This window comes from Tiliqua scincoides, chromosome 10 (genome assembly GCF_035046505.1).
Source record: "Tiliqua scincoides isolate rTilSci1 chromosome 10, rTilSci1.hap2, whole genome shotgun sequence".
NCBI classification, from domain to species: Eukaryota; Metazoa; Chordata; class Lepidosauria; order Squamata; family Scincidae; genus Tiliqua; species Tiliqua scincoides.
Window position 1 is genome coordinate 6081874 of NC_089830.1, and position 141604 is coordinate 6223477.

Consider the following 141604-nt stretch of genomic DNA (forward strand, 5'->3'; position numbering starts at 1 on the left):
GATTTAGAGGACAATGACGTCAAGGGGAAACTGGGCCAACTTAAAGGAGTTGATGTGACCAAATGCTAGAAGGAATTTGCCCTCTAAGCACCGACAGGTGCAAGGAGCATAGAATGCAATGCCCGGGGTCCAGGGGACTAACGCCCAAAGATATCCCAGAGTCATGCTCTTCTGCAGAAATTCTCTGCCGAATTCTTCCATACAGATCCAGCTGTCGTGGTTATTCCAGAACAAAACTCCCCCTCCCCCACAAAGAATTCAGATGCTCAGATACCTTTTGTTTAGGGTGCTGGATTTCTTCAGACATTAGTGTGCTGTGCATGGTCTGCAGGTGTGTTTGGGGGAGTGTCATATATTAGTAGGGTCATTGGGAGATGTGAGGCCCGGCCGGCAGTGCGCTGTGACTTTTCAATTGTCAAAAAATTGATGGTGTGCCTTGACAATGTTAGCGCCTTCTCAGTGTGCTGTGAGAGATAGAATGCTGAAAATGGTTGCTTTAGATTAAGAATACAGCTACTCCAACAATTTAATATATCTTTATTCGGGTGAGAAGACCATGGTTGTGTCAAAGAATTAGAATCCATTGTCTTCTCATGTTGTTAAAATTCCTTGTTGTCTAATTCTTTGACACAATCATGGTCTTCTCACCCGGATAAAGATATATTAAATTGTTGGATTATTGCTGGCCATGAAAACCTACAAACAAATACAGGTACCATTGAATAAATTCATCTGCTCTCAATCCAGAGAAGATTTGCAGGCAGACACAGGAGCCACAAGGGGAAATCAGACACTCGTCAACTTTCAGCATTGTTTCTACTCCCCCCCCCCATCTATCAGCCCATCCATTCCCTCCACCCTACAGGCCAAAAAATCAGTTTTCCCATCCCATCCCAGCATTGGTTAGCATTTGGTGCATCAAGAACACTATGCAAGAGGAGTGCAGGCATTTGGCACACCGCATCAGGTGCTGGGAGACCCTGGGCCAGCCCTCTGTGTACCTAACTGAAGCTGCAATCCTAACCACTTTCCTGAGAGTAAGCCCCAGTGAACAAAATAGGACTTACTTCTAACCAGGTCTACTCAGGCTTGTGCCCTGCCAGAAACAGCAATCCACCTGCAGGATTCATTTGTTTTTCTTCATGAAAGTGCTTTCAGTGTGCAATGTCTGAAGCAGACCTGATGCTGTTAGTGGCACAAAGGGCGTTCACAGATGTTTAGAATAAACATGCATGTTGTATACCCATAACACAGTGGCAGGCTGTGCAGATATAACCTGAGCAGCTACCCTAACAGAAGAAAAGAAATCTTTCTACCAGTGTCCTATGGAACTTCCTCCAAGATCCTCTCCTCCAGCTGCTTTCCATTTTAGGATGCTCAGAGAGTGATGTTCTTATTAGATGAAAAATGTTGTCTCTGTGACATGTCCACAGCAACATGTCTGCACATTTAAACAAATGTCACCTATTGCAGGCGGGCTGTAGCAGGACTAGCCCAGACTTCCAGGCTCTGACACTGGGCCTTTGAGCACCTTTGGACAAGAGACTCACCAGTGCTCTCCCCACCTCTCAGTTGGCAAGGAGAAGAAAAAAAGGATGCATAAGAATATGTTCAGATGTCCTCCCATCCAAGCTCAGTTCACTGCTTGCTGAGCCCACTGTGCATTGCAGGGGATTCTGGAGACACACAGTCCTTCTCCTTGCATTAGGAGCCAAAGGAAATCAGAAACAAAATAAGTTTTCCTTGCACCAGGGTGCCATGGGAGAATTGTGGGTGTGCTATGAGGAATAAATGAATTAACAGCCCAGTCCTAACCATTGCCACGGCACTGGGTAAAGTGGTTGCAAAAGGGCTATTGCTGCATCCAGAGGCCTTGCAGAGGTCACCGGAGGTCTGCTCAGGGGACATTTGTCCCCTTCCCTCAAGTAAGGGTGCAGGCCCCGTAATGGGGCTACTCAAATCTGCACCGACTATTCTGCCAGTGCAGCCTGGAGAAGCTCTGTGTTGGGTTTTTCAGCCCGACATGGAGGATAGGATCAGGCAGCAAACCCCCTTCTGGGCTAGTCCCTCACCCATCCTACCCCCCCACCTGGTTCTGCCTTCCCCTATCCTCTCCCTACCCTACCTTCGTGGCACTGAGGCCCAGTGTGACTGACACTGACCCAGCACCAGCACTCCGTCCTCTCCTGGTGCCATAAACGTGCTTTACAGCAAATTTAAGACACCTACCACCAGGGCTGGATTCCAGCGCCAGTGCTACAAACCTATAGGATCAGGCCATTAACAACTGAAGGGCTCTTGTGAGGTCTAAGTCCTGCTCTTAGATCAACCTCTCTGCATCATTCACTGTTCTGGCCTTATGGCCTTCCAGTTAGTCTCTGCTGGTACACCTGCACCCACATCTCTACAGTCAGATGCAGTTGGAGCATTTATTCACTCCTGATGGGCAAGAACACTCCCTGCCCTCATAGGAGGCTACCTGTTCCTCCTATGAACTGCATGAACTGCTTTGGGCTTGCCTGCCTTCTTGCAAGGAGCCTCACCCAGAACAGCAGAAAGTACTCCAGCAAAATCACTTTCAGGGGGGTGGATGCATTGGCCTGTGCAGTGAAAAACAACCAGGAGATGGACTCTTGAGTTTATTTCATCAAAATATTATTTAAGCATTATATTGGAGTAGAAAAGTAGTTTGTGAAGGAGAGAACCAATGAGTGGACAAGCACATTACTTGTGGGTTAATGCTGCATGAAAAACGCAATATCCTGCACCTGAAAACTGGGGGGGAGGGAGCAAATGAGATGGTGGGAAATATTGGGAAGGGGGGAGAGTCTCCCTGTGCCTTGGAGTTATCCTGCAGAACAGCGACTCACCTACATGAGGTGCAGTGGCATAGCTAGAGGGGGGGTCAAAGCACTAAGTTTTGCGGAGAGCCTCATTGCAGCATGCAAGGGGCCGCTCCCTTGGAGTCATTCTAGTGGAAGCAAAACAAAAGCTGAGAGCCTAATCCTAGGCATGTCTACTCAAATGTAAGTCTTACTATATAGTCGGTGGGACTTACTCACGGGTAAGTGTGAATAGGATTATAGCCTTACGCCTCCCTTTTGCTCCCACTGCCTGGAATGGCTCCAAAGGGGAGGGGGAGGGGCCCTTAGCACGCTGCAGTGAGGATCCCTCAAAATCTAGTGCTTTGCCCCCCTCTAGCTATGCCACTGATGAAGTGCGTGATTTGTGATGGTGACTCTGTGTGTGTGTGTCCGTCCTCCTCTACCAACATGAGTGATGTTGGCTCCTTTGTGAGAAGAGTTAACTCTTTCACAGTGCAATACTAGCCATGTCTACTCAGAGGTAAGCCTGCAGCATCCTCCCAAGTAAAAGTGCATGCCGCTGCAGCCTCGAAATAATAAACAATAACAAGGAGGAGTTTAGGGGCAGAAACACTTCTGATTCAGGTTTAGGGGGGTTGGAAAGTGTGGGTAGGATTCTAGCCCGCCTGGAATGCTCCCAATGGCTCCAAAGGGCCCTTTCTTGCTGTGGTGAGGCTCCCTGCAAAACTTAGTGCTTTGGCCCCCCTCTAGCTACACTACTGATGAGGTGAGTGATTTGTGATGTTGGCTCTCACCAACATGAGTGAGAAAAGTTAACTCTTTCCCAGTGCAAGCTAATGCAGGTCTACTCAGAGGTCAGCCTGTAGCGTCCTCCCAAGTGCAGCATGCTGCTGCAGCCTAGAAATAATAAAAGCTACCAAGGAGACACACCTCCAGTTGTGATTCAGGGTTGGGGGGTTGGAAAGCACTGCAGAAGGGATCTGGTCAGGTGGCCAGCCCTTTTGCTGCAAGGAAAGGATCCAGCAGCCCCTTTAAGGGCCCGATCCTATCCAATTTTTCCAGTGCCAGTGCAGCAGTGCCAATGGGGCGTGCGCTGCATCCTGTGGGGGGGCAGGGAACGCAGTCACAGAGGTCTCCTCAAGGTAAGGGGGGACATTAGTTCCCTTACATTGGGGCTGCATTGTGGCTGCACCAGTGCTGGAAAGTTGGACAGGATCGGGCCCTAAGTCCCGCCAGCGGGCAAATCACAACGCCAAAGCAGCTCCAGTTGGGGAGTGAGGACAGGGGAGCGGGTGGGCAAGCGAGGGGTGTTTGCAGAGCAGCGGGCGCTGATTGGGCAGGGGCGCGTGAGGGGCTCGCTGCCATTCGGGGTGGTGGGAAGAGCTAGGGGGCCACGCCCCGCTCCAGTCCGGGTCCCAATGCCGCGGAAGGTGTGGCGCCGGGGGGCGTGGCCGGGCGGCAGGGCGTGGAATGCAAGCCAATCACTCCGCGGAGCAGATCCCAGGCCCTTCATTCATTTTCAGGGGGAAGTGCTGGCTGCGTTTTTACGCGCGGGCTGCTGGTGGTGGGGAAGGAGGGTCTTCTACCCCTGCCCAGAAGGAAAGGCGGCTTCCCCCTCTTCCCACCCCCCCTAAGTCATCACCAAAAAAGAACGCACTTAATTATTACTACTACTACTACTTATTTATTTATTGAGTTATTTATTGGCGGTCCATGGCGAAAGGGGAAGGAGCCGAGAGCGTGTCTGCTACGGGGCTTCTGCAGCAGAGCATCTTGAAGCAAGAGGAACTGATCCGTCCCAAGGTGAGTGTCCCGCCCCCCCGGGGGGGAAGGTGGTGGGGAGGGGAGCCACTCCTGATAGACGATCAAGGGGGCTTACTGGGAGGGGAAGGTGGAGGGGAGACATTCCTGATAGGCGATCAAGGGGGCTTACTTAGGGCCCAATCCAGCAGTTCCCAAACTTTTTCTACTGGCGGCTCCCTTGACCCTACTGGGCCCACTGGCCGCGGCTCCCCATGGGGGCTACGATCCTATAGGTTGTGTAGGGTGGTAGGTTTGTCACAAGGATTCCGGTGGGGCCTCCCCCATGGTTTCCGCGACTCCCTGGGGAGCCATTAGCCCATGTCTACTCAGAAGTAAGCTCCATGAGAGTCGGTGGCACCTACTCCTGGTTAAGTGTGTATGGGATGGCCGCCTTACTCCCGCCTAGACCTTCTGCCTTCCTAAAGTGGGCTTCTTCTTGGGGGGGGGGAAGAACTTGGGGGAAAAGTGGGTCTGTAGGGCACGGGGGCCAAACTTTGGGGAGAAGAGGAAGGGTAGAGGGATCGTGCGGGGTGGAGGCTGTGAGGCCCCCCGCCCGCTCCTCCGCGGCGGTGTAAACGTGATGTGGCAGAAGAACAGAATTCCAGCCGAGGGAGGAGGCCGAGGGCGCCTTCCTTTATAAGGCTGCTTGGGGGGAGGACGGGCTGCCTGCTTCGCCTCGCCCGCCTACTCGGGTGGAGAGGCGCCTCTTTGCAGTGGTGTAGCCAGAGGGGAGACAAAGCACTAAGTTCTGCAGGGAGCCTCACTGCCGCGTGTGAGGGCGGGGGGGGGGAATGGAATGCCCCCCGCCCGGAATGGTTCCGAAGAGGGAGGGGCCCCTTGCACGCTGCGGTGAGGCTTCCTGCAAAACTTAGTGCTTTGGCCCCCTCTGGCTACGCCACCGCCTCTTTGTCCAGGTTGGCTTCTTGCCCCGTTGCTGCCGCCACCGATCATGAGTGCGGCGTGCCTGGGACATGGGGAGGGGGGTCCTCTTGCCTTCCCCCCCCATGGCTGCCCGCCCGCCTGGCCCTACTCCAGGTAGGCACTATTCAACTCGGCTGCCCGGTTGATCCAGCCCGTCTACGCCGTAGTAACGGCTCGGGGCGCTTGGAGCGCGCTCAAGTTCATTCATTCCGCAAGGGCGCCTGTTTAAAGGAGCCGAGTCTCCTTTCTGTGCGCCCGGGCAGCTGGCCAGAGCCTGGCTTAAAAAATGGGGGGGGGGCAGGAAGATGAGATGGGGGGCTTTGGAAGAAGATCATTTAGGGAGCCACCAGGCAGAACCCCCTCCTGCCATGGCATCACTTGCAACTGCTGCCCCCAGGCAGACTGGCACAGAATCCAGTGGTAGCAGGTAGCCAGGTAGCTCCTGGGCCAGGGCTGGTCCGACCATGGGGCTAGCTGGAGCAGTTGCCTCAGGCAGCCACTTGGCAGGGTTACCCACTTCTGCCTGCCCACTTTTCTCCCCTGTTTGTAAAAAGAGGGGGAGGGACAGGAGAGGAGAGTGGTGGGCTCAATGTGTTGCAGCTCAATCATATGTGTGTCTACTTGGAAGTAAGTCCCATTGAGTTCAATGGGGCTGACTCCTAAGGTGCCCCAAGAAGTCTTGACCCAGCGATGCTGTCTGTAAATGTGGCCAATCCCCCTTTAAAGTCATCCAAGCTGGTGGCTATTGTCTCTTCTGGTGGAGTCCCCAATAGGTGACTTTGACTTTAAGACTCTGTTTCCTGGTCTGTAAAATGGGTGGGTGAATAAAAATTGAACCTTATCTTGCAGACCCTATCTGTGTGCTGTGGAAGCTAACCATAGATACAGTTACTGGATTTTAGTGGATTAAGGGCAAAACAAGAAGAGGGGTGTGTGTGAAAAGCTTCTTCAGTGGGGTAGAGGTCTCAGAAAGGCTTAAAGTCCTGCTCATGGGTGGATTCAAGACTCAAACAGTGAAAAAGCAGTCCTTTTCTAGATTGGGTTGTGACTTCCTACTTGGTAATGTTATCCATCAACATAGGTCAAAGACGTGCTCCCTTTAAAAGCGGTATGTGCCTTTGGTTTGCCCAACTATTTTATTCATTTAGTTGTTTGAAGCAATTTAAATTTACACCAAGTTGACTCATTTGTTTTAAAGCAGTAGTTGGTGTGTGTCTGCTGCTGGGGAACATAAGGGCTCCCAAGGTGAAGGTGCATGGGGCCTGAAATGGGACAGATATGGGGGACGCAATTGCCCCTTTCCCCAATACAACGTGGTTTGTGGCTGTCTTCCTTAAGCTCTCTGCAATGATCAGCATCAAATCTGTTCTATGGCATCCCAGCCATGGAGACCAGACTTGCCCATATGCTGTGGACTGGACAACTGAGGCTCAGACATGGCAAGCCTGTTACAGGGAATTGGTGGCCACCCTGGCTTGGAAGACTGAGAAGCTCTGATTTGCCTGCTCAATTCTCCTGAGGCCTTGCTGTACTGTAAAAGCCATGGGGAATATCCCACTGGAGCTATGGAGAAGGGCTGTAAGTTGGTGTGAGCAAGATAGACCCCAGGAGGATAATGAATTAACTAATATATCTATATTCTGGCCTTTCCTGCTTTGGGGTCAGCTCAAGGCATCTTGCAAAATCAATAGCACATTTAAGATAACAGCATCATAATAAATGAATGTGGCTCTTTGGCAGACGGGAGGTCTCTCTCTGCTGGGCTTGATGTTTCTTTCCGGCCCATCTTCCTTCCCTGCAGCAACCAGAGAAACTAGGGTTTCACAAGAATCCTTGTGCTGTGTTGAGTGCCCAGCCACTGTGGGCACTGGGTGTGGGTGCAACACACCAGCTAGGGTAGTTTGACCAGTGCCATTGAACTACGTGTCCCTTTCTGCCCCTCCCTCCCTCTCCAGTTTCTGGGTAAGCTGTCCCAGCTGTTCTCTTTGAGAATGCAGCTGGATTTCAAGGTTGGCAGCTGTATCGCTTTGCAAATTTGATTATGAGCAGGTTTGCTGGCCACATCTGGTTGTGGCGGGAGTGGAAATGTTGCACCCCCTTCTTACAGAAGGGGCGGGTGCTGGGTTTCTCGATTTGTTCTTTCTTCCTTGGGAGGGTTTTCATATTGCCATTCTCTTATCTCACCCTTCTAAGTTACACTCTAGCTTTAGAGGCTACTTGGTGAGTCAGGTGGAGCTTAGACTGAATTCCTGCTGGAGCTGTGTGTGCTGGTAAAAAGTTCAAGCCAGGAAGTGTTCCCCCCTTTGTCCCAAATCCCATTTCTTATTCTGCTGCTGAGCCTTCTTTCCTTTTTGACCCAAGGATGACAATGGCCTACTCTGCAGGGTTGTTCGGAAGGTTATTGAGATAAAGTGCTTGTGTCAAAAGCTCTTCAAAAAATACCAATGTGGGTTCTTATTAAGAGAGGACGGTCTCTAAGAAACCAGAGCTTGGTTGTGTTTGCAGGAGAAAGAATAGTGGGGTGTATCATAGAAAACTTTTTTGTGGTGGCACTCCTGGCTTGGGTGACTGCGCAAAGCTGCAAGGATCTGTGTGGCTCTAGAATTAGGGACAGCTTTGTTGTTCTGTTCACAGATCATGCAACCCTTCACTGATATGCCTAGATATGTACCCCTGCAGTATTGTGCAAATCAGGTGCAAATAAACTGCACTTCAGTCTCTGTGGTTCATTTGATGCTTGGAAAATTTTTCAAATACCCCTTTTCTAAAAGACCATATGTTATCGGGATGCAAAGGGAGACAAAGAATGCATGTGCATGGGTATCATTTGTTTGTACCTTGAACTATAATTTTTTTATTGCATTTATCTTGCCTTTTCTACAAGGAGTTGAGGGCAGCACATGTTGGTTTTTCTCCCTTTTATCTTCGCAACAACCCTGTGAGGTAGATTAGGTTGACAGACTTTGTGGCTGAGCAGGGATTTGTCTGGACCTTGCTCTGTCCTACTCATAACACCAGACTACCGTGCTGTAGCAATGTATTTTGAAGTGCAGGAGCTTTATTGACACCATCTACTACTACGACCCTACAACAACAAAAAGTCCACTTCAAATTTGTTCATTAGACTGTTTTATACTCCTGCCACTTATTCCTTCTTTGGAAGTTAAATATATTTCATTTTAAAGATATCTAGTTCCTTTCATCCCAAACTCTTGGAGTGGGTTGCAATAGTTTAAAATAAAGGTATTTGGGTAGATCAAAAATAGCTTGGACAAATATAAAAGGTTTGTGCCAACCTATGCATGTTTGCTCAGAAATATGTGTTCAATAGAACTGACTCCACTAAACTTGCATAGGATTGTAGACTTCCTGTTAAATGAGCTATATTCAGATAGCCTCTTTCTGAAGAGGATGGTCTCTTAGCATATGTTCCTAAGCAGATTTCTCAGTTTTCTTCCTGCTGAACCTGATGCTGCTTATCTGCCAAGGTTCTTTGAAAAAAACTTAAAAGGAAGCACCTGACCCCTTCCTGCTATAGGAAAAGTCCCAGAGCTTCTCTTTCCCTTTGAGTACAACCCTGACACTAAATAGGCGTCTGTTAGTCTTCCTCTTTAAAATTTGCCAGGAACTGACCACAAAGGGATTTCCACAAGGAACCAATTCTGCATATATTACGTATGTTTTATGTACTGTAGGTTGCTCATAGCTTTTGCTAATACTTTGTTTACTTTGAAGGGGGGGGGAGAGATGTGTAAATTTGCACATTCTCTCATATGGTTGGTATACTTTGCACAGAATATAAATTAGGTATTTTTTTGCTAGCTGAAGTTCACTGCTTATTTAATTGATAACTTTGCTTGCTGGGCAGGGCAACTTCCTTTTCCTAGGACTGAAAAAATGATCTTGCTTCTAGAAAAGTTATTCTAAATTTTGAGAACTGAATTTGTAGCTACTTCAAAAGGGTATTAAAAATAAGAATATACAAGAACACTTGGGTGAGTGCATTTGATGATTCTCTTGGCAATCCACAGGGATGGATTTCTTGGAGTCAGAGCCAGGATCCTAGTGACTGTTACAATTTGCTGGTCCCTGACCCTTAGGAAAAGCCCAAATCAACAATATAGTACACTAACATTTGATCACAACAGGATCACACAACAATATTTTCCCCTGGTTGCATAGGAAAGCTGCCTTAAACTTGGGTTGTATAGTTGAGGACTATTGATTCAGTGTCAAGAGGTTATTCATATATAGACGTATTCAAATTAAATCTTAAATCTGGCTGTTTGCAAACAAAAATCAAATTTAATACTGAATAGATTTAAAAATTAAAACTTGTGTTTCCTGCTGACTTTTAACAGCCCTATTTTTCCTGCAGTGAATCATTCCTGATGCAACTGGTGGTGTCTCTCCATGAGCAGCTCAATCAGGAGGCTGATCTAGAACAGGGGTGTCCAAATTCCTTCCTAGGGGCCACTTGCGGCCCTTGAGGACTCCTAATCTGGCCCACGGGGAGCCCCCAGCCTCCAATGAATCTCTGACCCAGTAGAGACTTGCTGGAGCCCATGCTGGCCCAGTGCAACTGCTCTCAGTGTGAGGGTGACTGTTTGACCTCTTGCATGAGCTGTGGGATGAGGGCTCCCTCCACTGCTTGCTGTTTCATGTCTGTGATGCAGCAGCAGCAGCAAAGGAAAGGCCAGTCTTGCTTTGTGTAAGGTCTTTCATAGACCTTGAGCTATTGCAAGACCTTCATTCATTCATGTAAGTTCCATCTCTAATATAGTCATTTATGTAAATGTATGTAAATTTATTCAAATTTGAAATGTAAATTAATTCTTTTTTATTCCTGACCCCCGACACAGTGTCAGAGAAATGATGTGGCCCTCCTGTCAAAAAGTTTGGACACCCCTGATCTGGAACATTGACTTCTGTTGTAAGAGCATAAGAAAAGCCCTGCTGGATTGGGCCATTTGTTGGGTGTATTGTCCCTTAGGAAGTGTTGGATCCATTTTCCTCTGGGCTTCCAAAAGTGTTCACAATAAGAACATAAGAACAGCCCCACTGGATCAGGCCATAGGCCCATCTAGTCCAGCTTCCTGTATCTCACAGCGGCCCACCAAATGCCCCAGGGAGCACACCAGATAACAAGAGACCTCATCCTGGTGCTCTCCCCTACATCTGGCATTCTGACTTAACCCATTCCTAAAATCAGGAGGTTGCGCATACACATCATGGCTTGTACCCCATAATGGATTTTTCCTCCAGAAACTCGTCCAATCCCCTTTTAAAGGTGTCTAGGCTAGACGCCAGCACCACATCCTGTGGCAAGGAGTTCCACAGACCAACCACACGCTGAGTAAAGAAATATTTTCTTTTGTCTGTCCTAACCCGCCCAACACTCAATTTTAGTGGATGTCCCCTGGTTCTGGTATTATGTGAGAGTGTAAAGAGCATCTCCCTATCCACTCTGTCCATCCCCTGCATAATTTTGTATGTCTCAATCATGTCCCCCCTCAAGCGTCTCTTTTCTAGGCTGAAGAGGCCCAAACGCCGTAGCCTTTCCTCATAAGGAAGGTGCCCCAGCCCCGTAATCATCTTAGTCGCTCTCTTTTGCACCTTTTCCATTTCCACTATGTCTTTTTTGAGATGCGGTGACCAGAACTGGACACAATACTCCAGGTGTGGCCTTACCATAGATTTGTACAACGGCATTATAATATTAGCCGTTTTGTTCTCAATACCCTTCCTAATGATCCCAAGCATAGAATTGGCCTTCTTCACTGCCGCCGCACATTGGGTCGACACTTTCATCGACCTGTCCACCACCACCCCAAGATCTCTCTCCTGATCTGTCACAGACAGCTCAGAACCCATCAGCCTATATGTGAAGTTTTGATTTTTTGCCCCAATGTGCATGACTTTACACTTACTGACATTGAAGCGCATCTGCCATTTTGCTGCCCATTCTGCCAGTCTGGAGAGATCCTTCTGGAGCTCCTCACAATCACTTCTGGTCTTTACCACAATAATAATGCAGTAGATGTGAACTGATTAGTGGGCAGGGGAAAAAATAAGAGAAGTTGCTTGAATTTAAAGTACTATTGGTGAGCATGTAAAGGATGGAGGAAAATTTCCTGGGGTTCGACTCTGGGGCACCAGACGTCCACCTGGAAACATCCCTGACACAGCTTGGTTTTAATGTGGCCTAATCAACTTCTCTTTTACTTTCTAGAGGGAAGGCAAAGGAAAGCTATCGATCTGCAGCAAAGTGTGTTATGCTATTGGCGGAGCCCCCTACCAAATCACCGGCTGCGCCTTAGGCTTCTTCCTGCAGATCTACCTGCTGGATGTGGCACAGGTAAGCATGATGGACAGAGTCACTTGGCCAAAAAATCAAGGGTAGCACAAACGTGTGTTGATCAAGTCAAATCAACGGGGCTCTTCCATTCTTCCTTCAGACCAGTGACACTTGAACCCAGCCTAGGGGCCAGATCCAGGGTTCAGACAGATCTGTCCACCCAGTAGCAGATCTTTTGGTTCTGCTCCCGCACAGCTCATACTTCTGGAAGACTTGGGCACCAGGGTGCTCCGGGCAGACACGACTGCCCTGATGTTCTGTGTCAAAGCCTTCTGGGATGCCGAGCAGCAGACGTGACATCCCATAGTGTCCTGGTGCCCAGGTTTACCAAGAGAATGAGCTGCTTGGGAGTGAAACCCAAAACTCTGGTCCATACTACGTTTTTGGAGGATCTCAGTCGTGACTTTGGGCACCACTGCTTCAGACTATCAAGCATCCAGGGCAATTTTTCTAAAACTTATTTTTTCTCCCTCATTTATTTTAAACTTGGTCCTCATTCTCACAACCACAAAGCTACAGTGCTCTTCAGAAAACAATCGTGTCAGGGTGGAAAGGGGCCCTGGCATGACCTTTTAATGCATGGAGAAGAATGCAATCATTTGAGCCCCCCAACACATAGTCTGAGGCAATAAGGAATGGGTTTGCCCCTCATCTGCTGCCCTTGAGTGTTAGGCCAAGCTTGGCATTCTGAGCCCCACTCCCACTGGCAAACATTACTTCAGCAGATGAGTGGACAGAATACTGCAAGCACCCTGATACAGTGCCTCTATGAATCGGGGCAATAGGAGATGTTCTAGTTTAGCTGTTTTCAACTGGTGTGTCATGGCACATTGGTGTGCCCTGAAAGGTCCTCAGGTGTGCCACTAGAGATTGGAGCACAGTGGTTGAAAATAGCTGAAAAACTCTTCTGGGTTCTGCAGCTCTATTTCCAGGGCAGGTGTCTGTAGTAAGGAATTGTCTGTGGCTTTGCCAATGCAGGAAGGAGGACAGAAAGCCCCTTACCAGATGCCCTAGAAACAGAGCTTCAGAAGCAGAACCCAGAAGCCTCCCAGAAATGACATCAGAAGAGGTGAAGAAGCGAAGACCATAAAAGTCAGTGTGCCATGAGAAGAAAAACACTGTCCTAGCCTGTCTGTAGTGCTGGTGTTGGGTTTTGTCCCAATCCACAATTCTTGTAAATACAGATGAGGGCTCCCTTTTTGGCCCATCCAACCTGGGCAGGAAGAACATGTTTCTTTAGGACAAAATCTTCCAAACTGACTCCTGAAACTTGCAAAGTAGTTCTTATGGCTTATTCTTATTAAATGTCTGAATGTAAATAACATTCTTATTAAATGTCTGTTTGGAGGACAGTGGTTCTAGGATCCTACTGCAGGATCCTCTCCTGCCCTTCACACTTCACACTCTTCCTCCAGGTGCCTGGTCTTCTGCGGGACAGCAGGGACACCCAGTGTCAGTCCAAGACTGACTCCCACTGCCTGAGGTGGTGTACAAATTACTGCCCCCTTACCCAGTGGCACATCCGTCATCTGTCGCTGCTCCTCCCACTCCCTGGATTCAAAGCGGAGGAGAGTGTCTCTGACACTCTGGCCCTCTCCTCCCCTCCCTCTTTCTCTTCCACACTTCCTCTTCAGCAGTGTTTTCTTCTTGCTCTTTGAATTCAGATAGCAGGAAGAGAGGAGGAGGCAAATGTGGGTGCCGCCCATTTTGAGAGCCACTGACCTAATGTGAACAAAAGAAATCCAAGTCCAGCCCCCGTCTCTTCTCTTTTGCCCCCCATAACTTTTCAAGCTGTAATGACACACTCTGATGTCCATGAGATCAGTCTGTCACATGACAAAATTTTGTGCACATCAAATGAATGTTGTGTCTTGGCTTGGACGAGAGGTTACAGTGCACCATGGTTCAGTGGATTCTGCGGCAAATGCTGTGAATAATTCCTCCTGAGCTGAGAAGGTTGGCAAGCTTTCTCTCATCAGCAGTTGGAAACAGACCCTTGTGAACATCAGAACATCCATGTGCTTGCCTTTCATTTGCCCTGTGATGGTGGGCTCTGCACTTCCAGTCACGGATTGTGGTTTTTCTGTTTCATTTTCCACTCTTCCTAGCTGGATCCTTTTTATGCTTCTATCATCCTCTTCGTGGGCCGCGCATGGGACGCTGTTACAGATCCTGTGGTGGGCTTCTTCATTAGTAAAGCATCGTGGGGTCGTTTTGGACGCTTGATGCCCTGGTAAGCAACAACTTGTTGGATGCTGGGGGTGCTGTGTTGTAGGATTAGCAGAGTGACCGTTGCTATGATGGGAGGTGTGTGCTTTTGTCTTCCAGGCAATAACAATGCATTTCTGTGTCCATCCGTATGGACATTTCTGGAACACACAATCTGTACGCTTGGAGTGAGTGTTGTGTCTTGGCTTGAAGGCATCTTCTCTCGAGATGCCACACTGCACCATTGATTGGTGCCTTGTGCAATGTTTTCTGGGAATAAATTTTCCAGAGTTGCAAAGGCTGGCAGACACACTTCCTGCTGCAGCCTTTCCCCTTTTCCTTTGGCAGGAGTGAATGGTACTCAACAGGTGCATTACAGCTGCAATGTGCCAGTGTGCCGCAAAAGGGCCTCAGGTGTGCTGCAGGAGTTTGGAGCACAGTGGTTGAAAACCACAAAAAACTTCTGGATTCTGTGGCTCTGTTTCTAGGGCAACTGTGGTAATGAATTGCTGGTCTCCCTTCCTCCTCTGTTGGAGGAAGAGGGACAGATAATGGACAGTTGCCCTTGAAACAGAGCTGCAGAATCTGGAAGACTCTCTGGGAAGCCCAAAGTGACATGAGAGGTGAGGACCATAGAGGTCAGTGTGCCATGAGAAGGAAAACGTTTGAAATGGCTGCATTAGAGGACACCATAGTTATTGGGGTGTGGGAAGAGGGTGAACCTGTTTCCTATCCTTGCCCGGCTCAGCTATTGATAGTCAATACCTGCTCCTGCCTCAATGCCAGTTCTCTATGACAGAGTGTTGGAAACTGGCTTTCAAATATCCAAGGAACTAGGCTGCCCTTGTGCACTCTGTCCTCAACAGTCTGTTGCACCTCACTTGTGCATTTGTGACCGTTAGGGCCAGGCCTCCCAGTGTCGAGATGGGAGGCCTACATCTGGCCCTCGCTGCAACAGAGTTCTTTAGAGTAGTGTTTTAGAGAATAAGAAGTAAAGCGTTAGCACTTTATTGGGAAAGACACTGATCTTGAGTGTGATCTTGGCTGGCTTCTGGCTTACTGCTGCTGCTCCCATCCTCCCTCAAAGCAGTTTTTGAATCATACCTGAGAAGGTTCCATCTTCCTGCGTGCAAACAGTAAGGAGATGGGCGTGGGCCGTCAGGCAGGGAGGCAAGGATCTGTGAGCCCTGCTGCGCTTGTGGATGTCTGACTTCTGCTGACTAGAGTTGAGCTTTTACATTTCCTGCTGCATCCATGAGGCCTGGAAACTTAAAAATCAAGCACACAGCTGAGAGGTTTCAGTATATAAGTTTCAGATCGGGGACTTTTGAAACCTGAGTGACAGAGCAACGCTGAGCCCTTCTTTCCCTCCCACCACACCTTTAAGGAAAATGAGGTGTCTAGACTGTTTTGCGTATGTAGAGGAGTAATTATGATTTCATCCAATCCAACATTACCTGTATACCAGGATATCTTATAAGCAAGCTTATTGCAAAACTTTATTGCGGAACATACCCTGCCCCAAAAAAAAGCTTTATTGCCTGACTGCTGTAGAGATTGAATTGAAGGGGTGACCTTATTTTATCTAATATTCCCCTGATGATTTATTGCAGTGGCAACTTCCCCTCTGTGTGTGTGTGTGTGTGTGTGTGTGTCAAAGTTCAAGTCCTGCATTGTTGTGTTGGAAGATTTTTTAAAGAAGCAGTTTGATGAATTGATTGTCTGCGTGCATTTACCGGATTGCCTAAAGCTATTCCTCGTCCCTGGTTTTCCTTTCTTGTGTGGCCAGTTGCCTTCTTTAGTCAGTGCCGGAGACCTTGAATAGCCATTCGTTGTGAAGAGGTTAAGTTTATAATTCCTGTGGCTGGAGCAGATGGCCAGGATGAGATCATGTCCTTAGGAATCCACGTTTGCTTTCAGATGATCCTCTCTTCGTGTAAGTCCCTCCTTCTCCCACTGAAAGAGCTTCTCTTAAACATTGACCACGAGTTCAGTGTCATGGGCTGGCTCTTTAATTACAATGGTCTTGACTTCTGGGGATGGTTGTTGGGGCTCCTTGCGGAGAAGTTCTGTAACGGCAAAGCAGCTTTCCTAAACAGGGCAAACTTCAAGCCAGTTGGATCAACTGGGGCCCTGTGCTTAAGAGGGTTCTGCATTAGGGTAATCGACTCTTTGTGTGCAATTTTATAGTAAAATGTGCTTAGATCCATTTGGTCCACAAACAAAAGTGCATGTACTTTTTAAGCGCACATTTTGACTGCTTTCCATTCTACACAGATGGACAGAATTTATTCTAGACTTTATATCTCCAAGATTCTACAGACCTTGGCCGTGAACCTGGGGCCCTGCAAAAAAAAAGTTTCCAATTGGGCCCCGCAGTTCCTAAAGCTGGCCCTGTCCCTGAAAGAGAGCTGACCCACCCATTACTCTCTGCTTCCCTCATTCTGGTGCAGTGAGGAGGAAGCATCGGGGTCTGTTTTCAAGCACACGCTTGGTTCACACAGAGAGGATCAAGGGGCTTCTAGGCATGAACTGAGTGTGCACCCCAAAACATGCAAGGGATTCCATGATGAGTAACTGCAGGCTCCAGCAGATGAGCCAATGCAGAACAGTAAACCATGGAGGCAATAGTGTGTTAACCTCACGGTCTTTTGCAGGGAATATTTTAAAACTTGGACAGGAAGGGTGGACTGTCCCTCTGCCCTTACTGTTGGCATCACCTTCCCTTTTCCTAATATGCCTTTAAATCAGGGTCAAATCAATAGACTCCATGCAACCACAAGGATAAAATCAGGCAGAGAGAGGCTGTTCTTGGAAGCCTCCTTCCTAGTTGTGTGGCAATTTTTCTTTCTTTTTCCCCCTACCCCCCAAAAACCCTTAATCGTTGGCATGTAGCCCAGGGTCAAAAAGGACTAGGGCAAAACTGAGTAACCACAAACAGGTAAAATGTTTGAAAATACTAGGAGGAGACTAAAACAGGCAAGCTTGGGAAATGGCTTGGCATTGGCAACAATGCAAGCTGGTGCTTGGAGGCGAACTTGAAAGCAAAATAATTCCCCAACAGATCTAAATCTCACTAGTCCCTAAATGGCTCATACATCAAGGCCAACCTCACACCCCTTTGATCCCCAGGTGTGATCAGGCTTGACCACACACAGGTGTGGTATCTAAAGGAGCCAAGCTGGAAGAAATCCAAATACCCAGGATTTAAGATGTTGCTGGTCTAGGTGCACAGGATGAGGGCCTATGTCCATCTGATTCAGATGACTTAAGACTACCTGGTCATACCTACCTGCACTCTGATCTGGTCAGGTGGGCTTGGATCCCTAGTGGGCTGGTGCATGCCAGTCCCAGCAGTTAGGCTGGCTGGGGCCGTTGTCCTGGCAGGACAGAGAGCAAGAAGGCAGTGAGTCCTCAAAATGACCCATCTACCTGGTGATGTGGTCTTCCTGCAGCAGTGCCAATCTCAAAATGGCTGAGAGATGCCTGTCTCTTATTGAGCCTAGTTTCAAGGCTTGATTTCAGGGAAGTGTATGGAGAACTAAAGGAGGGGGACTGAGCAGCTCAATCAAGGCAGGAGGGAAACAAGATTTTTCTTTGCAATGCAGTGTACTTTCTCATCTACCCCTTTGCTTCCTTCTAGTTGGCTCAGAATGAATGAACTTCCTTCCTTATCCAACCCCTTGCCGAGGGAGGCTATTCTGGGAATGGAGAGGAAATAGTTAAGTTTTGCAATGTGGGGGCAGGAGCATGTGCGCGCCTGAGTTGCAATGGAACACACCATCCCTCCTCAGCCAATGAGCAGCCTGGGTGTGTGCAGCGTTGTCTAGCCTGTTTAAATATCTCTGGAGTGCCACGCCTTGGGGTCGGAGGTTACTAGAAGTCAAGCGCAGAGGGAGGGCTCCAGTCGCTCCAAGGCTGGGTGGATGTCGAGGTGGCGGGGAGGAGAGCCAGCATTCTGGGGTCTGATCTTTAAATGGCAAACCACACGTGACATGGAAAGCTTAAGTAGCTCTCATGTGCTTTGTTCCTCATCGTTCAGTAGCAACCAGATTGCAGTGCCGCCACCACAGTCAAGTACCCTAGAAAAATCTCTTGTTGGCCCCGATTGCCTTTTCTTTCAGAAGGTTGGATTTAGGGGTGTGTGCGCCCACAAATGGATCCCGTGCTAGGATTAAGATTATAGCCGTACTGCCCATAGACTTGATATGTGCAGGAGAGTTGCTCCAGCAGCTGTTGATGGCAGGAAAATGAACCACATCATGGCTAAGAATAATTTTTAACCTCATTCATCATTTGGCCCGGAAAGTGACTGTTGCCTATTGCCTTCCTTTTTAAAAAAGAAACCTTTACGGGGATCCCCATTGCAGTACATGATGAGGAAACCGAGCAAACTTGTATAGTGTTTGAGGAGAGAGAGAGAGAGAGCTGGAAAAAATGACATGGAAATGCTGAGTAACTTGAGTTACCGGGTAGTAAAGCCTGTGGGTGTTCAGTTTTTTTTCTCAGCTTCCTAAACACATCACCCTTGCTTCCCAAGCAATGGGAAATGACGGATTGGTGGAAAAATGTCCATGTTTGGGTTATCTTGTTAAATCATCTTTCTCGTCTCTGTCCTCCTCGGCTATCTTGTATTGGACAAAACTTCCTATGCAGAGGACAGGACAAAACTTTCTCTTCCACCCTGGGAGTTTCAATTTAAACTCTTGGCCACCTGGCTGCTGTCCAGAGAAAGAGAGGAGCTTCTCTGTGTGTGTCTTGCCAGAAGCCTTTCTAAAACACCAGTCACCCTCTTGTCCCCCTCCCCCTGCAATCTTTTGAGAGACTTCTGCAGACCAGCCCTGGGGAGCAGCTCTGGTGGTCTTGCGCTCATTGAGTTGGTGTTGTGTTCTGTCTGGAATACTGCAAGGGCGTGAGGACTCTTGGACAGAGTTGGCAGTGGTTAAACAAGGGAGAACTTGGTGGGTGGGATCAGTACCCTGTCTGGTAATGTAGAGCACAAGGTGGTAGTAAAAACCCGCCAGGCCCGTGGGGTCAGTCAGACTGGGCAAACATCTGAGGCTCCTTGTGACTGGGCTGACCCCTGAACTCCCTGGTAGTTGCCTTTGGACACGATTGTGGGGGAGGGCAGTCTGGAGTGCCATGTGGATCCATCCTTTTTCCCAAAGCACCCAGCAATGTGATCCTGGCTTTGCTCCAAGGTTGACACAAGACACCTCCCATTCTGTCACCTTTAGTGATATGGACAATCTGATCTTAGTTGTCACAGGTGTGTACGCAAGAGTGCGTAAGTCGGAATTACTTTTGCTTTCGATCTCTTGAATTGCCCAGTGTATGATTGAGACATACAAAATTATGCATGGGAAGGATAAAGTGGATAGAGAGATGCTCTTTACACCAGAAAGAACCAGGGGATATCCACTCAAATTGAGTGTTGGGAGGGTTAGGACAGACAAAAGAAAATATTTCTTTACTCAGTGTGTGGTTGGTTCTGTGGAACTCCTTGCCGCAGGATGTGGTGATGGCATCTGGCCTGGATGCCTTTAAAAGGGGATTGGACAAGTTTCTAGAGGAAAAATCTGTTATGGGTTACAAGCCATGATGTATATGGGCAACTTCCTGGTTTTAGAAGGCATCCAGGCCAGACGCCGTCACCACATCCTGAAGACCTTTCTGTTTAAACAAGCCTTCTGAGTTCTCAGCCTTTTTAACATCCTTTTAGCGTCTTTTAATATTTTTTACAGGCCTGATTCTTTTATGATTTGCTGCTGCTCTATGCTCTTTTTACCTGACTATTTTTTATCTGACTATTTTTTATGAATGTGTTAATGTTTTTATTTGCTTTAAATTATGTTTTTTAATCTGTTTTAACTTGTTGTAAGCTGCCTTGAGTCCCTTCAGGGAGAAAGGCGGGGTAAAAATAAAGTTATTATTATTTGAAATGGGCTATGTCAGATGCAAGGGAGGGCACCAGGATGCAGGTCTCTTGTTATCTTGTGTGCTCCCTGGGGCATTTGGTGGGCCGCTGTGAGATACAGGAAGCTGGACTAGATGGGCCTATGGCCTGAGCCAGTGGGGCTGTTCTTATGTTCTTAACTACAATTCCCAGGAAGCCTTGCAGGTCTCTTGTTATCTGGTGTGCTCCCTGGGGCATTTGGTGGGCCGCTGTGAGATACAGGAAGCTGGACTAGATGGGCCTATGGCCTGAGCCAGTGGGGCTGTTCTTATGTTCTTAACTACAATTCCCAGGAGGCCTTGCAGGTCTCTTGTTATCTGGTGTGCTCCCTGGGGCATTTGGTGGGGCCGCTGTGAGATACAGGAAGCTGGACTAGATGGGCCTATGGCCTGATCCAGTGGGGCTGTTCTTTATTGCTTTGGCTAGAACCTCTGGAACTTGATGCCCCATGATGAGTAGCTTGGCTAAGACGGAAAAGATTGTGTTAATGCTTAATGTAATTTAACAGAGCTGTTCTCTAGGAATAAATGTGTTTGTCTTCCTCCAACGAATGAATGGCTCTTATCTCTCTGGCCTCCTCTACACCTTCGCTGAATAACACCACATCGTAGAGAAGCCAGGCAAACACACATTCTAACTTTCTAGTAGAGTATTTAGGAGGCATGGGGATTAGGAACCAGATTTTGGGGGGGGGGGGAACATTGGTTCTTTTGGTTTACCATTTTCTAAGTTCAGTGGTGCGCCACTGGTGCACTTCTTGCAAGCATTTAGTGCAACAGAATATGTTGAAATAACTAATTTTTTAAAATTAAAACGTGTATTGAATAAACACTTGCATTCTCTAAAATTTTAGGGTGGGCCGCTCAGTTTACGACTTCCTGTGTGGAGTCCAAAATTAGAATAGCTGTAGACGAAAGAGTTTAGACACTTGTTGCATCCAAACAGTGGGATGGTGAAGGGCAGGAGAGAGTCCCAGTTAATGGGGGGGAGGGGAAGAGAGGCATAAACAGATTTCAGAAATGCAGGGGGGGGGAATAGGGAGGTTAAAATTGCCCCTGCAATGCATTCCTCCCCAAAACTGTCAAGTGCCATGGAACACTGGTAGCAGAGAGGAGTGGTCAGCTGGCCTGAGTTAGCAAGGGGGGAATTAGCCACAGAGGATATGTGCCCTTTGAGCCCAATCTCCTCTCTCCATCCTGCAAAAAGTCTCTTTTAAATGTTTTAATAATTATCCCCTTTGCAGTTTGGGGAGCTGTACGAGAGAGCAACTGGGCCCTTGAGGGCATGTCTCTTAGGCTAACTTCTCCCTTCAAGTACAAGCATCTCCCGTGGTGTCTTTGGGGCTGTAGGCCCTGAGCAAGTGGGCTAAATCTCTCTCCTTGCAGGGATGGTCCTTAGTCCTCCCCTTCTTTCTTGTCATGTTCTACATGCACGGCATGCAGGCTGCCCCTCCCTGGCAACGTTCTCTCCTTCTCCTAGGCAAACTTCCTGCCAATTTGGCCTTTTATTTGCTCGCTGCAGGTTTTGAGTTCCTCGGGCTCTCCTCTCCCACTGCCCCATTCAGGGGGGATTTGGTCTCTAGGATCAAAGCCCCACTCCACAAAGGCTTCGCTCGGCTTCTTATGTGCTCTGGAATGCTGCCTCTTTCCCAGCTCTGATGCCCAGGCTGGAATTACAGGCTTGTAGGGCTGGAAGTGAGTCTGAAGGTCAGACTAATTTCTTGGTTTGGAAATGGTGACTAATTTCTTGGTTTGGAAATGGTGAGGGGCAACTATGATTGGGGGCTCACGAGGGCACCACATTCGTTCTTTGGAGAGGAAAAGAGGCTGGCCGAGAGGATGACAACAGTGGCAACCTCTCAAATCTACTTCTTCTGGATTAAGGAGGGAAAATATTGAGATAAAATAATCCAGTATTATAAGGACTAGCCCAAGAAGTCACAGTGCCCCAAATGCCACTCACATCCTTTATCCAGGGACACATTGGCTTTCTGCTGCTCCCTCTTCCTTTTTGTGTCCAGGAAGCAAGAGAAGTGTGGAGGAGAGACGACACTGTAGCCCACCCCTCTTCTCCCCTCCTCACTTTCTCTGCTGCTTCATCCCCCCTTCCTTCTCTAAATCAGGGAGTAGTGGAGATAAATGGATGGGGGTGATACCCCCCACCCCTGCTGTCTGAAGTAATTGCCTCAGTTGTCCTTACGGATGGTCCAACCTTGATTACACAGGCCTACAAAATTGAGGGTCAGAAAAGTTTTTCCCAAACTTTATAGTGGTTTGATATGAACTTAGGGTGCTGATTCCAAAATGGCATCCGTTTTGCCCGATCACATCTAGTTTTGGAGATATAGTATAGCCTCATTAGTGAATGGTTCAAGCAGCTTCCTCATGAGGGAGCCATGGTGTAGGCTTCCTCATGAGGAAGCTGCTTGAACCATTCATTAAAGAGGCCATGCCGTGTCTCCAAAACATGACGTGATAGGGCAAAACGGATGCCATTTTGGGAATCAGTACCCCAGATAGACCCAAGAATTGGTGTAACATTTAAGGAAGGAAAATGTGTGTTGGCCTGTGTTATTGCATCATATGTCAGATCACTGACTTGGATAAGTTTTCAGGCAGTGATTTTCAAAATTGGTGAGCTGCGAAAGGTCTGCAAGTGTGTGCTGAAGGTGTTTGGAGCACAGTGGTTGAATGCAGAAATTCCCAGGTTCTGCAGCTCTGTTTTTAGGGCAACCATCTGGGTAACAAAGTGTCTGTCCTTCTTCCCCCATCGGCTTTCTCATTGGAGAAAGAGGGACAGACAATTCATTAACTACAGGCAGTTGCAATAGAAACAGAGCTGCAGAACCTGGAAGAGTCTCCTGGAAGTCACATCACAAGAGGTGAAGACCATAGAGGTTGGTGTGAGCCATGAGAAGAAAAATATTAAAAGGAACAGTAGTAAGCGGACAACTGAAACAGAATTTGGACCAGAGCCTTCCAAATTAGCCATAGGAAAAGGAGGAAGAGGGGAATTGTGATGTGGTTATTTCTGAGCAGTGGATGCCAGCTGTGGATACTTGGCAGCACCTTTGGTGACATTCCTCGGCTGCAGTGAAACCTCTTGCCCTCTTGCCACAGTAGACAGTCCTGTGTACACACTCAGCAGGAAGTAACAAGGCAGTCGGTGGGATCAAAATGCTGGCACAGGATTCCTGCAAAAATGTAATAGAGATTCTGCAGTGGTGGTGGTGATGGTGTTGAGCTGACTTATATCTCTTCCCTTGACAACCATTCTAACATGCGCCAAGCAGTGTAATGTGAGATATTTGAGAGCCTGGAAAAATAACCAATTCTTATAAATGTTACTTCCAACCTCCCCACAGGATTATTTTCTCCACGCCCTTTGCCGTGATCTCCTACTTCCTGATATGGTTCGTGCCAGACTTCTCGTGGGGGCAGACCATGTGGTACCTCTTCTTCTACTGCATTTTCCAGACCCTGGTGACGGTGAGTCTGGTCTCCTTGCTTTGCTTTGAGTTGTTCCCCCTCCCTATCCCTGCTGCTTTCATGTATTGCTGCGGACAGCACTTTGTATGTTATTCTATACAAGGTGTAATTAGTGAAATGAGCAGCGCCGTTACTGCAGCAGCAGCAAAAACTGCTCTGGAAGGAGCCAGGTGTACCAATCCTTAGCAGCCCAAATGGGCTTATAAGCATTTCACCAAAAGTGAAGCTAAAAGTGCACAGCCTGTTCTCTTTGAGGAGTCAGGTGTGCCTTCAGGGCCTGGTGCAGAATCTAGGTTCCTGGGAATCTCCGTATGTGTGGATTTTAACCAAGTCTCTAGTCCTCATTGAAATGATGACAGAGCAGTTGTTCCCAACCTTTACCTGAAGGTAAGGGGACCACTGAGATGTTACAGGGGGGTGGCAGCTCTGTTGTGATGGCACTTCTGGGTTCATGCTGCCACCAGCTAAATAAAAAAGGGCTTTACCCGTCTACAGTGGTGGTGAGAACCCAGGTTTTATGGCAACTCCAGTCATCACTGTTGCAGACAGGTAAATCTCAACCACCCCTTTTTGTACTTAATTGGCAGCGATGGTAGTGCATACCTGGAAGTGCCATCACTGCTGAGTTGCCACTCCCCTTAAGAGGGGAAAATGCTCACAACCCCCAGGTGTGAAAACACTGTGTTAGAGCATGGCCTATCTCCATTTACCAACATGGGGCTTTTCAGCCTTTTGAAACGGTTTGGGGGTATACCACTGTCCCTAGAATGGCTGCTGTTTCCACTGTGCAGCACCCATAGCTGTCCTGGAGTGAAGGGGAAGCTCCTGTCTCTTCCACTTGGCACTCTCCTTGCCCATTCATGCCTCTCTTGAAGGGCCAGGCCACCACACCATTGCACCTTGTTGCCGGTGCGCTGCTGCTTCAGCCGTTGCCATGTGCAGTGGTGTCAGGCCAGGTGGAGCGGTGCCATGTAGCCCTCATGACAGTGTGGCCAAGTGCTGCTTACTTTGGTACTTCACACTTTCAGTGGTCCTTGTGCTTCTGTTTGGAAAGCAAGACTCTCAACACCACTGAAATAGGGCAAGGCCTCTTGACATATAAGTTTGCCTTGGCAGTAGACACGTCTTGGTCCAGCTTTCATAATTGGCATAGATAGAAGTACAGACATGTTTGCCTCAGGGAGGTGTCCCAGTAAATGAAGATAATGGAAGATGGCTGGATTTGGGCTGGACTGAGCTGGGCATTCTCTGCTATCTGTAGTCACAGGTCAAACGGTGGTGTGTGTGTGTGTGTGGTCTCGATTAACTAGCCTTGTTCTGTTCTCTCCTTTGCAGTGTTTTCATGTTCCGTACTCGGCCTTGACCATGTTCATTAGCAGAGAGCAGAGTGAGCGGGACTCTGCCACCGCATACCGTAAGAGCCTTGTCTCTTCTCTCCCCCCCCCCACCTTTTCCTTGCACAAAATGGATATTGACATGCTCCTGGCCCTTCAGAGCCTGTGTCCTTCCCCCTTCCTTCTTGCTCCAGCTAGTCAGGAACGAAGCAATTTTTTTCCCCTGTGTAACTGCTGGGAAGGCAGCACAGAAGCTGCTCTTTCGTCCTGTGTGAGTCTCTGGTTGCTCTGGAGAGCATGCTGATGCACATGTTGGTACATGTGAGAAGGTGCATGCCTGAGTGGATGCACCCAATGCTGCATGTACACAACTGGGACCAAATGTGTACACCTGTGGGCTGGGCAAAAAAATGGGTTAAAGATCTTACAGCCCCTCTGGTCAGTTTTTTCCCCCCTTTCTACTCAGCATAGGAAAACCAAATGTTTTTGAATTCCTGTATTTGGTGATCCTGGATGGTGTATCATGTAGGGAGTGCTAGAACCTAACAGGCAGTGGTAACTGGATCTTCCTGTGCTTGTAAGGCACTCAGCAACAAAAATAGAATTTTGTGCTCATTGGGTCGTGATGAATTAGCTTTCTGTCCAAATCCCCTCTTTTCCAAGCAAATCCATGCAGGCAACACTTCCACCTCTCCAGCCACTTCCTTCTGAAACTCTCATTTAGTCCCAAATGACCTCTTGCTGCTTGGAGTGGATGCGAACAAGCAACAGAAATGGGTTCACCTGTGTCATTCCATTGTCCCAGGGCTGTTCTGTATGTCGGGTAGGATGAGTCACGCTTCTGAACTGCCTTGAGAGAAGCAAGAGCATTTGAGATTTAGTATATTGGGGTAGGGGTTAAACTCTGACTTTTCTTTGTGACAGGCTAACTACTTGCAGGGATTTGTCCTCTTCCCCCCCCCTCCCAAAAGTGCACAAAACACATTAGTTACTCATTCTCACAAAACACATTACTTACAGACTCCCTGAGTGTAGTCTGCATATTGAGAAGAGAGAATTCACCACCTCCCTTGGCAATCTGTTCCGCTGCTTAACTGAATCTTGAGTAAACCCATCCTGGGACATGGCTATTACTTTCCAGGGAAGCAGAAGTGCCTTTTGCACATTGAATGAAACCACTTCTGCCTAACCTCCTCCCCCCAGATTTTGGCCTCTAGAACAAGCTGGGTTTTGTGTGTGCTGCTTTGGGTGAGGGCTGCTTGCAATGATGCCTTTCATGCCTTGTCCATGGCTTGCTTGCGTGTGTGTCCCCAACAGGCATGACGGTGGAAGTGCTGGGCACTCTCTTGGGCACAGCCATTCAGGGGCAGATTGTGGGCAAGGTCAACACACCCTGCGTTCGGGACTCGCTCCTCTTGAACATGGACAACTCCTCCGTCTTCATGGAAGATGTCAACATCACCCATGACACTGGCCTGCTCACGGACACGGTACATACCCCTTTGAGTGCTCCCGCGCTTTGCTGGCTTAGTAGCTTGGTGGGGCCAGCAGATGCCTGAAAGGGGAGCAGCTTGCTGCTGCTCTTTACAGATTACCCTCCAATGGCCTAGAATAGATGACCATTGCTGTTGCTGACCCAGGTCTGTTATCCAGGCCCATATGACAGTGATTGCCAAACTTCCCGGGGTCATGGGGCCCCTGCAGCCACTTCTTCCTGGCTCATGCGGGCGCCACTGAGCAAAGATTTTGCTTTTTAGAAATCTCGCCTTTCAGTGTTGCAGGGTGGCTAGATAGCCAGCCAGGAAATAGAGCTTGGGGGTGTCTGTGTCTATCCCCTACAACAGGGGTGCCCAAACCCCGGCCCTGGGGCCACTTGCGGCCCTCAAGGACTCCCAGTGCGGCCCTCAGGGAGCCCTCAGCCTCCAATGAGCCTCTGGCCCTCCAGAGACTTGCTGGAGCCTGCGCTGGCCTGACGCAACTGGTCTCAGCGTGAGGGCGACTGTTTGACCTCTCGCATGAGCTGTGGGACGAGGGCTCCCTCCACTACTTGCTGTTTCACGTCTGTGATGCAGTAGCGGCAGCAAAGGAAAGACCAGCCTTGCTTTGTACAAGGCCTTTTATAGGCCTTGGGCTATTGCAAGACCTCCATTCATTCATATAAGTTCATCTTTAATATATTCATTTATGTAAACTTAAATTTATTCAAATTTTAAATATAAATTATTTTCTTCCCTGGCCCCCGACACAGTGTCAGAGAGACAATGTGGCCCTCCAACCAAAAACTTTGGACACCCCTGCCCTACAATATAGCAATGTCACTCTCTGTAAACAGGAGTCTGTACTATCTCATCTGAATTTGCACCTTTCTGCAGAGAAATGCCTACATGATAGCAGCAGGTGTCATTGGTGGGATCTACATTCTCTGTGCAATCATCCTCTCCCTGGGCGTGCGGGAAAGGCGAGGTGAGTGAAGCGGATCTACTTGGATAACATCTCCAAAGTGGATGGTCCAGAAAGCACAATGCGTTTGTGTCTGAGAACTAATTCAATTTAAAGTTGGTACTTGGCTCGTGTACACCTCATTCAGGTGCTGCTGCCAGAGCATGGTTCGTCTCTTGCAAATGGGCTTTGGGGGTTATACCTTCTCCCTCCCTCCCCTATACAGGTTCAGCCTTATTATGGACAGATTTTTTATACACTGATTTGACTTGACACAAATGGCCCCTGCAAATGAGAAGGAACGTGCTGATCCCTGGAGAAGGGGAAAAATGCACCCTAATTTTAATCACAGTTTAAAAAACTGCTTTTTACTGTTACAGAGAGACAGTCATACAAGTGATTACAGGTATAACCTAAGTATCTACTGATTTTTCTAGCTCAAAGCTGATGAGAAGGGCCCTTTAAATTAAAGGAAAACAGTCATTTAATAATGCCAGAGAGGGCAGCCGGCTGACAATCCATCAATCATTCTCTCTGCAGGCCTTGCTTCTCCCTTCCCCCGAGCAGGTGAAAGAAGGCTAAATGGCTGCGATTATCACCTTCTCCTTTCTTTCCCCCCTGCTGGGGCTCCTGGTGAAGGGAGGGATTGCTGCGTCCTAGTGAAGCCTAAGCACCTGGAGAGAGACTGATTGTCTTGCTGTGGATTACAAAGGTCAGCAAGGTTGTTTTTAAATCACCAGAGCAAAGAGACTCTGTTTTTTAAAATTGATTTGCTATAGTGCGTTTTTTGCCATCCACATGAGTTCTTGGAAGGGAAATGTGGAACCCTTGCCAATAAAGGGACTCAACCTGTACCATATGTATTGATTTGCATTTTTGATAGAGCAGGCCAGCAAGATAAATCCAACCCTTAGAACTCTGCACACACTATATTGGCACCCCCCTGTATCCACGGGGGTTTCATTCTGCACCCCATTGATATGGAAACCATGGATATGAGGGGACCTTATATAAATTAGTTTTTTCCCCCTACCCTCTCTACTTTTTTCTTTAGCAGTAGAAGTACACATTTTTTTTGCTTAACAGAGGAACCATCTCTTAACTAAGAAATGTGACATGCAAGCAGGCAGCCTGCATGTTAGAGGGAGGAGACTAACCAAGCATTAACAGGAAGCCAGAAATTTCCTGCTTCCTGTTAACGTTCTGGCTATGCCACCCTAGTGTCCAGGCTGCCTGCCTGCATGTCAGTGTTGCTCCTCTGTTAAGCAAAAAATGTTTGCTTCCACTCCTAATAAAAAGAAGTGGAGATCATGGGCGTTGGGGGGACAGGGACAGAGAACCGTGGATAAGGGTGTCCGAAGGTACGGAGGGACACCTGTAAAATGTGTTCTCTGTGAAGCTTGCCTTGTGCCTCTTTCTCCTGCTGAACAATGGTCTACCTGGCAATGGCAAGCCTGCAAAAATTCCCATCCCTTCATGTATACCTTCCTAGCTCATGGCTCACCACACCCTCTAATGCTTAGGTTGATTCAAGGGAGCAAATGACTGCATAGAGTGAGCATTTCCCCATTGCATCAATGGAGGCTTGCCTTCTGGGAAAGAACCTGCCGCCTCTGGTTCTAACCAGCCCTTGGAAAGAATTTTACTCCTTGCTCTGCTTTTGTTCTCTGAAAAGGCCTCATTGTGACTCAAGTGCCTCTTGAGCCCTCTGATTGGGAACCTGGAGGCCACCTGGTGCTCCAGGCCGCCTTGGCAGGAATTACTTCCCACTAGCAAGCTTTGATGTGCTAACCAGGCAGTCCCTCATCGCCAGAGCACTTTGCATTTATGAGAAGATTGTTAGCTTTCTTTTGAGGGGGGGAGGAGCCTGTCACAGTTCTGCACTCCATCAGTGAGCAGCTGGAAGCCAAGCAGAACAAGTGGGTTTGTTCTTGTTCCCTACGGACTTGTTCCTGCCCTCCCCCTCCCAAGGACCTCTCCAAGTGGTTCACACACCTGTGCTCAGGCGTGACACAGAGGCCCTGGACACATTGCAGTGGAACATCACTCACTTAACTGACAGAGAGGGCTGGGAAAGGGACACATGGGAAGCGTTCAAAGAGCAGTTGAAATATGTTACAAGTTAAAATCCTGCATCTTAACAAAGTCTTAAAAGTTGCCGTGTTTCACCAAAAAATTTCAAAAGAGTCTTCAACATGGAGCTGTGAGCATGGCCTAGTAGCTGAGAAACTGAGCCTTAAATTGTGATGTCCCCTAGTTTGGCTGTGAAGGTGTTGGGTGGCCTAAGGTGAGCCGTAGGCCTCAGTGGCCTCAGTCTTCCCCAACTGCAAAAGGGACATAATATTCTTCTTATGAATATTATGGTCCCTGCATCCATGATAATACAGTCCATGTGAAGTGTTTTGCACGGTCAGGAAATGTTATACAAACGTTTGTTGTTTGTTTGGGATGCGGTTTTGCAAAATGGGAGCAAGAGCGCACTCACTACGGAAAGCAATTGTCCTTCCTTTTGAGCAACACCGTATCTCTTGCTTTGCCAGTTCATCAATCCTTTGGGAGTAGGTTGCACTCTTTGACCAGATGCAGTGGTGTTGCTAGGGTTTGCATCACCCAGTGTGGGAGACCAGTGAGTCATCCCCATGATGGACTTCTCCCATGCAGTTGGCTGAGCGGTGACCTGGGCAGTAGGTCACCATTCAGTGGTCATCTGGGCAGAGATGCACCATTCTCATACCTGCTGGTTTTTTGGCTACAACTTTTGATAGATGGTTCAATATGGTTTGTTTTATTGCATTTGGAATAAAATTACACACTGAATGATATATAACATGATGGTGGTATTTGAAAATACCAAGACTTTAAATATTTTGGCCAGTGTCGCTCCTCTGTGAGCTTCACCTGGTGAAGCCTGCATTCCCTAGCAACGCCACTGATCACATGTTTTATTCTTTTGACCAGTGTGTCTCAGATGCTTTATTCAGATGTTATCGGATGTTTTATTCTTTTGACCATTTCATTTGTGATCTGTGTACCAAAGTGACATGCGTGTCTCTTGCAGTCAAACTATCCACACATTCCTTCTCTCAGTATTGCCCGCTTCGTGCATTGGGCAAGGTGATCCTGACCCATCAAAGCCTCTGATGCAATAAAATTGCCTCTCAATACTGCTTACAGGGAAGCAAGTATTGGAGAGGGATGTGCCATCAGATCCTATTGGTGGGATTCTCGACTAGATATGAGCTTTCCTGTGGAATTGTTTATCTTTGAGGTGTAGGGATTAAGACTGTTGGCTCTTGCTACAGCAAACTTAACATAGTTCCCTCTCTACAATGGGCTGTTCATGTCAAGTACAACTTCCATCTGCCATGTTAGGTAAAATACCCCCCCCCCCCCAAAATGTTTGCACAATACTGCAAAAGGAGAGAAACTGCAAAGTTGCCAAAATAATATAGATCACAAGTTTGTACAGAACTTAACTGTGAGTATGTGAGAGAGAAAAAATTGGTTGATTGACAAGACCTTCAGCTGGTGCCTGTGCTTTACTCCTGGCAGAGTCTTCAGAGCTCCAGTCAGATGAGCCTGTTTCCTTCTTCCAAGGCTTGAAGCTGGTGATGAATCACGGCCCCTACATCAAGCTGATCGCTGCTTTTCTCTTTACCTCCTTGGCCTTCATGGTAAGGAAATGGTCTCTTTTGGCATGAAATGAGCCATTGGTAGCAGGAATGTGAGCCTTGCAAAGTGCTTGGAACTGTGTGAATGAGTCTCCCCTCTGCCCCCCCGCCTCACTTAGAGGACGGCTTTCTAGGTAAGTACCAGGTCAGATCCTTGATCCAGTTTCATCCGCATGAGCTGATAGTAGCTCTCCATTGTTTTGGATTTAGGGATATTTTCAGCTTGGGCTGAAGATGTTGTCAGGGGTTGAGCCTGGACCTTCTGCATGCAAAGTGATAGCGCTGCCATTGAGCTTTGAGGCCCTTTTCTAGTTCCTGTGCAGTGCAAACGAAATGGAGTACGTTTGCTGGAATGTCATGGGCACCTCTCAAATATCTCCAGGGAAGGTGAACTTTTTACCCTCTCCTGGCAACTTATTCCTAGCTGACCTGATGGTGCAGTCAAGAGGTTTTCTGCCAACTTTTCACCAAAATGCTGCCCTGTGTGTTAAGGGCAAAGGGTCTTTGTGCGCAATGTCTTGGCAAATCCACATTTGCACTGCACCAGTCCAAGGCTCCATGTGGGAGCTCACTAGATGAAACACTCCTCCCTACGATGGCTGGTGTAGCAAAGTGGCTAAGGCTGCAGTCCTGGGAGCAAGCCTTAATGATCACAGTGAGGGTTTACTTCTGTGTGGATATGCATAGGATTGCACTGTACGAGACCGAACTGCAAATCTTGCCTCTGCCACAATCTCACTTGGTGAGTCAACATGCTCAACTCCCTCTCAGTCCTCCCCCCCCCCCGTTGCAACTATATGGGGTTAATGATACTTCCTTACAACACTGTATGGAAAATACGATATCAAGGTGTTGCACTTTGCACATTCAGACAGCACCATACAAATGCCAGGTATTCTTACTGTATGAGGGGAAAATACCCTGCACTTAGAACACCAGCTCAACCAGGAGAAGGACTCTAGCCTAGGCTTTCTCCTTGACATCCTAGTTTTCTATTGACAGGGAATTTTGTGACATCCTAGTTTTCTATTGATGGGGAATTTGTTCGTATGGAGGAGCATTCAGCCCTATGAACCCCCACATACTGTCCAAATACAGGTGCGCTTCCTAAGTGTGATGGCAAGAGGTCTTGGTAGCACTGAGCCCTATTTCCAAAGGGCTGGCTTCCCTCCTTCCCTGGGCCAATGCAACTGCTTAAGTGACCCCAAGCAGCTATCTAGGGTGTGCCTGTATTTTAAGGGCTGCCTGTGAAGCAGTGATGTCAGTTCCTGGTTGCAGCTCCAGCTGGATCCAAAGAAAGCAGCTGCATCTCTGCATGAAAAGTGGACTCTAGGATCCCGGGAGGATGCTGGGGCACAACTCCCAGATGCAGCCACAGCAGCCACTTGGCCCAGGAAAACAACTTGGGCCAACTGTATCTTTCTTCAGCTGCAGTCAGAAAATTCCAAACATGCACTAGGATAAAACCTACACAGACTTGTGCCAAAAAGAGTCAAGAGGAAAAGTTTTTTTTCTTTAAGTGCATACTTGTGTCTCCTCAGCCTTTTGTTGCTGTTGTGCTAGACTTTTAACTCTGCAGCGTTCTTCCCTACTGAACAAAGGGAACTGAATTCCTGGCCGAATAAACCCTTCCAGTCTTGCCCTGTCAGTGGAAAGGATTGAATGACTTCACAGGAGGGGGGGCCAGTGGGTTTTGAATGCTGGCTGAGGAGGCTGCAGTCTCCCCCTGGAATCTGCCTGAGCGGCAAATAGCATTGCTGCTGAGTTAACTGCTTGCTTGAGTGCTCAGACTCTCTGTGAGCTCCTTTTGTGAAGAGAGGCTGCAGAAAGAGAGCCCAAGAAGATCCATTGAATTCCTTGCACTTGTTGGCCCTCCTTCACCTTCCCTCTCCTCTCTCTCCTCCTGCAGTTGCTAATACAGAGAGAGCGAGAGAGCCTTGCACCCTTCTGTCAGACACTCTAGCCCACCACTCTCCTCTCCTCACCATTTCTTCTTCAACTGCTGTCCACCCACTCACCTTCACTGTTTTTCTTCCTTCTGCTCCATGGGTTGGAAAAGAAAAAAGGAGAGAGAGAGAATGGAGCAGAAGAGGAAGTATGGAGGAGTGGTGGGCTAGAGCATCTTTGATGTTCGATGTCCTCTCCACACTTCCTTTTTACTTTTCCAATCCAGGGAGTAGAAGCAGCACAGGCTGGCACAACAGCAGATGAGAGGCAGCACTTGGTATGCACCCTCAAGTTCTGGTTGGTCTTAGGCCAGCCCTGACAGAAGTACTACATTGGGAAAGCCAGGATAAAAAAATTCTGGGTATTCTGCTACAAGCCCAGCTTCTGTGTCTGCAGGAAATAGTCTCTCCTGTCCCAAGCTCAGGACAGAGGATGTAAAGTGAGCAGAATTTCCTAGGTCTCCATTGCTAACTTGCATTGTTATGACTCCTTTTTTCCAGCTGCTGGAGGGCAACTTTGCCTTGTTCTGTACGTACACCTTGGGATTGCGCAATGAGTTCCAGAACATTTTGCTGGCCATCATGGTATGTATATTTGTACCCACAGGAACCTTCTTGTCTCTCTTGTACTCCTCAACCTAGACCTTGTCTGCCGGAGGGACAACTTGCTTTCTGGGAAGGGCAACCAGTGGCATTTCTAGGGTTTGCATCACCCAATGCAGGAAGCCAGCACATCGCCCCCATGATGGACCTCCTCCCATGAAGTGGATGGGGCAATGCCCCGGGCATATCACCCTGCCCATACTGGCTTTTTGGCTATAACATTTGATAGACTAGAAATATTTCAAAGTGGCTTGTATCATTGCATTCTGCGTGCAGTTCTGCATTAAATGACATAGAACATGATGGTATTGGGAAAAACCCAAAATTTTGGCCACTAGTGGTGTCCTCCCCTGTACACGTCACCTGGTGTGGTCCGCACCCCCTAGCAACGCCACTGAGTGCAACTGACCTCTAGGAAGTCTGAACAGAGGTGCTTAAACTCACAAAATGGCAAGTCCCTCTCTCTGGCTTTGTAAGAATAATGATGCTTGTTTGCATTGCTTAGTTCTTGCAAGGAACGCTGAAACTGTATATAAAACGTATGGAATGCTCAAAATTGCCCCTTGGATACATTGTATTTTAGCAGGGGTATTATAGACGGGGCTGACCCTTTTTGTAAGGCTGCCTCGGGTGGCAGACTGGCAGGGGCAGCCTGCCTCCGCTGCGCTTTCTTTCCCAGGCTGTTTCTTTATTTAAAGCTTTCATATTCCACTTTTCTGCCAGTGATGGCAACCAAGGCAACTTGCAGAATTTAAAATGACCATAATAAAAAATTAAGCACAATTGAAACAAAACAAATCCCAATAGATTTACATCAACGTTTGATTGAAATGTGCCTTTTTGGAGGAGGAAGGTGAAGAGTCTTGGTCACTCTAGCCCACCACTTTGCTTTCCTCCGCACTCTCTCTTTTGCTGTGCTCCATCTTCCTTCTTGGATCCAGGGATGTGGATGCAGCTGGGTAAGGGAGAGCAGTGTTGAGGATGCCACCTTGAGCATAGGAAGGTCTCTGGTCAACTCTGGTAAGAGCAAGCAAAAGAAGCCGCTGCTGTCCCTCATCACATGGAACTGTGTGGCTTGTTCCTGGGGGAATGTCAAGTCACCTCTTCTTTCTTGACTTTTCCTGTTCATTTTGCTACCTTGTGCAGTGCAAACCTGCAATGGCTGAGCCACATCCGCTTGCTGGCCAGGGATAAAATGTCAGGGCAAATGCATCCACAGAGTGTTATGAGCAGTACCAGAAAAAATAGTGTATGCACTTTCAAACAGCTGCAATCAACGGGACTTTCACTGATGCTGTGAGATGGAGTAGAAGCTGTTTTACTCTAGAGGCAGTGTGGTGTAGGGGTTAGTATGTCAGACTACGAGTGAAGAAATGGGCGGATCCCTGCCCAACCATGAAGCTCAGTGGACAGCTCTGCACCAGCTACGATCTATCAGCTTATCCTACCTTATAGGGCTGTTGTGAGGACAAAAGATTGCAGGGGGGGGCTTTATGCTCTGCCTGGAGATCTTAAGAGGTGGGCCAGGCTAAGCGTATAAATGAAAATATCCTCTGCGGAGGAAACTGTAGTTATTTAACGTGGTTTCCAAAATGATAGAGCCAGTTGGCTAGAACAGTGCCTCTTTTGTTAGCATTTGAAGCTGGTCCTGAAAAGAGATGAAGAATAAAAGCCCATGTGAGTCTCTTGTCCAGAGACTTGCCATTTTTCCTATACCCTTAACCATGAGAAAAAAAGAGGCTTGAGTGTTTATCGGAGGGAGTCATTGAATAGGAGGAATGGAGCCGATTTGTCTGGGAAAACCTTTCCAGGGTGATAGACGGAGGGGAGGGGTGTGCGGGCGGGCAGGCAGTGGAGGGCACTGCATTGTGAAACATTCTGCCCAAGCAGAAAACCTGGGGAGGGGAGAAAACTGGAGTCCCTCATGTAAATTTGAAAGTAATTTAGGCCACAGTATGAACCCTTGATCATGGGGAAAAGAGGCACCCAGCTGCTCTGGTTTTGTGCCCTGCATAGGAGCCAAGCTGTGGCCTGATGCAGACACTGCCTGCCAAAAACCAGTGGCTCAGAAGCTACCTCCCCCCCCCCCCAGATTCAACTGGTTGCCTGTAACCAGAATGAACATGCACCTTATGTGTGATTAAAATTCTCCTTTCTCTGCAACGGGGGAGAGGCTGTTAGTCTTCCTATTGCATGCAGTTGTGTAGAATGTGTCTTCTGGGCCTTTGAAACAAACAGCTTATTTATTTTCCACATTTCTTTACTGCCCTTCTTCCAAGGAGCTCAGGGTGGTGTCCATGGTTCCTCTCCGCCTTGTTGTCCTCACAACAACCCTGTGAGGTAGGTGAGGCAGAGAGAGTGACTGGCCCCAGGTCACCCAGGAAGCTTCATGGCTGAGCAGGGATTTGAACCTGGATCTTCCAGGTCCAATTCCATAACCGCTACACCAGCTTGGAACAGGGCCTCTGAGAGGAATTTTATCAGGGGGTACAAAGTTTCTTTCATGCCCCTTCCCAAAGAGGGAGGAGGGTGAAACAGACTGGGAGTGGTGGCAATGGGGGTGGACAGAATGGGAGCAAAACAGGCAGGGGGAAAGTGGCAACAGCCAGAATAGTCTTTGGAGTCCAGGTCTACCAGTCTTCCCCATGCAGAGCTCAAGTCTACCTACCTGCCCAGCATTGGCAGCTAGATACAGCATCCTGCATGGGCAGTGAGCCTGGTTGAGATTGGAAAATGGGAGATCCCAGGAAATTTCTGGGCCCCCTTTCTGCCCCTGGGCCCGGGTACAAATTACCCCCTTCACCCCCCTCTCCTAGGCCCTGGCTTGGAATATCATTGTAACTGTCAGGATTTTGACAGAGTACTGAAATGTTGAAGTGATATTCCTGGACTTCTACAAAACTACAATTTCTGCTATTCCTTGGGGAGCTGGGGGTAGGAAGTACAGTGACTAACTCTGTTCACATCTGGCTCTTGAAACCATTTCCATAGCTGCTTTCAGGGCTGGTCCAAGAGTCCTGGTACCTGAGCTGACATACCAGATGACATTCCTCTCCTTACCAAGCAGTGGACAAATTGCCACCTTTGTCTTTCCTTTCATTCCTCTCTGCTCTAATCCACCAGTCCTCTCTTCCTCCTCCCCCCCCCACTTCCTCTTCTGCTCTGTTTCCTCTTCCTTTTCAAATCCAGAAAGTGGGCAAAGCTTACAGAGGTGAGCAGTGCAGCCCCTTTGCCTGAGGCAACTGTCTCAGTTGGCCTTTGGGGTGGGGCCTTTCCAGCCCTAGGAATTTTGCCCAATAGTAAAGTCTTCAGAGCTATAGAATACTGGTGATAAAATGCTGAAAAATCTCAAACTAATAAGGATGGCTCTTTAAAAACAATCTTTTTCAGTGAAATTGAACATTTGAAGCTGATATGTATGAGCTGATATGTACTGAATGAGATGATTGTCCCACCTAGCTCAGTACTGTCCAAGCTCTCAAATGAAGGTCTGTCTCTGAGATCCTTTTAACAGAGAAGTCGGGGATTGCCCTGAGGCTTTTTGCATGGATTCTACCTCTGAGTCATGGCCCTTTCCTGCCCCATGAGAAAAGATTAACAGTTGCACCTCCTGCAGCACTCTATAAATAGCCTGTCTCTATTTATAAATGGCAGTTTCAGTTTGAGACTCGCTCTAAAAGTGAATTGTGCGGATGATCTGTTCTTGTGTTCTGGCCTGGCAGATTGTAAAGATCCTCATGAAAGTCGGTCCAGAGATGCGAACTGCAAAGAGCACATTTGGTGTGCTCTTGGTGACTCGTGGTATCTCCATTTGCTTGTTCTGGATCTCATATAGAGACATTGTCCCAAATGAAGCAGTACAATTTTGGATGATGCCTCTCTGAATTGTGGATGGAGCATATTTTAAATGCTGCACCACATCAAAAAAAAAACCCAATATAAGCCCTCCCTGCATGTACTGCTACATTGATATGCTAGTTCTTTCCCCTTCCCAAAAACAGAGTTCAAAAGTACCTGATGTTTTGGGGTGTGGTGAAAATTGATATTGGAGAGGGAGGAGGGCTAATCTGCTTTCATTCAACGAGCCATTAAAATCCCCCACTGGAATGTTAAGAGCATGCCTAGGGGCTGCTGTAGGAGGAGGCAATTCCACTGCCTTGTGCCCTCTTTGGAACAAGCTGGCTGAATATTTGAGGAAGGGGAGGATGTGGTGAGAAGGGAGAACTCTTCCAGTATAGATGGTGGGGGTTGTCCCATACTCTGTGTGTGTGGCCTCCAGAGGCCATCTGTTATATATGGGCAATATGGGGAGGGAGTATGGTGGAAGGTGATTTTGCATTCCAGTAAAAGCTGCTTGGGGGGGAGGGGTCTGTGTGTGGCCTCTCTAGATTTGCCCTTCAGGTTTTGAATTGCATCCCCGCCTCTGTTCTCCCAAGATGCAGGCAGGGCATGTGTAGCAAATTCAAAGATTTTGGAGAGAAGCTTGGCCTCTCAAGGGAGCATTCTGGGCTATAAGCATTTTACTTTTTCCAGGCTAAGGGGTCTGTGGAGGGGAGAAAGTCACCTTGCCCTGTCAATTTTTTTTTTTAAAAAAGCAAGCTCTAGAAACCTGTGTACTGTACATGAAACTGGCATGCAAATCCTAAACCAGAACTGGCTGAGGCTTCTGTGGGACCCAGACAAAAGACCTGTCCCTCCGCCTCCTGCAAGGCTGTGGTACTCTTGATTCCATAATTCCTCCTCAGGCTCCATGAGGGCTTTGGCTTAACCTCCAACTGGTACCCAGTCCCAGGGCATTTGCTCACAGCTGTCTCTCCTTTCCCAGCCTAAGTTTGTGTTGCTCTATGTTTGAATGTCCACAGAGCAGGGTTAGGTCTCTTGTTTTTGCTCACAAAACTTGGTGCAGCATTGTGTAGACTGATGGAGCTGGATCAATAACCTTTCATCCAGTCTCCTTGCTGGTCTTTTGGGAGAAAGCTGGAAGGGAGTGTGGATCAGAGATTTTGGATCAGGTCTGGGGCTCAAGGTGGTCATGCCACTCAATCAGATCTGCAAGGCTGCATTGCCTTTCTGAATTGTGCGCTGGTCATGATCTCACCCCTCCTTACATGTGCCTTTGCGTTGTGTGTGTGTGTGTAGAACAAGTTCTGAAGTTCTCATCAGAGTTCTCTTGGCAAGACTGCACCCAGGCCGCACCTACACTCTGGAATAAAAAATTCTGCTAATCTGTTATGTAACAGTCGGAACAGAAGGGCGTTTTGACTAATTGACATAAGCAAATTCTTGCCTTTTTCTAGGGATAGGCTGGGTCCAAGCTCCTGCCCTGTGAATAGGACTTCATGGGGTGGAGAAAAAAGAGGAAGCTAATTCTGGCCAAGTTCTTAGTGGGAAAATTGATGCTGTTCATAGTGGGAAAATCGGTGCTTTGTTTTTGAGTTGCAGTGCCCCCAGTAATGCGTTCTGTTTCTCAGGCAAAGGAGGAACAAGTGTGGATGGGGGGGGGGAATCTCATTGTACCTCAAAAAGAAATCATGTTGCCTATTTTTCTTTCTTAATTATAACACTGTCATTTTATAGTGGAATTGGAAAAAGTACAGAAGAGAGTGGCCAAAATGATTCATGGGCTGGGGCACCTCCCTTTATAATACGTAGTTCGGGGCTATTAAGCCTAGGGAAAAAACAGAGGGGATGTGACTGAGGCATATAAAATTATGCATGGGGTGTTTCTTTTCCTTCTTGCACAACACCAGAACCAAGGGACATCCACTAAAATTGAGTGGCGAGAGAGTTAGAACAGACAAAATATTATTTCCCCAGCGTGAGATTAATCTGTGGAACTTGATGAACTTGGCCTAGATGCCTTTAAAATAAGGTTCAGAAAGATTTGTGAAGAGAAATTCTATCACAGGGTACAAGCCATGGTAGGTATATGCAGCCTCCTGGTTTTAGAAGTACGCTAGTTCATAATGCCAGGTGCAACCTTTAACCACACAACCTTTAATCGCCAGTTGTGTGTGCTCAGAGAGGCTATACCGTAACCCTGTTCCTCCAATTTTTTTCTCAGCTCTCTGCCACTCTGACAATCCCCTTCTGGCACTGGTTCCTTATTCGCTTTGGCAAGAAAACGGCTGTCTATTTTGGGATCTCGGTGAGTAAAGTCCTTACGAGGATGGCTGGTGGGTAGGTGTGCCTGTTGCCAAACTTCACGGAGGACCAGACCATGGAGAGGACAGATGCCTAGAACAACGAGAAGAGAGTGTAGCTCCTGAGTGATTTGGCACAGACCTCAATTCAAGTGCAAGACCGTAGAGCTAGGAATAAACTGAGCAGGCTCCCTTCAAGGTTTCCTCCCTGGCTCTGCTGATGTTGGCCATGTGGGTTCCTTTCTGAGGCAGCCCTTCTTTGATAGGCTATCACTGCCACAGAGAGAGCTATGGGGTTTGGGAAAACTCTGCTGATAAACTTGAGAGGCGCACATGAGCCTGCCCTAGAGCAGGGAAGCGATGAGAGCCCGTCCGGTAGCCCCAGCTGCCAAACCATGACTTGGCCATTTGAGTTGACTAAGATGGCCTTGCGCTGTTTCAGATGCTGCACTACACAACTTGCAGAGAGGTTGTGATGACTGTATGAGTGAATATTGTGTTGGCTGTCCTGAGATTGGGGAAGGGAGAAATGGAGGTGGGAAGGCAGGACATACATGCGTATGTATATTGAATGCCTACTTTCAGATCAATAAAACTGTTAAAATGGAGTTACTGTCCCTGATGATGACCGTTCTGACAACTGCTCTCTGGTTTTACAGTCTGCTGCCCCTTTTCTTGTCTTGGTGGTCATTATGAAAAGTAACCTTATCATCACATACGTTGTGGCTGTCGCTGCAGGGATCAGTGTGGCGGCTGCATTTCTGTTGCCTTGGTAAGTATGCTTTGTTTTCAGAGCTGACAACGGATTATGCTTTTTCCTCCCCTTAGGATACTACCTACAACTTATCCATGATCCTTATCCATGATAAGTTGTGAGTAGAAAATGAGGGGGTCTCTCCATGCTGTGGTGTGAGTTCTATGGCTTCTGGAGCATCCTCTGCTTCCTTCCTGACAGATGCCACAGAATTGGGGGGGGTGTGTGGAATCCTTGCTTCCTGCTGTATCTTGTCCCTGCAGTTCTGTCTCTGTTAGGCCAGCCTGCCCCCTCCCCCCACCTGGTGTACTGCTCCTGGACTCCTGAAAACATTTTTTTTTGGGGGGGGGGGGGAGGTAATCTGGACAGGGGGATATGTTTGCTTTTTCCTGCCCTACCACAAAGTCTAAGTGGCAGACTTTTAATGTTTGTGATCCTCATGTGGTGCTAAGCATTCAACGTGGGATAAGAAAATGCCACATCTGAGATCTGGAAATTTCTGCCTCCTCTGTAAAACATTTGCATGGCAGTCCTTTCTAAACATTTCACCTGGCCTGTGAAATTTTTTTGTTGCTACCCCCAAAGGAAGTTTTATCCTAAAGGATCTGCATGAATGAGGTCGCTCTGTAAGACAAGTAAAGTGGATAACATGACCTGTGAAAATTACAATTGTCCCTCCGTATCTGTAGGGCAGTGATTTTCAACCTTTTTCATCTCATGACACATTGACAAGGTATTAAAATGGTCAAGGCACACCATCAGGTTTTTGACAATTGACAAGGCACACCATAGTGCCAGTGGGAGCTCACATCCCCCTTTGGCCCTACTAATAAATGACCTTCCCTCAAATTCCTGTGGGCAACTCTGGCACACCAGTGTGCTATGGCGCAGTGGTTGAAAATGGCTGCTGTAGGGGGTTGGTTCCAGGCTCCCCTGTAAATGCAGAACGCAGGGATGTTCAAGACCAGCCCTGCAATCACTTACCTGAAGGTTGCGTCAGGTCCATTGGAGGTTATGCTGACTCACAACCAATTCCATGGACCTTGCAAGCCTCAGAACCCCTCCCAGACATGACTGGAAATCACGGGTTGCACCGGACATCACTTCCTGTCATGTCAGGGAGGCGCTCCGAGGCATGGGGAGGCATCTGCGGTTGCTGGAATCCATGAATGCTGACGGCCCGTTGTACTGTGGAGTACTAAATCTCAATTTTACATGAGATTTGGAGCACGTGACTTGAGATTGGTGACTGCCAGGGAGCCCCAGAAAGCTTGAGTAAGTTCCAATGCAGCACCAACTTTTTCTCTTCTCCCCTGTTCAGTGAGGAAGATGAGGGTGACTGAGGAGGTCAGATTGTGACGAACTTGCTAACTTTTCTCCTATCCTCTCTGCTTAGGTCCATGTTGCCAGATGTTGTTGATGACTTCAACCTCCGGCACCCAGACTCCCATGGGCACGAAGCTATTTTCTTCTCCTTCTATGTCTTCTTTACGAAGTTTGCTTCTGGAGTGTCTCTGGGGATCTCCACCCTCAGTTTAGAGTAAGCCCCTTTCTTTCTCCTAGCCTGGTCTCATGTGCACAGTGGCGTCCCGAGGGGGTGCGGAGGGTGCAGACAGCACTGATCGCACTCCCGGGGAAGGTGAAGGCCCAATCCTATCCAATTTTCCAGTGCTGGTGCAGCTGTGCCAGGGGGACTGCACTGTATCCTGTAGTGGGGAGGCAGTCACAGAGGCCTCCTCGAGGTATGGGATGTTCCCTTACGTCAGGGCTGCATTGTGGTTGCACTGGTGCTGAAAGTTGGGTAGGATGGGGCCCTGACACCACTACTGGCAAAAACTGTAAAGTCTTGGTATGTTCAAATAATACCATCAAACTATATATCATCCGATTCCCCCGTACCTTCAGATCCCGTATCTGCTGTTCAAAAAAGTGTTACATTCTTTTCAACCCTCCAACTTGCTTCCAGTGAGAACTTCCTATCAGCATTTTCAGACAGCAAAAAGCCAGCAAGATGGCAGGAGGGCTGCCATCATAGGCAAATAAGTCATTTGTGCAATGGGGGGGCGTGGGGATTTTTGAGCCACCTTTTGTAGGGTTTGCTGCTATCCACAGTGGCAGCTGGAATGTGTTCCCCATGAATATGGGGGAATGCCTATATATACATTTCAGAGTGGACTTGAATTTCTAGTATTTGCTGGCCAGTGGGTGGGTTGGAGAGCCTGTCTTTAAGCACACTTAAAGAAGTGCTAGGGCTGGAGCAGGGAGAAATAGGAGATTACTATTTTTAGGAACCCGGCTCATAGCAGTTAATGTTGGGGCTCTAGAAATAAGAGCGACTTTTTCTGGTTTTGCAGCATTGCCGGATACAAGACGCGGGGCTGCTCCCAACCAGAGGCGGTGCACTTCACATTGAAGATGCTGGTGTCTGCAGCTCCTGTTGCTTTGATCATCCTCGGCCTCCTTCTTTTCAAGTTGTACCCCATTGACGAGGAGAAGCGGAGGAAAAACAAGAAAGCCCTGCAGGAGTTAAGGTGAGAGTTCTGCTTGCAAATGGAAAGAGTGTGAGCTCTTTAAGAGCAGGGCGGGCGACAGTGGCATAGTTGGGGGTCAGGGGAAGTACATTGCCCTGAGTACCAGACCTTGAGAGGGTGTCAAGGGAGCTTGACACTAGTGGCCAAAATTGTGGAAACCTTGGTATTTATGAATAATACCATTATGTATTATTCTATTATTATTATTCGATAGGAATAATCAATAGGAATTATCCCCCCCGATAGGAATACTTTCTTACTTATCCCCCCCCCGATAGGAATCCCCCCCGTTAGGAATACTAGGATACTAGATATCTAGGATACTAGGATACTGGATAGTATTATTCGATAGGAAATTTAATGCAGAATGCAATGAAACAAAGCAAACTACATTGATTTATCTGTACTCTGTCAAAACCTGTACCCACAGGGCTGTCAAGAACCTGTTCTATTTTTAAGCATTAGAACGGAAGAGTCATCAGAACTGGATTCCCTAAACCCCACCTGCCCTCAGTGGATCCAGATAAATACCTTGCTTATAGCCAAAGGAAAGGAAACGCAAATGCCTTGTGTAACAAAAAGTGGATTTCTTTGACTCATAACTGACCAATGAGACTAATTGTTCTGACAGCCAATTAGGTGCTATGACACAGTAGGGAACCAGTAATGTACTGCCACGAGTCAGCTCTCACTCCCATGTATCATAATACAGTTACCCCTGCTAACTGGGTAAAGAGGCACTTTTCCAGTGGGTTCCCTTCTGGGGAGTTGCACTGGGACATGGCAGGGCAGGATGGAGTGTGGAAGTACAACCATCTTGCATCATGAATTGCAGCCTCAGGTTTCCAGCTGCTATTCAGGATTCCCTCCCATGCCTTTCTTGACCCTTTCAGTACTCCATCCTGTCCTGCCATGACTGCAGCACCAGTGCAATTCCCCAGAAGGGAGCGCTCTTTCAGACTCCCCGCTACGTATCAGGGTGCTTGGATCCACTGACGGCAGGTGGGGTTTAGGGAATCCTGTTTGGATGACCCTTCTGTTCTAATGCTTAAAAATAGAGCAGGGTCTTGATGGCCCTGTGTCTAGTTTCTCTGATGCAGCACTCTAGAAAGAAATGGAGAGGACTAAATTTAAAATGCTGAGTTAGTCTGGATGTTGGCTTTGTGCATACAGGCATATCCCTGGCTGGTGCTCTCTTTCAGCCCTGCCTCTCTGCTAGGCTTCCTGATGTTTAGAGTTGCAACAGGAGTTTCTGGAGGAAACAAGTTTCTGGAGGAAAAATCCATTACTGGGTACAAGCCATGATGTGTATGCGCAACCTCCTGATTTTAGAAATGGGCTGTGTCAGAATGCCAGATGCAAGGGAGGGCACCAGGATGAGGTCTCTTGTTATCTGGTGTGCTCCCTGGGGCATTTGGTGGGCCGCTGTGAGATACAGGAAGCTGGACTAGATGGGCCTATGGCCTAATCCAGTTGGGCTGTTCTTATGTTCTTAACTACAATTCCCAGGAAGCCTTGCAGGTCTCTTGTTATCTGGTGTGCTCCCTGGGGCATTTGGTGGGCCGCTGTGAGATACAGGAAGTTGGACTAGATGGGCCTATGGCCTGATCCAGTGGGGCTGTTCTTATGAGTCTTTTGCTTGCTCTGTGTTCAGGGCTTGCCTGTCCTTAGGATGGTCTCCTCAGTCTGCAGATTGGTAGGTTCACATAATGCCTTCCTCCACTACTCCTTCTCCCCCTGCTCTCCAGATTTGAAAAGGGGAGAACAGAGCAGAAGAACGAAAGTGGAGGAAAAGTGGGGACCCTGAGCTAGACACTAAGGGTGCAATCCTAACCCCTTATGTCAGTGTTTCCCAGCACTGACATAAGGGCAATGCAGCTCTGAGGTAAGGGAACAAACATTCCCTTACTTTGAGGAGGCCTCTGTGAGTGACACCCACCTGCAGGATGCAGTGCATGTCCCATTGGCACTGCTATGCCAGTGCTGGAAAGCACTGACATAAGGGGTTAGGATTGTGCCCTAGGGGAGACAGAAGCCAGCTAGCATTAGAGTGCTTGATGTCTCTCTCCAGCCATCTCTACTTGGAAACTCAAAGCTTATGCCAGAGGTTCCCAAACTTACCTGGGTCACGATGTCCCCCCCACTCTCCTCATGAGATCAAGTATGGCAATGCCCAAATCTTGCAAAATTGGGATGCATCCATCTCAGATCTTATGAGATTTCACAAGATCCAAGAAGTCAGCACCCTTGGAAACAGCTAGGAGGGAACCACCTGGGACATCCCATAGCACCCCTGTGAGTGTACCATGATGCCTTAAGGCATTGTGGCACACAGTTCAGGAACGCCTGGTGTAGCCTACCCCTGGTGGGCAGTGTGTGTGTGTGTGTGTGTGTGTTTACTATTTCCTGTTTCTTCCCTTCCCCAGGGATGAGGAAAATAACAGCAGCACTGAATCAGACTCCACAGAGCTTGCAAGTATTGTTTGACCCAGCCTGACCTTGGTTTATTGTTTACACACTGGGATCCTTAAAAGACAGGAAGGGGCCAATGCAGTATGTCATGTCGGAGTGATGCTGACTCTCCCATGAAGGCAGAGCTCACTGCAACGTCCTTCCAGGACGCTTTGGAAAGCAAACACTGGTATATGTTTAAGCCTTTAACGTGGGGGCCTTGGAGCACTATACAGCCAGAATGCAGCATCATGGGAGAGTAACTGTGAATGGAAGAACTACACTGGGGCCATCTTCTTCCAAAATGGCTTTGCCAAAAGCCTTTGAGCCCCGAAGCCTTCTGCGGTGGGCTGCCCACTCCAACCCACCTCTTCTCATTGGTACTGAGAACAGGGCCGACTTTTGCAGTACTGTGATCGATTCCATGTTTAATGTTCTTGTGAATCCACATGGTGGTACTTGGTGTATATTACACTCGAGGCATGACTGTGCCAAACTCAACCTTGTACTGTGTTTCTTGTAAATAAGACCTGACTAATGTAGGAACATGCCTGGTGGTTGCTGCTGTGTATTTTTTTTGTGTGTAATGTATTTTACATATTTTTATATATATATATAAATATTTGTGTATATATGGAGAGCCTAATTAATAAAAAACTAAATTATGATGTAAATAGGACAACACAGCATGTTTATATTTGTATATGTCTGTACAGAGACTCTGGAACAATTAATATTAATTTACATTAAAATGCAGACACGTCACCTCCATTGTTGTGATTTGGGTGGGGTGGGGGTTGTCCTTTGTAGAAGATCTGAAAGAGGGCAAATAGGTCCTTTTTGTACTTGAAGGGCACCTCTTGCACTGATGGGGACACTGTCCCCACTCTTGAAGACAACTCTGGGACTGTGGGAAAGGGGGGAAAAAAATCTCCAGGTGTGTACTCTGCAATCTGAAGCTCTAGATTCTTGCTGCTTGTGTGCGTTCTCCAAGGGAAGGAGCTAGATTGTGCATACACATTCTGGAACGAGAGGGTAGAAACATGTCACGCTACCACCTCTAAGGCTTGAGAAAGATGGACTCAGCCCTTTCTCCTTCTGACATGATAGGACAGGTAAGTGGGTGGGGATGGGTGGAGTTTGGGAGGGTGGGGACTAGAGTTTGCCATCCCTTCCTCTCCTGCACCTGTCAGACTGTGCTACTAATAAAATACAGGACAGTTGTATTTCCATCCTGGATGACTGTGTCCTGTCATTGGTATCCCTGGACACTTGTATCTTTTTTTAGTCCCAGTTATTCATGTCGCACTATAACTAGGCTAAAAAAAAAACAAACCCATGTTGTATACCTTAAGTCTCTTGTCCCAGCCCCAAACCTACGTTGGTATTTTAACAATGGACAAAGTACATATATGTATATTGGGACACAAATGGTCTGGACACATTCAGCCAGAAATAGTTGCCCAGGGCGCAGTGGTCCTGTCACCAAGATGTACTGTGGATGAAATACTAAACCCCCTTTGAGGGAAGATTAATGCATTCAAGTTGGAGCAAGGAGCTGCAATCCCACACACGCTTTCAGTTGGAAATATGAACATGTCTCTGCATGCTACAGGAAGAGAATTTGGATAACTTTTCCACTCCCCTCAGTGGCCTCACTAGGGTTTGTCACCCGTACAGGAGGCCAGTGCCTCACCCCCATGCTGGGGTGGGTCACTGTCCTGGGCAGTGGGCAGGATAATCCACCATTGCTGCACACACCCACTGGTTTTTTGGCTATAACTTGACAGAATGGAGATGAAACAAGCTGCATTGAACTATTGCATTTTTTCATGATATTACAGATTGAATGATACATAACATGATGGTGTTATTAAACTACCAAGATTTTAAAGATTTGGGGCAGTAGTGGTGTTGTCACCCTGTGCAGCCTACACCCCCAAGCCATGCCATTACTTGCTCCCCCTCCACTACAGCTGCCTTTATTCTGGGCTGGATTGTACAGTACTTTTCCCTTGATCTGGCCTGTTGAAGAGACCTGTGGTCTTCAGCCTTTTTTTGTGCCATGACCCCCAATAAGTTAATATGAGACTGGGGACCAGCTGCCAATACCACCCATTCCCCTCTACCTTTTGTGTCCACAACGACCCTGTGAGGCAGTAGCTCTGAGCAGGGCCAGCCTTAGGAACTGGGTGAGACTGAGAGGCTGTGCAGGATTATATCAGGAATTCAATTTTAATGTGGCAGCACTGTGATTGGATTTAAGCCTTCTTTTGGACAGGCTTTGAAAGGTTGCTGTGAGCCCCTCCTTAAGTGAGGCTTTGTGTTCCCATTGGGGTCAGGACCCACAGGTTGCAGAATATTGGAATAGAGTTTCTTCCCCAACTGCTGCCTCTGGTGATGTCCGCAGGGGCATATCATGTTTGGAGATGGTCTTTGCACATAGTCCAGAAATGAGCAGTCAATTCCCTAGGCAAAATCTGGCCAGCAGTCACACCATTTTAGCCTGTGCCTGATAGATTTCATACGCATCAGCCCCATTTTGACCCCTTGTATACTTGCATAGACTTTGGAGATGGAGCTGGTGCATTTCATTCTCTTCTACTTGATGGATTGGACTGGACTGAACTGAGATCTACTGCCCTGTGGAGTCAGACTTGGTCATCTAGCCCAGTGCAGCAAAGACTGATAGTGGTGCTCAGTCAAGGGTCTCTTTCCCAGCCTGCTGCCTGAGTGCTGTTAACAAGAGAAGCTTCCAGGGCTTGAACGTGGGCCTTTTCCCCATGCAAAGTACGTACTACGCCATGGATCGCTCGTCTTGGACTGAAGAACAGGCTTGCTCGTTCTGCAGGGCTGAATAAGCTGCCTCTGGTCTCTTGCTTCACACACATTTGGAGCACTGGAATGTCTTAATCCAGACCCCATTAACATGCTGTTGTGTTCACTTAACCCTTCACCTCTCCCGTGGTGCAGTCCTAGAGCAAACCAACAAAGGTCCTATTCTTCAGGGGCTTCCGTGAAAAACCAAAGCGAGCCTGCAAAGAAAGCACAAAGCACGCCCCCCCCCCCCAGTTGCTGAGATGCCAAGCCAGGGTGCTAGAAACTCAAGCAATATAAGCGACAGGAGGAAAAACGCTAACCTGACCTTGCTGTGACACTAGACACTTTTACAACTGCTCACCAAGCTGAGCAAACAGCTCCCTGTGCTGGCCTTGAGTGGCAGGTTAGATGAATTGGCCCCGATTTTATGGCCGCGGAAGGGGAGAAGTTCAGGGGCTTTTTCTGTCGCTGTCAGGAAGTGCTGGTTATAGGTCTGAAATGGAGACAAGGCACTTATGTGCTCTGGTGCATATTAAACATGGGTAGTGGGACAATTGTAGAGGGTTCGGTGAGGGGCTGTCGATGTACTTTAAAACTGTCTCAGTCATGTTCTTCCATGCTGCGCCTCTGGAGAAAGACTTAGACAAGAGTTTATGCATACTCTGCCCTCTTTTAAAATAAGAAAAGCCCAAAGGGGCAGCATCATAGCAGGGAATGGGGCCAATTCATGGAGTGCTTAACATGTGCTGTATCTCAAAAAGGGTCTAGTGCAGCGTTTCTCCATGTTTATCCCCTGCCATACCACTTTGCACGGTCCACCTATCAGAAGTACCACCAGAAGTAACTGGCCGAGGGAAGGGGAGGACCAGGCTCAGGAACGGGTGGAGGTGACTACAGAGTCTGCCACCATATTCTGTCCCCTTTCCCTGGCCAGGCAACCTGATAAGGGCCTCCTAGAGTCTGCGCCCACTCAATAACAGGCACAGATCTGAGGAGACCCATTGGAGCTGTGGCCGCATTACCCAGGGTAAGGGAGCAAACGCTCCATTCTCCTGGGGTGACATCTGGCGGCTGCCCCACCCCTATAGGCTACAGCATTTTGACATCACTGTAGCCTATAGTGCTGGGGCAGATAGGACTGGGTCATAAGTTCTCATTGCACCAAGGCCTTTTGGAGGGGGAGGGTTGGATCAACTCTTCTATCCCAATTTGAATGGGAACTTTTGAGATCAGTCCTCATGGGTTGGTAGAAAAGGCTCTGCAGGGAAGGAACACCACACCTCTGTTGCAGCCTTAGCCCCATCCTGGCACACTTTCAAGAGCATTTCCCATAGCCAGAAGTTCATCTGGGTTACATGATCCTCTACAGTGTGCCTTTCTTGGGATGGGGAGGGTGCACCAAAGATGACTCATGCGCCGTTTGAATGGGGAACAAAGTGAAGGGGCTGGCCAAGGAGTCGGTTAAAAATTAAAAAAGGGATTATCCCACAGATGGAGACGCTGGGCTGGCCTGCTGATAAAAGACTGAAATGCAGCCCCTCGCCTGGGCCGAAAGGACCAGGGCAATGCCATTGGTCTATGTGCCAATCAAGAAGTGAGGCAAATCCCCATAGACTGGAGTCTGTCAGGCTTGACGGTTGACAGGCCTGACCATTGTGCAGAGTCCTGGGTGGCTCTTTTGCTACTGAAAGTGGGCTTGTTTTGAATCCAAAGGATGTCAAGGGTCTCAGGGTATCTCCGGTAAGGGAAACCAACCGTTCCTCCTCCATCCTTGAGGAGCGAGCGGCTTGACGGAAACAGATGCAAGTTTCTTCAGAGGAGGGGTCGCTTTTCAAAAGACAGGCAACCAGCGGTCCGGGAACCAGCATCGAGAAGAGGGGTTCTGGCCTGGGAACAGAATAAAGAGAAATCTCTCAATGCCCAACTGAACGGCTGGGGGGACCAGTGGACAAAGGCAACAATGAGAAAACCTTGTTGAATAGGCCAAGGCAGGCCAGAGTGCTCAGAATGAGGCGCAAATGGCAATGAGACCCCCTACCTCTGCCGCTCCCCTCTTCCCCGCAGAAGAAAAGATGCAGCTGGTCTGCTCAAGCAGAACTAAACCATTTCCAAACCACTGTATTTGAAAAAGAGCAAATATGGAGGAGAGTGGGGCACAACAGCATCTCTAGCTTCAGGAGGTGCACAACTTCACCGTTCAACTCTTGTTCCCATTTCCACTTCTGCTCGATGCCCTTCTTGCTTTTTGAATTCCTGGAGCAGGAGCAGGGGAAGGAAGAGGAGCAGGGTTGGAAGGGCAGGTGGGTGAATGGAGGAGAGGCAGCCCCTGCCAATCTGCTTCCTGAGGCAAGCACCTCAGTATGCCTCATGGATGGGCCGACCCTGCACAGATTTTCCAAGTCTTGAAAAATGGGAGGGAGGATCTGGTACCAGGGCAGGACCCAGTGGTAAGCCCAAAATGATGTGAGATCCATCTTTCTCGCCCTTCCACCAGAGAAAATGAAGGGAAAGAGTTGGAGAAACGGGATCATATTTTGCAAAACAGGGGATCCAGTGAGACTGGGCAGCAGCACCTTGGCTTCACCCAGCACCCTTGGTCCAATCCCCTTGCTTTCACCTAGATCAGCTATTTTCAACCACTGTGCCATGACAATGGTGTGCCACAAGTGGTCCCCAGGTGTGCCACAGGTGTACCACAGGAATTTGGGGGGGAAGGCCATTAGTAGGGCTAATGGGGGATGTGAGCCCCCACTGGCAACATGGTGTGCCTTGTCAATGGTCAAAAACCTGAAGGTGTGCCTTGACAATTTTAGTGCATTGTCAGTGTGCCATGAGATGAAAAAGACTGAAAATTGCTGACCTAGATGTCCTTGAAATGCTTTGTAGGTGAACTTCAGGGGCCAGAGTTGGTGATCTTCACTCCTTAGTGATATTATTCACTGAAATGTACTGACACTGGCTGCTTGGATTTGTCCTGAACCGTGCTCAGATGTGCGTGTGATATTGTGATATTGTGCTTGGCGATACCGTATTGTGGATATATTTGTATGACTTCCACGGTTTGTTCTGGGTTGCAGACCGCTTTGAATGCCTCCGTGAAAAGGTTCTTTGTTGAGGAAGGTGGTATACAAATGACATGACTTCACAAACAACTCTGCTGCTGTGGGTTGTCATGGATCCAAAGGAAACAGAAAGGGGATGGCAGCTTGCATTCCTGCTGTTGTTTAATTTACGTGTATATTGCCTATGATAGTATACCAGATTTGCTCTGGAGAATGTACCCGGGCAGGCACAGTTGCTTCCCCGAGCCCCACTCAGTATGTTCTAAAGATGCTGCAGGATTTGTGCCCATGCCCCAACCAGCGAGACATCACTCCATGCATGGCCAATCTGTGGTGCCTGGGGTGGCATGACAAATACTATCACCTCTCACCTGGCAGCACAGCACCCACAGCTGCTGCCAGTCCTCCTCCTAGTGCAGTCCACAACACCCACACCCCACTAGCGACACCACTGCTTCTGAGCAGTGTAAACAAATGAGGGATCACTTTCCTGAGCCCTCTTATAGCTAGAAGAGCCCTCCTTCACCCTGGTCATTATATTGGTGTAGAAAGCATCATATGATGAAAAATAGTTGCTTGGACATATACTGTGCCCCATGAAGAGTCAACTCCAAGAAAGACCAAATTCTGAAGTGAAAAATATGCCAACAGATGCAAATGATATAGATATGTCCCAAACGTGCTCCGTTTGCATGCCTGGTTTGGTTTAGAATGTCTATTTTCTTCCAAGTTTTGATAATTTGTTTATTTTTTTCCTTTGGTAGCAAGAGGAAAGGGATGGTAGAGAGATAGTTAGTGCAGTTGTAAAGCTGTTTTACAAAAAAAAGGCAGGTTATTTTTAAAAGGAAGTCTGTGTCCGGCCTCGGGCAGGGCACCTACCACCCCAGGGGAGTCAGGCTCGATGAGGTCCACAAAGGGTCGTGGCTGTCAGGCAAAGGGGGACAGCCTCAGATCGGCTATCGCGGAAGGGGGTTGCTTCACCCTTATTCTTCTCCCTGGTCATTGCTCCTTGTTGGTTCACAGGCCCCCAGCTTCTTCACCAGCTAGCCTCCTTGCTACTGACCTTTGCCTCTGACCTGCTCCTGCCTTATAAAGCGTTTGCTGGCCCCCTCTGGACTCACCCCTTCCTCGCTCCCTGGTATAAGCTCTCACAGGATTCTGCTCCCCCTTCTCCCCCTTACTCCCTTGGTGCCTCTATTCCTTCTTGCACGCTGTGCATGTTGCCTCTGCCTTCCCGAATGCCAGATGCAGGGGAGGGCACCAGGATGCAGGTCTCTAGATAGCTGGTGTCCTCCTTGGGGCATTTGATGGGCCGCTGTGAGATACAGGAAGCTGGACTAGATGGGCCTCTGGCCTGATCCCGTGGGACTGCTCTTATGTTCTTATGTTCCAAAGCCTTGGCCCCAGCAGCAGTTGTTTCGCCATACTCAGCCTCTCTGCATTGTGGGACCTGTTGCAGGAGCTCTGTGGACTCATTGGAGGGGCCGCCAGCCAGGAGGGGAATCATTACCCCCAGGGATGCCTCTGACCAGATGGGTGCCTAGCCGGGACCCTGTTCTGCCAAATCCCAATCCACTGGGCCTCGTGCCTGCTTAAGGCTGATCAGTCCCCCTTGTGCAACTCACCAGTGCAGCAAGCAAAAGTCAGAGTCCAGTTCCAGTCCACAGTTGCCAGGTGAATCAGTCCCATCAATGAGAGTTGCCAAATCAGAGTCCAGAGCCAATAAGCCAAGTTACAGTTCAAGGTCAGGTTCCAGGTAGGTCAGTCAAATCCATCAGGGTATCCAAGTCCAAAGCCAAAGTTCAGTCACAATCCACAATCAGATCCAAATTCAATAAGCCAAGTCAGTCTCCTCTCCTACCTCCAACCTGCACTCCTTCAAAACACACAAACCCTTCCTGCCTCAGGTGCTCCTTATATCCCTGAGGGCCCTATTGCCTTCCAGTGGCTGCAGCTGTGCAGCACACTCTGCTGGATGCCCAGGCCTTACCCTTAAAGGGGCCACTGCTGACACCACATCTACATCCTCTCCAGTTCTTCCAGATTCCAATACAGACCCGAACAGTCTATGTTAAGCGGATGGATATTCTGGGCTTTTCTCAGAGTCTGCTTTAAAAGGATTTCCAAGGAAAAGCATGGATGCTAGCAAGGTGCTTTTACTTTTTGTTTTGTTTCAGTTTTTCAGTCTCCACTATCCAACTCCTACGAACACCTTCCGGTCTGAAATCCATCTGTCTGAGCAGAGCTGGAGAAGCATTTGTCCTCGGGCAGAAGTAGGCTAAATATAGTCAGAAATGAAGTGGTGCTTCAAACCCCCGGGTGAAACTTATGCTTGCACTGGAATGCCGGTCACATTTCATATCTGTTTCCTCCGGGGGTCGCCATGCTGTGACAGAGGTGCTGGGCTTTAACAGCTGCACATCGCAGGTGGCAATTCAACAGAGATGCCATGAGGAGAAAAGCAGCACCTGTTGATGTTTGGGTGACATGCAGCTATCTGGGGAAATGGGAAAAATACGACTAAGGAGGGACGTGATGGACAGGGCCATCTTGTCCAACTGAGACCATTGCTTCAGGGCCTTCTGCACCTGTTTGTGCACCTCCATTGTTCCTCTTCCTTCTCCTTGGATTTGAAAAGGAAGGGTGAACAGAGTGGAAGAGGCTGCATAGAGAAGAGTGGTCAGAGATGCTCTAGTTCAGGATTCTTGCCTCCCCCACACTTCCTCTTCCTTTTCACAACCAGGGAGTGCAAAAAGAGCAGCAGTGGAAGCCAGTGGGAGATGGATGTGCTCTCTGCCAAACGGTTGCCTGAGGCAACCTACTCAGTCAGTCTCACGGGTGGGTTGGCCCTGATGCAGACCAACATGGTCTGATCCAGCCAGGCTCTTCAGTTCTCTCATTAAAAGTGCAAACACTCTACCCATACATGTTGGCAACCTTCAGTCTCGAAAGACTCTGGTATCATGCTCTGAATGGTGGTTCTGGAACAGCGTCTAGTGTGGCTGAAAAGGCCGATTCGGGAGTGACAGTCCCTTCCACACTGGGAGCAAGTGCAGTCTGTCCCTGGTCTGTCTCCCTGGCTATGGGCCTTCCTTCTTTGCCTCTTTGCCTCAGACAGTTGGCCAAGTATCTCTTCAAACTGGGAAAGGCCATGCTGCACAGCCTGCCTCCAAGCGGCCCGCTCAGAGGCCAGGGTTTCCCACTTGTTGAGGTCCACTCCTAAGGCCTTCAGATCCCTCTTGCAGAAGTCCTTGTATCGCAACTGTGGTCTACCTGTAGGGCGCTTTCCTTGCACGAGTTCTCCATAGAGGAGATCCTTTGGGATCCGGCCATCATCCATTCTCACGACATGACCGAGCCAACGCAGGCGTCTCTGTTTCAGCAATGCATACATGCTAGGGATTCCAGCACGTTCCAGGACTGTGTTGTTTCGAACTTTGTCCTGCCAGGTGATGCCAAGAATGCGTCGGAGGCAGCGCATGTGGAAAGCGTTCAGTTTCCTCTCCTGTTGTGAGCAAAGAGTCCATGACTCTACCCATAAGAAAACCAGAAACTGAACTTGTGTCCACCACCTCTTGTTCCTTCAAAATTCATGTGGCTCTTAGTTCGGAAGCTCTTTGCTCTTCGGAAGCTCTTGTTTGCTCTTGCTGTATCTAACAGCCCTGAAAGATGACAGGGTGACCTACTGCAACGCAGGTCAAGCCTGTTGCACCTGTAAACTATCCCTCTGAACACAGTAATGTCTGGTCAGTAACTAGTTGGGTTGGAAAGAATGCCCTAGCAAGGGAGAGGTGTGTGGCGGGCCAAGGCCTTATGGTCCAGTCCCCTAAATGACCACCAAAAATGTGGCCAAGTTCCATTATCATAGATGCTGCTTACGCATGCTCCTCTGATTCTGGAATTGTCAAGCGGGCACCAGATTGCTGCAGTCAGAGGATGCATTTGGCCTGGGGCTGCAAATTGCTAGCTCTGATGCACAAATGGGTATTATTATTGTTATTATTATTAGAAACATAAGATGAGCCTTACTGGATTTGACCAAAGGCCTGTTTACTCCAGCACCCTGATCACCACCGTGGCCAACCAACTGCCTCTCAGAAGTCCATACCCTTCTCCTGCTACCACTTCCTATCTGGTTATCCCTTGGTGGACAGCCATAATCAAGTGGAATTCTGCAGGGCTATTAATGATACTGAAGCCACATCCTCCTTTGCACCTGATCTAAGCTATGAGAGAGTGACATAATGATCATCACACAGTGTCACTTGAAGATCAGTTCTTTTCAAAGACACCCACATCTTTCAAGGATCAGCTCTGCACCCACAAAGAGAGAGAACAAAATTAATTACCATAAGTGGGATTTCTTGCTGTTGCTCTGACTTTGTTTTTCTGTTTTGCTTTAATTTCTACCTTTAAATTGTTGCAAACTTTCAGGGAGCAAGCCCCTCCTGAAAGGCAGCCTGCAGATACACATAGCCCCCAGCTTAAGGACATCTAATTTAAGGACATCCCAACTTAAGGACAGGAACCCTCAGGCTTTTTTGCAGGGGCAGTCCATTGTGTTCCGAAGTTTTTGCACAGCAGCACAGGTGTAATGATTCTGGTTTTGAAGATGGTGAGAGATGCTGGTTTGGGGGGGGGGGAGAAAGAGCTGGAGAGAGGCTGTGTTTTTGAGTTGGAGCAAGACACATGGAGAGAGAGAGAGAGAGAGAGAATAATGTTCAACATGTTCAGTTCAACATGTAATAGAACTCTACTTGTGTGTTCCTCTCCAACTCATAAAACACAAATTGTAACTGCACTGCAAAATGTAAAACACAAGTTGTAAAAGGCAACTAATACAAGTGCAGCCCTCTCCAGCTGTTCTAAGGCCCATTCTGCACATTAACTACACAAGGAAAAAAAAAAGCAGGGTTACACTGAGTGCACATTTACTACGGAGAGAATTAGGGCCCAATCCTATCCAATTTTCCAGCACTGGTGTAGCTGCAATGCAGCCCCCGAGACAACAAATGTTCCCATACCTTGAGGAGGCCTCTGTGACTGCCTCCCCACCACAGGATGCAGTGCATGCCCCACTGGCACAGCTGCACTGGCACTGGAAAATTGGATAGGATTGAGCTCTGAGTCCCTATTTTATAGGTAATTATTTATTTGTAGAAATACGTATTTCTATACTGTTTTTCCAACCACAACAGGAAGTTGTTCACAATGTTGTTCACCTTGCACAAACAAACAAACAAACAAACAAACAAACAAACAAACAAACAAATGCACATTTCAGTTTCAGGCCTCTGGAACCTAACCTGTACTTTTGGGGGCTACCTGTAGAGTTCATACAGAATAGGGCCCAATCCTATCCCACTTTCCAGTGCTGATGCAGCTGCAGTGCAGGCCTAAGGTAAGGGAACAAATGTTTGCTTACTTTGAGGAGACCTCTGTGACTGCCTCCCACCAATGCAGGGTGCAGCACATGCCCTATTTGCACGGCTGCACAGTTGGTTAGGATTGGGCCCTAAATAAAGTAGTTCTTGGTCTCAGGGCTGCAGAAGAAAACATGGGTCTGGTCATGCCTGGTGAAGCAGCACCTGTGAAGAGCAGCCTTCTCAAAGTAGGCTTCATTGACTTTTTGAGCTGCCTCTGGGCTGGTTCAGACCACAGTTTTGTTGCCAACCCGACCCAATATCACTAGAAATGACATGAATGTATTGACTGAACCAGCCATTTCTTGCTTGAAATCCTGGCTGCCCTTTCCACAGAAGGAAGGAGCTGAGCATATCGGACCAGGAACGAGCAGCTCTCCACAAACTCCTTGTGCCTATTCTCCAGTCCACCTTGGCACCCAGGTGAAAGGAACGTATCCATAGCAATGATGACATGGAGCTGAGTGTACACAAAGCCTGTGATAGCAACGGGTCTGATATGTCATCTATCTGTGGCTTCCTGGGACTCTGAGTGACGTGTGGCGGTTGCTGACAGCAGCTGTTGTTAGGGAAGCTGCTGCCTTGGCCAGTGAGTCCCCGCTAGATGGCTGGAGATGGAGAAGAGCCTGTGGCTGATGTGCATGTAACCGACGCTATCAATCTACATATTGCTTTAAAGCCTAGCAAAGAAAACGGTGTAACCCAAGGAACAGACATTGAGTAGAGTTGCCAACTCTTCAGCAGGCCACTGTAGTTGTGCCTGGAGCAGTGAGTCGGATGCAAAGACACAGGTCCTTTGCAAAGGCAAAGGACAGGTGCTAACATTTGCTTTCGTGCTGTGAAAGTGCCAGCTGGTGTTTTAGGCAGCTCAAGCTGCTCCTGAAGTCCTAAAAGCAGGGGAGGCTGATTTGGCAACAGGAAGAGGTCAGCAAATAGGGTGAGCTTGGCTGGGCCAACCAGACACAGTGTTTTTCAGGACAGGCCCAGCTGTGAGACTATGAAGGTGATTGTCTCACAGCCCAATCCTATGCATGTCTACTCAGAAGTAAGTCCCATTGGAGTCAATGGGGATTACTCCCAGGAAAGTGTGGATAGGATTGGGCTGCCAGGCAGTAGACTGCCTGCCTTAACCATTCCTCCACCCCTAGGTTCGAAACAGGAGAGGGGAACAGAACAGAAAAGGAGGTGTGGAGGAGAGGAGAGCGGGGGCTAGATTTTCTGGATTCAACAAGAAGGAAATTGTAACGATTTCCAGGATAGTGCTGAGAACAACTTCTCCTCCTCCTCCTCCTCATTCTATTTTACAGGTTGATCCTTGGCATCTGCAGGGGTTCTGAAAATCGGCAGTCCAATCCACAATTCTGACTTTTTCAACTAGTGGCTCCCATTGGCTGCAGCTTCCCATTAGGGCTACAATCCTATACTTGTATAGGGTGGTGGGTTTTTTCCGCAAGGATTCTACAGCTCCCTTGACAGGGTTCCATGGCTCCCAGGGGAGCCATGGCTCATAGTTTGGGAACCACTGCACTAGGACCTCCTAGACTTGAACTCTGGTCATGTCCCCCAGGTCCTAGTGGGTCCTCCAGCCGTGGGTTCGGAACCCATGGTTGATGGAAACCCAAGCCGCAGATAAAGAGGACCCACTGTACAGCTTTCCAACAAAAAGTAGTTCACAAAGTGGTTTACATTGCAATACCAACCAATCAATGGTTCCCTGCCCCCAAAGTGCTCATAGTCTAAAAAGAGATGCAGAAGAGACACCAGCAACAGCCACTGGAAAAGCCACCATACTGGAGTGAAGAGGGACAGTTGCTCTTCCCCTGCTAAATAGAAGAGGACATCACTTGAAGAGGTGCCTCTTTGCCCGTTTAGCAAGGGGCATCTGCAGGAAATGGAACTTCCACCTGCATGAACGTAGGCTTATCTCTGTACTTGGATCACATCAAAACCGTACATCTAAGAGATTGGTGCTTTGCTTTTTTCACTCCCTCACCCACACATCCCCATACAATCACATACACAATCACCCACACACATGAGTGTACACACTTAAGCCTTCTCTGGACAGTGTGCAAGGCTGAGCAGAGCATCACAGACAGGAAGTCAGTTGCTCTATGGATGAAAGCACCAGGAATGCTTGTTTTAATCTTTCAAAGGACATGATTTATTGGGGATTAAAATGGGAAAAGAGGGAAAACAGACAATCAAATTCTAAACCTGAGAACAAGAGGCAAAGTTCAAAATAAAGGAAAACCAGATTCTAAGTTCCCTGACATAAGAAGTCCACCTGCAATTCAGCATCCTCCTAGCAGGGGGTGGTGGTGGTGGGTGGAGATCCTCCCCTGATATAATTCTTTCCTAGTTGGACATTTTTTGTGGGGCCCCAGGTTCATAGCCAAGGTCTGTAGAATCTGTCAGCCCAATTCTATCCACACTTTCCTGGGAGTAAGCCCCATTGACTTAAATGGGACTTACTTCTGAGTAGACACACATAGGATTGGGCTGTTAGAGATATAAATACAATTTATTATAGGCCTTATGGTAGAATGGAAAGCAATCAAAATGTGCATGGAAGTTAATGGACCCAATGGATCTAAGCACATTTTAATATAAAATTGCTTATATGTAAGCCTAGAACAGTGTTTTTCCACCTTTTTTGTCTCATGGCACACTGACAAGGTACTAAAATTGTCATGGCACACCATCTGTTTTTTGACAACTGACAAGGCACACCATGCTGTTTGTGAGGGGGGGGGATTGCATCACCCAATGGCCCTACTAATAAGTGACCCTCCCCCAAACTCCTGTGGCACACCTGCGAACTGTTCCTGGCACACCAGTGTGCCATGGCACAGTGGTTGAAAATGGCTGGCCTAGAAGTAAAGAAACAGAGTAGATTACCCTAGCGTGGGGGACCCCTTAGGCACAGGGCCCAGTTGGAAGCAATTGGTCTAATTGGCTTAAAGCTGGCCCTGAATGATCCAGGGTGAGTTTAACCCAGCAGGAATCCAGGAAGGTTTCAGTCAAAACTATTATTCTCTGGGGAGACCAGACAGTCAAGGGACTCCAATTTGCATTCAAAAGAGGAAGGTGATGAGTGATGTGTGTGACCTAGAGCTCTAGACAGAGCAGAGCATATGACAGGATTCTTCCTAGGTTAGCCTCAATGTACACAGAACACTGCCATTTGGAGTGGGAGGGGGTTTCCCCAGGAGGGGGGTGCTTCTTGCTCATGACAGGAATGGAGAGGAAGAGGAAGCATGTAGTGGAGGAGGCAACATGTCCGAAACAGCACTTTTCAGAGGAGTCAGTTCACATGTTCAGCTACTGAAACATCCTTAGAGGGGACTCCCAACCCTGCCTCATGCAACAGTGGACATGTGATACAGGCTTGCGCTACTCGTCCCCTCACTTCTGGGGCAGTTTCTCTAATTGCACTGGCAGAAGGGGGGGATGGTTGATCCACACCACCCCTCCTCACATGCTACTAAACCAGTGGTTTTCAATGTTTTTCTTCTTACAGGATGCTGACCTTTATGGTCTTCTCTGTGGTCTTTGTCTTTTGTGATGTCACTTGCTGCTTCACGGAAACTCTTCCAGGTTCTGTTTTTAGGGTAACTGTCTGTAGAAATGAATTGCCTGTCCCTTTTCCTCCGCCGGTGGACTAGAGGTGCTCTAGCCTATCACTCTTCTCTCCTCCACACTTCCTCTTCTGCTTTGTCCCTCTCTTCCTTTCCCAATCCAGGGAGTGGAAGAAGCAGAGGCTGGTATATCCCCCAGGCAAGAGGGGGCAATATTTGGTGCTTGGCCTCAGGCACCAGGAGGTCTTGGGCTCACCCCTGCTGACCACCCTTGTAGCACCTGACCATTATTTTCAGTGCAAAGAATTTGCACATTTGGTTGAGCCTTTGTGTAGCACAGTTCCTATACTGAATGGTCCCAATGTATTCCAAAGAAGAGGCGCTCTTTGTGCAAACAGAGTAATTAAAGTCCTGGACTTGGTGTTCTCTATTCATGGCAGACAGTCTCATATATCAGGCTCTGTTTCCCTTCTGTTCGGTCTCACTCCAGCATTTAAACTGCAGCTAGTCAGGCACAAATCCAGTCCACTTCAAATACTGGAAGTAGGGCGCCACCTCCTGGACCTCAGCAGAGATGCACCTCTACAAGCAAGGACTCTTGGTCGATTAAAGATGCTTTAACTCAGTGGTTCCCAAACTTTTTAGCACCGGGACCCACTTTTTAAAATGATACTCTATCGAGACTCACCTAGGCTTACAAGACTTTTAAAAAGGAGATCTAGAAAGTATGTATGTATGTATGTATGTATGTATGTATGAGTAATAACAAGTAAAAAAGACCGTCAAACATTTGTTTGTTTGTTTGTTTGCTTGTTTGTAAGTAACAATAACCAATAAAAAAGACACTCAAACATTTATCTCCCTATATTTGCTCATGCTTGCAAAGTGCAGGAGCTGAGCTCTTTGCAGGGTAATTAGCAGCTATACTATCTGATTTTTGAATAGGGCTTGAGGCAATTATCTGATCTTTCCAGCAACCTTTGGCAACCCACCAAAAATCAGGTCATGACCCAACAGTGGGTCCCGATCCACAGTTTGGGAATCACTGCTTTAAATGATAAGTTGTTTTGCCTCTGCCCTCTTGATTTTTTTCCTGTTACGCTCCTTGTTACAGTAACAAACCAGAAGCAAAATTGCCTTCTCAAAGCAAACAAATGTTCTCTTGATTTTCAGAACCATCCATTCAAACTTATGGCCCAATTCTCACGAGGGTCTGTGATGGTGCTCGCCGATTCAAATCCCCTTCCCAGGCCTGATCCACCTGCATGGATCAATGCAGACATGAGCCAGCAATATTACTGGCGCAGGTCTGAGTTGACCTGTTGTGGCTGCTGGGACTTACCCCAGGAAAGCTCCAGCAGGAGAGCTCCAGCAGTCAAAAATGTAGCCCATGACAGTACTGTTGCATTACTGCACAGAGATCTAGATAGGATCAGGCTAGCCAAGGCAGTGGAGAGGATTTGGTTTTTCATTCTGGTGTAGCTGATGTTGTGGGTTTGCTCCAGTGTTCCTCTGATGCCTGCTGTGGTCTGGTTTACAAGGTTGTAATGTGTGTGGGTGGGTGTCATGTGAAGAGGATCCTCCCCTGGAGCAAGGAGTTGCCCCTGATGACCCCAGCCCCTCCCTCCTTGACCTTTTCAGTTGTCTTGATTATATCCATTGAGTTTGTCTTTTGTTGACTATTGTAAAGAAACATTGCAGTGACTTCCCCTGAGGTCTAATGATCTCATCCCAGGAGCAGTTCACAAACATTTGGTTTTGTAAACTCCTAAGGCTTAATTACCCCTGGGGGCTGGGGATAAGAATAGGCCCTCAGTTTGGCTGTACTTGCTGTAAGGGCAGATGGGGGCAGATGGGGCTCCTCAGCCTGGGAAGGCAGCTCATCTGAGAGAAGGAAAACTCTGATCCCAAACCTCCACTGCCTTGTGGCTACATCCAGTGATGGAAAAGGCTTCAGGAGTCAACCTCGAGGCAAAATCCGGAGCCGGAGTCCCTGAGGCAGTTCATGGCTGAACACAGTCACGTTCTGGCAACTCCTGCGACGCCGCTGGAAGCAACCGTATTGGCCTCTGCCTTTCCATTGGACCATTTCAGCGACGTGGAGAGGGGGGATTTGCTGCATGGGTCCATACCTACTTTACTGCCTATCCTCCATACCTACTTTACCCAGGCTTCGTGCTCTGGAGAGGACACTGTTCCAGAACCACCATTCAGAGCGTGACACCATAGTCTTCTGAGACTGAAGGATGCCAACAAAGGCTTAATACTCTCTGAACTCTTCAGCAGGGCAATGGGCCTATTGGCACACCTTTGTTTCATAAGCAGAACTGATGCACATATGAGGCAGGCTGAGGAAGGTGCCTCAGATTGGCAGGGGATGCCCTTCTCTGTCTGCCCATTTGACTTCAGTCCTCCACCTATAGCCTTCCACTCCCCAATTTCCTCCCAGAGGAGGAAGTATGAAGGAGAGCACTGGGCTAGAGTGCCTCTGGTGCTCTATCACCAGGTAAGGAGTGTGCGAGAGTGGCACATGCCTCCACCCCACCTGGATCTACTGCCTACTGCCACCTCTGCTATATGCACCTGTGCGCTCACCCTTGGCTGGCAAACAAGCAGGGGTGTTTTCGTTCCCCCTTCCCTTTAATTAGAAGACACACACTATGCAACTTCTGTACTGCAGCGAGTCATGGACTCTTCGCTCACAACAGGAGAGGAAACTGAACGCTTTCCACATGCGCTGCCTCCGGCGCATTCTCGGCATCACCTGGCAGGACAAAGTTCCTAACAACACAGTCCTGGAACGTGCTGGAATCCCTAGCATGTATGCACTGCTGAAACAGAGACGCCTGCGTTGGCTCGGTCATGTTGTGAGAATGGATGATGGCCGGATCCCAAAGGATCTCCTCTATGGAGAACTCGTGCAAGGAAAGCACCCTACAGGTAGACCACAGCTGTGATACAAGGACATCTGCAAGAGGGATCTGAAGGCCTTAGGAGTGGACCTCAACAAGTGGGAAACCCTGGCCTCTGAGCGGGCCGCTTGGAGGCAGGCTGTGCAGCATGGCCTTTCCCAGTTTGAAGAGACACTTGGCCAACTGTCTGAGGCAAAGAGGCAAAGAAGGAAGGCCCATAGCCAGGGAGACAGACCAGGGACAGACTGCACTTGCTCCCAGTGTGGAAGGGACTGTCACTCCTGAATCGGCCTTTTCAGCCACACTAGACGCTGTTCCAGAACCACCATTCAGAGCGCGATACCAGAGTCTTTCAAGACTGAAGGTTGCCAACAACTATGCAACCTCCCCCTTCTGCACCTCTTCTGTTTGAAATGAATGGGAACCCAGCACTCCCTGCTCCAGATCCTTGTTAACTGGAGCAGGGAGGCTGCAGTGATCTTTGTAAGCAGGGCCCATTGGATGAATTGCTTCAAATTGGGCTCTGCACCCAAGGGAGCCCCGCGCTAGTGTAATTAGTCTTGTATGCTATTTTATATTAAAATATGCTTAGATCCATTGGGTCCATTAACTCACATGCACTTTTTAAGTGCATATTTTTATTGCTTTCCATTCTACCATAGAGATATAAAGGCTATACTAAATTTTCTTTATATCTCTAAAATTCTGCAGACCTTGGCTGTGTACCTGTAGCGCCACAGAAAAATGTTTCCAGTTGGGCCCCACAGTGTCTAAGGCTGGCCCTGTTTGTAAGTACAGGAAAGGGATGGGTGGACTCCAAATTGCCTGTCCCTGGCCACTTGGCAGGGATGTGCCCAAGTCATTAAGATTGAGTCATGAGTTGAGTTGCAAATCACTGACCCTGTGACTTGACTGGTGGGTCATTGCGTGTGCCTGTGGTAACTTGACGTGAAAAATTTCAAGTCCTTTGAGTTGTGAGCCAGAGTAATTTTGAGTCACAAATTTCAAGTCCTTGAACAAAAATGCACAGAAAAAAGGAAGGTGGTGGTGGGGTGTGTAAGTAAGCAATAATGCATACACACTAAAGAGATTTTTTTCTTTTTTCAAGTCATTGGTCCTGAGTCGTGACTCAAGTCGGGGTCAGTGACGTTCACGACTCGAGTCAACTTGAGTCGTCAAAAACAACTGCTTAGCGCAACTTGAGTCGAGTTGAGTGCCCATCCCTGATGCTTGGTGCTTTGTAAGCACCATGCGTAAGCACCAATTTTGTTGCTCTGGCAAAATTGGCAGTCACAACTTGTAAGCACCAAGTGGGCAGGAAGGGGCCACTTCCCCCCCCTTTCTTCTTCCAGCAGCACTATTGGAAGAGGGGGGCTGCTATTGCTGCAATCCTCTTCTGAGTTGCTCCCAGTAAGTCAGAAGAGGATTGCAGTACCCAGTGGAATGGCAGGCTAGAGAGGGTGGTGGACAGATGGGCTGCAGACTCATCCATTCATTGCCCCTCTAAGGATGCCCAAGGATGCTGTTCCATTTGAGCATGGCAGCCTCATAGGCTCTGGGAGGAGGCAGTGTTGGGTACACTGCCTCAGGCACCAGGAGGCCCTGTTCTGACGCTGTTCAGAAGGTGAATTTGTCATAAACTCTCACTGCACATTGGGAAAGTATTTTACAGGTTCAATCACAATCCCTGCTTTCGAAGGCCCTCTAAAACCAGGTGCAAATACTCTGACAAAATTGGCAGGTACAATTTTGTCTCGCCCGGCTAGGATTTCCGAAACAAAGGAATGACTGATAACTCCAGTACAGATCATCCTCAAAAAGGAAATGCCAGGAATTGGGACAACAAAGATCTTGAGAACAAACATCAATGGCAACAGGGCTCCACGTGAGGAGTGCTGATAAAGATTACGAGTGTTCGGCTTGCAAGAGCGACATTGATAGCGACACTCGGTAGGCACGGAGACATGCACACAATAGCCCGGGGGCATTAAAAGCCCCTATTCATGGCATTGAGCGAGGTCCTGGGTACCAAATGAAAGTTGAAAGCCCTCCATTGAGTGCAAAAAAGGATAGAAGGGCCTTTTGAACGCCCATTTGTCGAAATCTCACTGCTGCAAGGTATTGATGACAATATCTTAGTAACGGACAGAGCAGGCCAGCAACCTTCTGGAGGGGCCACAGGGAGAGATTGAGGGAGGATGTCATTTTGTGAGAGGGAACATGTCTTGCAGTTGATTTGACAGGGCTTATCTGGAGGTTGTGTAATGTCATCTTCCTATCCTCCCCCATACATATGGTATTGCATTGGTTGAATCCCCTTTGGTGCTAGAACATTGGAGAGTGGGAGGAATGGAGGCTGGCACAATATCGGGTAAGGGGGGAACAGTATTCCCCCTCCCCATTTTAACAATCAACAGTTGGGGAGAGGGGGAATCTCTGCCAGCAGCCTGAAACATATTTGTATCTGAAGAATATCAGCTGTGTTTATGAATATGAACACCAAGTGACTGGTAATTTAAATTGTGTGTTCTGGTAACCTATTCCCTCTACCTGAGATTTCAGTGGGTGGGTTCTGCTTAACGTTCAAGGCTGTTGGTGCTTGAAGGAATTTTTTTTCAAGTCTGATTAGCTATTTTTTCTTGGCTTTCCCTGTAATATGTAGCTTGGCTCACTCACTCTATTCTTGGTGGACTTCACACTCCTGATTGTGGCATGCTGTGGTCAGAACTATGATTGCATGGACTGATCCCTTGGGGCAGGTCTTTCTCTCTCACACACTTATACACACACAAACACACACAAACAGAAGTTTCAGCCCTGGAGGCCTCCTCGACATAAGGGAACATTTGTTCCCTTGCCTTGAGGTAAGCCTGCGCTGGCCTGCAGACTTGCACCAGCTCTTGCATTGGTACAAGTCTGAGTGAACCTGGGTTGGGGGATTGAGACTGGGAAGGAAAATAGATATTGGTGGCACCACTGTGGCCAATACCAGCCCCTTCCCATCCTTGATCTGCCCTCCTCCCCACCCCAGAACTGTCCTGTTCCTTCCCTTCCCTGCCCTGCTACACTAACCCCTCTTCCTTCCCACCCACCCCCAGCTGACTTAGCAACACCAGTGGGTATCCTCCAGCCAGTGGCTCATGGACGTGGCCACTTTTTGCTTGCTGTGACAGCCAGGGCACTGAATGGTGTGTCACTTTTTGCCTCCATTTCCTCCTTGCCTGGAATGGCTCTGAAGGGGAAGGGGCCGTTTGAACACTGCGGTGAGGCTCTCTGCAAAACTTAGTGCTTTGCACCCTCTCTAGCTACTGCCTTCTGAGCTTCTAGCAGGAGCAGCCACAAATCAGCCAGGTTGTTATTCATTCTTGGCACCTGGCCTCCACCTCACAGCAGTTTATCACAGTGACTCCTTCACCCACTAACGGCCCAGTTATCAGCAGCCAAGAATGACAAAAAGAAATCCAAAAAGAATATTTTATTTATACACATTTTTACACTGCCCTTCCTCCAAGGAGATCAGGGTCATATACATAGTCCCTTCTCTCCTTTTGTCCTTTACAACAACCCTGTGAGGTAGGTGAGGCTGAGAGAGAGAGACTGATCAAAGGTCATCCAGGAAGCTTCATGGCTGAGCAGAGATTTGAACCTGGATCTTCCAGGTCTACATCCAACTCTTGAACCACTTCACCATTCTGGTTCTGGTACAATTATTTTCCAAGGAGTCTGAGTATAGAGGGTTGGAGCTAGCTTGGGATCAGGGGATCGACCTTGAGGACCTTCTGACCTTCCAGTCTTATGGTTTTCTAAACCACCTGTTCACACAATCTACAAGACATACAGGGCCCAGTCCTAACCAACTTTCCAGTGCTAGCGCAGCTGCAATTCAGCCTCTTGGTAAGGGAACAAACATTCCCTTACCTTGAGGCAGCCTCCATGACTGCCCTCCCACCTCAAGATGCAGCACACACCCGGTAGGCATGGCAGCATCAGCGCTGGAAAGTTGGTTAGGATTGTGCCCTCAGTTCAGCAGTTCAACCTCCTTCGCTTGTGCGCACTCACAAATACCCATGCTGTGTTTCATTCCTTCCTAGCAACTAAACAAATCCCTTCCCTTCGCCTCCTTTCTGAAGTTCAAGAATTACAGAAAGAGAGCTGACTTCTGGGTAGTCAGATAATTTTAAGAGCTCCAGGCCAGGATTACGCCTGTGTGTGTTTTCACTTTCCACGTGGTTGGGAAAGCACAAGCTCTGACTCTGAGATGTTACCATCTATGGTAAAAAAAAAACGGACAAGGCAGGAAGTGGTGGTAACACCGGCCAGCCCTGCTGGGGTGTCTCCTTTTCCTCTTGTCAACGTGTCCCAGCAGCAGCCCCAGCATGGTTTTTTTATAGACACAATCAGTTTTGGTTAAAAAAAGCATTTCCAAACTGCTGATGGTTTTTGGAGGATGGTAGAGGAGGACTGACAGGGAGAGGTGAGAAGTCAGCCAGTGTTGCAGACCAGCAAAGATTGTGCCTGGCATAAAGGGAGAGAAAGACTGCAATCCTATACACTTCTTACCTGGGAGTAAGTCCCACTGAAGATATTGGGGCTTACTTTTGAGTAATCATGTGTTGGATTGTGCCAAAAATCTTCTCCATTCAGTTATTAAAAACTTATTTTGCAAACAAAATGGAGAAGAGCCCTTCTTAAAAGAACTAAAATCCTTTGCACCAGTCAAAATTTATTGTGTAAGCAGCAACTGGAAGCCCCTGGTCCAAGAGTGGCCCTTCAGGGGCTCTTGTTGCCCCCATCTACTGATTAATCCAAGGGTATGGAAAGGCAAGGACAGAGTGGCATCTGTGGCCGCAGGACTTGCCATTGACCACTTTAGGGGGGGAAGTTGGGCTTAGGTGATCCATCCCCATCAGCCCTGGAAAGTAGCCCTAAGAATCGAGTTGCTGACCAGGGATCCCTGGATCTATTTTCAACCGCTGCTACCTGGGCAGAGAGGCATCTTTTCAAGTAATGGCTTTATGATTCAGAAGGGGTAAAGCAATCGCCCTTCTGCATCACAGGGTCCAGTAGGGAAGCCTACGCACAGTGCCTGCCCACCCACTAGCTGGAAGGCAGTGGGGAGCTGGGGGCAGGACTGGACCATCCTCTTTCTTCCCCTGGTGCTGTTTATGAATCCTCAGATGACCTGGTCCCAATGCAACTTTGATGTCAAAATCATCCAGGAATTATAAATTGGCATCAGGGGAATAAGACAGTCTGCTGCTGGTCTGCCCCACTGTTGCCCAGAAAGCATCCCTGAGGGCCTGGCTTTCCAAGGTAGGAGGTGGCACCAGCAACAGTAGATCCCCATTGTCTCCTGGTATGGTTGGGTGCCTGGGCCCTCTTATGGACACACCCATTTTGTTAGCTTTCCTCCCAAAAGTGGCAATACTCTTACTCCTGCCCTTTCCCCTGGCACCACTGGTGGGCTTTTTATAGAAATGCCCAGGGCTCCACTACGTAACCTGTGGTCAGAGCCCATCTCATCCAACCTACACTTTGCAGGTGGCGTAGAAGAATCTCAATGAAACAGGGAAAGAGGAATTTTGTTTAGCAAACAAAATGCTGGGCAACGCTTATCCACAGAATAATCCTGAGAGGATTAGCCTGCAAATAAACATCTGGGAGGACACCAGTTCTCTGCTACATTTTGTTTTAAAGATGAGTAGATTCTGATTTGCTCAGGCACCCGCCTAAGCTAAGGGAATAAGGTATTCTGGCCCTGTTATAGGCTGACCAGATACAATGGAGAACAGAGTGCCTGCACCTTTAACCACTGTATAGAAGAGGGAATTTTGACAGGTGCAGCTTTTTAAACCCTTCCATGTTGAGCTGCACCTGCCCCAAATTCCCCCTTCCATACAGTGCTTAAAGGTGCAGGCATTGTATCCTTCACTGGTCACCCTGGGCTTGTAACTATTGATCCAGCTGTTTCAGCCTCTTGCTTTGTTTTGTTTGCGACCTGTGATTATATTTACTTAGCTGCACTGTCTTTCAAAGTGCATAAAACACCATTCTCTTAATTAAAAAAAAAAAAAGGAATACCACACCCAAGGCCAGGGTGTAACCCCTCTTAAAACAATAACCCCAATCAAAAATTGACAAAGCTATGTGCATCAGTAAAACCACCCCTGGAAGATAACAACATTAATGAAATTTTACTGCATGTTTCATAATGCCAGTAAACAGGCACAACTGTGACTGCAATGCAGGACCACACGAACAGAGCCTCAACCTTTCAACACTTTAACAGTTTGCATGATATGCAGAAGTTCTGCAGGTGCAGCTTTACCCACCCCAAAACCCCAGAGCTGGAAAAGCTGCACCAGTTGAATTTCTGCAAGCCCCTTTCCCCCCCTCCCCTGGGAGAAGTTCAGAAGTGCAGCTTCTCCCACCTCAAACCCCCAGAGCTGGAAAAGCTGCACCAGTTGAACTCCCATGAGCCTCTTCCCCCTGCCCCTGGGAGAAGTTCAGCAGGTGCAGCTTCTCCTACCCCCAAGCTCCAGAGCTAGAAAAGCTGCACCACTCCTGGCCCCGCCCTTCCCAGGAGCCTGCTCCAAGCCACTCCCCTTTGTCCTCAGCCACGCCCCCTTTGGCACCATCCAATCAGCAGGCTCCGTCGCTCCCCCGCCCTCCCGGAGGAGCAAAGGGGCGTAGCCTGCCCCTCCCTCACCCCCGCCTCGAGCCCAGCGCTTCTTCTGCACTCGCGCCGCCGGGCTTTCTTCAGGCGTACTTCCGGTCGCGGCCGGAAGTGGAGCGGGGAGGGTGGCTGGGCGTCTCCAGGCGGAAGTGGAGCAGCCGGGCGCGCTGGGCAGCGGTGAGTGCCGCGGAGCGAGGGAGAGACCGCGGTGGCAGCGCTCGCCTTCCCGGGTCGGTGGTGTGCCTCAGGTGGGGGGGGGGCAGGGCTGTGGAGGCCAGCGAGCCTGAACCCTCAGGGCACGGCGGGGGACGCTTGGCGGCTAGGGGGCCTCGGAGTGGCAGTCCTGTTCTGCGGGGCAGGCTTCCCCCCCTCCTTTTGCCTGGCCTTGGGGTGTGGGGGGGGCAGGCTTCCCCCCCTCCCTTTGCCTGGCCTTGGGGTGTGGGGGGGCAGGCTTCCCCCCTCCCTTTGCCTGGCCTTGGGGTGTGGGGGGCAGGCTTCCCCCCTCCTTTTGCCTGGCCTTGGAGTGTGGGGGGGGTAGGCTTCAGGAGTGGCTCCCCAGTGGAGGGAAAGGGCTGTGCAAAGAGAGCCAGGGTGGTGTAGTGGTTTGGGAGGTGGACTTAGACCTGGATGATCCAGGTTCAAATCCCCTCTCAGCCACAAAGCTTCCTGGGTGACCTTGGGCCAGTCACTTTCTCTCAGCCTCACCTACCTCACAGGGTTGTTGTGAGGACAAGAAAGAGGGGAGGAGCAGCTGTGTAAACCGCCCTGAGCTCTTTGGAGGAAGGGCGGTATAAAAATGTGGGGGAAAAATAATAAAAATAAATAAGATCCCTGTACTAGGATTCCTCTGTCAGGCATTGGGAGATATAGAACTGCCTCCCATTTCTGTTGGAGACCAACAGAACAACATTTGTTGTAGCCACTTTAAAAAAAAAGTCTTGACATTCTACATGAATTCAAAAAAAGAATAGTGCAGTCCTATGCATGTGCACTTGGTAGTCAGGACCCAATTCTGTCCTGCTTTCCAGTACCTGTGCAGCTGCAACGAAGCCCCAGGGTAAGGGAACAAGCATGCCCTTACTTTGAGGAAGCCTTTGACTGTCCCATTTCTTCGTGTTGCAGTGCGTGCCCCATTGGCATGGCTGCATCAGCACTGGAAAGTTGGGTGGGATTGGGCCTTAAGTCTCCATCTATTTTCAGTGAGGCTGACTCTTCCAGGTGAGCATGTGTGGGATTGCAGCCTCAGTTGCTTGGTTGTCCATAGAGCTTTGGTGCACAAGATCGGGGGGGGGGGGCATTTTGCTCTGTGTAAGGCTTTCTCTGGGGGTGGGTGGATGGGGGAATGTGGCTTTGGCTTTTTGGTACTGGAATTATTTATCTAGTCCATTGTTTGTCTTATTTAGCTTTGGAATCTGAGCAGCCGCCACTTTTAGTAAATTTACTTGACTAGAGTGCATATGTGTGTGGGGGGAGAGGATGGGGATGCTCAGTTGAGTAAGGATGTTCAAGGCATCTTCTTGTCCACTTTTGGAGGGAGTGTGATGTAGGGGATGGAGAGAAAAGTACTTATCCTACATGTGGACTGTTGCAGTGGGAAGAGTGTGTAGTTAAAGCTTGGTGTAGCAGATCTCATGTGGAGCAGCAAAGCATCTGTGTGAATGCAGTGGGAACTCTGAAGGGCTAGGAATACAAAAAAAAAACAACAACAAGACTGTCTGATCCTAAGATAAGGAAACAGACCTCCTTGCTAGCACTGGGCTGTGTTTAATCTAGATGGGGAAAGTTAGCAGTGGGCACAAAGAGTTTATCTTTGCATCTGCAGCCCTGAACTGGTCTATACAGATTCTGTACATGTTAAACTGTGAGCTTGAAGATATTGTTGCAGGTGAGCGAATTAAGCTGGGCATGAAGGTAGCAGCTGGTGGGCATGGAGAGGTCCCTTTTGGTTCCATGAGAAACTTTGGAAGGACTAGGGCTGCAATTGACTTATTCATTCTATGATTTCTACCTCACACTTATGCCCAAGTAATGTGGCAGAAGGAGGTTTGGGGTATAGTTGATCTTTGTATAGGAGAAATTTGGGGACAGTATGATAATAGCAGTTAGGGGCAGACTTAACTTCAAACTCTGGGTTGCCGTGGAGGGTGTGTCTGTGCATACTTGGGTGGGAATGACGGGGAACCAATTCCTTCCTAGGAAGAGATCTTCATGCTCATCTACTTTGCAGAGCATGAATAGTAGGTTTCTAGCAAGGTGGAGTAATCAGTGCTGACCTCTGTTTTCTGAGTTCAGTTAGATTAGAGGAGAAAGGAGCAGATAATGAATGGCACAGAGGCAATTGACTAAAGGTGTGGTGTCCTGTCTGTCCATCCTCCAGTGAAATGTGGGTGGAGTCATCCAGTGGGGCCATAGCTCAGTGATAGCCCAGGTACCTTGCATGTGGCCCCTTAACCTTGGCATTCCCAGGCAGAGGTAGGAAAGAACCTTATCTGAATTCCTGGAGAGCTGCAGAACTGTCTGACTCAGTACCCAGCAGTTTGATGTGCTCATCTGTGGATTGGCTGTAGGTGCTGGATTTGCATATGGAAGCATTATTTTGTGAAATGTGGTGATGGCCCTTGGATGACTTTAGAAACAGTTACCAGTGTTTCTCAAACTGTGGATCGGGACCCACTAGGTGGGTTGCGAGACAATTTCAGGTGGGTCCCCATTCATTTTAATATTTTATTTTTAATATATTAAACTTGATGCTACCATGGCTTATGACTGCGTTTGGGGAAATGTTATAGACCTGTTCTTTTCTTTCTTTAACAAAGAAAGTAAAGGAAACTTACTCCTGGGTAAGTGTGGGTAGGATCGCAGCCTAGGATAGTTAAAAATTTTCCTGCTTGCTGATGTCACTTCTGGTCATGACATCACTTCTGGTGGGTCCCGACAGATTCTCCTTCTGTCCTGATGCTAAATGTGTGAGAACCACTGAGTTAGACAAATGGAGGATGGGTCTGCTAAATTGTTGAGCTGTGATAGCTAAATGGGCAACCTCCAGGTTCGGAGGCAGTAAACCAAACCTCTGTACCAGATGCTGGGGCAGCAAGGAGGGAAAGGTTGCCTTCATTCCTCTCTGATGAACTTAGAGGCACAGTGGCTGTTGTGAACGGTACTGCTTGTCCTTAGTTTGGCCTTGTTAGGCAGCTGTTTTGTGTTTCTGCAAAATAGGTAGCAATAAGTTTCTATTGAATTGCCCTCACTAAGGCAGGAGCTGCATACCCACTGCTGCACACACAGAGCCTTCAATCAGAGCCTCAGCAGAACTCTGGCACTTTAAAATAGAAACCCCCTTCTCCTGGTCGAAGGAGACTGCAGTTTTGTCTGTTCTGCATCACTCTGGCACCAAAGATGCTTCGCTTTTCAAATGTCATGTATCCCATTTATTCAGGAACTTTTGGACCCTGCTGTACTGAGTCATCAGTTGCATGAGCTGCATGCTTCCAACAGTTAGCACGAACATCAGCGCACTTGGTGTTTGTTAATGCTTTTCACTAGATATAACACAGCCGAGTGCGAGCTGCTTGGTTAGCTGCATGAGAAGCAGTAACTACTCCCAGATGCACTTATCTTGCTGCACAGAGCTTAATATGGAGAACTTTACTTACAGATGCGCTCCATTAAGGCAGGAAATAGAGGTTTGGGCCTGTCTGACAACTTACTGGATTAATGGTTGGCAGATAGCAATAACTTTGCTCTCAGAGTGACAAGTAGAGTTATTGATGGATCTGCAGTCTCACCTTGGAGATGCTGCTCAGAGTGCTTGGCTTGGACTCCAGAAACCTGGCTTGAGATAACCTACCATGTTGTGAGAGCAGCTGGGGGTCTGCTTAATCGCCAAGGAGGTTTTCCAGGCCTTGGGCCACCTTTGCTGCATCAGAGCCCTGCAATTGGGAATTTTCCCCCCAGCAAATGCACCTGGTCAAATCTCTCCCAAGTTTTAGGAGACTGGCTAAGACCATCTTTTTAGGGAAACCTTTAGATTGCCATAGTGGCCGAAACATTTTATGTTTAGGTTGCCTGTAACCCATTCTGTAATGTGCACGTTTTACATTTACTACTTCTTATTTTGTAATTGGAGGGCTTGTTTGTTGAGCATGGGGCATATTACGCAGAATTAAATGTTAAGAATTAAACAGTGAATTAAATAGCTCATGGGGACATACAAGACATACGATGTCTCTCAGCCTGGCCTACCTGACAAAGTTGTTGAGTTAAAGTGAAAGTCTGCTGTACTAAACTCACTAGAGTGAGCAGAGTACAAATGTAGTGATGAACAAATGATTATTTCAGTAATGGTGACATATTTTGTCACTCTCAGAGTACAGCTTTCTTTTTTTAAGCCACTTCTGAACAATGTTGAATATACGCAACAATTGAATATACGCAACAAGGACCAAACTCATACACATTTGGGCTGGGCAAAAATGGGTTAAGAACTCTTCTTGTCCAAGTCTCCTTGAAATTAATCTGCTCCCTGGCACAATATTTGTGCTCTGCCCTCAAATCCCTCATCCAAACTCTCCCTTTACATTAAGAGTCTGGCTTTAAAGTCTTCAGATCCAGTCCCCAAGTGAAGAGTAGTAGAAGCAGTAGTAGAAGTAGTGAAGCCAAAGTAGATGCAGCTGTATCTGCAGAATTGCATTGTTGATGTGGACTGTTCTCTAGAACAGTGTTTCTCAAATTGTGGAAAGGGACCCACTAGGTGGATTGTGAGCCAATTTCAGGTGGGTCCCCATTCATTTCATTATTTTATTTTTACTATATTAGACTTGATGCTACCTTGGGATGTAACTGCATTTAGGGAAATGTTACAGACCTGTACTTTTAACAAGCTACTATTTATATTCTTTTATCACTGATGGTAAATGGGATTTATTCCTGGGTAAGTGTGGTTAGGATTTCAGTGCAGGATTTTTAAAAATTTTCCTGCTTGATGGTGTCACTTTAGGTCATGACATCACTTCTGGTGGGTCCTGACAGATTCTCATTCTAAAAAGTGGGTCCTGGTGCTAAATGTGTGAGAACCACTGCTCTAGAAAATCTTATGCTGAACTAACTGCTTGCAGTAGGCTGGCAAGGCTACCCCCAAGGGACTGTGTGTGTGTGAGAGAGAGACTTTACAAAGCCTCATTTACATCAGTGGTGTTGTGTGTGACACTTATTCATGTGTAGGTCTCATTTAAGTCATTGGGGCTTGCTGAGAAGAACTTAAAACCATAGAGTTGGAAGTGTACCAGAAGGTCATCTAGTCCAACCTCCTTCCTTTACTAGGAAATTCTCCTACCTAGAGCATCTCCAGCAGGTGCCTGTTGAGTCTGCTTGAAGATCTCCTTTGAGGGGGAATCCACCACCTCACTCGGCAATCTGTACCACTGTCAAACTGCCCTGACCTTCAAAAATTTCTTCCTGGTGTCCAACCAGACTCTCCTGCAATTTGTACCCATTGGATCTAGTTCTACTCTCCGAGGCAGTTGAGAAGACAGTTTTTCCTTCTTCCATAGGACAGCCTACGATTTGGCTATCATAATCCCCTCTCAGCCATCTCTTCTCCAGGCTGGACATACCTTGTTCTTGGCAGAGTCTTACCCTTGGGAATAGGTAACTTTGCCCAGCCCTTTACTTGGCAACAGCCTTATAAATGGACTCTGCCTTATAAATGAAGCTGCCTTATATGGACTCTGGCTGTTGGTCAGCCAAGCTCAGTGTTGTTTACACTGGCTGATGGGAGCTCTGGTGAGGTCTTGCCTTTCCCAGCCATGCTTCCATTTGGAGGTGCTGCTAGGGACTGAACCGAGAACTGCTTGCATATGCTCAGCCATGGAGCAGTGGCTCTTCCCGTGGGTGGGACCCACTCTTCCCACCCATTAGCGGAATAGCCATGTTCTTGATTTTCCTGTGGTGCATAACAACCTTTTTGGGGCAACCATACAGAGAAGGCTCTTGAAACCTTGCGGTATCTTGACTCTCCTTACTCATGAGTTGGCACATCAATGAGGAACATAGATATGCATTGGCAGATAGGTAGTGACCTGTTTGCAAGTGTGCTCAGTAAGCCAAAAACAAAATCGGGAGCCTTCAGCAACGTTTTCTCAAATGAGCTTGAAAAGACTCCATTTTCCTCACAAAAGCCTTTCCTGGGAAGCTGAGACTGTTGGCATCAAGTGCCCATTTTTGCTTTGTATCCTCCTGTGTTGCAGTCTTGAGGGTAAATGGCTTGCTTACCAAATGCATGAAAACCCCCTCTAGGGCCCCCCATCCATGAAAGGGGAATCCTAGCAACCTACCCCAGAGGGATATTCTTGAGGGCACAAAGTATATAAGGTATCAGTTCAGTGTAACTTGGGGTGTACCCTTGCAAAACCAGGTGCCTGCGCTCTCTGCCACATCCCTGTGGTGGTGACCCTTCATACAGTTGTTGAGATAAACATGTCCTGTGCTGGAGTGACTCATGGAAAGCTGCGTCTTATTTTCTACACCACGAAAAACTGAATCCCACGGCTGGCTTAGGTCAGGCACACTTGCTCATATTCTCCTATTTTGCAGAATTCTGCTTTGGGAAGAATCTCTGCAGTACACTCCCACCCCTTCCCTTCCCTGTCCCAGGCCGCTGGATTCAATCCTTATTCAGTCCTAGCTTATTCAATCCTTCTGGCTTCTGTGAATTCATCAGACTTATTTTAAAGCCTGTCTTTGAAACCAGAAGGTCTAGAAACTTTATACCAGCTTTTTAAAAAGCTGAAGTTGCTGAGGGCCTGAATTCTTGCATTCGGTATAGAATTGCAGGGCATATTCAGTCCTGCCCATATCCTGCAAATGTAGCTGGGGCAGACACCTTGGGAGTGTGGTGGCAACACATGGCAGGTGGCACATGGTGGCTGCTCCACTCTCCAGAGGACAACTCCAGTTTGTTGTTCAGGTGTGGTGATTGATTGTTCGTAGTAACGGTTCGTGTTGCACCTTCTCTTTGCTTGGCCTCAAACAGTTGGCGGTTGCTATGTGTTACCTAATCAATGGTTTATTCTCAGTAGGATTTTGGACTTTTTGTTAGCTGTGGTCATGGGAGGGGATTGACCAGGTATGCTGGAAAGAAAGCTACAGGTGTCAACTAACAAGATAAGGGCTTCCCGAATATCTTATTTAGGGACTGGATGCAGGCTCCTGGTGCCAGCTCCGCTAGGCATATGTCTTTGAGGCTGCAGGGGCAAGTAATCGAGTCGTGATCAAGTAATGCCATACTTGTGGCGTTGAAACGTGGTTGCTTCTGTCTGCATGCATCAGCTTCTTGTTACATTCCTCCTATTTCTCCAGAGTCATTTCTTGCTACTTAATCGTGGCTGGGGTTTCTCTTTCTGGATCAAGGTATGTTTGGGTGGACCTTGCTCAGAGGGCACCAGGTTGACTGTGTGCCAAGTCACAGCTGATCTGGAGCACTTGAGTGGGAGGAGCCGGTGGCAGTGGAAGGGTGTGGTTGCAGCGCATGTATGTTGAAGCGATGATTTTCTTGCCCTTAAGGCAGTAATTTTCTATGGCTTCTTGTGGCACACTGATCTCTATGACCTTTGCCTCTTGGGCTGTCACTTCTGGGAGACTCCTCCTGTGGCTATGTTTCTAGGGCACGTGTCCCTTTTCCTCTTCAGGCAGAGCCAGTCTCCTCTCTGCAGAGCCAAAGGAGGAAGTGGGGCAGACAATTCTTTATTACAGTTAGTTACCCTATAAATGGAGCCATGCAACTCATAAGATTTCTCACTACACCTATGGACCTTTTGCAGCATACTACTTGTGGTAGAGCACACCAGTTGACAATCACTGCCTTGAGGGCTAGAATGCTGCTGAACTTCTTTGCTCCTGTTGGTTATCTTCCTGAAAGTTCTAGCAGTGCAGCTTGCAAGCCTCTTAAAGTACCTCTTCTAGAAGCTGTGCTGGGGGAGATAGAATCTGACTTGCCTAACCCTCCCCCAGGTTTTCAAATTCTTGCAGGAGGCATTGCTAGTCTGAACTGCTTGCAGTAACAAGAGAATCTCTTCTAAAAAGTTAGTCATTAATCAGCCCTTGTAGGAATCAAAGAGTACTTGAAGGACAGCCTGGCGTGTAATTTGGTAGTTGTCTTGAATGGAAGCTTAACTCTTCTGTTAAGGGGAGAGAAGAATAAAATGGGGGAGGGGAGGAGTCAGTAAGAGTTACCTGGACCTTGTGCAAACCTGATTCTTAACCATCTTTTTTCTTATGCCTGACCATCTAAACCAGGGGTGCCCAAATCTCGCCCTGGAGGCCATTTGCAGCCCTCAGGAGCCCCAGTCTCCAATGAGCCTCTGGAGACCTGCTGGAGCCCACGCTGGCCCCATGTGACTGCTTGCAGCATGAGGGTGCCTGTTCAACCTCTTGCATGAGCTGTGGGCTGAGGGCTCCCTCCACTGCTTGCTGTTCCATCTCTGTGAAGCGACAGCAAAGGAAAGACCGGCCTTGCTTTGTGCAAGACCTTTTATAGGCCATGAACAATTGCAAGACCTTCATTCAGTCATGCAGGTGCCATCTCTAATATATTAATTTATGTACATTTATTCAAAATTTAAATGTAAATTAAATTCTTTTTTTTTCCTGGCCCCCGACACAGTGCCAGAGAGATGATGTGGCCTTCCTGTCAAAAAATTTGGACGCTCCTGATCTAAACTGTGGTTAAGGACTGGCCTCAAGCTAGGATGGAAAACTGTCCTTTGAAGTGAAGTAGTAGTAACCATGAGGAAGTGTTGCACTTACACTGAAGAAGCCCCAGTGAAGGCAGTTTCTCTGCATACAGTTCTCTCCTGAGGCTTGGATTGGCTCTCCTAGTAAGCAGTAGTTTCCCTGTATGCTTGCGATCTTAATCAGGGTTAGAACAACAGCTCCACTAGCTAACACAATATATGGCTCTAATGAATTGTGTGGGTATGCGTTTTCAAATGTCTTGGCCTCCAGTGAGGGATGCAAGTGCTAGCAATTAAGCTGAGTGCAGGACAGATGCTTCTGAGCATTAGGGCAACTCCTCAGCTTGTCATCAGCTGTAGTCTGAGAACTGTGTTCAGATGCACTCTGCGTGAGGTGAGTTTTCCCTGTTGGGATACAAGGGGAAACCGGGGAAATGCAGCATCCTAGAGGCGGGGGCCGGCTTCCTGATGTTCCGGAACCCATTTTCCGAGCAGCCTGCTTCTGAAGAGGCCCAACATTCCACCGTAGCCAGGCCTGCAACAGCTTGTCACATTAGTGACACGTTAGTAGCTGTTCTGCATTGAGTTTCCAGATCACAAGTAATCCCTATATATGAAATGCATTTGGGCAGAGGGTAATGGGGCTCTAATCCTGTGGGGCTCAGTGGTGCAGAATGGCATCTTCGTCTGTGTTTCATTAACCAGAAATCATTGCAAGAGTTATTCTATGCAGTGCATTTTCAGAAGCTGGCAAGAGTCTGCATACAAGGAAAGACCCTTGACAAATGCCTTCAGTTGCATTTTTCTCCCATACTCTTAGCCTTGGTGTTTATTATCTTTCTATCCTCAGCAGTGACCTCTGCAAACACAGAACTGGTTATTGCCCTAATCCTACTCTACCCCCTTGGATGCTTTTATGAACTCTGATAGCCACTGCTCAGCTGCCTGCTAGCAAAATATGGGTACTAAAAGAGTTTTGGCACATGGCTGTGTCTAATCCTCTTTTCATGAAGCTTTGCTGACAGGGAGGGGGGATCCTGCTGCAGCCAGGGTGGGTTGATTCTGGGGCCTTTGATCCCTGTTTTTGCCCCTGTGGTTGCCCAAGTTCAGTAGCTCAACCAAAAAGTTTCAGCCACTGAATGTGACAAGCTACTGTTCTGCGAAAATTACTGGGTTGCCAGGCCCACACAAATCTATTTTAGTTGCTTCTGGATGAAAATAATGTGGGAAACTTCTTTTTTTGTTGTTAGTTGTGCTCATGGGGAGGCATACTTCCTTGCGTGGAGGCAATACTTGTTTCTCTTTGGCAACTGGGTGAGTGGGAGTTCGGAAATTTGGCCCTTGCCTGTCTTCAGGGCTGCTTTCATCAATGACCCATCTAGGACTGGGAGTCCAGGCACCCATTGGCAAAGCCCAGCTGTGAAGGATTCCTTGTCTTTTCCAGTCCCACTGGGTGGTATGCTGCATTCTGCCTCTATATTTCCTTCCAGGAGAGTTGGGAGGAGAGGAAATGGCAGAGAGAGTGGCAGGGCAACAGGGTTTACTCAGTTTTATTTATTTAAAATATTTGTTTCCAGCCTTTCCATCCCATTAAAGGAACAATCAAGTCGGCTTATGCAATAAAAATAGACCATTTAAAAATCAGATAACCTGACAATATAGAATTCTGATGAACCATAAACAGTGTACCAGCCAAAGACTTACACCATGCCAACTTAACAGGGAAGGCCTTTGACAAATATGTTAGAACGTGGCAGTCGAGGAGCTAGTCTAGCATCAGTGGGAGTTCCACAGGCCACATTTCTCAAAAAGGCTCTGTTGTGCATCCTTGCCAACTACACTTCTGTACTTCTAAAAGGGAGAGGAAAAAGAGGCGAAGCAGGGGATGTGCTATTGCAGATGGGAGACTGGCAGGAGAGCACCAAAGGTTAGGACACTTGCTTGGTCAAAGCAACCCCTCCAAAATCTCTGGCAGGATTTACCTCCTCTTGCCCTGGCTCCTGTGCAGACCCAAGCCTGAAAAGCAAAACGGCAGCGCAGCCCACTTGAGGTTGAGTCCCAATCCACTTGTTGAAGACTGAACCCTTCTTAGTGTTACCTTACTTTTATCCTTGCAAAGATCCTGTGAATTAGGTAATAACAGAGAGCACGACTGGTCACCCAATTTGCTTTAGGACTGAGCAAGATTATGAAGGTGGATCAAGTTCACTACATGCACATACATAATGTGTGGAGCTGGAGGGTGCCATTGAAGGCCTTGTGCTCCATGCAACAGCTTCTGTGGCAATGCATAAGCCATGCCAGTCTGTTCATGTTGGCCTATGTGCAGCTGCCCTGAAACTGACCACTCTCAGCTTCATGCATATAAATCAGCAGGACACAGCATAGAAGTGTTGGATTCTGTGTGAATTCTCAACTGCATAATGCTCCAGCTGGTCTAGTCCAAACCATAAACAAACCAACCTAAAAATTATGTTGCTGATGATTCCGTTGTACCGCATAAAGCAAGGAGGGGTGTGAGCATGTTTGCAGGATTGCCATCCCATGTGGAGGAAGAACAGGATGTGTGTGGTTCCTGCTGGGAGATGACTGGTTGGTTTGAGATCTTGTGGCTGCTATACCATTTGCCTGGTCACCTACAATGGGCAAAGCTGTTGTAAACGGAAAGAGGTAGGGGTGGTTTTCCTCTTTCCAAACCATCCAACACTAGGCGAGCCAGTATAAATAGCTAGTCTAGTAATTATGGTGAACTGACTTGCAGACTGAACTGTTTTAAAGTTCAGAGGTCCTAACAGAGAGAGGCAGATGATAGAAGTTGCAGTATTGCCAGAACTACCTTACTGGTGTTCCCAGTTTAACTGTGGCTGTTCTCAGCTTTCCAGGTTCTGGACTAAGGGAGAAAGCTGTACTGCCACCTTCCCCCCCTTTTTAGCAATGCACTCTGGGGCTCCTTCCTGTCTGCTATGAAGAAAAGGTTGCTTCTGGAAACTTCATCAGGCTCATAGTTTCCTGGTCTCCAGTAAGATGAGAGAAACTCCAAAGAAAATTTCATCTCTTTGCTTCCTGGAGAGATTCCCTGGGTTACTGCTGCAGAAGAGGCATTTCATTCTTGCAGTCCTAAGACTCGGCCTTTCCCCTTTGTTCAGTGTGCAAGCAGCGGGATTGCTTGCAAGCTGGTGCTCATTGACGTGGGGCTGGGATGATGTGGAGCCCCGGCTGAGTTGGCAGCCCTTCCACTATAGCTTCTGTTCACCTCTCTGCAAAGGGAAGTTGAGAAGCCTCTAACAGGAAGGAAATGGTTCTTTCGCCAACGTTTGCAGTGAGTGGGAGCAGAACATTGCGTTAGACACCCTTCTGAGGCATCAGTTGTTTCCTTCTGGGTCTTCAGATAATGCCTAAAATAGCAGAGTGGTGAACACAGAAAGCTGCCTTTATAGAGAGTCAGGCTGTTCAGCGAACCTGTTTAGTTCTGTGTTGCCTTCATGACTGCCAGTGGTTCTTCAGGGGTTTCGGAAAGGAGTCTTTTCCCGCTTGCCTGGAACCTTTTGCATGCAGGTCCCTGTTGCTGCCCTTTGGCCCCATGGGACAGACCTCTCTTCTCCCCTCCCCACAGAAGGTGCAAATGAATCCATGTTGATAAAAGCTATACTTACCATGTTCACAACTGACCTCTTTATGTGTTGCACTTTGGGTTGTGGCTACGTACCCCGTAGTGTTAAGCCTTTAAGTGCCAGGTCACACTCTCCCCCCAGATGATGAGGCCAGTTCCATACAGTGCATCTCTGCTGCAAGAATGTTCAGTGTGAAACCACATGGGAGGAGCCAGTGAGCACAATTCATTTCCACACAGGCATTGCATGCTCTCTACACCAGCTGGTTGGAAGGGGCTTTGGCTCTGGCCCTCCCTGCATGGTTCCTGTTTAGAATTACAGCACGGGGCAAGCTGTGCTCAATGCCACTGCAGGCAAGTGTGGCTCAGCCCCAAAGTGCAAGTGCTCTGTATTGACTTGTTGGCTGTGCTGCCCACAGAAAAGCTGCATAGGCACTGCCACACATCTGTGCAGTTAATTGCATCTGCCTGGATTCAAAATGCCAAGAAGCCTGGCATATAGCTGTTAAGAACATGTATTGCTGTTCAACAGGAGTAGTTCACAAAGCAGTTTACATAAAAAAAAAATAACTCAATACATGGTTGAGGAAGCTTTGTGTGCCCCTGGGCTGCATCCACTGCCTGCAGTGAGCGCATGACCTTCCTTATTTCTGAGCTTCAGGCAGTATAAGGAGATTCTGTTTCTGGCCTTGAGCTGCAATTCATTTTTCCAACTGTTTGCTGTGATTCATTCTGCAAATAACTTTCATAATTAAAAAGTAGCTGGCCAGGCAATTGTGTGTCTCCCCCCCCCTCCCACTGCATTCCCACAGTCTTAACTTGGGGAGGGAGTGAACTCCAATAGTCTCCCATTCAGGAGGCCAATGGTTGGCTTTGTACTGCTCTGAGGGAGGCAGCTCACATGCCCAAATCCCTTCTTCGTCTTTGGCGTTCCTTGGAAAACAAAAGTCCCCTGGAAAGGCTTGGACAGGGTGATTATTGTTCCTTAACTTGGGCGGCTGCTGGTCTTGGCACCGGCCTACTAACTCAACTGCTGCAGTGGCAGGGCTGCTTTGCTTAGAAGGCCGGGCTCTCGCCTTCCAAGGAATTGGCTGCAGGTAAGCTTGCTGGCTCCGTCGTCCGCTTGTTGGGGGAGCCAAGGAGCACTGCAGCAGTCCTGGGCAGCCAGTAGGATTAGTCTCAAATCTTGTATCCCTGTGGTAACCAGTCAATTGGGCTTCCTCTGCCTGGCAGCCAGTTAATCCCACTCTGAACTGGTCTGGAGCTATATTTTTGAGGCTTTGGACAAAAGAGAATTTCTTTGGGTTGCTTCTCTGTTGCATGACAGTAAGCAGTTGACACAGAAGCAGCATGGGAAGAATTTTGAGGGACTGTCATGTGTTTTTAGGGCCCATCTTAGCATCTGCGCTTTCTTAATGCAGGAGACAGGGAGGTCACAGACCCCAGCCAGAGCATCTTCTGCAAGTGCCATCACTCCATAATAGCCCAGTGTGGGCGCAGTGCTTTTAACAGGAGCGGAATGTGGGCATGGGCATTGGCATTCCTTCTTCCATGCTTCCAAAGCAATCCTCCTTTCCCTTGCTGCTGTTGATGCCAAGGTTAATGCTAATCATGATTCAAACTGGTTGAACTAACCATGGTTACTGTTAGTGCAGATGTAGTACGTGGATCATTCTTGTCCTTTCATCCCCCGATGGTGTTTAGCACTGTCGGAATGAAAGGACAAGAAGAATCCATGTATATGGGTAACAAAGAAAGCCCACAGCCATGGTATAGCACAGATGTATCGTTTCCAGTGTGGGAGGTGTGAACTGTGAACCTGTTGCACAACTCATGTGACTGCTGGTTAGAGCATTTGTGAATGGGTAAAGGAGGGTGTTGGCATAATATCTAAAGCTGAGTGATGGGGTTAAAAAAACATTGTAGGCTAAACTCAGTTGAGGTGGGGGTGCTGGTTTGCAGATGAGCGTACTCTGTAGTAAATATCTGGGGTTGAGAGCTACAGAACAATGCATATGCCTGATTGTTGGGAAGTTCATTGTGTATTTGGAACCAGAACATTGGGGCAGAGTCCTTATCTTGGGGCTGTGGCACAATACAGTACCCCAAGTTCGATAAGAGCACCAAGAAAGGAAACCCTAGTTTATCTTAGTTTGTGACTGTGGGAACTGGGGGGGGGGGGGCTGTGTCTGCTGAGCTTATTCCTGGCAGGGTGGTCTTGCCAAAAGCGCAGGAGAGAATTGGTCAACATCTAGCTTTCAAGCCTTCATTCTTGGCTTCATTCTGAGATCTGCACTCTAATCAGTATAACCCCATCCTTGGATGTAATCTGCAGCAATATTGGTCCCACCAGCTTTCCTTCTAATGACTGGCCTAACTTGACAGGTGGTGAAAAATGACAGAACTGCAGTCTCTAGTGGAGCGCCTAGAGAAGGCTGTGGGTCGCTTAGAGGGGATGTCTCATGGTCCTGGCACCTGTGGCGGTGGTGGAGATGGTCCCTCAAAAGGTAATATCTCTGGGCTGACTGTTGGGGGGGGGCAAACTACAAGCTTGGCGTGTAGAAGGGCCAATCCCAGGGCCAATCTCTGAAAGCATTTCCCAGTAGGGACACACTGGGGTGGGGCAGTGGCTCTCTAGGTGCTGTATGTAGATCTGAGCTAGATGAACCAGTGGACTGACCTGACGGCTTCATGTTCTCATAGTCTCTTTATATTCCTGGGGAACAGCTTCAGGTTCTCCTACTCAGCACGTCAGGGCACACCTCACTGGCTTGCCATAAAACAGGTTGGCCATATAAGGAAGGGGAAGTGAATTGCACTCTTTCCCAGTCACCAGAACAAAAACGTGGGAGCTGCATTCATTCTTTTGCTAACAGCTGCCCCTGTATGCTTTTTCTTTGGCATCAAGCTGCTTCTTTTTTAAGCAAAAATGTCCTTGGAACCAAATCTGTGGTGCCAATGGGCCTGATTCATATAGAACTGGCCCCCTGCAAATATGTGGGTGGTGGTGGGGAAGAGGATGACTTGCAAATGCTTCAGGCCGTCCATCTGCTGTGTCTCAGTTCTCCTCATCCTTTTTTTCTCTTCCTCCCTGCAGGAGTAGCTGAGTACGTGCAAGCTTTTGACTCACTCTTGGCCGGAGCAGTAGCCGAATACATGAAGAAAAGCAGAGAAATTGGCAGCGATGTCCAAACACATGTAAGGATTTGCCTTCCTCCTCTAGGAGAGCACAGGTTGCGTCACTTAAAATCTAGACTGAACAGCATCTGGCTGCAGCTGGGAACCCGTGCACATAGGATGCTGCCCTCTGAGTCATGCCCTTGGTCGACGTAGCTCAGTATCGCCTGTTCTGACTAGCAGTAGCACCTGAGCGCTTCAGATGGGGCTCTTTCCCAGCCCTCCTTGGGGATGCCAGGGATTGAGCCCAATGCCTGCATGCAACATGGGTGCTTTGTCATTGAACTGTGATCCCCTCCCCTGTGTTTGCTTGAGTAAATCAAGGGTTGTATGGTAGAGATTGCCTGTGATTCCCACTCACTTCCTGATCGCTTACTATTGCCCTACTTATTATTACCCTACTTCCAGGCACCTCAGGATAGTGTACATGGTTCCTCCCCTCCTTTTGTCCTCGCAACAACCCTGTGAGGTAGTTGAGGCTCAGAGAGTGACTCTCCCAAGATCACCTGGGAAGTTCCATGGCTGAGTGGGGATTGGACCTGGATCTTCCAGGTCTAAGTACAACTCCCATACCATTACATTAGTGGTTCCCAAACTGTGGGTCTGTGGTCCACCAGTGGATCATGACCCAGTTTTTGGTGGTTTGTGAAACTGACAGGGTGGATTAGGCTATGTGCACCAGGAGTTAAACAACCTGCTACTTGGGGCAAGCACTGCTTCCCAATCATCCTTAAAGCCACAGAGGCTCGGGTGGCTGATAAACATTTTAATTAGGTGGGTCCCAATGTTAAAATGTTTGGGAACTGCTGCATTATCCCATTCCCTGACTTAAAAATCCTGCATATACCGACTGCAGTGGCTGAACCACAGCCCCCTTTTAGCAATCTGGACAAAAATACTGTATTTCCAGTCTGAGAGTATGTTCCACTTCACATGAATTATTCTATAAGTTGATAGCCGCAGGGTGTCAGGGGATTTAGGACAGGCTGCTGGGCACTGCAGAGCAAGATGCGGCTTGTTTTGCCAAGCACCCATTAACTCCATTGCAGTCATGCTCGGCATTTGTTAAGCCAGCTTCATGAGTTCGGAACACTTCACATGTGTAATCGCAGCACATCTTATGATCCTCTTGGCAGGCCAGCACATTCCCCCTTAGTTCCAACAGGGGCTGTGAGAGGAGTGATATGCTTGTGGTTATCCTGTGACCCAACAGCTGAAGTGACTTTTGAACTAGGGGTTTAAGCCACAACTTTATAACAGTGGGTTATCCTTGTCCGAAAAAGACCGCCCCAGGCCTTTTGTGATGAAATGCATCGAACTCCATATCTAACACCTAGTTTACTTCTGCACCTAGTTCTGTTTGTCCTTTTCTGCAAGAGCAGTGATTTTGAACATTTTTTTTTTACAGCATTCTATGGTCTTCGCCTCTTGTGATGTCGCTTCTGGATTCTGTAGTACTGTTTTTAGGGCAACTGTCTGGGATTAACAAATTGTTTGTTTGTCCCTCCTCCTCCTCCAGATGTTAACAGTTTAACACAGATAGTTGCCCTAAGCACAGTGCTGCAGAACCTGGAAGAGTTTTTCAGATATTGTTCAACCACTGGGCTCCATCAGTTAAAAATTGCTGTGCTAAGAGCCTCCTGCTGCTTCCTTTTTCTTCACCAATAAGCCTCAAGAACCCTGGTGCAAATATTTCGCAAATGTTGTCTTTATTAAGTCTTGAGACTCTTATCACTCCTACTTCTCCTTTCTTCCCCAGTCTAGTCTTTAAAGCTACTTTTGACCCCTTCTCAGCCATCAGCTCTTCCTCTCATTCTTATCTTGAACAGCTGTCTGTCTTTGTGTTTATACCACCAAAGATGGACATACCAACTTTGAGTTTGCATACAAAGTTCGAGATTAAAATCCTTGTGTGTTAATAGCAATAAATGTTTTGCATGTGGATAGGACTTAAAGATGTTCAAAGAGCTTCACATAGCCTCAGTAATTCTTACAGCAGCCACCAAAGTTACCCTTGTGGTGGAGATGCTGGGGATAAGCGACTCCTCTAAAGGGACAGTAACAATTAAGATAAAATTAATGGTATCACTGTGGAGCTGTGACAGAGGTCAGCTATGGCTGGGATAAAGATGGATCTTGGGGTGTGGGAAGGCTTTGCCTCTCTCCTGTGAATTCCCAGGTGCTGTGCTGTGTTGCTCTGGAGCCGCTCACTGCTTGTGTTGCTTAGAATTCCCCCAAATTCTTTAGAGATCAGTGGAAGATGGTGTGTTGTCCTGCTGAACTAGAACTGGTCAAAACATTCTGATGGGGAGGAGTGGGTTTCAAGGTCTACATGTGCAAAATGCCCTGAGGAACCACACCCTGATCATAACTGCATTTACTGTATCCTGATTGTATTCTAAGATTTCTTTCTTCTTGAGGAAGGGTCACCTCTGAAAGGAAGAGGAAACCTTCAGGATACAATGAAATCCTGTTTAATCTTATCCCAAAAGCTGGAGAGCTTTGTCGTTGCGTTCAGGTCCCACTTGCTGTGACTTTCAGCTTTGATGGATGGCAGTGACAATTAAGACAGAATTGATGGTAGCCCAGCTGTGCCTACCCCAGTCCTCTCTTGTATATACCCAGTGTTTCTTTGTTGTCATAGTACCATTCCACAATATATGCAGTTAACAAATGCACTCTTCCCTCCCCCTCTCTCCCCAGGCTGAGATGGTCCATGCAGGGTTGATGACAGAGAGGGCGCTCCTAGTGACAGCATCTCAGTGCCAGCAACCAGCAGCAGTAAGTGTGGGGAAAATACTCTTAAGTCAGGCTTGTCGTTAAGCCTGCCATATCTTCCCGCCTCCAGAAATCCTTGCCTGCGGGTATGGTTACCTTTTTGCTTGCAGTGAGGCTTTTTTCCTTGTCTTCAACAATTGCTTAAAAATTGGGAGTAAGGAGGCATTTGCAGACCTCCTGTGGCAGAGAGTTCTGTAGCTGGGGGCAGGCACTGCCACGGAGCTGGCTCTGTTCCAGATGCACACAAGTCGAATCTCAGTCAGTGACTGCACATGGTACCGAGCCTCCCCTTATCTTAACAGGCAGGTAATCTCATTTAGCAGAAGGCAGCCCCTGGAATACCCAAAGCTGAAACTGCATAAGGCTTTAAAAGTAACCCTCTGAAGCATCCCTATGTGGTGTTTTTGCATGAATCGCCATTCTTGGTATGCCTCCCAGTTGAAGGCAGGCAAGCCCAGAGCAGTGACTCCTGTAGACATACAGCAGACAAGCAATTCTGTTGCTTCTGTGTCGGAGGGTAAATATGGCATCTGATTCACAGAAGGGTCAGAATTACCTGCCCTGGTTAGAGGCTGACTGAGGGCCCAGTCCTACACAACTTTCCAACACTGGTGCAGCTGCAGTGCAGCCCCAAGGTGAGGGAACAATTGTTCCCTCACTTCGAGGAGGCCTCTGTGAGTGTCTCCCCACCACAGGATGCAGCACAAGCCCCATTGTGGCACGGCTGCACTGGAAACTTGGATAGGATTGGGCCTTGAAACAGTAGCAGAGCCAGAACAGTGACTCATTGAGATATACCATGGGTACCTGGATACCTTTCAATCTGACTTCAGGCTGGGTTTCGGAATGAAGTTTTATTGTAATGTATTGTTCTTTTAAAGTCGTTTTTAATGTTTTAGGTCAGTGATTTTCAACACTTTTCATCTCATGGCACACTGAGAAGGCACTAAAATTGTCAAAGCACATCATCAATTTTTTGACAATTGAGAAGGCCCACTGCGCTGCCGGTGGGGGCTGGCATCCCCCTTATGGCCTTACTAATTAAATGACCCAAACTCCCGTAGCATGCCTGTGGGCCATTCACGGCACACCAATGTGCCATAGCACACTGGTTAAAAATCGCTGCTTTGGGCTGTTTTAATGGTATATTGTCACAACTGTTTTAAATGTGGTTTTATGATTTTTTTTGTATAAGCTTCTTTGGGTGGAGGGAAAATTGGGATAAAAAATTGGGATAATTATTATTATGCCTTGCCTGTGGGTGGGTCCTTTTGGATTCCCAGAACTTTCCAACTTTTGCAAGCATTTCAACTGTCACATAAGTTTCCTAGTATACCCTTTGTGGGGCGATGGCACTAAAAATGCAGAGCTTGCATTGCTTAGTAAGTCAAAACTGCAGCTACATCTCCCTGCAGCTTTGTCTGGGTGCAGTCCTGGGCATACAAGAATAATATGAAGTAAGGAGCTGCATGCTACAATCGCGCACAATTTGGTTTTGAGCAGTAAATTTTCTTCTGTTGCAGAATAACTTCTCTTCCCTGCTGAAGCCTATATCGGAGAAGATCCAGGTGGTTCAGAACTTCCGGGAGAAGAACCGTGGCAGCAAGCTGTTCAACCACCTCTCGACGGTTAGCGAGAGTATCCCAGCACTAGGCTGGGTTGCCATGGTAAGGACTCGGAAGTGAGACTTTTCCACCCAAGAACCTCCAAAAGGTGGGCGGCCCTTTTCAAGGAGGCTTAAGCTCCTCCTGTACCCCTGGCCCTAGAGCTCCTGCTAGCTGTCTGTGTGCACACACAAGTAAGGGAGAGGAATACTGCAGGTACTTGTTGCTATGTCTCTTTCACCTGCTAGTGAAAGCACTTAATTCTGATTCTGGAAGTTGGCGGCGGAGGGATGGGGGAAACCCACAACTTCTGCTCCTCATAGTGTGTGTGCACTAAGATGCATTGAATGGCCACTCCTCATAGGGAACTCTGGGAAATATAGTTTAGTAAACTGAAACTAGCAATTGCTATCAAGTTTTTTCAGCATCATCTCCAAACTACAGTTCCCAAATTCCTCAAAGAGCAGCACATGTCAGTGGTGTCATAGAAGTATAAATTGATAGTGTAAAGATGGCTCACATTTGCTTTCTCTTGAGGACTTGATGACTCTTCTGATCCTTGTTACTTATATCTCTGTCTTTAGACCCAAGATTGGATTGTAGGCTCTACTGCTTGTCTTTGTGTTTCTATGTCTGGGGTGTCTCAAATCATTCTGGCAGTTTTCTTCTGCCCATCCCTAATTTATTTTAGACAGGGTAATATCTTGAGCCTGAGTCATGGCGTCTGTGGGATCTATAGCAAAGTCCTTGCTTAAAGTTGTCAGTGTGTTCTTGGAGACTGCAACTTTAAGTGTAATGACTTGTAATGAAACCAATTTTACCATTGGCTAATTGATAAATGTAAGCCAGAGTTAAGTCCCTGCAGCATATTTCTGGTCACAAAGCATTGCCAAACTTTTAAGAGAGGCCCCAAACACTTCTAATATTATAAACATTGAAATGAATGTGAGCTTTCTGGGCTGGAGAAAATCCACACAGACATGGGGAGAATGTTATGTTGAAACTGTACACACAGTGACCGTGGCCAGGAATTGATTTTTTTCTCATCAACTTCATAATGGAACAACTTTCAGTGAAGACTTGCTGTACTTTCAAATGAAATGTTTTGGGATCAGGATGCTGCCATGGTTAAATTAGAGAACTTGAATTCTGATGCTGCTTCTTTCCTTATAGGCCCCTAAACCAGGCCCTTATGTGAAGGAGATGACTGATGCGGCCATGTTCTATAGCAATCGGGTCCTCAAGGAATACAAAGATGTGTAGGTTTTGCTTGGCTCTGAACATCTGTGGATGGAGTACCAAGATGTTCTCTCGTGGGAAGTGGTTGATGCTGCTTTTGGGCTGCCTAAGTTGATTAACCTTTTCCTAAAGCGTCTTCATTGTGTCCTTCTCAGTCTCTTGGATAAGAGGGTTGGAAACAGTGGGGGGGGGGGCAAGACATTCTAGAGCTGCAGAAGGCTGGTTTCAGCTGCTTTCCATCAGTTGGAAAGGTCCTGACTGTGCAAAAACTGAGGACAGGACATCTGACAAGATCCTGGTTGGATCACCAGATTGTACTGCTGCATGAGGTGATGGGTTTTCATTCCTTAGGATGAGAGTTTGATATCTCACTGTTTCAATCAAAGTAAACTCCTGGCTTTTAAGCTGAAGAAAGTCCAAGAAAGATAGTATTGCAATGATGGAATTCCATTAATAAAACACTGGAAATGAGAAGGATGAGTACTGTCAACATAGAGATAGGGGGAGGGAGTGAGGACAGCGTGGTTGAGTAGGCCGTTAGGTTCAAGTAGCTCATTTGTCCAAACAGGTTCATCTGGGAGCTTGCTGTTGGGGAAATCTAAGGCCCCAGCTGCAGTCAGTTTCAAATATCCTTTTCTTGGCTGGACCAATCAGTTCGCCTGTCTTCTCTTTCTCATAGAGATAAGAAACATGTGGACTGGGTGAAAGCTTATCTGAGTATCTGGACAGAGCTGCAAGCATACATCAAGGAGTATCACACCACTGGGCTGACCTGGTGCAAAACGGTGAGCACAGGCCGTGTGTTGCAGAGGGGCTTGGTGGCACGTGTCACGATGAGTGTGTTGGGTCGTTGGATACCGTGGGATTCTTCTTTGCTCATGCTTGTTTGAAATTCCTGGTTCTCTTTTTTTCCTTTCCTCCAGGGACCTATAGCAACGGTTGCAGTGAGTGGTTCACCGGCTCCTGCTACTTGTGGTGGCCCCCCACCTCCCCCACCTGGCCCCCCACCCCCTCCAGCACCTGCCCCCACAAGTTCTGGTTCAGATGACTCTGCGTCCCGCTCAGCTCTTTTTGCTCAGATCAACCAGGGAGAACTCATCACATCTGGTACGTGAATTGATTGGCGGAATGTGCTCCAAATGGATGTGCTGAAGGGAGGAATTGCAGAGTTTGGAACTGGAAAAAAACAGGCCTTGATGATCCAGGGCTGTGCTTTCAAACTCCAGTGTAGGGGTCAGAGAGCCTAAAATCTGTCTTTTCAGCCACACTGTTGCATCTGCGCACAGCGTTATTGCAAGCAAGTCTCAGAGCAGACAGTTGTCTTTCTGCAGTACCACGGAGAGTTTTCTGGCTGGTTGCTTCCACTCTTAACTTTTCCAGAGGCTTTTGATGCAGAAGACCTTGCAGAATGTTCTAGTTAGTGTAGATCATTGTTTGATTTATATCCTGGTTTGAGCCACAGAGAGGAAGTGTGTGTTCCAGGTTTGAGCTTTAACAGAAGCATTCCACAGATTGGTCTGGCTTGCCAAATGGATGGATCCAATGCAAGAACATGGCTAATAATTCTTTTTCCCCAAGTGGAAGCAGCAGCAACTACTTGTCTTTTGGAGTTGGAAGTGGTAGAGAGTAGAGATGGTGCCAAAAATGTTAGGATTTCATTAATGGGGCAGAAATTAGGGCTCTGGGGAATATGCATCAGATTTGATTTGCACAGGCTAAAGTGAAAGAATCCCAGATTAAGGGTGAGAACGTGTGTAATATTTCCAGGGCATGAAGAAATGGAAGTGAGTCAATGCACTTCATCCCTGGGCACTACCGCCTCATCTTTGCAAAGGAGCTGTCGTGAAGTGCATGGCTTTGATCTCTGCCATGCTCAGCCTTAAACCAATTAACTGTTCTTGTCATCTGTGTAAAGAAACCTATTAACCGAGTTGTATGTACTGCCTACACTGCAATGCAGAGGTCTCCCTGTCTCTCTGGAACAATGTCTTGTCCCCTGTGGATGTAAATTAGAGAAAGGAACTTGAGTCTGCTCTTAAGACTTCATGTGTTATGGCACAGTGCTCAGAAACAGACAGGTAAAATGCAGAGAGGAGGAATAGGGGGTAGGGAAAGGAATAGAGAAGCGTATCGCATTGCAGGCTGCTTGTGACTCCATTTTCAGTAAGCCAGAATGGCTGCGTTCAGGAGGATATTTCAGGGTGGGTCTGTCTATAGCAATCAGCTTTGACCTTAAGAAAAGCCATTAATGATTGCCTTTATTTGTAGCTCTCAACTACTGCCTAGTCCAGCAGCAGATGTGGAGGATTCTTCCCTCCTCCGGCTGCTTTTTATTTTTTTGTGTCCTGCCACTCCTAGAGCACTCATGGCAGGGAGAGGTCATCTCACCAGGTCTTCCTAGGAGCTCTGTGGGGATGGCTCAGCTGAGAGTGAGTTGCCTCATGCACGCACAAAACCAGTTCTCTCTGGTAAGGGCATTTCCTCAGACTAGACGGCAAAGTTCCCTCTTGGTTCTGAACCCAGCCTCTCCCATGAGTTCACACCTGTTCCCTCCTCAGGCCTGAAGCACGTGTCCGATGACATGAAAACTCACAAGAACCCGGCCCTGAAGAGCCGGACTGGACCAAAGCCCTTCACGGCACCCAAGCCAGGCTGTGCTGCTATTAATGCCTCCCAAAAACTGCCGCCAAAGAAGGAACCGCCTGTGCTAGAGCTGGAAGGCAAGAAGTGGAGAGTGGTGAGTGTTGGGAGGCTGGGGGGCAGGGAGGGGGTGGGGAGGAAGATTGCACGGGCAGGTCCCCCAAGGGGACTTGTCCACATACCTTTCATAGTGCTGTGGCTGCCATGAGCACCCTTCTCTCTGAACTGGGTGCGCTCCAGCGCAGGAAAGGGGCCCCGTGTCGCATCAGGCATGGTGTTCACCTTGCCACAAATCTGCAGTTTCTGACTCTCTGAGAGTCACAAATCTGACTCTCGTGGCAGTCCTGGCGTGCTTGAACGTTTATGCCGGGAAACGGTGATGGGATTTTGAGAAACCTAAAACGCAGGAGGGAGACTTGGCGACAGCCAGGGAAGACAGTGCTCTGGGATGAGTTGTGGCTGTTCCTGCTCTGAGGCAGACTTGTGGGTGGAGTATTGCTCAGTGCTGTCTTCTGGACATGTCTGTGATTCTGAGTTGTCTCCTGGGAGAGCTGGAATAAGCAGAAGTTCTCTCCCCCCCACCCCACCCCCAGGAAAACCAAGAGGATGCCTCCAACCTGGTGATCAGTGACACGGAGCTGAAGCAGGTGGCCTATGTTTACAAGTGCGTGAAAAGTATGCTCCACATCAAAGGCAAGATCAACTCCATCACACTGGGTAGGTCTGCGTCTGCATGGAATCAGTGTAAGAAACCGGGAGGGAGGATGTGAGCAGCTTGTCCACTTGAAGGCTTTTGAGGCAGGCCTGTAAGAGTAGGCCATCTTGGAGGTTCACTCAAAAGGGTAGAAGCTTAGCAGATGTGATCCTGATGGGGCTTCAGACCCCACATAAATGAGCGAGATGCCAGTATAATGTGCTTGTCCTGAGCTTTGTAGTCTGCATTCTTGTGGGGGGGGGGGCTGAGCAAAAGGGGAGCTCCAGATCTTGATGAATAGGACCCAACCCCCTCTCTGAATCTAGAAAACATTCTTAACAACTGGTTTGTGTGTGGTGGTTCTCTTTAGATTTGCAGCAGGGTAAAAAAGCATGCAGTGTTCTTCATATCACATCATGTGGAAGATGGGTCTCTGCCCCAGAGAAGCATTCAATCTATAGTAGATGAGGACAAACAGTACAGTGGGAGAAGGTACAGTAGTGAGGTTTGAACTAGCAACTGAAAGGCACCTACAGATACTTGGCTTTGGCTGGACTTGGGGCTGTTCCTTGTTAAAGGAACAAAGGAAAGGCAATGGGGGAATATTTGATTTGGGATTTAAAGGAAGTTCAGTGTCAGGAGAAGCCTTTTAAATTTGGATCTTTGCGAATGAAGAATGTGCTGAAAAGCAGAATTATGAGAGGCTTCCAAAGCAGCTGCCTGATCTTGTTTAGGTAGATAACAGTGGTCCCATGTCAGGTGGCAGGCTGTAGGTGTTCCTGATCCATCCTGCTTCCAGGTGTTTGCAGAATTCCCATCATGGAAGGTGGTTCTGCAAAGAGAACATGCTTGGATATGTTGGAATGTGGCACTCAAATGTGTGTGTATATGAATGTAGCATGCAGTGAAGAATGGGAGAAATTGGACTTGGAACGGAGAGACTCACCATATATGGAGCCAGATTCTTGGCCCATCTAGTTCACAATTGTCAACACTGACTAGTAGCAGGCTCTCCAGGGCTTCAGGCAGGAATGTTGTGCTGGCCAACCTGGAGATGTTGCTGGGGCTTAAAACTAGAATTTTATGCTTGCAAAGCAGGGTCTGTACGCCAAGCTACATCCCCTCCTTTGGCTCCATGTTGAATTGTGACCTTGGGTTCTCTCCTTTCCCCGCTCCCCAATATTTGAAGCACTTTACATACTTCTCAGTCACCATCATAGCAGTTCTGCCAGGTAGGCCAGTTTTGTTCCTACCTCTCAGATTGGAAGGTGGAAGGGGCTTTCTTAATAACTTGTCTGTAAAGAATCTTGCAAAAGAGTCTGTCTTATCAGGACGAGGGTCATCATGTGAATTGCAGTTCCTTCTATGCTGCTGTTCTTCTTTCCGTAGATAACTGCAAGAAGCTGGGACTGGTGTTTGATGATGTGGTGGGCATTGTTGAGATCATAAACAGCCGGGATGTTCAAGTTCAGGTAACTGCACACCACTGGGCTATAATAGCCTCTGCCCCCCTCTTCTGTATCTTGTAGAGCAGCCTCAAGGGCTTCAGGCTTGGGGATGCTGAGATCATTGGTTCCAGGATCTCCAGCTTCTCAATAAAGTGGGCCCTCGGTATCCATGGAAGATCCATTTCAGAACCCCCCCCCCCCCACGGATACTGAATTCCACGGATAACTAAATTCATAGGGGAGGGGCCATGCAGTGTTTGCAATTACTTACCTGGGGACCATACTTAGCTTCCTCAGAGGACCTCCTGGATGCAGCTGAAAGGTACTTCTGATTCCATCACGTTCAGAAGTACCTTCTGAAAGGTCTTCTGAGGCCCTCCAACTGTGGGCTTGGCTTCTGCAGATAACGAACCTGCAGATAAGGAAGGCCCACTATTCCTTTTGTATCTGAGCTGCAGGATGGCTATAACCATCTGGTCTACCTTTCCAGGTAATCGGTAAAGTGCCAACTATCTCCATCAACAAGACTGACGGTTGTCATATCTACTTGAGCAAGAGCTCCCTAGACTGCGAGATTGTCAGTGCCAAGTCTTCTGAGATGAATGTCCTTGTTCCCACAGACAACGGTGACTTTGTAAGTCTCTCTCTTCTTGTTAGAGGTGGAAAGTAGCTGAGTGAGAAAAGGCTGGCAGCGCAGAAGTGTGTGTTAGACTTGCAGTTAGAGGGACTTGCCTTGCAGTAGAATATGGTTAAGTCTCCTGCTGGGATGGAAGTTAGACTGGAGAGTTATTTAAAAGGCTCTTAAGTCTTTGAGCCCAAGCTCAAATTAGGGAAGTTGGTTCTCAGTGGCAAGAATCAAGAAGTGTGTGAGGAAAGGTTAGTGCAACAACTGCACTCCTAGATTCAGAGGAAATGGAATGGAGAAGCAAGACTATAAAGTGGCTTTAACCAGTCACACTAAGTGCTAGCATCTCAGTTTTTTAGGCTGGTAATTTGTGAAGGTTTTTGTTGTTGACTAGGGCTCTTCAGAGCCTCATTTCCCCCCTTTACCTATACGTCATTTAGCCCTAATATCTAGGTGGAACACTTGTATTTTAAGGCAGCAGGAGGAGAGCCTGCTGTGTGGAGGTGTCTCTCCTCTGCCCCCTTGAGAGCTTCCTAGAAGCCAAGATGAGAAATGAGAAGCAGGATTAGATGAAAACCCAGTGGTTCCCAAACCTTTTGACTGGTGGCTCCCTTAACCTATTGAGCCATTGGCCATGGATCCCCATGAGGGCTACTGGTCCTGCACTGTATAGGGTGGCAGGTTTTTCACGAGGATTCTGCAGCTCTCCAGGTAGCCATGGCTCACAGTTTGGGAACCACTACATGAGACCTTTTGGCTTGATCCAGTAGAGCTGGATCTTCATAGCATTGTTACAGGTGTGGAACCTTGAAAGATGATACCTTAAGTATCTGACTCTCATAATCTTGGTTTTCTCCCCTAGAATGAGTTTCCAATCCCTGAGCAATTCAAGACAGTGTGGAACGGGCAGAAGCTGGTCACCACTGTGACGGAAATAGCTGGATAAGCTGACCTGGCACTCCGCGTCCTCCCTGCATCCCACCATGGGACAAATCTGCTTTTTGGGGGATGATTTTTAGATTTCCTGTACCTTTTCTGCTCTCAATCTGCTTTTCTCTCTTCCCTGAGAGACTTACCTGCCTTCACTAAAAATACCTCAGGCTGGGATTTGGGGTAGAGTGGCAGGATTCTTTGGTTCTGCTGATCAGCAAGAAGGCGTGGCATCTCCCCTTGGTCAGACTGAACCACATCACCAATCAGTTTGGTCTGACCCTTTTGCTGCCTCCGGAGCCAGTGAGGTTGCCTGGCTTCCGATGTTTTCTTTGTTCTTTTTGTCCCTCTTGGAAACAAAAAAGAAGTATCAGGGTATAGAGTCCCCAGTGATGTGTGTGTTTGAAAGTGTATCTGGCAGGTGTGTTTTTTGGGACGTACAAGGGAATTGATTAATTCTGCTCAACTAATCTAAGCAGAGGTGTTGAGGGATTCCAGGAATGGGCTTTGCTGGACCAAAGGCTGCAGACTGGGGTGTGTGACTGCATTCAACTTCCTCCCTGACATTTTGTTCCCTTCCTATGTGCTCAGTGTAAAATTCTGTGTTGTGCCATGATGTTGGGGGAGAGACCTCAGTTACAGGTGCCACAAGACCACACGGGAACAGACCACCCCTCCATGCCAGGAGTCTGTCCAGCGGCTTGGAAGCTGCTGCTAACCCACTTCCATTCAAGCCCCCCTCTAAAGGGAAGCATTGTGCCCAAAGGGTCCCTCTTCTGAGCAGCTGAATGTTGTTCAGTCTTTCAGGACAGTTCTACGTGGAACTCTATCTTTCATAGGGAGGGAAGATTGTTCTTCATTCCAAGCCCAGTATTTAATTCTTTGCAAGCACAAGTTCACTATACTTGGTTCTGTCACTTATTGAGGCTTATTTACACTGTAGAGGCTGGAAGACCTTTTTTCTCCTTTTCTCTTTTGCTTGGCTTTCTTCCTCTTTAGCAAGTTCAGTGTCTGCACAGCCCCTGCAATGGTTGTGTCAAAGCTGAAGGTACTGTACTGAACCACCAGAGGGAGCTCCTGTGCGCTGGGATTGTAGCATCTTGGATAGCATAAGCATATCTTCTCTTTTTGCTATGTTAATGATTTTTTTTCACTAAATGAAAATTAACAAGAGATATGCAAACTTTTTTTATGTTGAGACTGTCCTGTGACTTGTACTTCTCTCCTGAGGCTTGTGGAAATAAAAATCTGTTCAGTACTTAAAATTTTACTGAAGATAGAATAAAGTTAATGCCAAGTTGCTCATTAAGGTGATGGTTCTTATGAATTTTTGGGTGCTGGTCTTTTTGGCAGAGAGTGAGTCTCTTGAGCCTTAGTTTGACATGCAGCAATTTTCAGGTCTCCCACTGTGCCAAAGATCGTGGTACACAGCAGGAAAATTGGTCTCTGTGTGGGGTTTCCTCTGCCAGTTTAAACCATGGTTACTGTACAAGCCATGTAAATTCTGCTGTATTTGCACAGGCATGTCAAACATAAGGCCCGGGGGGCCAAATGCAGCCATTGGAAGCTTTTATCCGGCTCTCTGGCTCTCAGCTGCTGAGCACTGCTGAGGTTCTTATGAGGTGTTACTGCTGAAAGGACCGCCCACATGAAAATTGGGCTCTCCCATATCTTGAAATATGATCAAGATTTGTGTATTTTCTCTTCTGTCTTTTGCAGCTAATGAGTTCTTAAGTGAGAAAAAAATGCTTATTTTTGGTTATGACCAAAAATAACATCACCTCCAGCCCTCAGCAGGCATGATGAATGCTGTTCGGCCCTCTGTATGAAACGAGTTTGACACCCCTGTAGTAGCAGGTGCAACTGGACCTGCCTTGCTAACTGGCTCTTTAGCACCAGAGAAGAAAGTTAACATAGCCTTTAGGAAGGGGGTTAGTGTGCAGGAGTTGTTCTGGTTAGTTCAGGAAAGAATGCTAAATGGGAGAGCATATTCTACATGAACAAATGATTCTGGTGTTGGAGAGTTGTGCTCTACCTAGCATGTAGAAGGTAACAGCCCTAGCCTCCTTGGGCTGCTTGATAATCTAAAACAGGGGTGTCAAACCTATTTCATACATCAGCCTGAATAGCATTCATGGCACCTACTGAGGGCTGCAAGTAATGTCATTAAGCAGATGGCCAAAAGAGCACCTTTTTCTCATGTAGGAATTTGTGAGCTGCAAATAATGAAAGGACATATGCAGATCTTGATGATATTTTCAAGATGCGGGACAGCCCAATTGCATGTTTTCTTTAGTTATTTAATCAAAAAAGCCTACCCTTTTAGCAAAAGCACCCAAAAAAAGCCTTTTTTTTTTTTTTTTTTAGCAAAAGCCTTTTAAGGCATCACTTCACACTCACTAGTGTTGCACTATGGCAGAAGCTGTGCTACTGAAAGGGCTAAATTATTGCATAGCCTGCATGATTGAGCTTTCTGAGTGCTGTTGCCTACGTGTCATTGTTGGTGAGAAGCTGATGGACTGAGCTAGACCTAGGGTTTGGAGAAACTTGGCATGCTGCAGGGAGCTTAAGCATCTAAGCCAAATCTTGACTTGCTTTAGCACAGACCTCAAAGATACAAGTCCTGCATTTTACAGAGATAGTACTTTAGTACCTTCACCTGTAGATGTCTCTAGTTCTAAGGCCACATCCTAAGGATGGGTGAAATTCCTATTGATTTCAGTTTAACTGGAAGCATATTCATCAGGTAGGTGCAGTGTGTAGGATTCCGCCATATAGACGTTGTCCACAAATTCCTGAATGAAAAGATTAAATGTTAAAACCACATTGTGATGATTTTACTTTTATTAAGATGCATCAAGTTTCACAATCTTCAAGTGCTTATAACAACTTAACACTAAAGTGCCCAGCCCCCTCAAATACTGAGAAGCCAGGCTTAATCCTGAGACTGACAGTTTACTTGCTGGTGTCTGTAATCATGTACATCTGAGCCACAGAACCTTGTGTTTCAGAACTGACAGCTGCACTTGTGTGTGAAGGGGATTTGGAGTTCTTATAGGAGAAGGGTCTAAGCCACTCTCATTCCTTCACCTAATGTTCTAATATAGAGTTCCTAAACTGTGGGTCAAGACCCACCAGTGGAGTGTGACCCTGACTGGGCACATTAGGCTATATCCATCAAGGGTTAAACAAGCTGCTACCTGGGCAAGCACTGCTGCCCATTCACCATTCTAGCCACATCCCTTGGCAGCAGCCTCCAAAAAGTTTGAAAAGCACTGTAATAAAAATCCCTTCCACCAACCTTCCCCTCCCCACCAGGAATTATGCAAAAGGATTAGCAATTCTACTCCAGTCAGATTCACATAGCTTATTCCAACTACATTTGGGTTCCTTTGTTCACTTTATCACCAGAACAAGAAAATGGACTTCCCTCTGACCTGATTAACGGAGGGGGTTTGGCATACATACAGAGCGACTTAACATGTTAGTTTAGCAATGTATTGACTCACTCTTAGTACCACATGATTATACCACCAAGTGCCTGTCTAGGTCAATACAATGGAAAGCCAGCAGAAGCAAGGCCATCTTAAGTAAGGGAGATTACCAGGTGTGGAATTAAAGCAGTGGTTCCCAACCTGTGGTCGGGGGCCCACAGGTGATCCATGAGGTCTCAGGAAGAAAAGACGATCATCTTTGATCACTTCCAGTGTCTTGCTAAGTGAGTGCTCCCCTACAAACCACTGTCCAGTGCAGGCTGTGGCTGCAGGTAGTCCATTCACCACACTCTCTTGGTGGTCCAGTAGTTGGAGTGCCAGCTGCAGGAAGGTCTATTTTCCACCCTTTCTGGTAGTCTGGAGGAATGCTGAGTCAGCAAGATGGTTCCACCTGGCCCACTAGAGGGGGTAGAGAATGCCCCCCCCCCAATGGGCTACCAAATTTAATTTTTCTGGGTGGCGGGGATAGAGGGGTTTGTGTGTGGTCCACAACAGTTCCAATTTCTAATTGGACAGTTCTAATTTCCAGGGGCCCCTAAAGGTTGGGAACCACTGAATTAAAGAATTAAGTGAAACTGGAAATCTAGCAAATTAGAAACTCTCCCTCTGCCCATGACCTATAAAAAAGATGCCAAATTAGGCTAAGCTGGCTCCAGCAAATGGAGTAGGACCTCAGTGTAGGCCTCAGTGTAGGAATGGTAAAATGTTCTTGAAGAACCATTCCTTGGAAAATTGGAGGTGGTCTCCTTCTGCTCCCAAATACACCAGTTTCCCTGCTTGGTCCATTTCCTTCAGTCCTAAACGATCCTGTGGGTTAAAAGAACACTGGGATGAAGAGGGGATTGCCTTTCTTAGCTAAACAGCACTAGGTAGGAGAGAGAGTTGAAGGAACCCTCTAAATAGTACCAGATGACAAATGCAAGTCCTATCAAGCTCAGTGACTATCACTTTTCTGTACTTCATTTATTGCATTTTTACCCCACCTTTCTCTCCCTTGAGGAGACCTAAAGCCACTTCAGTACCCACACAAGTGCTTTTACAACATGATCTATGACAGTTCTAAACAGTTGACTGTTGCAGCTTGCTTTGAAAGGATGCTAGGACGTATATACACAATATCTGGATCTGTCCAGGATCTGTCCTGGGACCGGTGCTTTTCAACCTCTTCATAAATGACCTGGAGACAGGGTTGAGCAGTGAGGTGGCTAAGTTTGCAGATGACACCAAACTTTTCCAAGTGGTGAAGACCAGAAGTGATTGTGAGGAGCTCCAGAAAGATCTCTCCAGACTGGCAGAATGGGCAGCAAAATGGCAGATGCGCTTCAATGTCAGTAAGTGTAAAGTCATGCACATTGGGGCAAAAAATAAAAACTTTAGATATAGGCTGATGGGTTCTGAGCTGTCTGTGACAGATCAGGAGAGAGATCTTGGGGTGGTGGTGGACAGGTCGATGAAAGTGTCGACCCAATGTGCGGCGGCAGTGAAGAAGGCCAATTCTATGCTTGGGATCATTAGGAAGGGTATTGAGAACAAAACGGCTTATATTATAATGCCGTTGTACAAATCGATGGTAAGGCCACACCTGGAGTATTGTGTCCAGTTCTGGTCGCCGTATCTTAAAAAAGGCATAGTGGAAATGGAAAAGGTGCAAAAGAGAGCGACTAAGGTGATTACGGGGCTGCGGCACTTTCCTTATGAGGAAAGGCTACAGCGTTTGGGCCTCTTCAGCCTAGAAAAGAGGCGCCTGAGGGGGGATATGATTGAGACGTACAAAATTATGCAGGGGATGGATATGGAGATGCTCTTTACACTCTCACATAATACCAGAACCAGGGGACATCCACTAAAATTGAGTGTTGGGCGGGTAAAGCCTAGACACCTTTAAAAGGGAATTGGACAAGTTTCTGGAGGAAAAATCCATTATGGGGTACAAGCCATGATGTGTATGCGCAACCTCCTGATTTTAGAAATGGGTTATGTCAGATTGCCAGATGCAAGGGAGGGCACCAGGATGAGGTCTCTTGTTATCTGGTGTGCTCCCTGGGGCATTTGGTGGGCCGCTGTGAGATACAGGAAGCTGGACTAGATGGGCCTATGGCCTGATCCAGTGGGGCTGTTCTTATGTTCTTATGTTAATACTTTGTTTTGTGTGTAAACACAAGATTAAAAGCAAAAGTTGCAACAGTTTAGCAAGTAAAGGCTTAAGGGCCCAATCCTATCCAACTCTCCAGTACTGATGCAGCCCCAAGGTAAAGGAACAAATGTTCCCATATCTTGGGGAGGCCTCTGACTGCCTCCCCACCACAGGATGCAGTGCAAGCCCCGTTGGCACAGCGGCACCGGCACTGGAAAATTGGATAGGATTTGGCTATAAGACAGAGAGACATGCGACTCAAACTATGAAAGAAGCAAAAAGCTGTTCTTCTTGTCCCACCCTTCCTCCTCAGAATCCACAACAGCTGCTTGGTCTTTCTTCAAGCCTTGAATGACTATTTGAACCCAAGCTTTTCAACCTCTTTTTCTGCAAATGCCACCATCAACAGCAGTTGTGTATAGAAGTGGGCATCCTGCCCCACAGATAGGACTTTGTTCTACACCCATTTCTCCCAAACTGCTGCTTCTGGGAGAAATGAAGCTTCTCCCAGGGAGCTGCACAGCCACATTCAGCCCACTGGCACACCACATGTCCAGCCATCTCCACTTCCAGTGGGGTCAAGTAATACTGGTTGGAAAGTACTGCTGTACCACCCGGCTCAGACTCTTGCTTTACCCGCAACCATGGTTGGGATTTAGCCTAGGCTACCTAAAAAATATTATGGTTGACTATAAAATAAGACTTCTGCTTCTGGGATGAAGGAAGAACAAGCCAAAATTTGCATTACAGTGGACCATCCTTATCCACAGGGATGATTCCAGGATCACCTGTCGCAGACACTAAAATCCACAGGTGCTCAAGTCTCTTATTTTGTGGTGAAGCAGTTCCCAGCTTTAAGACCCAGAGGCAGCCTGCCTGTGCAACAGACTGGTTTGGAGGGAGCCACCAGTGAGATGCTGCAAGAAGCAGAGAGGAAGCATGGCACACTTCCCCCACTCCACCTTGGCATAGCCTTCATGGAGAAGCCACCAGCTGCTGAAGTGCTGCTGGATGACTCTACGGCTTAGCATGGTGATCAAAGCAAGCCAAAGCCTGCAGTCGCAACTGGTGTGCTTAAAAGGGGCAGTGCTGAAGGGCCAGGAAAGAGGAAAGAAACAAGAACTTTCTGGAATTTTTTCTGAATATTTTTGATCTGCAGTTTGTTCAATCAACCACGAATATGGAGGGCCCACTGTATTTAAAGATATTGCTATCTAAACAAATAAAGGGGCAGCCTTCATTTAAATTAACATACACGCACCTAACTCTCTTGAAAGGTCAGGATTTTGTCGGTGTGGTAGATCACCTACCACATGACCATCTCTGGTCTCATCTCTGGTAGATGACCATCTCTGGTAGATGACCATCTCATCATGTCCATCTCTGGTAGATGACCATCTCTGGTCTCATCACACTCCCTGATCACATGTTGCATGCAGGCATCATGAATTAACTGGGTACCATTCCTTTAAGTGCAACCCAGTCTCTCCATCTTCCCTAGGAAAGGGCTTTGCAAACCCCAGCCCAGGGACCAGATTTGGGATTTGGGGAAAGCCCTCCATGAGCCGAGCTTACCACTCCACCTCTGCACAGTGTGTATTCACAGCAGATCGGGCCACCAGGACGCTCTGAGCAATCGTGACTGCCCAGACATCCTATTGCACAGCCTTCTGGGATACCAGACAACAGACACAACTGCCCAGAGCATCCCAGTGCCCACATCTACTGAGAATACATGTTGGCAGAACAGTAAGCTCCGGTCCAAACAGGAACTGCTTTTCTGCTGGACAGTGGCTGCACATTTGGTAACCGCTACCCTAGGAGAACCCCTACAACAGGCCTGCTTCAACAGCCCTGCCAGGGAGCTGCATAAAACTGGCCTTCTGCACACTTGCATAGAGCCTGATGTTTACAGAGTTCTTGCTTCCCTTCCTGCCCATCACTCAGCCCTGACAGCCTCTCAGACCACAACTGTCCATCAAGTTAACAGCAATTCAGCCCTCCATGCTTCACATGGGATGACCCCAAATGGGTTCTTCAGTTATGCACAAGCACTGATGATTCAGGCTTAAATTCTTAACAGGAAAGACAATAGGGTCACCCACTATTGAGGATAGTTACCTCTGTGTACAGGGAGGTCTCCTTCAGGGGAATGGTCTCTTTTGCCTGGCCACTCCGATAGTAACCAAACCACTGTGAGGAACAAGCAAAACAGCCAGTTCACAAATGCACAAACCATCTCCAGGGTACAGTTCTAGGAATTGCTTTGTTATGATGATCATAGGGATGAGGGGGGTTGAATAGGGAGTGTTTATTCTTTTCCTTGCTGGGGGGGGGAGAAGGTCATTTATTAGTAAGTCCATTGAAGGATGTGAGCCCCCCCCCCCAGCAGCATGGTGTGCCTTGCCCATTGTCAAAGAACTGAGGGGGTGCCTTGACCATTTCAGCACCTTAGCAGTATTCTGTGAGATGAAAAAGGTTAAAAAAATCACTGGATTAGACAGGTCTGCAGCATGAATACGCAGCCCATTCAACCAGTCATATAATTCATGTGCTAACTGCAACTATTGCACAGGGTGGGCACATTGCACATGACACTGCTGTCCTCCTCCCCCCAACAAGGGGTCATGAACTGAGGATTCTCAGCAAGAGAGCCAAATAACCATAAACAGGAGGCCAGGAGGGACATGCAGGGCAGAAAGTGGCCTTATATTGAGTCAGACCATCCATATATTGTCCACACTGACTGGCGGTAACTGCCAAGGGTTTGAGATAGGGCTGTTTCCCAGCCCTGCCTGGAGATCCTGCCAGGGTTTGAACCCAGGACCCTCTACTTGCAAAGCACAGGTGGCTCTGCCACTGTGACTGCCTCTTTCTGCCTTTGCTTGTTTTATGTGGTTGGCAAAAACAGTCTTGATTTCAATTGATTCCTTGATTTTGAATCATGCCACTTTAGTACACCCATAATACACATGCGTAAGTTGCTCACCTCTGAGTCAGGAGGGTCCACCATGGTGTCATTGAGGAACTTCACCATCACAAATTTTTTCAGAGACATCAGGTTTTTCTTGTAAGTTGCATTGATGCCCTGGAAAGGGCCATGGTGGATGGGTGGGGGGCAGAAGAGAGACAGATGTGAAAAGCAAGAAGTGTGAAGACCACTTGACAAAATCCAAGCCACTGGGGAGTCCTGCTCCAGGGCTCTGCAGATATAGTACCCTCTTAAAACACAATTCAATTTGAGCCAAGCCAAATTCTATGGCCCAATAGTACCATGCAAGTTTATTTCTCTCTCCATCATGGAACTCAGATTGTTCACTTCCCAGGGTGATCAACAAGCACAAGACCTGCTCAGGCTTAGCAAAGTGGCCGTATTGTGTCCTCAGACCAGGTCCTAGGACTTATCTATAGCTGCACCTCTCTGCGTAATTCTGGGACCTTTCACACCCAATCTCACGTTAACTGTCCTGAACTGCACAGTGGGCAATTTGGACACTGCCTGCTCCTCAGGGAATGTAAGCATCCCCTGACCTATATTCCAGCCAGGCCCAGACCTAGTACCCCCAGAAACAGAATTACAGTCATTTCTTCCTGCGGTTTGTCTGTGGAATATATATATTTTTTATCTGTATGAAGAACCATTTCATCAGGCCCCCACCTGCAGCCTGAAGGAACACAACCAAGATACATCTCTACCCTTTCAGGAGGGTCTAAATCAGGCACTTCCACTCTGTCTGAATTCTAATATTGTTATTAAACATCATATTCTCCTCTTGCATGGGGCTTCCTACATTCTCCCACCCAAAGGAGTCATACTGCAGCTACCCATAAGCTATTCAGAGGGACCCAATTCTTAGGGGTCCAAGAGTCAAACTTACTTGCTCTTGGTTGACATCAGCCAAGAAAAGGCTACTCTTGCGATAGTCTTCTTCATTCAAGGGATCGTGCCAATACTGTGCTTGCACCAGCCTGCAGCCAAGAGAGAAGAGGTGTTCATACTGTGAGGTGAGAAGAAACTTCCATCTCTGCCCAACACAATCCCTTGCAATGTCCATCTGACTGTACTAAACTCACCGCTCCTGGACCTCCTTGGTGTAGGCTCCAAGATCAAGCAACTTCCGAATCAAGTCACAGATGTGAGAGCTCTCCCCAGGACACCGCGGGAGGCCATACACGCCTGGGGCAGCAAGAGAGACATAGACAGTCTTCTTAAAATCCAAAGGATGCTCACCTCCACCAATAAACCCACCTTCTTCCCACAAAGACCTATGCAAGTTATTTCTGGCACATCTCAGTGACCTGAAGGAGGGGAACCCCTGTTTCCTTGCGCCTACCTTGGTGCTGACCCCCCACTGAAATCAGATTGAACATAGGGGGAGAAGGACATCTTTGCAGCACTGCCCTCCTGGAAAGAGGGAGGGGAAAAAAAAACAGATTAACCACCTTCCAAAAAGACGTAAGAGAACAGATTTTTTGGAGGAAGGATTCTAGCCCTTTAATTTGTGTGACGATGACCAACGCTTTGTTACATTGTAGCTGCCTTGAGTGCCCTTCATGGAGAATGGTGGATTACAAATCTAATAAAGTAATAGTTGATATTGATTTCCTACTATATTTCATTCCCCCCTTTTCAAATTCAAAGAGCGGAAAGAGAAATGATGGAGGTGAGAAGGCAATGACTATCTCCACAAGTCTGCCACCTGAGGCAACAGCCTCAACTGGCTTCACGGGTGGGTCCAGCCCCCAGTGGCATCAGCAACATTTTGTTTGTTTCTCACATAGGAGAAATGGAAATGACATGTTAATAAATGAAATTTATTGTTATGCAGAAGAAAGATCTGTAGCAGCAGCAGCTTGTCACACAAGGGTGAGAGAAGCTGCAGCAGCCCAAACACTGGTTAAAAATTCCCCCTTCTGGATAATGATTAAAGGCACAGGAGCCAGAATCTGCACCTAGTCACCCTAGAAGGGGAAGATGGACAAAAATATATAAAATCAAAAGTGGGAGGGCCTGTAGTTCAGTTCTGAAGCATTTACTTTGCATGCTGGAGGTCACAGATCGAGTTGGGGGGGAACCCCTGCCTGAAACCCCAGAGTCCTGCTGCCTGTCCAAAGTTGACAATATTAACCAAGAACCACCAAGGATCAGACTCCAGTATAAATTTCTTCTTGCCAACTGGGGCAGCCTTCAAGGTGGGTTCTGGGTCTGAAGAGGTAAACATTAGCATGGCCTTAGTATATCTATCTATTTGAGTGTACAAAGCTCTTTTTGAGCCTTGACCTAACCCTTACAACAACCTATGTTGTTATTGTTGGCTATGGGGCTATTGTTATCCCCATACTGCAGATGGGGAAGAATGAGGCCAAGAGGGAGTGGCTCTTCCGTCCTGCCATGCGCGACACACTTACAGAAACTGTCCTCCCTGTGAGAAGCCCATGGCGTTGTAGCCGCCTTGCAGCCGTGGGTCCTTTGCCAGCTTGTTGCAAACCAGTGCCACTTGGTCGTTCACATTCATGAAGAAGCTGTTCTCTATGTCCTAGGGAAGACAAAGAGCTTGAGTCACAGGACGGAACCAAGGGTTGAAACTTAGCTGCAGTCTGGAGGGGCAAATTCCAGACCCTGTCCTTCAAGCCTCATTCTTAGTTTCTTCACACCTCTAGGAAAACATGAAACATCTACAATGTGATTCAAGGGAACGAGGGAAGTTATGGAAGGGGGGCTGGCAACAAGGAGGAAAAGAAAAAAGGCAAAGAAGGGAGAAACCATGTGGTAGAAAATGCAGGTGCTACCTGCTAAGTGTCTCCCCCCCCCCCAAAGGAGTCCAGCACTAGCTTGAGAGTTTTATTACTGTGTTGTATTTTATGAACATTTCATAAGCCACCTTGGGAATTAGCTTTAACATGGGAAAGGTAGGGTATAAATTCTTTAAATAAAATAAATAAATTTCTGAGAAGACCAGGGGAATGGGGGGAGATGTTAGACAGGCTTTTCAGTGGCTGTGAGAAGCGCTTCAGTGTCTCCTATAGCTCTCTCCTCAGCTTCCAGAAGCTTCCATATATATTTGCAAATATATGCCAAATTTAGTGTGCATGGTTTATACAGGTTTCAAAATACAATCTGGGCTTTAGGAAATCCCTAATTCAGGGCCAGGCAAGAGAAGGACGGGGGGGGGGAGGCAAAATCCCCTGGGCCCACCTCCCAGGGGGCCCAGGCCATGATAAAACAAACTATACCATACACAACAAGTTCATCACAAAATAAATTTGGGTACCTTGTTCTCAGCCTGTCCAGGGCTGTATTTCTACTATGAATTTAATCCACATTCAATGCTATTTCCCCACTGCATTTAGGAAGGAGGGGGTAATCAGGCATCTGGTCCCTGGCCCTACGCCAGTTCTCAGCTGTGCTGTTCAGGGCTAGTCATTTGGATTATGGACTGAGCCTACTGACTTCTCAGCAGCTGTTTCAAAAAACTGTTTTTCCGCTTTGCCATCTTTTTCTGATTTGGATGTCCAGAAGATTGGAGCAAAAGTTAGTAGTGGCTGGAGAAGAACTAGGGCCTTGTTCGCCACTGGCAGCCCGCCAGCCTTTCTCCCTGGGGGCAGGAGAAGGAGCTAAACGCCTCCATACTTACTTATCTGTGTTGAATTTGTGCCACCACATCATGCCCTTCTGATCTGGAGCGGAAGAGCCACCGTGCTGTTCTAACAGTATATCCACGTGCACAGTTTTAAGAGCTTAGATACTCTCTGCTCTGTTCCTTACATAGGGAGCTGCCTTCCCTTCGCTCTTCCAGCTCTCTATTCCCCACAGAGAGCAGCTTTCTGAGGATTCAGATTGGTTCTTTCCCAATCTTCCCTTGCTGGAAGTGCTGACAGGGACTGAACCTGGCACCTCCCGAGTATAAAGCTTCCTCTTCAGGTGCCAGTGTTCCCAAACCACAGATCACCAATTTTCAACCAGTGTGCTGCAGGAGGGCGAGGGTTGAAACTTGCTGAAAAACCCTTTCGGGTTCTGCGGCTCTGCTTCTAGGGCAATTGTCTGTAGTCATCAATTCTTTATTCCTCTTCATCTGCTGGCAGAGCCAGTGAAGAAAGATGGACAGACAGTTCATTACTGCAGACAGCTGCCCTACAAACACAGCTGCAGAACCTGGAGGAGTCTCCCAGACGTGACATCACAAGAGGGGAGGACCACAGAGTAGACCACAGAGGTCAATGGATCACGATAAGAAAAGCACAGAAAATCACTGTCATAGATCCTCACATATAGCAGCACCAGCATGAAAGGCTCTGCTTGTTCTCCTGCAAAGTGGGCGATTGATATAGTGTGGGTGCGGCAGCAGAAGATACAGGAAGTTCAGGAGCAGGGGCCAAGTTCACAAAGCTTTCAACACACAGGATTTAGGGGCTCAGCACCTCCTCACACATGAGGAGAAGGAAGGGGGGGAAATAACACCACCTCAAAGATGTTGCTCCCAATCTGTAGCGACAGAACGTAGATACCGGGTATCTTCTCCTCCACAATTTTTTTAATGTAACCCATGCTCACTGGATTGCAGCAGCTGTCACCTATTAAAAAAAACACAAGGAGAGAAGATAAAGAACTGGAAAATCAGGACCATGGAGGCAACTAAACTGTTGCACTAATGCAACAGACTGCATTTTTAGATAAGTGATTTTTAATATTTTTCTTTTCACGGCACACTGACCACGATGGTCTTCTCTATGGCCTTCACCTCTTGCGATGTCACTTCTGGCTTCTAGGAGATTCTTCTGGGTTCTGCAGCTGTTTCAAGGGCAACTGTCTGTAGGGACGAATTTTCTGTCCAAACAGCCGGCAGAGGAAGAGGAACGGACAACTCATTTTCAGCAATTTTCAACCACTGTGCTCCAAACTCCCATGGCACACCTGGAGACCTTTTGTGGCACACTGGTTTGAAAGCCACTGCTCATCACAAAATTTCTGGACATAGCCTATGCGGTCACATGTGGCTCAACTTTCACGGCACACCAGTTGAAAATGAGATGGGATTTAGATTTTAATACTGTTTTGGGTAGTATTTTGAGAGAAACTATATCATATTATGATGAAGATACAATAACTGTGGAGTCCATGCCGGTGGTGTGATTGTACTGTAGCCACTAACACAACACCTCTCCCACAGTCAGCTGTCACCTTGCCCCAATAACTACAGTTTGTTAATTGGTTAAATAGCTGATCAATCCTTTTTTTTTATAACTAATTGAGATTTAAATACATCTGTGTTTTTTATCTTACAAAACCTGAGATACTGAAATAAGCATAAAGTACATTGGAAATTAACCCATAGCCGATTTACTTCATGTGATATAAAACACACAGACCAGTTCACATAAAACAGCCAAACCATAATTTCCCATTACATTAGAACTTGATGAACTACAGTTTGCATAAACTAGTCCTTTTTGCCAACCCTGAACTGGAAACCTAGTTCATACAATGATTTATAGCACTGACTCCTGGATTATCTTTTACATTTTTATTTGCTGCTTCTCAACAAAGAAATTGACAGAGTTTTACAGTTTATTTTTTATGAATTTTTCACATTTTAATACCACCCTTCCCCCAAGGAGCTCAAGGTGATGTGCCTAGTTTCTTCCCTCCTTCTGTCCTCACAGTTCCTTCCCTCCTCTTGTCCTCACAAAAACCCGGTGAGGTAGGTCCTTGTATAGGTGAGACTGAGAGTGACTGGTCCAAGGTCACCCAGGAAGCTTTGTGGCTGAGTGGGGATTTAAACCTGGATCTTCCAGGTCTAAGTTCAGCTCCCAAACCACAACACCATCCATACATCACGAGTTTATAAAGCAAAAGAAATGAGAAGGTTCCCTGTCCTGAAAGGGTTCACAACTGAAATAAAGGCAGATCACTGGAAGAAGCAGGGGATGAAGAAGGACAACTGCTACAAGACTCTCAGCCATTTTTGCAGCACCACTGCTCTGCTCCTGGACGTTTCAACAAAAGCACCTGCTTGAGGGTACTGTATGTGAAAGCTGCATCCAAAGTGGAGAAGAGAGAAAAACGGGCATTTTTCTTCACACACAGCCCCCAAAAGAAAAACTGCATTCAGATTGCCTTGCACAATGGTTGTAGGTTTGACCAAGGCTCAGAAAGTCACCCAACTCCACCTTCTACCCTTGTTAATGCTAAACTCGTGACATGAATTCCCACCGTGAGCTAAAAAGCATTTGAGCCAGCAGAGAATTTATATCTTCAGAGACAGAAATTATTCTCCCCAAGTCCCTGGACTGAGCTTTTGCTAAGGGGAGGGACCTGGGGAGCTCTCCTGAGAAGTGGTAGGTCAAGCTGGAGACTATAGAGAAGACAGAAGCTCTAGGACCTTGGTCCTTTGGTTATCCATAGGGGATCCCCTATAAAATACCAATGAAATTTGTGCGGGGGGAGGGGACACAACACTGTGCCAAAATTACTTACCTGGGGGCAGCACCTGGCCCTCCAGAGCTGGCACATGGTTTCCCTGCACCATAGAACACCTCCAAATGCAGCAGGAAGTAGCTAGTGCCAACCTTCCGGTCACACCCAGAAGGTCCTCTGAGGCCCTCCAGCCACGGATATTCAAATCCATGGATAAGAAGGGCCCACTGCATCATCTTCCCCAGCGAACTCGCTTTCTACTCACTGGGCCATTAATGAGGCTGACTGAGGCAGCCACTGAGGCAGGCGGGGGGGAGGGAGACTGGAAGGGAGACTTGCTGCTCACCTCCACTGCTCCTTCCATTCCCTGGACTCCAAAAGGAAGGAAGGAATAGAACAGAGGAGGAAAAGTGGAGGAGAGAGTGTTTCAAAGAAGTCTCAGACGTTCTAGCCCACCACTCTCCTCTCCTCTGCTCCATTCCCCTTTTCCTTTTCACGCTTATGGAGGGGGTAGCATTTGGCTCACTGAAGCAGGCACTAGGAGCTCTTCAGCCATCTCTGCCCATTCACTCGCCTTTATACTTTCCACTCCCAGTTGCACAAAGAAGGTGCGCTTCTCCATAAAATTCCACTTTATTAAAAAAAATTGATAAAAGCAACTGGTGACTAATTAGTGAAAGATCCCAACTCGTGCCAAAACTGCCATGGGGAATACAGGGCGTGTTCCCCAAAACTGGAAACTCAGCACATGTTAACTGGCAGTTGTCTTTCCTTCTACAGTGGTTTGGAGTGGGAGTGAGCAACTAAGGTGGAAAGACGGGATCCACATGCTCTCTCCCACTCTCTGTTTTTTAAAGTTTCCCATGCATACCAGTTTAGTTAGCCATTGATGGGGTAATTCAGGTCCAAATGATAGTGACAACATTAGGCTAGAAAATATTTTTCTAAGCTCAGCATCTAGTTTAAAAGGAGACTGAGCAGTAAAGGGTCACCACCCCACACAGATTCCCAGCACACCTTTAAGCCACAGTGGTTTGGAGTAGGAGTGAGCAACTAAGATGGAAAGACAGGTTCCACATGCTCTCTCCCACTCTCTGTTTTTCAAAGCTTTCCGTGCTTACCAGTTTAGCTAGCCAATGATGGGTCAATTCAGACCCAAATGATAATGTCTAGGCTAGAACTGAGTGCTGGTCCTTCCAGTCACATGGCTATTGTGGGTGGGCTAGTGGCACCCCCTTCATTCCTTAGCTTTATTTTATTACATCCATATCTTGTCTTCCTCCTGTCATGAAACTCAAGGCAAAGGACACAACAGAAAGTGAGTGCACATCAGAGTCCTACTGCAAGGGCTGAAGGGGCAAGAGAAGCAGTAGGGATGGCAGCATATAGCCTGGAAACTTTTATTACTGTTATTTTTTTACAGCTACGTGAGCAGCATTGAAGTGGCACAACTAAGAGTGCTTAGCTTCAAGAGCAATAAAAATGTCTAATTAGAGACCTCACTCTGACTTGCTGAGGAAATTAAATTACAGTCGTTCAGTTACCTAGAGCCCAGAAATGCGGTCCCTGCGTACTCCAAGATGTCTTGATTGCTCAAAATAAGGGACATCAAGGGATGTCTTGATTGCTCAAAATAAGGGAATGTACCTCAAAACATTAAGAACCCAGAAAGCTGAAGTTTGCACGGTATAGTCCTAAGAAAAGTCTGGAAATGGGACATTTTACATTTTTACAAACAGTCAAAGCTTGGGGGATGACTTTTTATCCAATCAAACAAAGCCAACTCCAAGTTTGATTGTTTTTTAAGACCTGTATTTGGAGGAAGGGGCTAGATGTTAGGTGGTTCAAAGCTGGTTATGCCACCGTTCCCATGAGTGTTATTAAATGGCTCCACATCAACCTGGAGGGAGGGAGTGCCACAGGTCTCCATCTTGGCCCTCTGCTGTTCAGTAATTTTTAAAAATGAGTAGGAAAGGGGACAAGGGTCAAGGGTAGGCTCCTTGCTCAAGTGCACCATTTTGAGCCAAATAGATCACACCTAGTCAGAAAATAAGAGGTTCAAGAGTATCTTTATGGTAATGGAGATAGCAATAATGGCAGGGTCATACCCAAATCAGCATGAAAACAGAAAGCTGAATGCAGGATCCTTATACTTTACAGTGACATTGACACACATCCAATGTACATCAAACATACATCAAACCTGCAACACTCTAAGACTGACAGAATGATGTTAATGTTTAAGCCCTTTCAAAACTTCTCTGTTCTGGTACTCCCAGTTTTAAGAGTGTATTTACATTTTTCTTGCACCTCTGGATACAAGGTCTTGCAAGAGGTTAAACCAAACTGCAATATCTCATAAGTTAAAGTCACAGCCTGTCTATGAGTTCTCTTTGACACAAGAACATAAGAAGAGAGAGCAGGTGGGACAAAAAGGCATGTGGTGGGGAAAAGCACAGCTGCACATAAAAACATAAGAAGAGCCCTGCTGGATCAGGCCAAAGGCCCAACTAGGTCCAGCTAGTTGTACCTCACACTGTATCTCACAGTGGCCCACTAGTTGCCCCAGGGAGCACACAAGACTACAAGAGACCTGCGTCCTGGTGCCACTCCTTTGCACCTGGCATTCTGAGGTAGCCAGGAGGTTGCACATACTCATCATGGCTTGTAACCAGTGATGAACTTTTCCTCCAGAAATTTATCCAATCTCCTTTTAAAGGCATCTAGGCCAGGTGCCATCACCACATCCTGTAGCAAGGAGTTCCACAGACTAATCACACACTGGGTAATGAGATATGTTCATTCCCCCAACACTCCATTTTAGTGGCTGTCCCCTGGTTCTGGTGTGGTGCGAGAGGGAAAAGAGCATCCCTCTAGACACATTTCCGTACCCATCAAGGCTTGTAACTGGTGATAGACTTTTCCTCCAGAAATCTGTCCAAACCCCTTCAATGGCCAGACACCACCACTGCATCCAGTGGCAAGGAGTTCCACAGACCAATCCTGTTTTAAAGCATCTCCACATCCTGTGACAAGGAGTTCCACAGACTAGGGAAAGGGTTTTTTCTCTGCCATTGCCCATGAACAACTCTTGAGTTGGGGGAGGAAAGGGGAGAGTCTTAGGAACCAAAATCAGGAAGCCAGGACTATTGGGGGGGGGAACACCCCATGTCTACAGCAGCAGCAATACCAATTTATTTTAAAACCCTCAGCCTCTCACCCCCAAAGGTGGGGAAAGGCACCAGAAACCCACCCCTGCACCCACTCACCCATGCCATGCCAAATAACCAGTGGCACTGGGGCCAGCTCCACACAGCTCCCTGGACTCAGCAGGCAACATCCACTCAGCAGCAGCAGTGCAGCTCCACCAAACCTGGCCGACACCATCTTGGACTGCTCATATGACACAAGCCTGGCAGAGGTGTCAGGTGACAAAGAGAGCCCAACCCCTGCCTTCTGGAAAGAAGAAATTTTTTTCAAAGTCTCAAAGAACTCTGGGAATTGTAGTTTTGAGAATGGTTCCCACTAGTCTTCCCCCTCCACACTTCCTGTTCCTTTTGGAAGCAGGGGGAGGGAGGGGAGAGGTGTGCTAGCAGGTGCTATGGCAATGTTAAAACCCATTTCTGCCCAGCCCACAGATGTACACATTTGGTCCCTGTTGCGTATATGCAATGTTGGGCAGAAATGGCTTAAAGTCTCAAACTTTTTAGCACCATGACCCACTTTTTAGAATGAAAATCTGTCGGGACCCACCAGAAGGGATGTCATTAACCTTGAAATGATGTCATGGCCAGAAGTGACATCATCAAGCAGGAAAATTTTTAACACTCCTAGAATGCAATCCTATCCACACTTACCCATTTAACTCCCATTTACTACCATTGTTAAAAGAATATATAAAGTAGCCTGTTAAAAATATAGATCTGTAACATTTCGCCAAATCCAGTCACATACCATGGGAGCACCAAGTTGAATATAATAAAAATAAAATATTGAAATGTATGGTGACCCATCTGAAATTGGCTCGTGACCAACTTAATGGGTTGACCCTCAGTTTGAAAAACGCTGGTTTAAGACAATGTCATCATTTTATATGGACAATGAGGCTGTTCCGGGAACATGGAGAATGAGAGGGCTGAACATGGCCCAACAACCATGCAAAGCAGCAGAACACAAGTGAAGCTCAGGCCACAGCAATAAAGTGTTGTGTTTTGATGGCAGGAGGTAGCTCTGATAGCTCTGCATCAGCAAGCACTGGGGAGGCAGCAAGTAGAACTGCCTCAGTTGTGTTTGGTGGTGTCGTAAACCTAGGGGGGTTTGGGGTGCTCAGAGTTCTTGGTTCTTGAACCCTAAAGCCCTCAAGGCCCCCCTGTTCAGTAGTACTGCCACCACCCTGTACGTGCCAGTGCCTCAGTCCAGGGACACTGAGACCCTCTAGGTTTAATTCTATCCCTTGCAGGCATGGAGCTCTTTCTCCAATTAAGCTTCAGTGCTCAAGTTACTAGACCTCAATGAGCACTTGGTAGCTTGCTGAACAGCTAGGAAGGATTCTGGACCTTTGTCCCCAACAGACAATGAAACAGCTTAGTAAAAGATATTTTAGTTTATTAAGTACATAAGGTTACACACACTACAATAAGGCAGCAAATGCTAGAGGCATAAATATCTAGGAAACATATCAGCAATAAAATAATAAAGCTAGATGGCTACCTCTATTAATCCCTATCTCTCACCTGGGTCAGTTACTCTTGTAGATCTCTTAGCTCCAGGGCTACCTACGGGGCCAGGTGCCCATGATGGACAATGGAGCTCCAAGCGTGCAGGATGTTGCACTCAAAGACTCTGTCCTAGAAGGAACCTCCCACACACCCCCTGGGCACTCATTATTAATCTTCTTATGCTAATAGTACTGCGGTGACTTCATACTTATTTAGACTGTCCAGTCAGAACTCTCGAGGACAGAACCTTCTTGAAGTTGGCCTTGTTGCTAACTCCTCCTAGTTCTTACCCCTCCCAACTGGAGATCCATAGCTGCGCTCCATCACACTTGATCAGGGCTTCTCTGTCTGCTAAGGTGCTAAACATTCCAATGGGTTGTAATTCTTGTTATCTGTCCTTCCTGGCCAGCAAAGGAGAGACAACAAATCGTTTTGTTTATTTACTCACATTCCTGCAGCTGGGAACTGCTGGCAACTTCTCCATTACTTGGCTTAGTTCGGTTCAGGCTTCTACTGCCAACCTAGGCCTAACATGTACTTATTCATGACAGGCGGCAATCGTGGAAATTTTCCAATGAAAAAGGCAGGGCACCTGCATCGGCAAACACTGGAGAGGCAGCAGGCAGAATTGCCTCAGATTTCTGAATGAGATACAGAGGAAAAGAGCAGGGCACCTGTGTAAGCCACCCAGCTCTGCTCAAAGCACAAGGGGAGGCAGTTATTGAACTGCCTTAGGGGGCATGTCACTGAGCACCCTGGGCATTCCTCATTCATTAAGAGACATTTCAGAAATCAGCTGCTGAAAATGCTCCCCCCCCCCCCATTCTCTTATATGGCCTTCCTCATCCTGAGGCCTTCTGAATTGGCCTAATAAAGAATCTGTCTGCAAAAAACACTACTTCAGGGGTTAGTATTAGGGTTAGAGTCACCCAGTGCTGGGCAATGGGAGGGCAGCGACAGGGGTGGGCAGAATGGGGGTAGAGAGGGAGGCAAAACAAGGTGGGGAAGAGTAGTGATGGCCAGAAAAGTCTCTGAAGTCACCAGACTTCCTGATGTGGACCCTAGATCTACTTGCTGGGTACAGCCTCCTGGTCAGCCATACACCGCCGTTTTGCTCCCGCTGTCTGGAATGGCTTTGAAGGGGAGGGGGAGAGGCCCCTTGCGCACTGTGGTGAGGTTCCCTGAAAAACTTAGTTGCTTTGCACCCCCTCTAGCTATGCCACTGCAGCAACCCCACCTGCCCATGGAGTTACTATTGTTAAGAATATTTATTTAGCTCTTCTGGATTTCTTGGAGAAAATGAAAAGTTGTGATGTCCGGCGCTAGATGATTTGCAGGTTGAGCGAGCTCACCGGCCCTGACTGCTTCCATTTTGCAGACTGCCAGTAAGCTACGAAAGTAGTTCAGGAGCATTTCGAACGGCTCCACACTGAGATAGAGAATGACAGCAGTGGAGACAGACGTAACAATATCCAGAAGACGACATTACCAGCAGCCCTCTGGTCCCAGAGCAATGCAACTTTTTGCTGAGTCTGAACAAAGGTTCTCAGTAGGACCTGAGAGAAGCATAAGGCTTCTTACGTCAGTGGGAGTGAGGCCTGGTCTGGAAAAGAGCCTGCTGCTGTTTCCTGTTTCATTCACAAGAGGGCAGTCTGCTCTCAGCAAAAAGGAAAAACTCCTGGCTGCTTTTCCAGTCCAGGGATTCCGTCTGCTTCTCCTGTAGACATTTGGGAAGAATCAGCACTGAATCCTAAGCAGGCAGCCCCCCCCCCAGTCATTCTTCTCATTCTTCACTCACCTCTTCATTGTCCACTCCACCCCGAGAGGCCTCGTCTCCAAAATACATGACAGTCAGTCTCAAAATCCACTTTGCAAACTGACAATAATTCTTTTTTCTTTATTTTTCGCATTTTTTTCCTACCATGCTGTACTCACAACAACCCTGTGAGGTAGGCAAGGATGAGAGATGGTGACTGGCCCAAGGACACCCAGGAAGCTTCTGGAAGCTCCTGCTGGTCCCGTAGCTAAGAATTATCCTTTCCAACTGAAATACAGATTGTCTAGCTCAGGATCCCGGACTGGTAGTGACTGGTGGTGACTCTTTGGGGTTTCCAGCCAGGGAAGGACACTCGGGTGAGGCATATATACTTATCATTATTTTATTTTTCCCATTTTTTTGCCACCCTTCCTCCAAGGAGCTCAGGGTAAAGTGCCTAGTTCCTCCCTTCTTTGGTCCTCACAACAACCCTGTTTGGTGGGATGGGCTGAGAGAGAGTGGCTGGCCCTAGGTCACCCAGGAAGCTTTGTGGCTGAGTGGGGATTTGAACCTGGATCTTCCACATCTCCCGAACCCTCTCATCCAGGCTCTTCTTGTGACCGAACTATTAAAGTGGTGAAGGATCAGTCCAAACAGCCCACAATAGTGAGGCTAAAGATGTTTCCCAGAAGAAGGGTGGTGGAAATATCTTTATTTTATATACGTATGTGCATGCATTCACCTGCACAGGTACAGACACACACTTCTCAGCTCACAGCTAGCCCCATTTGTATGTACAGCAAACAGTGCAGAAGCCCCTTTCCAGGCTGAGACCTGAATACACAGCGCCACCAAGTGCAGCCGGGGGTCTCTTCCTGTGTCCCAGAACTGAGCAAGAGACTCAAGGTTCCTGTCCTCGTGGCCTGAAGGAGTAAGGTCTACTAACGTGTGAGCCAGAGCTTAATTTCCAGAGGTACCTGGAGACCTCTGTTTTCTGATCTGTTTAGCACAGTCGCTCCTAATCTCAAGGATGCAGGTGATGGCCATGATGACACATAGACAGCAATTTAAAAAAAAAAAATGGGCAGGAGTGCAGAGCTACAGAGTTACCGCAGAATGTGACATAATTCAATAAAACCACGTTGTCCTCATCTGTCACTAGCCTTACAGTAGTTGTCAGTTCATTGCTATTTGAGGAAAAAGCACTCTGCACATGCTCAAGGCAGGCATTCCATTCCACATTCCAGCTATTCCAGGGATAGCAGGTTGCTGGCACCGACAAAGCCTGACCCAAATAATTCACCCTTCTTCTGGGTAGCTTCTGCAGGAGGCTTCAAGGAATGAGGGAATGGCATGTCTTCGTGGGTGCCCCACCCTAAGGCTTGTCCCTGGTCTTCTTCAAAGCACAGGTGCGGACTTTTTGCAGATCCTGCTTCTGTGGCCTGAACAACAGCCTGGTTTCGTTCTGCATTCCAGTCTCACGTATTCCAAGCTGAGTGAAAACAGGTTCCAGGTGAAGTACCTCCAGTGAAGCTTGGCCCAAATAATTAATCCTTCTTGAGGGTAGCTTCTGTGTGATGCTTCACATATTTTGTGAACATTTTCCTGGAGATGGAGATAAAACATGATAGAAAAAGCTTCAGCTGCTTAATGTTGTTGTTCAGATTGTTGTGACAAGGTCAGCAAGGAAGTTGCCCCCCTCTTAAAGTCTGTTGCTCATCACCTACAGCAACACCAATGCTCCAGTTACAACCAGGGCTGGTCCAACCTTGAGGGTGACAGAGGTGGGGCAGTAGACTGGTGCAGATGCCTATCTGCAGAAGCCATTAGCCTCCACTGGTCTCCCATCTCTCACTCTCTGGTTTGGAAAAGGCAGAGGGGGTGGAGCAGAAGATCACCCCCTCGCCCAGCACTCTTCTCTCTGATGCTCTGGCCCACAAATCTCTTCTCCTCCACACTTCCTGGCAGCACATCACCAGTTAAAGACGGGCAGCATTTGGCAGGCCATCTCCAGTGCCAGGAGACCTTCGGTCAGCCCTGGTTGCAAACAAGTTTGCCCTTGTTTGTACTGTGCAGTGACACCCAGCTCTCCCTCTCATTCCACCATCTAATTCTGGGGAAGCAGTACAAACCCTGAACCAAAGCTTGGAGACAGTCCTGGGATGAGTGTGGACAAACAACTGAAGCTGGATCCCTAAAAGCAGAAGTGGGTAAGAAATGCTGACACTCTGCCTGGGAGAAGTCATCCTTTTTTGGCCAAAGTTGTGCTCCTCCTGGGATAGTGAGGATGCAGCTGGGAGTTCTCTTGAATTCTGCACAGTCCCAGGTGGCTTCTGTCCCCAGGAGGACTGCTTTTCTATCTGCAGCCTTGCCTGGAAAAGTCAGATCCAGCCACTTTCATCCATGCCCAGATCACTAACCCAGAGTTGCCAGGGGATGTCCTCTGAAAACAGTTTGGAAGCTTCCTTCAACCAGTCAGTCAGATTACTGGTGGGGGCAAGTAGATGGAAATAGAGTGCACCTATTTTGCAACGTCTACACTGGCTACCAATTTGCTCCTGGGCCCATTTCAAAATGTTGGCCTTTAAATGTACCTGGAGCCAACATACCTGAAGGACGGTGTTCTCCCAGATCCACGTATCCAGTTCCTGAGATCTGCACCAGAGGGCGCAATCCTAACCAACTTTCCAGCACTGCCATAGCTGTGCCAGTGGGGCATGTGCTGCATCCTGCAGTTGGGGGGCAGTCATCGAGGCCTCCTCAAGGTAGGGCAATGTTTGTTCCCTTACCTCAGAGTTGCATTGCCCTTACGTCAGTGCTGGAAAATTGGTTAGGATTGAGGCCAGAGGCTCTCCTTCCTGATTCACCATTGACAGAGGTCCAATTGACAGTCACAAGGGTCTTTTTATTGGTGCCCCCCCCATAGAACACCCTTCTCTGTCCAGCTCCCACATGTAAGAACAGGTTAATTTGGCAAGGCCTTCCCAGCTTTGTACTTTGCTTATTGATTTTACAGTAATTTTAGTATTTATATAGATTGCATGCGTGCTTGTAATTTTTATTCTCATCAATCATTTGTGAATTGCTTTGATTTCTTGGAGAGTGGACTAAAAATTAAGTAAATAAATAGACAGATAAAGGCAGGCTCAGTGGCATCACTAGGGATTGCACCACCAGGTGTACAAAGCCATTGTGTCACCCCTATGATGGACCTCCTCCCATGCAGTGGGCAGGGCAACGCCCCGGGCAGTGAGCATGATGGTGTAACATTGCCCCATCCCCATTGGGTTTTTTGCTATAACTTTTGCTAGAGGTATTTCAACTCAGTTTGTTTCATTGCATTCTGAATAAAATTACACATATAATATGATGGTATTAGTCAAATATATCAAGATTTAAAATTTTTTGGCTAGTAGTGGTGTTACCCCCCCCCCCCGGTGTGCGTCATCCAGTGTGACCTGCACCTCTTGCACCCCCTAAGGACACCACTGGGCAGGCTGCTTTTTCTTGGTCACTTGACACTCCCAATGTAACCAAGGTCAGAGAAGAGTCTCTGCCTGCAAGACTCCCCATCTACCTGCTGGCTTTGGGATCAGGTGCAGGAAGAACTGTAATTACAGGCTAGTGCTTCACAGTCTGTAACAGTCTGAGAAAGGTACAACCTGGAGACTGTGTCACCCTGCCTTCCCACAGCTGTCATTGCTGACTGGGTGACTTGTCCCTTGGAAGACTTACCTGTCCCTGGGTGACTTACCCCTTGGAAGCAAGAGGTATGACAGACAGGTGACTGCCCAAAGCTTCTCTTTGTCATTCAGGGAAGCAGAAAGGGAAGCCTCCCATAGCCTTGGGGATTAGGGAGAATCTGATAGTCTGGCCCAGCCCTGAAGTTGAGGGTTCAAGCTTGTGAACCTGGAAATGCTTCTGCCTGGATGACAAAAGAAATGATTGAGCCAGCAAGAATTTTATCCTTCCTGAATCTCAGGAGTTTAAAGTGTTTTTCAAAGGCCAGGCATCTTTTGTTGTCACAGTCAAAGGCTTATTAGCTAATTTGCATTCCTTTGACTCTTCAAAGCCAGCTTGGGTAAGAGATTGTCAGGAAAAGGAACTCCCAAGAGAAGGCCAGTTGACCAAGGGGAGTAGGACCCAGTGGTTAGTGTGCACACACCCCTTCCTGCTCCCTGATTTCATTGTACTAGATCTGCAATTGAATGATGGGGAGGGAATTTTGGTAGTTTGTATCCACTGCCAGCATCCCAGGCTACAGAGATCAGGCAGAGGAGAGTCATCTGGGAACATTCTCCCAGGAGAACACTGATCCCCATGGGTTCTTATTAAACCCAAAACCACAGTAGAGTTTGCAGGGCATAGAGATGTGGCGATCCCCTGAATTACCTGAGCCCAAGCAGACCAAGGGTCAAAATGAAACTAACTTACTAAAAATCCAAAAGAAAAGGGAATTAAATAATGTGGTAAAAGGAAAGGAAGTTGGAGCATCCCAGCTCCATCCTCTGGACATTACTGGCTACTGATGGGAAACATTTATGGAGCTTTCCAGCATAGTTCAGGCAGCTTCCATCTCCCCTGGGATCTCCAAGGGCAGAGTCTGCAGAGTTAGTCCCCATCAGGGGGATGGTGTGCTGAAGTGAAACCTTGGGCTGGGCTCACAGGTGCATCTGTGGTACGTACCTATACAGTGTGGGAATTAGATGCAGCTCCAGTGTGAAGAGGATTTAAACATCTCATCCTAGTCTTGCACAATAAATACCTGATGCTTTTTCTTTTTTTCAGGCAATGGTGACTGATGAAGGTTCTAGGAGAGGGGTGAGAACGTCAGGGGTCTTCTCACCAAGACTTAGAGACAAATGCTGCTCTTGGAAGGTGACAGCTACACAACTGTACACAGAGAGAGCAGATTCTCACCTTTGCCAAATGCACAGAAGCCATGGAGGCATGATTCCCCTCCCTCTCCGTAAGAAACCAAGTGTGGATACCAAGATGAGAACAGGCCTTATGTCATCTAGAGCAGTGTTTCTCAAACTCTGGGTCGGGACCCACTAGGTGAGTTGTGAACCAGTTTCAGCTGGGTCCCCATTCACTTCAATGTGTATTTTATATTTAATATACTCGTATTAGACTTGATGCTACCATGGTATGTGACTGCATTTAGAGCAATGCTACAGATCTGTGGCTCCAATGTATATGCTTTTAACAATGATAGCCACAATTGAGCTTACTCCCAGGTCAGTGTGGATAGGATTGCAGCCTTTGGGATGTTTGGGGATTTTTTTTTTTAAACAGATAGCAACTGCTTGGGAGGGTAGGAGAGTTCTTTATTTTTAAACTTATTCTTATTGTACATTTTTAATTTTCTTAATTTATTGATTTGATTTGATTTTGTTGTATGGTGGTGTTAAACATTTTCCTGCCTGGTGATGTCACTTTCAGCCATGGCATCACATCCAGACTAATGACATAACTTCTGGTGGGTCCCGGCAGATTGTCATTGTAGAAAGTGGGTCCCGGTGCTGAAAAGTTTGAGAACCACTAATCTAGAGAAGGAGTCTCCAAACTTTTCAGTATGAAGGCTGCATGGTATGTTTTTGCAAGCTGAAAAAAAAATCAGTTTTATAAATGAATGAATGAATGAATTTTAAATGAATGAATAAGTTTTGCTTGGATCTTTTTTGTAATCAGCGTGATATAATTCAGAACAAAAGAGTAATATGACAGTTACAAAGAAAAAAAATGTATTGCTTAAGCTGAGAAATAATATACAGGTAAAAATGTCAAATGTCAAAAATGTCAAATGTTAGCAAAAAAAAATTTAGCAATATAAAATATTTTAAGATTCTGAGGGCCGGATAAAACCTTGTGAGGGGCCTGATGTGGTCCTCAGGCTGTGGTTTGGAGACCCCTGATCTAGAAAGATGAGAAGCAACATCCAGACTTCCAACCACTAGCTGAGAAAGTGCTCTGTGAAACTCAGCAGCTCAGCAGCAACATTGCAATGTTAACAGTGGTTGGCCCCACCTAATAATGAAGGACGTATTTGACACTGACACCCCAACACTCTCACAAGTCATCGCAATAGAAGGACATGTCAGGTAGAAACCAAGGCCGTTCTGGCAGCACCTGGAGCCACACCTTCAATGCAATGCACAGGACCTGCAAACTGCACATTGACAAGAAAGGAGGGGTCACATGAGGACGTCCTGACAACACTGTCCCAGAAACTGTGTGAATGCTACTCCACCAGCAGCTGCTGTGGGGGCCTAGGCCTGGAGCCTTTCGGGAGCAGTCCATATTAGACACTGAAGGCATCCCCACAGTTGCAGTGCTTTTTGAGGGTGGAGACTTCTGGAGGATTAAGGGGAAGGAAAAAAGCTGCTGTGACTCCACATTATCTCTCTTTGCCTATTTGGTCCTTACAAAGCACCAGGTGGGTGGAGGCGATTTGGAGCCTGCCCGCCTCCCCTTTGGTTACTCATGGTGTGCAGCCCTTGCTTTGTGCCACTTCTGTTTGTAATGATCAGAAGTGGTGCAGCTTGGGTTCCAGTGGAAGAAGAGGGAAAAGGAAAGAAAACTGCTGTGTATCACACTTGCTTGCTTACTTTCTAGTAAGTAAGTAAGTAAGTAAGTAAGTAAGTAAGTAAGTAAGTAAGTAAAAAGTTTACAATAAGTATAAGTTTAAAAATTTATTTAAAATAAATGAGGGGGTGTCCCTGGGCAAGTGGGACAGCTTGGGCAGAAGTGGAGCTGGTGCTTGCTGTGGAGCTGCACAGTGGAAGAGAAGTGGAGCTGGTGCTTGCTGCTTTACCAGCAAATGGGAGGCAGGCTGTCATCACACTTTCAGTCATACGCTTTCAGAGGGATGATCTTGTTGTGCTCCTTCCCATAGTCTGAAAAGAGAGGAAGCATTATCCCCCCCCCCCCCCACTGCAGGAGGGAAGCCTGAGGCTGTGAGGTTTGCCTACAGTCCTCAAGTGCAGTGGCTCTCAAACTGTGGATCAAGACCCTTCAGTGGGTTGCAGTGACCCAATTTTTGGTGCCTCATGAAACTGACAAAGCGGATCACTTACCAGGAAAATTATTGAGCCTTATGGAAACTGAGCCAAGTGTGCACATTTACTTGTGAGTAGGTGACTGCACCCCAGCTCTTAATGAAGGCCAGGCGAAGGGGAACACAAGGCCAAAAGAATGGTCCTGATCCAATGAATATGGAGCTCAACAAATGCTCCAGAAAGTGCCCCCCACCATATTTAAAGGGATAAAAACAGAGGCTTGAATGGATGGTAAAGTGATTTTTTTTTCCAGTCTCAAAAAGCTAGGTGGGTCCTGATAGAGTATTGTTTTAAAAAGTGGGTCCTGGTGCTAAAATGTTTGGGGACCACTGCCCCAGTGAGTTTGTGGTGAGAACGGAAGTAGGGAAGCCTTGCTCCATAGCCCACGCCTTCAGCCACTGTGCAACCAGCTGTCAAGGATGGCTTCCAGTACATGGTGGAGGCTGTGTGCAGAGAGCCTCCCCAACAGCAGATAGTGGTGGTGCATATTGCCAAATGTACACACTTGCAGACTCATTGCTCCACATTCATCTCCCTGAGTTAGATGAGTGGCTTTCTCTGGGCAGTCAGGCAGCTGTTCTACATTCTTTCAGAGCTGGGGAGGGGGCTGCACGAGACATGCCAGGGAAACCGTTGACGTAGCTGGTGGAGAGGCCGGCCCAGGGCTGCGAACAGGAGGTGGCAGGGCAGCTGAATTCCTTCCGGCCTGCCTTGGCGTCTCTGACCTCAGCAGAGTGAAGCAAGGGGCTATATCTGTCAGTGACAGACCAGAATGGAATGTGCTGCTGTGCCAGGAGGGGCCCCTGTCCTCTTTCTCCCATCCACCGCTCCTCTTATGGAGAAGAGAACAAGGGAGGGCAGTGGAGGGGGATGCTGGCGGCCGGTTGCTTGCATGCCACTGTCTGAAGCGCTCCTCTTATGGAGAAGCCGTGGGGGGAACCCTTCATGGTTGTGGAAGCAAGAGAGCTTCCAGTGCCGGTCTGTGCCTGGAATTCTAAACAGAACGGGCTCCCCCCGCACCCCAGCCGGCCCACGCTTTTCCCAGGACACGGTGCTCCTACTTTGTATGGTGTTAGCAGGAGGGATGCAACATGGACTGTGAGCCATCTGGACACAGTCAATATCATGCGTCTAGGCATAGCGATGCCCGACCACTGAATGAGTCCACAGGGTGTATGAGCTACCCTATAATTCATGCTCTCTAACCACTCGGCAGACCAACAAGAAGAGAAGGTGCAAAGGTCACATTCTCCCCGTCCTTCCAAGTACTGTAGTATATTTTCTGGCTGACATATAGTAGTTATTCCACATTTCCTCTGAACTGTTCAGGAAAGCAGCCATGGCTTCACCCCTTTCCTGTTTCCTCTTCACAACGACCTTGTGAAGTAGGCTAGGCTGAAAGAGAGAGTGACTGGTCTCACTGGGGTCATCCAGTGTCATCCAGTAAACTTCATGGTAGAACAGCATTCCCCCCCACCAGTGGCGTAGCTAAGGGGGTGCAGGGGGTAGCAGTTGCACAGGGCATCAAGCTTTAGGGGGGCAACAAGCTGAGCTTGACACTAGTGACCAATATTATGAAAATCTTGGTATGTATGAATAATACCATCATGTTACATATCATTGGAAAGGTAATTTAATGCAGAGTGCAATGAAACAAACTGCACCGGAATATCTGTAATCTATCAAAAGTTATGGCAATTAACCAGAAAATGAAAACACCTGTCTTGTGGAACAAAAAGAGGATTTGCTTAACTCCAAACCGACCTATGAGACTGTTCTGAGTGCCAATGAAATGTTATTATGATACAGCATGGAACCAATAGCTTTTTATTTATTTCCTTAATTAAATTTGATTTTATCATGCAGGGGGAGCTACAAAATCTTCTTTGACCCCAGATCGCAGATAGATGCCTTAGCTATGCCATTGACTGGGGGGAGGCAGCAGAGCAAGTGGGTGGTGAGCTGCTGTGGGGAGGAGGTGTGTGCCTCCCAATTTTCTCTTTTTAAAAAGCCCGGGTGCGATGTCACTTCTGCTTGTGACATCACTTCCAGGGCAACATTTTGAGCTTTGTGCCGGCCTACACGATCATTAGCTACGCCACTGCTCCCCACCATGCACCTCTCTGGCTGTCCTAGGTGAACAGGAAATTTTGGTATGCATAGGTGATAGGGCAGTATCAAGGAGTGATTGATATTTCTTCAAGATGGGTGAACATGAATCACAAAGGTTTGTGTGGGCAGGACCAGCCCAAGACTTCCTGGCACCTGGGATGGCATGCCAAAGGCTGCCCTCCCCAGCCTGGTGATATATCAGCCTCCCACCGCCTGGCTTGAAACAGGAAGAGGGGGTGGAGCAAAAGAGGAAGGGTGCAAGAGAGTCTCCACTGCTAGCCTGCCACTCTCCTCTCCACCGCCTGTCCTTTTCTGCTTTCTTTTAGAACTCGATCCAATGGGTTCAAACTGCAAGGGAGGAGGTTCCAGTAGATTATCAGGAAGAAATTCACGATGGTAAGCGTAGTTCAGCGGTGGAGCAGATTGCCAAGGGAGGTGGTGGGTTCTCCCTCTCTGGAGATTTGCAGGCAGAGGTTCAACAGATACCTGCTAGAGATGCTCTAGGAAGATTCCCTGCTACAAGCAGGGGGTTGGACTAGATGACCTTGTTGATCCCTTCCAACTCTATGATGCTATGAAGAGGAGTGATGGTGAGTTGGTGGACAGAGGTGGGCTGCTTGAGGCAACTGCCTCAACTGGCCACAGGGATGGGCCGGCTTTGCATGTGGGAATTTGGAAATGTGCTCTGATGGTAGGTTTGTTAACTTTATCGCCCAGCAGATGTTCGTGCCTGCTCTACAGCTACGTGGCCATCCAAGAGGAAAAGCCTTTCCTTACATGGGGATGCAGTGATAGGAAGAATAGGGCCTGCTGTGCTGTTATGTACCAGGGAAAGCCATGGGCCCCCTGCTGGGAAACGAAGTGGTACAGCACATCCACCCACCTACTTGGTGGTCAGCAAGGCTGGCTTTAAGCCAACTGGACCAATTTATCCCAATTGGGCCCTTTGCCTAAGGGCCCCTGCACTAGGGCAAAAAAAAAAAAAAATAAAATTAATATTTTTACTAAATAATTTCACAGTAATTAAAACAAAGTGGTTTTGTAACTATTTCCTTTTCAAAGCTAATCAACACATCTTGTTTGTTTACATGCAGGCATACCTGCATGCAATTTGATATTAAAATTTGGTCCATTAACTCTCATGCACAATTTCAGCGCACATTTTGATTACATTCCATTCTACTTGTTGTTGGCAACCTTCAGTCTCGAAAGACTATGGTATCACGCTCTGAAAGGTGGTTCTGGAACAGCGTCTAGTGTGGCTGAAAAGGCCAATCCGGGAGTGACAATCCCTTCCACACCGGGAGCAAGTGCAGTCTGTCCCTGGTCTGTCTCCCTGGCTATGGGCCTTCCTTCTTTGCCTCTTTGCCTCAGACTGTTGGCCAAGTGTCTCTTCAAACTGGGAAAGGCCATGCTGCACAGCCTGCCTCCAAGCGGGCCGCTCAGAGGCCAGGGTTTCCCACTTGTTGAGGTCCACTCCTAAGGCCTTCAGATCCCTCTTGCAGATGTCGTTGTATCGCAGCTGTGGTCTACCTGTAGGGCGCTTTCCATTCTACTCTACTTTCCATTCCATTCCATTCCATGCTTTCCATTCCATTCTACTGTACAGATATAAAGTCTATAATGGATTTTATTTATATCTGCAGGATTCTACAGACTTGGCTATGAACCTGAGACCCCACAAAAAATGTTTCCAATTGGACCCTGCAGGTCCTAAAGCCAGTCCTGGTGGTCAGACCTTAATGTGATACACTTATGACCACTGGTTACTGCACAGCAGGGAGAGCGCATGTGATGTTGCTGCCTACACCCTATTCATCTGTCAGGTTTAATGTAGCTTAAACCTCCCATTGGCACTCTCTTTGCCTTCTCAAGACACTCAGTCCCTTTGTAGTCTTAAAGCAACCCCATGCGTGTGCAAGCAGGGCGACCTGTGAACCGTCCGACGGAGTGGCGCCTTCGCTCCAGGCCTGCACCATTGTTCATGGCTGCATGTTGTCTTATGTTCACTTGGCCCAGGTCCCTGTTTCTCCTGGGATGCCACCCTCTTTTCTTGTAGGGCTGCTGTGCATGTCACAACCACATGACGAGGTAGGAATTTGACGAGTGGAACTTTTCTTGGCAAGAAGGTGCAGTGACGGAGAGATAACCTCACCTGCTGACTTTCTGCCCACGGGTGGAACGAAAAGATGCAAATGGCAGCCCCTGGAACGATGTCCCAGTTCAGCCACTGGTTTCCTGGGCATGTCACTTTCAGCTGGCACGTATCCGATCAGAGGCATAACAAGGGTGGAGTCTGAGGGGTACCTACCGCAAATGCTATGCCAGGAGGGGTGCAATTTTTTTCCTCCACCAGTACCTTCTCCTCCATGACATCCAGGTTCTCTGGAGAAGGAAGAGGCTCTTAGGGCTGCCACTTTGTGATCTGGCTGCCACCTCCATTCCTTCTCCTGCGGAGGCTCCCCCTTGAAAGTAGAGAGCCCCCACAGGAGAAGGAACGGGGGAGGGGCAACCAAATTGCAGAGCAGTTGCTGCCAGTGCTGCTCCTCCTTTGGGTGAACCTGGAAGTGGCATCATGACATCATATAACATAGTGATGTCACTGCCCGGGGTGCCGGGGCTATTAGATACACCTCTGCATCTGATATTAGCGAGGGACAAACAACGCCTATGAGTGACGGGGACGGGTGCCAGGCAACAAGGACCATCTCTGTTGACAGGGTTGAAACAGGCGTGCCTCCGCTTTTATTCCCCACAACTGTTCCTCTGTGTCAGTCCTCCCCATCTGTGTCATGCTGAGCTCCCTCCCCATCTCCTAGTCCTGGCTTCACTCTATCTATGAGTCACCATCTGCTCTGACAGCTGCTTGACAGTCCAAGCCTGCAGACAGTCGTCAAGGGGAGGCTGCCTGGGAAGGGCCATGTGTGCGGCTGACTCAGGAGCAGCCTTCCCGCCTTCCTCCCAGCATCCACAGCGGAACGTTCCCAGTCCTGTTCAACAGGTTTGGCTGATTCTGTGCCCCACAGGACGCCTGCTGTGATATCCGGGCATTTACACAGCGGTGTGTAGACCACAGCCCAGGACAAGAGGCATGACCCTCGTTGCCAGCTCCAGACGGAGGCTTGAAGGGCTGCTGAGTTAAGTTCAGCTTGGAGCAGAAAATTTGCAGGCCACATACGGTGTTGTAGATTCTGTGCCAATGCAAGTGGCAGGTGGGGGGAGAGCTGACCTCTGGAAGTAGCTGCAGAATTCGGCTTCCAGAGAACCGCAGCCTTGCTTTTTGGAAACACACACAACCTTCTAATTGTCATTGCTGAAAGTGGCCTGCTGGGACCCAGTGCCATGACTTGTCCATTCTTCTCAACTGCACAGTTTTGTCTTTTCAAAAAGATAGCTGATGGGCAGACAAGGCTGGTTTCGGAGGCCAGTCCCATCCAGGCATGTGCTGGAGGCACATGTCCTCCCGGGCCCCCCCTCACCCAGGGCACATCAGTGGCCCAGCTTGCTCTCTGGCCACCAGGGAGCATTGCCAGTCCAACCTTGCTAGATGATGTGGGGAAGGGAGGAAAGAGGAAATGGGGGGGGGGGCTTCTTTTTTTTTTCCACAGCAACCAGCATAGTCCAGCAGCAAGGCTACCACCAAAAAGCAGGGTGGGGAGGGAGCTTCCTCCACTCATGGTCATTACCACTGCTGTCCTCAACCCAGCTGCCAGGCTGGGGTCTGAAGAGGGGGAAATAGGCTGGGGTGGGCTGTGAGGCACCCTTGGAGGTGTACGTGTATGCCCAAGGACTTGAAACTGGGCTGTGCCCAGGGTCTGGCATACCCTGATACTGATGGGGGAGGGCGGCAGGAGAAAGACCTTGCCCTCTGTCTTTCTGGCAATTGGGCCAAAAGCAAATAAACTGGCCATGCTGTTCTCTCCTGGTCAGTTGGCAACCACAGAGTGGGGGTGTGGTAGAAACACCTGAAGGCTGTGCCAGAGGTAAAATGTGGGAGGTGACACAGAACAGGACTGGCAGAAGAAAAAGCACAAGGGGGAACACAGATGAATTTGGGCACACTGGACAGGAACCAGGGTCGCACCTGAATGCAGCAAACCCCCCCTCACCTCCCCCCCCCAATCCTGGTGAACTACAAGTGGAGCCAGGCTCAGGCAGGCTCTGGGGCATGTTGTATTTGCAGAGTGCAGAATACAGACTGCTCTGGGGTGTGTGTCTGTTCTCCTGTCGCCCATGCAGCTCTGACGCGCCACAGGACATTCACCATCACAGGACATTCACCAGTGGGTGTTCTACAGCAGCACACTTTGTGCAAGCACCAACTGCTAGCCCTGCCTGGCTGCTTCTCACCTTTCAGGTGATGTTTGTTTCTGCTGCTGTGGTGAAAGCACAGAGTTGTTTGACGAGCAGGGAACACGCCTTGGCACAGAGTACAAGAGCCTCACCCCACAGACAACATGACAGAAAGCAGGGTATTGGACATTTGTGGCATGGGATTGAGTGTTGCTTTAAAAAGTGGGTCCCGGTGCTAAAAAATTTGGGAACCACTGAGTTAAAGACGTTCACTTTTTGTTACATAAGACAGTTGTGTTCTCCTTTTCTGGTTATCTGGCTATAACTTTGAATAGAAGATGGATAATTCAACAAGGTTTGTTTCATTGCATTCTTCATTAGATTGCCTCTTGAAGGATACATGATGGTATTATTTGTCCATGACTTTGTGTACCTTGGCTCAACGATCTCTGACACTCTTTCTCTCTATACCGAACTAAACAAACGCACCGGTAAAGCAGCTACCACGTTTTCCAGACTCACAAAGAGAGTCTGGTCCAACAAGAAGCTGACGGAACATACCAAGATCCAGGTCTACAAAGCTTGCGTCCTGAGTACACTTCTGTACTGCAGCGGGTCATGGACTCTTCGCTCACAGCAGGAGAGGAAACTGAACGCTTTCCACATGCGCTGCCTCCGGCGCATTCTCGGCATCACCTGGCAGGACAAAGTTCCAAACAACACAGTCCTGGAACATGCTGGAATCCCTAGCATGTATGCATTGCTGAAACAGAGACGCCTGCGTTGGCTCGGTCATGTCGTGAGAATGGATGATGGCCGGATCCCAAAGGATCTCCTCTATGGAGAACTCATGCAAGGAAAGCGCCCTACAGGTAGACCACAGCTGCGATACAAGGACATCTGCAAGAGGGATCTGAAGGCCTTAGGAGTGGACCTCAACAAGTGGGAAACCCTGGCCTCTGAGCGGCCCGCTTGGAGGCAGGCTGTGCAGCATGGCCTTTCCCAGTTTGAAGAGACACTTGGCCAACGGTCTGAGGCAAAGAGGCAAAGAAGGAAGGCCCATAGCCAGGGAGACAGACCAGGGACAGACTGCACTTGCTCCCGGTGTGGAAGGGATTGTCACTCCTGAATCGGCCTTTTCAGCCACACTAGACGCTGTTCCAGAACCACCATTCAGAGCGCGATACCATAGTCTTTCGAGACTGAAGGTTGCCAACAACACACATATTTGTAAATACCAAGATTTCCACAATATTGCCCACTAGTGGTGTCACCCCCTCTTAGAGTGACTTAAGAAACATAAGAAACATAAGAAGAGCCCTGCTGGATCAGGCCGTAGGCACATCTATTCCAGCTTCCTGTATCTCACAGTGGCCCACCAAATGCCCCAGGGAGCACACAAGACAAGAGACCTGCATCCTGGAGCCACTCCTTTGCATCTGGCATTCTGAGGTAGCCTACTTCTAAAATCAGGAGGTTGCACATACATAGCATGACTTGTAGCCCATGATGGACTTTTCATCCAGAAATTTGTCCAATTCCCTTTTAAAGGCATCTAGGCCAGATGCCATCACTACATTCTGTAGCAAGGAGTTCCACAGACTAACTAAATGCTGAGTGTGACCCAGTGCTGTCTGCCTCCTCTACTCCACTGGCTGGTGGCAAACTTGAAGACAATGATGTCATTGTTCAGCTGCAGGTGCCCTAAGAAGCAAATAGGCACTGACTGACCTGGCCCAGCTTCTTCCTCTGCCAACCAACCTGCATTTTGTGTCCCGTCCAACCCCTTCAGCACTTGTTCTTGGAGTAAGTTCTAAACTAGAAAATGAAGAAGAAGATGATGATGAAGAAGAAGCTTTCTTGATTACAACCTCCCTGGAGCAGGACGGGAGATCGGTTGCAGAAGCTCCAACAGTGTGATGTGCCCATCCATCCAGTTCAACTGCAATTTGTCTCTATCCCCCCCTCCCCGTCCCACACCCACAGCTACGAAATTGATTCTGTTTCTTTTGGCTTTCAGGAAATGTTGGATGATTGTGAAACAGCAGTGATCTGCCTTAGCTACAAGCAGCTGCTTGTATGACAGGGCCCAGCTACTGATCAGTGGCAAACCCCAGGAGTGTCAGCCAGGCCTATGGTGCATTGATGTGTGGGAGGCAGAGCTGCACACACCCCCAGCTTCTCTCTTTCAGTGGGTGCAGCAGGTGTTTTCCTCATGCCACCACTGTGCCTGTGAGCCTGAAGCAAAGGAGAGCCTGCAAACTGGATCCAGAAGTGGTGGTGGGTGTTCTCCACTTGCTGCTGTGCCCCCTTTCCAGCTGTTGCCTCCTTTGGTAGGCTTGGGCCAGCTAGAGCTATACCATGCAGGTCCCACAGTGGCAGTGATGCACACGTGTGTAGTGCAATCACCTGCCATGCTGTGAAGGACCCCTGGCAGAAAGGCATTGGCAAATGCATAAGACTACAGTAAGATCAGCAGAAACTGGAAGAGAATTTTAGAGGCCTTGGAAAATCACTTCCGGTTTTGAAAAGTGCTTTGTGAGGCACAGAGGTAGCCTCAAAAGGCCTCCTGGAGTCCTCAGAAACTTCCAGAGAAAACAGGAAATAACTTTTGGAGGCTTCCTGGAGGCTACATGCACCCCCCATCCCGTGTCTTGGGACCCGCCATCAGTGGTGCAGATTGGCGTCCCCTCAAGGTATGAGGGGCAATGTACCCCCTACCCCCACTTAGCTATGCCACTGCAAGGAGCAAAATGCTTCCATAAGAGACCAAGGCTGCAATCTATGCACACTCCCCGGGGGGGTAAGTGCCACTGAACTCAGTGGGACTTACTTCTGAGAAGACATGCATAGGCTTGTGCTCCAAGTCAACCATGAATCTCACAGCTACAGTGAGCTACAGTGAGCTGCATGAAGTATTGCCAGCTAAGTGTGCAAAGTAAGCTCCCCACCTGAGCTCAAGTCCAGATGCATAGTAGGGCTGTGCTTATTCAATTGTGAGAGACAGGCCTTCTGCACATGCTCGGTGGTACAAAGATCCCTACTAGCTGAACTCTGACATGGAAACAATTTCTTGAGCTGGTAAGGCTCAAGGGTCATTGAAAACTCTGCTTGCATGCCCACACCCGTGTTTTTCTAAGCATCTTATTCATGTCAAGGCAGTGAGGTGTGTCTTGCGCTTCTGCAAATTCATCCTTCTGAAAGGAAATGCTTTAAGGAACTCCTCTGTGCTTGGGCTCTCCCATCTCATCTCCCTGCTGACCCATCACTTATTCCTTCCTGTGGCCAGGCTCCCTCCTTCAGAGAGTGGAGGTGGGCACAGAGAGGAATCCTGACTCCGGGCGCAGGACGACTCCCTGGCTGGAGCAGAAACAGAAAGGACTGCAGTGCAAACCCTGCGCTGCGCATGACCTGAGCATTAGTGGCCTGCAGTGTGACACAGGAACACTGCTGAAAAGGAAAGGGGACACAGAGAGGCCTGCAGTGCTCCCAGTCCACCCAAGACTCCAAGAAAGCAGGTTTAGCATTCCTCATTTTGCATTTTTTAAATGTTAATTTTCACTGCAGGGTTATTCAGAAATTACTACCCAGGAGCCCTCCAGCATTTCCTCTGATGAATTACAGGGTTTTTCCTTGGCACAGACAAGGATAGAAGGTGGGGAATGTATTCCCGACCCAGGACAAAAGCGGAGGCTGGAATTCTTGGAATAGCAAAGAGCTGAGTTCACAACTGGAACAGTTTCTTCCTAGAAACACAGCCCAGGCAGCGCTTGCAGCTCCGTGCTGGCAGCCTCTCCAGGGGCCAGGGCTGGGGAAGGACTCGGGCACTGGCAGGCACCAGGGCAACCTTAGATCACCTGGGATCTGGCCCAGTTTAGCCCCACTTGCCATTGAAAAAGCAGAGGGGGCATCCAGGTGGGAGGAGAGCTGGGAAAAGGCAGTCCCCTCGCCAGAGGGGCATCATTCCCCACCGAAGCACTGGAGACTCACTGGACACACAATTAGTGCACACTGTCGAGACAGCCAGACACAAAGGCTGCAATCCTATCCACACTTACCTGGGAGTAAGCCTCACTGACTAAAATGGGAGTTACTTCTGAGTAGACATGCAATGCATAGGATTGGGCTCACGGTTCCCAGGGCTGGCTCCAGCGCATGATACATGCGGGCAAATGCCAGCGGACCCGGGACTCCAGGAAGGCTCCCCGGCCAGATGCATGAACTGTTCCTGGATCCTGGCAGGTCTTTCCCTTCCTGCCCACACACTGATGTTGCCATTTTCATCCCCGCCCCCCCCCCAGCAACAAAAGTGCTTTGGGGGCATGACAATTGCACCTCCAACCATGCTGGTACCAAGAAGAGCAATGCTGCTGCTCCCAGGATCAGGTGTGCCTGCCAGGGCCCACCTGTGCAAGTGGGGCTTATAAGAAGCACGTTGACCAGAATCCCCTCAATCGCTGTCTTCTTCACTGTCACTAGGGGTGGCCCTGGTGGGGCTTGTGTTGACATGGCATAGGAAGCGGTCTTCTGCTGAGCTTAGCTGGGCTCCTCTGGGGCAGTTCTTAGACCAATCTCTTCCCCAGCCCTGCAACAAAGACAGCCAACAACTCCTACGGAGGCTACACGCCTGGAGGAGTTTTTCCCAGTCTGACGTAATGCTGGAAATCCCTGGAGGGCCTGCACATCTCTTCAGGATTGTTTTCAGGAGTCACCTGGAGACATGCTGACTGCTGAGATGTCCAGCCAGATTGACAACATTCCCAAATTGGCCTGGAGGCTCCTGCATCAATCCCCAGGTGGCTACAGAATGTACCTTGATAAATGCACCTTGACAGAACGTACCTTGATAAATTTGGCAGGACCGCTTTGGAAAATGACGTTTGGTCATGGTGGAAAACTAAGGATCCAATCCTATGCATGTCTACTCAGAAGTAAGTCATACTGTGTTCAATGGGACTTACTCTCAGGAAAGGGTGGCTAGGTTCCAGCCTAAATCTCCAGGAACTGCTTCAGCTGCCAACCCTACCAGCCACTGAGGGACAGACTAGATGCGATGTCCAAGCTGTGATAGATACTTGTTATGGTGAAACATCAACCACACAGATCCCCAGTCTGGTTCAGGGCTCTGGTGTGGAGGGAGAGAATGTTGAGTCCTTTTCTATTCCATTTTCTGCCAATGATCCCCACACAGGTGCTCTGGGGCCTTGGAGGTGCAATGGAGGCAAAGGGCACCTTTGGGGCATGTAGGAGCCTGCTGGTGGAAGTATTTAAGCAGCTCCTGCCCACTGGCATTCCTGGAAGGGGGGCAGAATGCTACGTTTCCTCAGGCGCCTGGCCGCTAGTGTAAAGTGGCCCCTCCCTCTTGCCTTCAGAGCCAGTCCTGGCTGCAAAAGCTTTTGCAGAGGTAGAACTTGGGACTTTAAGATCAGAACATCAGTTACATCAGTTAAACTGGGTAGTTTGAACTTGATGTAGCTTCATCCTTTGAAAATGCTTACCAAAGTAATAGGCAAAACATTGGATGTGAACAGCTTTTTTTGACTGCTGCCTGTAGCAGCCCAAACATTGTTCATTTCAATGTCACTGGTTCAGATACTTTGGCAAGTGCTGGCTGATGGGCTGCACTGGCTACAATTCACCAAAGAACATAAGAACAGCCCCACTGGATCAGGCCACAGGCCCATCTAGTCCAGCTTCCTGTATCTTACTGTGGCCCACCTGTGGCCACTGTGCAAAATGTCTGTGTGGGCCTTCAACCCTCTCAATAGCTTGAGTCCTGTTAAGCTCAGGGAATGCATTCCCTCTCATTTGAGAGCTGTCTCCTTCCTCCCCAATACCTGAGATCCTGCTCCAGTTACCATCTCATGGAGAGGCCAGATTAACCTCCAGAAAGAGCAGGGCCTTTGGGGGTAGCTCCGAAGAAGCTCTGAAACACTTCCTGCAAAAAGGGTGTAGTGGAAATGTGCAAGATCCCTCAAGGAGACAGGGTATGGTGTCAACAGTGGTCCCTTGCTCTGGTGAATCAGTGTGCTGCACAGCTGTGGCCTCTAGAGGCAACAAGGTCCTCAGGGATACCGCTCCTGGAGTGGTATGGATGTAGAAGGAAGGAGCTTGGAGAGGCTGAGCAAGCAAGAAGCTTGGAGGAAAGAGGATGGATGGATGGATGGATGGGCTAACTACTGGACTGAATGGAGACTGTGGAAGACTAGAACAGAGACTGCTGGAGACTAGTGTGTGGCTGCCATGCCCAAGCGCTGCTGAGAACCAAGGGGTTGCTGCAGTGGCCAGCTGTTGATGGGAGAGGAAAGGAAGGAGGACCTCTGCAGTTTGAACAGATGAACCACCCTGGTGGGGGGGCACTACCCAGCAGCACTTTCTGCAGAATTAGGGCTATTTTGAGTGAAGAGGAGAGCTAATTAGCTTAAAGTGGGCATAAGTTCTCTAGGTCAAGTTTGAAAGGGAATTTGGCAAAACAGAGGGCAAACCTGGCTCCCCCCCCCCCCAATTTCAAAAGCTGTTCAAGTGCTACTGGGCATTTTGTTGTGCCTGCCACTTTATGCCACCCTTATGATCTGCTTCTGGTTTTCTGTACTATTTCTGGCTTCTCAGCTTTGTACATCACTGCGAAATCACGCATGAAGAACAGCACAGTCACAAGATGAGAAGAAGAGCAATCTCCACCAGTTTAGCCCTGCGAGAGTCTGTGGCTCCTCCGCTCCATCTCCCAACTGGCAGCCACTCTCTGTGTTGGGTCTGTATGTCAACCCAACACAGACCACAGAACTCTGTGACGGCACCAGCAGTCGTCACTGGCACAGACCAGCATACAAGCCCCTCATTGCTCAGCCCCCTGCCACCTTTGGGGAGGTGCTGTTCATTTTTGGTGGCGGGGCTGGAGGAAGCCAGAGCGAGGCTGCAGCCCTTTTCCTCCACCTGGATTGGGCTTCAGCCACCTGGATTGGGGCTTTATCTCCTGATAGGAAAAACAAACGAAAACTTTCCAAGCGCTCCTGGATCCAGGCACAGTGAGTTCTTGGGTGCCCTCGGGTCACACCCAGTGGAAAAAACAGCCTGGGAAGGCAGTCTCTCAGGGCACTCTGCCCCAGGACAGCAGCATGACTGATAAGCCCCAGGTTCTGTGTTCAATAACAGCTCACCCCTGGGGGCCACTGCTCCTTTCCTGCAAAGCAACTGCAGGGACCCCTCATGCTTGTTGGCAACCTTCAGTCTCGAAAGACTGGTATTGCGCTCTGAATGGTGGTTCTGGAACAGTCTCTCGTGTGGCTGAAAAGGCCAATTCGGGAGTGACAATCCCTTCCACACTGGGAGCAAGTGCAGCCTGTCCCTGGTCTGTCTCCCTGGCTATGGGCCTTCCTTCCTTGCCTCTTTGCCTCAGACTGTTGGCCAAGTGTCTCTTCAAACTGGGAAAGGCCATGCTGCACAGCCTGCCTCCAAGTGGGCTGCTCAGAGGCCAGGGTTTCCCACTTGCTGAGGTCCACTCCTAAGGCCTTCAGATCCCTCTTGCAGATGTCCTTGTATCACAGCTGTGGTCTACCTGTAGGGCGCTTTCCTTGCACGAGTTCACCATAGAGGATATCCTTTGGGATCCGGCCATCATCCATTCTCACAACATGACCGAGCCAACGCAGGCGTCTCTGTTTCAGCAGTGCATGCATGCTAGGGATTCCAGCATGTTCCAGGACTGTGTTGTTTGGAACATTGTCCTGCCAGGTGATGCCGAGAATGCGTCGGAGGCAGTGCATGTGGAAAGCGTTCAGTTTCCTCTCCTGTTGAGAGCGAAGAGTCCATGACTCGCTGCAGTACAGAAGTGTACTCAGGACGCAAGCTCTGTAGACCTGGATCTTGGTATGTTCCGTCAGCTTCTTGTTGGACCAGACTCTCTTTGTGAGTCTGGAAAACGTGGTAGCTGCTTTACCGATGCCTTTGTTTAGCTCGGTATCGAGAGAAAGAGTGTCGGATATCGTAACACCTAAACAGCTAATCATAGAGTTGGAAGGAACCCCCAAGGTCATCTAGTCCATCCCCCTGCCCGTAGCATCTCCTGCAGGTGCCAAAATTTTAATTATGCAAAAAATGCATAATTAAGCCCAGGGAAACAATGCTAAAAGTCTTGTGAAGTTTTTTTTTTAAAAAACAGGTTTCATTTCAAAGTTTATTATTTGCTTATTAAGTTTTGATCCCCCATTTTCTCCAGAGAGCTCAGGGTGGCCTTCCCCTTTGCAGTTTAAAGTTCACAACAACCCTGTGAGGTAGGTGGAGAGTGAAAGGCTGGGCCCAGTCCACCCCACGAACATCATGGCAGAGCAGAGACTTGGACCCAGGTTCTCAAGCAGGACTGGCCCAAAAGAGATGTCAGCGCTTGAAGGAGATTCAAGCTGTTGGGGCGCAGCACATGACTCTGTTCTGGGAGAAGCCCGGAGGGCTTGGATGTGCTTGGAGGTGAAGCTTTCCAAACAACGAAGCAAAGGAAGAGAAAGCTTTGAGCCATTTTGTCATTAAACGAGATTTGCATTGCCTGATTTCACTGGCCACACTCTTGGTCAGGACAAAGGCTTGAGTTGTCTCCCCTGACCCTCCTCCTCCCACACACTTCGCAGTGTTTGGTTAGCTTTGCAGCCCATTTCATGGTGCTGTGTACATTATGGAGCGGGACGATACGTTCGCCTTTAGCCTTGTATTCCAATGCGCTATTCAACAATGACTCTCCTTCAGTGCACGCAGCCTTGGAAAAAACATAGCCCACATGTCAATATTTGAGCGGTCTTTATTGGAGTGACCCTTTGGATTTGGTGCAAGGAAAAAGACGCCTCCACTGGGCCTTCCCCAATTGTTCAGGGAGCCACATATTCACAAACACAGAAAGCTGGGCAAATGAGGGCATTGCCCTGTTCAAGGTGAGCCAAATGAAATGAAACCCTTGCGGGGGCGGGCACGTGTCCTCTGCTATCCGCTCAACATTTGGGGATGTGTGGTTCGGGAGGTGTGGCCAAAATAGCACCCCAGACGGTGGCTGTACCTGTGAGAGACACACTGGGGATCAGGTTGACATGGGATCAGGATCAGGTTGACATGGCCCATTCAGCTTCTCAGACCACAACAGATCCAGTTCGAATGGCTTAATTATAATCTGTAGAACAGACAAGAGAAAATATTTCTTTACATGTGGTTGGTCTGCGGAACTCCTTGCCACAGGATGTGGTGATGGCGTCTAGCCTGGACGC

At 48.0% G+C, this 141604-nt stretch overlaps 3 protein-coding genes across 10 annotated transcripts; 2 read left to right on the top strand and 1 right to left on the bottom strand.

Annotated features, from left to right (window-relative positions):
* Positions 1-4519: 4519 nt before the first annotated feature.
* MFSD2A (MFSD2 lysolipid transporter A, lysophospholipid) lies at positions 4520-46184 on the top strand. 6 transcript variants are annotated; one of them, XM_066638487.1, is made up of 15 exons: positions 4520-4632; positions 10235-10248; positions 11782-11907; positions 14016-14140; positions 23436-23559; positions 24895-24973; positions 26211-26383; positions 27266-27356; positions 30885-31006; positions 33451-33534; positions 39617-39700; positions 40355-40467; positions 41846-41989; positions 42804-42980; positions 45407-46184. In XM_066638487.1, exons 1-15 carry the CDS (start codon positions 4539-4541, stop codon positions 45465-45467), a joined length of 1611 nt encoding a protein of 536 aa, XP_066494584.1. In that variant the 5' UTR covers positions 4520-4538; the 3' UTR covers positions 45468-46184. The 6 variants fall into 6 exon arrangements, with proteins under 6 accessions (XP_066494584.1, XP_066494585.1, XP_066494583.1 ...); XM_066638488.1 differs by lacking the exon at positions 10235-10248 and adding an exon at positions 11089-11101 and having other exon boundaries at positions 4520-4628; positions 11789-11907; XM_066638486.1 differs by lacking the exon at positions 10235-10248 and having other exon boundaries at positions 4520-4634.
* A 23803-nt stretch (positions 46185-69987) lies between these two features.
* Positions 69988-98688, top strand: CAP1 (cyclase associated actin cytoskeleton regulatory protein 1). 3 transcript variants are annotated; one of them, XM_066638170.1, is made up of 13 exons: positions 69988-70082; positions 84630-84751; positions 85342-85442; positions 88125-88202; positions 89723-89866; positions 90977-91062; positions 91722-91827; positions 91966-92149; positions 93601-93779; positions 94276-94399; positions 95766-95848; positions 96315-96458; positions 97312-98688. In XM_066638170.1, the coding sequence occupies exons 2-13, from the start codon at positions 84640-84642 to the stop codon at positions 97393-97395; spliced, it is 1425 nt and encodes a 474-aa protein (XP_066494267.1). In that variant the 5' UTR covers positions 69988-70082; positions 84630-84639; the 3' UTR covers positions 97396-98688. The 3 variants fall into 3 exon arrangements, with proteins under 3 accessions (XP_066494267.1, XP_066494268.1, XP_066494269.1); XM_066638171.1 differs by lacking the exon at positions 69988-70082 and adding an exon at positions 70103-70153; XM_066638172.1 differs by lacking the exon at positions 69988-70082 and adding an exon at positions 70109-70135.
* A 1517-nt stretch (positions 98689-100205) lies between these two features.
* Positions 100206-115815, bottom strand: PPT1 (palmitoyl-protein thioesterase 1). Its single transcript, XM_066638173.1, has 9 exons — positions 115692-115815; positions 110470-110579; positions 108417-108544; positions 107342-107412; positions 107082-107184; positions 106886-106976; positions 105997-106095; positions 105129-105200; positions 100206-101680 (listed from the first exon to the last, which is right to left on the bottom strand). Exons 1-9 carry the CDS (start codon positions 115807-115809, stop codon positions 101558-101560), a joined length of 915 nt encoding a protein of 304 aa, XP_066494270.1. The 5' UTR covers positions 115810-115815; the 3' UTR covers positions 100206-101557.
* Positions 115816-141604: the final 25789 nt, after the last annotated feature.

Bases quoted from the DNA above. Each gene is read 5' to 3' on its own strand.
- MFSD2A (XM_066638487.1), top strand. From the start codon at position 4,539: ATGGCGAAAGGGGAAGGAGCCGAGAGCGTGTCTGCTACGGGGCTTCTG. The intron at 11,908-14,015 runs GTAAGCATGATG...CACTCTTCCTAG, and splicing joins ACCTGCTGGATGTGGCACAG to CTGGATCCTTTTTATGCTTC. The intron at 40,468-41,845 runs GTAAGTATGCTT...CTCTCTGCTTAG, and splicing joins GCTGCATTTCTGTTGCCTTG to GTCCATGTTGCCAGATGTTG.
- CAP1 (XM_066638170.1), top strand. From the start codon at position 84,640: ATGACAGAACTGCAGTCTCTAGTGGAGCGCCTAGAGAAGGCTGTGGGT. The intron at 94,400-95,765 runs GTAGGTCTGCGT...TTCTTTCCGTAG, and splicing joins GATCAACTCCATCACACTGG to ATAACTGCAAGAAGCTGGGA. The intron at 96,459-97,311 runs GTAAGTCTCTCT...TTTCTCCCCTAG, and splicing joins CCACAGACAACGGTGACTTT to AATGAGTTTCCAATCCCTGA.
- PPT1 (XM_066638173.1), bottom strand. From the start codon at position 115,809: ATGGTGTCGGCCAGGTTTGGTGGAGCTGCACTGCTGCTGCTGAGTGGA. The intron at 110,580-115,691 runs GTGAGTGGGTGC...TTTTTTTAATAG, and splicing joins GGTTATTTGGCATGGCATGG to GTGACAGCTGCTGCAATCCA. The intron at 106,096-106,885 runs GTAAGTTTGACT...GGCCCTTTCCAG, and splicing joins CTGATGTCAACCAAGAGCAA to GGCATCAATGCAACTTACAA.